General features: G+C 33.9%; 1 long non-coding RNA gene across 5 annotated transcripts; it reads right to left on the minus strand.

The window, feature by feature from the left end:
• Positions 1–9,922: 9,922 nt before the first annotated feature.
• LOC147829995 (uncharacterized) lies at positions 9,923–119,256 on the minus strand. Of its 5 annotated transcripts, none has more exons than XR_015447468.1 (9): positions 91,304–95,447; positions 62,850–62,959; positions 61,059–61,120; positions 41,641–41,770; positions 40,546–40,607; positions 39,807–40,456; positions 39,033–39,137; positions 26,805–26,994; positions 9,923–21,248 (listed from the first exon to the last, which is right to left on the minus strand). It is a non-coding gene; the product is annotated as an uncharacterized LOC147829995 (long non-coding RNA). The 5 variants fall into 5 exon arrangements; XR_015447471.1 differs by lacking the exons at positions 9,923–21,248; positions 91,304–95,447 and adding exons at positions 105,199–105,275; positions 118,747–119,256 and having other exon boundaries at positions 21,257–26,994; XR_015447465.1 differs by lacking the exon at positions 9,923–21,248 and having other exon boundaries at positions 21,257–26,994.
• Between the last annotated feature and the right edge of the window lie 24,923 nt (positions 119,257–144,179).

Below are 144,179 nucleotides of genomic sequence, written 5' to 3' on the forward strand. Positions count from 1 at the left end.
ACCTCCTGAAAACAAAGGACCTACAAATAATGGTATAGTATTATAGACATGCAGAGTTTAAGCAGTTCTAAAGAGAAAGGTCTATGGTAAGGCCATTGTAGCCTGGGGACAGAGGTTTGTGATTAAAAAGGATCATGATTAATTCCATTTCTATGATTTCCCATTAATGTACAATAAATTGCATTCTCTTTGTAAGAAGTATCTGTCTTAGGCACTTTCATGGTCCCTGAAACACAATACCTAACATCCACATATTAAAGAAGGAAAGATTAATTTTAGCTCACAGTTTCAAAAGTTACAGTCTATGGCCAGTTTGCTGAAATGAAGAATTGATGGTGGAAGAGCCTGCTATGGAGAAAAGCTGCTCACATCGTGGGAAGTAGAGAGTAAAGGGAGGAGATGAGAACAGATATGATGTACACCCTTCCGGGCCAAGGCCCCAGTGACCCACCTCTTCTAACCAGGACCCAGTTGTCAACAGCACACTCAGCCCCTGCATTCACTGGTGGATGAGTCCAGGGCTCCCATGATCCGACTACCTTCCAAAAGCTCCCTCTGAGTACATGAGAGTTTTGGGGGACAGAGGAGCATTCCAGATCTAAACCATAACTGTATTTAAGTTGCTTCACACAGTAGAAACATAAAGATGGATTAGCTAAGGCAATATCTCCATTTAAAGGAATCATTTTATAATCATATGCAAAGACATTTTCATTTCTAAGTAATATTGTATATTAATAAATGATAACATTTAATTTTAAGGGTATATTGAACAAAATGACATTAAAAAACTGACTACCATAGTGATAATTTACAAACAACACTGCAAATTAATTCCTTGTTAAATTGTAGGAATATACTCAGAATTCTAATAATTCAGGAATGACACAATTACAAAATTAGATTCACTTGTGCAATCTGTGTAGGTATTTACAAGTTTTATTTTTTAATTTTCATATAATTCGACACGATGCTTTTTTTCATTTCAAGATGGTTTGGGTTTTTATTCAAAAACCAGAAACACTGGAATAAGTAGAATAATCAAGGCAGGTTGCTAAGATTATAACAGAACATGTAGGCAGTTAAAAACTCATTAAAGTACACCATTAGTTTGATGTTTTGTCAATCAAAAGGTGAATTAGGCAAAAAGGAAATAAAATATGTATGTATCGCTTTTTAAAATAAATCATCACCTTCACTTTCATTAACAATGAGAGAAAGATTATTCTGTAGCTCTATATCCTGTACTGTTTACAAAACTGGAGCTAGTGGGTCTTTGTATAATACAGAGATGCTGTTTTTTGTTAGATTGCCTTTAGTTCCGAGGACCTGACATTTCTCAATATCCTTCCATTAATATTTCTTCTCCCTGGAGACCGCTCTGCCTATGTTCCAGAGCTCAGTCACTCTCTGATGCACTCTAACTCCTAAGGATGCAGTGACCTAAGACAAAGAAACTGTTTTTCTTCTTTTTCTGATAAAACTGAGAGTCCTGGTGTATGAATTTAAAGATTCTAAAAAAATAAATCTACCATATGATTTGTAATTTATACTTTAAGAACAAATTATTAAAGCCTGTATCGTCAAGATTTAGATTATGTGAAATAAATTTTATATTATATTTAGAAATTATATGATTATATTACTGTTTTATTTTCAACATTTATGGCTTAGAGTATTTCTGTGTCATTAAAAAACAGGAAGTTAAATCAATCTATAATGAGCTTAGATACTTTGCCACAAATAACAGCCAATTATTTCATCATTAATTTATTTGAGAGAATGCCCTAATATTAGAATATAAAATTTTTTGAGAAGGGTGCTGCAGTCTTAAGTATTTCTAAAGCATTGGTGTGGTTACCTACAGCGTGTAACCCCTTCAGGATAATGGGAGAAATAGAAACAAATGACATTAGTTGATAGTCATATTAATCTGGTCTCAGATGATGTGCACCTCTGTGGACATGCTGCTGCAAAGATTATGAAAATAAGTCTACAGGATTCTAGATGACCGAGCCTCCAAGCGGCCCAAGTGTTCTCTCTCACTGAGACAGCTCTCTCCACATTTCCGCCATGCATTCCAACAAAAATAGAGTCGTGACTAGCACAGAATGGGATTTCCAGAACCAGGCTCCAGGCAAGGGTAGCATCATTCTGAGTGTTTGATCTTTGCCATATCGCTTGACAGATATTGTCAGTCTGTGATCAAGCAATTTAAAATCTGTCACAATGGACTTTAAGAGAAATCATCCTTTCATTCCCAACAAAGCCCATTTTATTACATGGCCATGTGTCTAAGCCAGAGTCTCACTCACATTGCTACAGAGCAATGTGGAAGAGTACAGTGTACAGCAGTCTGCATGTTGGCCAACTTTCTGGAAATGATGATGGAAACAGTTCATTTGTATGAAATTGCGCATCATGTACCCTCAGCCAACTTCCTTAAGATTTACATCTTAAGTTAATGTAGTGTAGTACAAAACTAGGGATATGACATAGGAAATAGTATTGTTCTTTAATTTTACTTTCTATTTATTCATGGTTATATAAAATATAATTTTGTTGGTTTTAATCTTGTGTCCTGTGACCTTAAAATTAACTTATTGGATTCTTTGGGTTTTCCCTATCTCTCATGAAAACTGAACCAGTTTTATTTCTTTCATTTTGATTTGTGTGTATTTTATTTCTTTTTATTGCTTTAACTATGGAGGCTAAATATTCTACTATATGTTGAGTTGTTGAATGAGAGTGGTGAGAATGACATCCCCTACGTTTTCCCTCTGTTAGGGGTAATGATGCAGTTTTTCACCTCTCAGTTTGATGGGTCTGTAGGTGACCTGTAAGGTGAAAAACATAAGCGAGCTCTAAGTTTCCATGCAATTCAGATAAGTGGTAGATTCATGCTGATGAAAATTGTACTAGGTAACTTTCCTTTCTTCAAGCACTAACCTTCAGCTTTAACTCTATTATCGTTCCTTGTATTTTTTCCTTTTAACCTCTTGCAGTTCAGACTCCAAATTCCTTAACATACAAAAAGATTGCAAAACAGCTAATATACATTTTATGTTCCACAAAAGTTCCCAGGTATTTAAATGTGTGTCTCCAATTTATTTAAGAAAACGTTGTTCACATGGAAATGTATGGTTAGTCCTTGGTGTTAAAAGCCTCAAACATCCCCTTCCAGAGACAGACAAATTATTTTTAGAACAGAAGTTAGCTATTTTCTCTAGCCTTGTATTCAGTGGCATTTCTCTTGATTTAGTGACAGTTTATTTGCTAGACAGCCATATATTTTTATTCAAGTTACCTAAATGTGAAATCTTCCTACATAATAGATATCATTGAACAAGCAAGGGATGAAAGATAAAGCGGGGAGAATAATTTACTAGATAAGGTAGGAAACATGGACTTGTAATATGACGTGAAGTTAAGAGAATTTATCTGAGCGTAAAAAATTAAAGGAAAAATGGTACAAATAGCTTATTGATGAAAACAACTTCTGCAAAGTTTAATATTTACTGTATATTTACAAAAATGATATCATAAAACACATTGTATTAAAAAAATAAATTAGCATTAGTAATTCCCATGAAGCAATACTAATTTTTACACGCTAGACTGTAAGATTTACACAAATATTAGTACTATGAGACCAAACCTTGCTCATTATTATGTTCATTATAATCAGAGTGCAATTTAAGAATAGAATGCAATTCATTAAGTGGCTGCCTCAGTGTAATTGGTTAGTTGGTAATAGTTTTCTATCATACTGAAATTTATAGAGTTATCAGTCATATGCAATTTTATAAAAATAACTGACAGCCAGCCAGCCAATCCAGTCCTAAATCGATATTGCTGTGGAGTTCATCTCACTCCTTTGTAATGTCTTATCTTCTGGTTTCATCTTATTTCTAATTTTTTTTATTAAATTCTTTTATTGGTACATTGTAGGTATACAACACAATTACATTTCTCATTGGGAATTGTACCTTTACATAATGCATCTTGGTTCTTATTTTTTTCCCATTCCTAGCCCTCCCTTCACACCCTCCACCCTTCCCTATTTACAAAGACTTTATTTCCATTTTTTCCATTTCTCATCATTTTTCCTTTCCCTTCTTTCCTTTCCCCTGCCCCTCCCACTACCCCTACCCCTTTGGACCTTTTCTTCCTATTTTACATTTTTGATTATTCATTCTAATCATTGGTACATTTTAGGTATACACTATAATAACGTTCATCATTGGAAATTGGCACCTTTACATAGTCTCTCTTGGTTCTTATTTTTCACCGTTGCCCAGCTCTCCCTTCAACCCCTCCATTCCTCCCTATTTACAAAGATTTTGTTCCTATTTTGTTCCACATGTTGATTGTTTGTGCTAGTTGACAGGCAACTGAGGTTGTGTTCATAAAATCTTTTCCTACACTGAGGTCATCAAGAGTTCTACCTAACCTCTTTTCCAACTGGTTCAGAGTTTCTATTTTAATATTTAGATCTTTAATCCATTTTGATTTTAGTTTAGTGCATGGGGAGAGATACAGATCTAGTTTTAATCTTTGGCAAGTTGAAGCCCAGCTTTTCCACCACCATTTATTAAAGAGGCTATCTTTCCTCCAGTGAGGGTGTTTGGCTCCTTTATCGAAAATGAGATGGCTGAGTGTGTCTGGCATTGTTTCTGCATCTTCTAATCTGTTCCACTGGTCCTCAGGTCTGTTTCTTTGCCAGCGCCATGCTGTTTTTATCACAGTAGCTTTGTAGTAGAGTTGCAGGTTGGGGATTGTGATACCCCCTGCCATGTCTCTGTTACCTAGAATTGCTTTGGCTATTCTGGGTCTCTTCTTGTTCCAAATGAATTTTTGGATTGTTTTCTCAAGGTCTATGAAGTATGCTGCTGGGATCTCAATTGGAATTGCATTAAATCTATAGAGCAGTTTTGAAAGTATGGCCATTTTCACTATATTAATCCTTCCTACCCAGGAGCAGGGGATGTCTGTCCATTTTCTGATATCATCTTCAATCTCTCTTTTCAGAGTGCCATAGTTTTCAGGGAAGAAGTCTTTGATTTCTTTCATTAGGATGACTCCTAGGTATTTCAGTTTTTTGGATGCTATTCTGAAAGGAATTATTTGCCCTATTTCTCTCTCAGTGAGTCTGTCATTTGTGTAGAGGAAAGCTATTGATTTTTGTGTGTTAACCTTGGAACCAGCTACTTGACTGAATTTGGTTATTAAGTATAGAAGACTTTTGGTGGAGTTCTTGGGGTCTTCTATATAGAGTATCATGTCATCTGCAAATAATGACAATTTGACTTCTTCATTTCCTATCTTTATTCCTTTTATTTCTTTCTCTTGTCTAATTGCCATGGCTAATGCTTCCAGAACTACATTGAACAAGAGTGGTGATAGTGGACATCCTTGTCTTGTTCTTGATTTTAGTGTGAAGGATTTCAGTTTTTGACCATTTAGTATGATATTGGCTGTTGGTTTTTCATACACGGTTTCTATCAGTTTGAGGTAGAGACCATCTATTCCAATTTTTTGTAGGATTTTTATTATAAATGCATGTTGGATTTTGTCAAGTGCTTTTTCTGAGTCTATGGAGATAATTATATGGTTTTTGTACTTGGCTTTATTGATAGAGTGTATTACATTGATCGATTTGCATATATTGAACCATCCCTGCATCCCTGGGATGAATCCCACTTGATCAGGGTATATGATCTTCTTGATGATCTTCTGGATTCTGTTTGTCATTATCTTATTAAGGATTTTTGCATCTACGTTCATTAGTGAGATTGGCCTATAGTTCTCTTTTTCAGTTGGGTCTTTCTCTGCTTTGGGGATCAAGGTGATGCTTGCTTCCAGGAATGAATTTGGGAGTATTGCTTCCCTTTCAATTTCATTGAAGAGTTTAAACAGTAGTGGCAGCAGTTCCTCTCTAAATGTCTTGTAGAATTCAGCAGTGAAGCCATCAGGGCCTGGGCTTTTCTAGTTGATAAGTTTTTAATTACATTTTCAATTTCATTGGTTGATATTGGGTTGTTCAGGGTTTTTAGGTCTTCTTCGTTCAACTTTGGTAATTGATATGTATCTAGGAATCTGTCCATTTCTTCTGTGTTGTCCATCTTACTGGCGTATAGGTTCTAGAAGTAAGTATTGATGATCCTCTGGATTTCTGCTGGGTCTGTTGTCATTTCACCCTTTTCACTCCTAATTGCATGGATTTGGACTTTTCTTTCCTTTTTCTGACAAGATTGGCTAAAGGTTTGTCAATTTTGTTGATTCTTTTGAAGAACCAACTCTTGGCTTCATTGATTTTTTGTATTGTTCTCTTAGTCTCCATTGCATTGATTTCTCCTCTGATCTTTATAATTTCCTCCCTTGTATGAGCTTTGGGGTTGTCCTGCTCTTCTTTTTCTAGAAGCTTGAGGTTCAGCATCAGGTTGTTTAATTGGGCTTGCTCTGTTTTCCTAATATGCATATTCACTGCTATGAATTTCCCTCGTAAGACTTTCATTGTGTCCCATAGATTGCGATATGTTGTATTGTCATTGTCATTTAATTGAAGAAACTGTCTGATTTCTTCTTTAATTTCCTCTGTGACTCATTGGTTTTTCAGAAGTGTGTTGTTCAATTTCCATGTTTATGACATTTTTTGAGTTTCTTTTGCTATGGATCTCCAATTTCATCACACTATGTTCTGATAATATACAGGGGATAACTTCAATTCCTTTGCACTTACTTAAACATGTTCTATGTGTGAGTATGTGGTCTATTTTTGAGAATGACCCATGTGCAGCTGAGAAGAATGTGTATTCTGATTTTGTGGGGTGGAAGACTCTGTAAACATCTGTCAAGTTCATTTGTTCAAGAGTTCCATTGAGTTCTAGTATTTCATTACTTATTTTTTGTCTAGTTGATCTATCTATTTGTGACAGTGGGGAGTGGGGGTCCCCCACTACAATTGTATTAGTGCATATATGACTTTTCATGTCCATTAATATTTGTTTTATATAGTCGGGTGCACTAGTGTTTGGTGCATAGATATTTATGATCGTCATCTCTTCCTCTTGGACTCTTCCCTTTACAAGGATGTAGTGTCCTTCTTTGTCTCTCTTAATCAGTGTTGGTTTGAAATCTACTTGATCTGCAAAGAGGATAGCTACTCATGCTTTTTTTTCAGGTTCCTATCACATGGAGTATTGTTTTCCACCCTTTAACTTTCAGTCTATGAGTTTCCTTTTGAATTAAGTGTGTTTCTTGTATGCAGCATATTGTTGGATTTTGCTTCTTGACCCATTCTGCCTATTTCTTTTGATTGGTGAATTGAGACCATTAAAATTGATGGTTATAACTGAAACATATTGACTTGTCATTGCCATGACTTTTTCTTTTTGTTGGGTTCTCCCCCTTTACATTTAATTACTTGTCATGCCAGATGGGTTCATTCTGCTTTGCTTCCTGGGGTTGTGATCCTCAATGTCTGTTCCTAGGATATTGTGTAAAATTCTTTGGATTGCTGGTTTGGTATTCACGAAGTTCCTAAAGTGCTCTTTGTCATGAAAGTATCTTATTTCTCCATCCATTTTGAAAGATAGTTTTGCAGGGTACATCAATCTGGGTTGAAGGCTGTTTTCTTTTTTATTTCTAATTTTTCATTAACCTCTACATTTCTCCACTGTATCTTAGAAAAATCATGTTTCCTAGGCTACATTACATAATTTGGTTAGAAATAAGCCCATAACTGTCATCCAAGGAAACAAGTGATAATCTCAAACCGAAGCAACTAATGCAACTTTAAAATTCTATTCACATAAATATACTTTCTCCCAATATCAGTGGAACAGCACCCCAGTAAATCTCTTTTTTGAGGAAGCTCATTTTTTCTATAGTTACCACATATATGCTTCCATACTAGCATCCTTACTCTAGTAAACACTCTATAAAATTAAAATTTGATACTTTTACAACTGGTAGTATGAATTAGTATCCTTTATGTATTATTTTTCTAGGAACTAATACACCATTTGATAATATTGGGAACACTTATTATGTTATTTCATTCACTTATAAAATACAGGTAGAGGTGTTATACCAGTCTCTTTATAGTAAAATTGTCTGAATAAAATCCCTTAAATTCAATTTAGGTTACCTTTTATTTGCTGACTATGTCATATTTTCCTATTTTACCTTTTTAAAAATTTTAGTACATAAGAATTGCACTCATCATGTGGAGTTGGCACCTGTACATACACATCTTAATTTTTCACATCCCCTTCCCTCTTTCTCCCTCCCTGCATCTCTTTATTTCATAAACTATATAATACTATTATATTTTAATGTTCATTGCCTATTTTTATTATAAGGACAAATAAGAAGTAAACAAATAAGAGAGAAAACTCAAACTTAATGCAGTTTGTTATGATTTTCAAAGAATAATTGAGCTCTGAGTATACAGCTCAATAATAGACTTATTGTCTAGTACATATGAGGCTTTAGCTTTGATCACCAGCAACACACACACACACACACACTCACATTCACACATACAGAGTAAAATTAATTGTTTAAATAAAAATTGGCATTTTCTACCTTAATTCAATTAAAATGTTCAATAATAGAAAAATTACCATAAATATCATTTTCATAGAATGAAATGCTACTACACAACTGAAATAATCCATATTTACTTAAATGTAAAATATTAACAAATCCCTAAACATTAAATAAGACTATAATTATATTATAGAAATATATACCTACATACTCTTGTATATATGTGGGGTGTTTGAAGTATTGGCCTAAGGGATATTCTTCCTTTTATCTTTATTTTCTAAATTTGTAGTTTGAGTATTGTTCATTTGCACAAAAGTAAGATACACAATTAAGGTTAAATTGGCTGCATTATTTTTTGCCTATAACAGTGTGCATTTGATTTTTTATCTTTGGGTTTCATTACTTAGCAAGTAATATGACCAGTCACAATTGATGTGACATTTTATGGTAAGATGTATGTACTACACCAAAATTAAAAATAAGCTTCTGAGCAATAATAATTGAATTAATTAGTTTAAGCTAATTATGCTAATTAATTGCTAAAGCTATTCCACAGGGCAGCAATGGTTACACTGTTTCACTGCAGTGGGAACAGAGACACTGTGAGGCCCAGGCTTTCCCAGAAACTGAGCTTCAGGCTTTGGAGGGAGCCGTGGTCTGGCAGGGGCAGTGTGTTAGCCCCAGGATGTCTTCACAGAAATATTTATATTACTCCATAGAGACAGAGTGCTTTGCAGAATGGGGAAAAGATAGAAAGTGATATCAAGGGGAAGTGCTGGAGATAGAGGACACACACACACGCATACACACACATATATACATATATGTGAAAATTCGTCCACCTAAGAGATGTCAATCTATGGAAAAATATTTGGCATTTTGGAACCTACATGGAAAAGAAAAGACTCTTGCAAACAAAGTGGGCCAAAGAAAACAGACTGTCCTGTTAGAAGGAGAGTTTGTAAGAACAAAATAACTGCCTGGCAAGTTAACTACTGGGACATTCAGATAGAAAAGACATGGATGTTAGAAGAATGCCCTGAAATTACCTTAGAGAAGCAAGACAAAGCTAAATTTGAACAGAAGTGATGATAATAAAAAGAATTTAATGACTAAGAGAGAAATGAAAAAGTATGACATAATTTTCATCACATCAGTGTTTATGGAATTGTGGATGAAATGTATATCTACATATTATTATGTGGCAGTATTAAAAATTAAAATACAGCATCTACTTGGAGACTTAATAGTTGCAACTTAGAAATTTAAATTTTGTTTAAGTTGTAAAGAGAAAGATGAAAATGGAGTAACAGTGCTATCAATGGTAAATTCAAGTTTAGTGTTGAATTATAGAAATAGGCAATGTCATACGAGCTAGAGAAATAATCTCATCACAAATGAGGTCAGATTGTTCCAAGCAATGTGAACTCACTGTTTAAATAAATAGGTAGAGCTGAGTTCATATGTACTTACTAAAAACTGTAAATTCTTCAAATGAACTTCTATATGAAGTACAATGTTACTAAAGTAATAAAATGTCGCTAATGCACTGGTGGGTTCTATAGTAAAGGGTGGCCTCACTTTGTACTGTATTCCAGACAACAGAAATTACTTGGTAAGCTGAAATCATGCAAAGCGATGTGAATAGTCAGTTGGAAAGTTTATATGTGTTTCTTGAACAATAACATATTCTTTCAACATTGTTTGGTTTTCTTTTTATGCTTTGTTTTAATTTTGTTGAAACACCAAATGTGGTCTTACTGTTAGTCCAAAAATACACAGGAAAATTAAAAATCATAAAGTGGTATTATACTGTAAGTAAAATATTGAAAATTAATAGCTTTTATTTCATAGTTTTAAGAAACAACAAACTGGCTTTCTCCTTGTGTGATTTGAGATCCAGGATGAGCTTACCTGGATGGATTGGGAATCATGTTCCATTACTAGTTTGCATCATCTTCTGAGGTGTTTATCCATGTTCTCTCACTATCGTGAAATGTTGATGAGGACTCCCCTGTACTGGGCTCCTTCCCTGGGGAGCAAACAGCTTCCTCCTATGTCCCTAATTTTCTTCTCTGATTTCATCTGGATGCATTTCTAGAATCTCTACAATAGCTGCAGCCAAAGTATCTCCATGATCAGTTTTCCTCAATATAAATGTTTGCAATCCATGCAAAGTGCACCTTTTCCAACATTATCAGAGAGAACACTGCGGTAGTTTCTGATCTCCTGCTCAGTGTTATGGCACAAGGCTGAGAAAAAAAAATTTAAAAACTAAAAGACAAAACTAAACAGAGAAGCCAGGGAGCCAGGATGACCAATGCTGCTCATTCAGCAAAGGCACTGGTCAGTCCAAGTCACTGATTTTTATTGGTAATCAACCGGGACAGGGTGGGGGGGTGGTAAGGTATGTACTAAAGGGGAACTACGTGCAAGGATGTGCAGTTGTTCAGTTACTATGGATATTAATATAAGCAAGGCTTGTAAAGGACAAGTCAAAGCATTCTCGAATTAGGAACAGAATAGACAAAACATATGGTTATAATTAAATCCTGTCTTTCTAGTCAAGAAGGTTTTAATTGTGGGAATTTGGTGAGAGTTCTCTGACTTTGGAATGTAGGCTCCAGCCAGACTCACTTCTCAAAACAAGCCAATTGAGGGGTTAACCCCATACAGCCTGCCCTACTTACTGCCTGCTTTGGACATAATCAATATTGTGGTCCTCTACACAGCATTACACTTTTCTTTGTTGCATTTTTATTTTTGTTGGTCACTACCTCATTCTAGAACCTATTTTTGTAACTGTCATGTGGTTTGCTCACTGTGAGTCAAGGAGTCAGTCCAACTTCCGGCTTTGCTGTCTGTGTGGGAGCTGAATTAAGAGATGAAGGAGCTAGTCACTGTCTGATGTGGACAGAAGGACATGGCTGGTCACGGATCCTGACACACATCTGTGTGTGTGATAGACTGAGGAGCTACTACTTAAGCGTGTCCTTCATGTAACACTTCACACCATATCATCATAACTAAAATATAAAAAGTGTTGTTGGGACAAGGGTATTGGTTTATTAAAACATGGTAACTACAATCTGTGCATAAACAACATGAAAACTAATGGCTACCTATAGTCAAAGTCAGTAATCGCAACTGTTTGAAACTTCAGCCACCGATATGTTTTAGGGAAGAGTATGTTATCACTGACATTACTTTGATGTGCTAACACACGCACTCCAATATTTTTTGTGTTTGAATTCTTTACTAAAAAAGAAACTTTTGTTGACTGCAGGCAATGCAGACTGCTTCACCACCTCATTTTTGGTTAACTCATTTAGACAGAGAAGACCAACATGAATTGGAGTCCTTTCGGAACCAAAGCAGTCACTCCCCAAACCACCTGAAGATGTTTTGAGTGCAGAAATAAGTTGTGGAAGGTGAGATCAGTCTGTTATAAAAATCGTTAAAAATTATTCTGTACCAACTACAGAAAGAAGCACAAAAGAACTACAATTATCAGAATAACTGGACAAAAGTGAAGCATGTCTCAGTGTTAAGCTTGTCTTTTTTGTATGACTAAAGATCTCATAGAAAATTTTAGGGAAAATTCTCTGTTTTCGTTTCCTTTACACTGATTGAAATCACTTCCAACAGAATTAAATTTTTAATGATGTATGTTGCTGTTATTACTAAGGTCTATTCAAAATTTTAAACTATGCTTTCTCCAACTAGAGTGAACTCTGCTGTTAATGCCTTATTTCATGAGATTAATTTAATTTATTTTTCAATTATTATGTATGCAATTGGTACACCAAATTAGATTGATTTTGCCCCAATGCTATGACCATATATTTTCTTTAATATATATGCAAAAAATGTTTATCCTTCTCTACAAATCAGCAACGAGACAAAAAGGCAGCTCAATTTAAGATTTCCACAGTACTTCTTTCTCACTCCCTGGACAGCTCTCTCACCTTGCTTTCCCTCCGCCCTCAGCTTCCTGCTGTCGCCTATGAACAAGCTTTCTGCTATTTCCTCAGTATTCAGTCTCTAGAACGCAGTCCATTCTTCACCATACTTGTGCCTGGATTTTTTTTTTTTTTTTTTTTTTTTTTTTTGGTACCGGGGATCGAACTTGGGACCTTGAGCTTGCGAGGCAGGCAGCAGAACCACTGAGCTAAATCCCCAGCCCCATCGTGCCTGGATTTTAAGGCTTTCTTCCTTAAATACCAAACACTGAGCATAACTAAACTTTCCCTTTCTCAGTCCTATATAGAACTGCTGAATATTTTGGATGGAATTGTCCAGATGGCTGTAGTGACACCATACAAAATCGACTGCCACTAATCTCACCTGGTGACTAAACAATGCCCAGAATCTTTTACTATTAGTCTACTCAATGAAGTGACAATTTTCATAATCATTACTTAAAAATATTTTTCCTTTCTGAAAATTTCTGAAAACCCTCAATTCTACCAAAGTTTTTAACAAATGACCTTGACTTTTAGTTTACAGAGGAAATATGTTACCAGATATTTACTAACTCATCTTCCTCATACAAAATATGAAAGGAAGCATATCTGTGCCTGTACGAGAAACATATATACACATACAAATACATGGGCACATACACATGTATATGGTTTAAATGAACTATGTTTATTGCTTTATAAATAAAATTCTATCATATTCTAAATACTAATCTTGCTTCTATTTCAGAAAAAATTTTCATTATCAGTTATCTTATTATATCTTCAATTCTTTAATATTAGTCTTTAAGTGTGGCTAAGTTTATTTCACATTTCAAAACACTAATCATTTACAGCCTTAAATTTTTCCTCTTCTTTACACCTAAATGTCACATGTGAGTTGTATACAGGAAATGTCTATGTTTTTCAACTTTCCGATTACTTCTCAAACTAATGTAATTTGGGATTTTTCAGAATAAGTTAAGCAACATGATGCTATAAAACTAACATAGGATCCAGTTCTACATGCTTCTCTCCCATTCAAAACTGCGATTGAAACTTTTGACAGCTGTCTTTTGAAAGCACATGGTTGTCTTAAAATCATTTATCAGGAAGGATGTTGTATTTATCTCCTGAAAAATAATCATGTATAGAATTAAACATACATATTTATATAATATGCATATTCAAGATGCTGAGTAAAATAGAATAAATTCAAAGAAAGCCATATTTAATTACATCACACTATAGTCCAGTTCCATAAAAAAATGGTGAAAAGGTGGAAAAGGAAGAACATGATTAATTCCAATGTTTATTAAAATATATTAAGAAGAATTAAGGTTAAGAATAGCAATTGCTCGCTTCAGCAGCACATATACTAAAAAAGAATAGCAAAAGTCATAAAATCAATATGAATAACCAGTACCACATAAGATTAGTAAACATGTTACTCTCTCCCCTATGAGAAAAAGAGAAACATGATACAGATGGGTCATGTAAAGATCAAATAATTACATCATAGATTTGAAGTAAAATATGTTACAAATTATATTGTACATTAATGAATAAAATGGTTCAAGTGATGGTGTAAGATTTTCATTCTGCTTTAAAAAATTATCAAATGGGTGAATGAATTTCCTACAAATTACTTATCCATAGGCTTTTCCAAGAATTATATTCAGCAACATAAACCTTAGATGTTAGAATTTAGAGGCTGGGCAAGGTGATACACAGCTGTAATCCTAACACTTGGGAGGGTGAAGTAGGAGGACCACCAGAAGTTTGAGGCCAGCTCCTGGCCTACACAGTGAGTTCAAGATGACCCAGAGCTACTAGAACATGTCAGAAAGAAAAGAAGTAGAGAACTTGGGACCGAGCAAATTAGTGAGAGCTTGTCACAAAGTGCAGAGCTACCTTCTTCATCTAGGGCTTGTAAGGACTTCCTATAAGTGACAACTTTAAAATGCTTAATACATTTCCATGACTTTCTCTTCCTGACAAATTCAGCCATGGTAAATGTCTGAACCTCCTACCATTAAATACTTCGATTTATTATTTAAATTTATGGAAAAGCTGTACTTCCTGGGTGGATTAAGTGATGGAAAGAGTAGATAGACTTTTTAAGTTATTGAAAATATGTGTTGTTCTGAATAGTAACAAAAACTTATTTGAGGGAATTTACATGGGGGTCAGACAGGGTCTCACTATTAGGTAGGCCGACATTGAACTAGCTTTGTAGTCCAGGCTGGCCTGGAACTTGAAGCAATCCTCCTGTCTCAGCCTCCCTAGTGCTGGTATTACAGGCATGTGCCACCATGGCCACCTACATGGTTTGGTTATTTACCTTAAATTCAAACAGTGGAAAGTTGAAGTACATTGTTTCTAATTTTTTTAATGGTTTAAAACTTTTGGCTTCTATGAAATTAAAAAAATTGTGGACATATTCTAATCTTCTAAGAAATTTATATTTTATTAGTGTTGAATTTTGGCTAATGCTGCAATACAAGGAAGTAACTTTTAATATAAAGCAAACTGTTTTATTCTCCATGGGGAAAAGAAGCTTAATATAAGCACTGTTGGAGTAAAAAAGAATATTTCACACTGTAATTTATATAGTCCAACAGTAGTGTACCACTCTTCTATTTCTTAAATTTAAAGGATGACACTATAAATAATGAGATTATAAAGCCAGAAGAAAGAAGAAAGGAGAAATATGCTAATGCACAGTAACAAATAATGACTTTGCCAATACAAAAATTTTAAAAAATTAACCAAAATATCACAATAGATACAATAAAAAGACCCATGAACCACACATTCAACTAGTCTATGGAATCCTACATTTCAAAGGAGCACAATTCAAAATCTTTTCAAATGAGTTTAGGACATTTCCCAAAGTATGTTGACACACAGAAAAATCCTCATGAATTCATCAAACAACAAACAAAATTGAAATCTGAATAGAGTTCCCACTCACAAGAGAATTAGGCTATAGATCAGTAACAAGGAGAAAATCACAAATACGATATCTGAAATATGTAGATATATTTATATGGGAAAGAATAGACCTTTTCCATGAAAACCTTTCATGTTGAGGATGAGATCTGCTGTGAATACATTATTCTGTTTTTATTTGGAGTCTAATTCTCCTTCATTGTTGAGGATTATTTATGTTGTTATTGATATCTGGGTTTTATTTTTGCTATTACTGTTAGCTGGGTTTCCTAATTTTTTTCAGTCTTACAAAACTGTCACCCTTATTGTTCATTTTTTTTTATTGTAACTATTTCTGATGAAAAATCCACTCTAATGCTTACCTGTATTTGTCTGTGTGCATTATTTCCCTCCTGTTTCCTTTGAGATTTTCTTTTGGTTTTCAGTTTCAGAAGTTTGAATATCATATGCCTTTGGATATATGTGCCTTAGATTGGGGGTGAGATGGCATGCTTGTATGTCCCTTCGTTGTTCTGGTATACACATGAAAGTTTACAAAAAGGCATTTGAATTGATGGAAAAGTCATCTGATTTATACCTTTTCTTTTCTAATGTAACTTCTAAATACAGTGATTTTTTTTCTGAAAACATCATCTGTACTCCATCTCAAATATTTTCATATGTGTTTTCATAAGCAGTTGAGAATACTCAAGAAATCTTATTACTATTGAGCACATAAGTTTTAGGTGATAGTTTTTAAATTCAAAGCGAATGATCACGTGAATTATTTTTATTAGTAGTATAGAAATTAATTTTTTGTACTCCTTATGTGATACCAATTATTTAAACTTTATAACAAAGTTCCCATAAGTTCAATGGTAAAAAATATATTTCTGACCTATGTGGATATAATAATTTATCAAATTAGACTCGACTTTTTTCTAATTTTGTTTTTCTTAAATTGGCTCCATTAAAATAAAGATTTCTGTTCACCAAAACACAATAAATACAAAATAAGAACTGACTATATTTACAACATGTGAACTACACAAAGGTAATAATACCAAGTCTAGCATCTAGAAACGCACACACACATGTGCATGGCCACAAATATACCCACATTGTCCCATAAATTAACTAAAAAAGGGGACCAACTCAAGAGAAATGTGGGAAACCTTAAACTACAATAAAACCAAATTTTATAAGTATTTTATTACAGTGAATTATTATCCTAGTAATATGAAATCTTGGAGTAGATGGAGATCAATAGTATTCCTTATAAATGAATACAGTCAATTTTGGAAAATACTTTGAAATTATTTTTAATTCTGCTATGTGGCTTTCTTGTGTCTATCTTTTTTCTCTCCTTTATCTTTCCAGAGGAAGGATGTCAAGATGATGAATGGTGATATAGGTAGAGGACCCCATGAAATCACACAGGTAAATTATTTTTAATATTCTGTTTTGGCTTTTATGTTCTGTGATAGATCAACAGATGATAGGATGAGATACATTCATTGCTAAAATTATTGTCATGAACCACAAATCCTCCTTCCTGTTATTTTTTCCATACTTTAAGATATACCAAGGGAAATTTCTAATGTTTTTAAAACTCTGATTCAACAAGGAGAAAACAGGTTTTAATCTCAATAGCTTAGGCAGCCAACAATACCTATGAATATTTTATACTCTGAGTTTCTAGAGTTAGTTTTATGTTTTGTGAGTTATATTGGGTTTCCTTAAAGCCTAGTTATTATCATTTATCCTCAAATATTACATAGACTAGTGATTAAACATGAAAATTCATTAAAATAAATTAAAGCAATGGTGATATGATGTGTGTACACTGGTAAAAACCCTAGCCATATGGCTGATATTTTGCAACAAAGAAATTTAAAGTAGGTATTAAGTAGATGCTCATACCAAAACGTAGACTCTACTAAATATGTCAGAGTCTAAGAAAATAATAAAATTTTTTACTAACCACAGTGGTACGGTAACAAAGCATTTTTATATATATTTGTATACACATTTATTTTGTCTACATATTTAAAATAGGAAATAAAGCTTTGTAATATTCCAGTCTGTAAGCTGTATTTCTTCTTTTAAAGACATACATTCATGGCATATTAGTATATTCTTAACTATGTATATTAATACAGTACTAATCTTGATTAAATATATGGAAGTTTGCTTTACAATAATTTTATGAGCATAAAGACGAGAAATATAGTGACACTAACTTTAATTTACCAGTAGTCACAATATAACTGACATTTCAAACCTAAGAGTTGCAATTTTTCTTGTCATAACTTCCATATGACAGAGGGATCTGTATGTAGTCCAGTGATATGGACCACCTAGGTCTCCGCTTGCCCATTAGTGAATTTCAGAGTTTTACTCCTCCAAGGTAAACTCCTTTTATATGCTCGATGCAGCATGAATTAAAGCACTGTCTGTAACAACTAAGATTTATATGAACGTGAGTTGTATCTTAATATTAAATTCAGTCACTAGAAAACTCTAGGAAAATTCAGATGTCCCACGAGAGAAGGTTTCAGCATCTCTGTAGGTGTTGCAGAATTAGAAATATTTGGTAGTCTTATGTGCAGTCATCCATTTGAATTAAAAGCCAATACTATTGTTGGAGAATTCCTTAACAGAAGGAATTCATATATTATAAAGACTCATCCCTAATAAGATCTCAGTGAATTTATATCTTTTTCTCTTTCTCCCCGCTTTTATTTTTATAGGGAGCCTGAAGTACTGATGAGGAAATGATGTGAGCACAAGTTTATTATTCTATTTACATGTGGTACAGTATTTTGACAAATGACTCAAGTCCTTTTTATCCTCTTTTAGTTTATAGTAATGTCTCATATGTTTACATTCCATGAAATAATTTATTGCAGAAGAAAAAAATTCATTTGCCAAATTCTGCTTATGAATTCGAATATAAGATAAAATATATACTTTATTTTATTAAACAATACTAATGGGAAAATTATTTCCAAATTGTACATATATATCTCTAGAAGTGATCAAAATAAATGTGTTACGCAGTTATGCACTGCATAACCATGCTTTGGTCAAAGGTGGACTTCTTATGTGATGGTGATCCCAAAAGATTATAATGGAACTGAAAAATTCCTATCCTTTAGTGACATCAATAATATTTTATGTAATAACACTGCATTACTCAAAGGTCTATTGTAGTTTTGGTATAGACAAACCCAAAGCATTTCCAGGCTTATGAAAATTAGCACATGCCATTAAACACAATGCAAAAATAATGATACTTGACAATGGAAGACTATGTTACTAGTTCACATATTTACTTTTGACCATTGCCTTATAGTATACCCCAACTTATGAAAACAGTTTCTGTTAAATAATATGCTAAGGTATGCCATCAACAGTGTCACACATGCAGGAAGGTCATGAGATGTGACTGTGACCTATACTGTCCAGGATTGTGTAGGTACTGTACAGTACACTCTGAGACTTTTGTGCAATGCTAAATTAGCTGGTGACATAGTTCTCAGAACATATAACCTAAGTGAGGCAGGTGAGTGTGCTTGTTGTTCTGGCAGCCCTGTCAGTCCATTTCTGTGCACTATCTTGAGATCTCTTCCTACTGCAGTTTCTCTCCAAACTCTCACTAAGCTGAGTCTCTCCTGAACACTTCATAACATTTCTCATCTCGAAATGATCATGTTTATTTTTCTATGATTAGAAGGAGGATTTTTAAATCTTTGATTGCTCACATCGTTCAATGAACATCATTTCTGCCGTAGTCCTTCTGTTTTATTATCTGAGATAAGCATCAAGGCATCAAGTTTATTTTTGTTATACTAAATAACAACCTCTAATTACTTTTGCATTTTTGTTACTTTGTTAACTCTTAACTTTAATACATGGTTCACCAGTGCAGGAAATTTATTTTGTCCTCCATTTTGTAATCAGGTCAAAAGAATAAAAATTAGCACAAATTTAAACTCATTTGTTAAATGAGTAGCTATATTACTAAAACTTTAATAGGACTTATATTTCCATTCACATTAAATCTCACAAGCTCTCTTCACTTTCAGACAAATTAATCTAATTATCTCTGATTTAAAGTTGTATTAGTCTATAGACCTTGGAAAATTTCCAAGTTTACTATTCTACTCTTATTTATTGTCCTGTGTTCCATTTCGAACACTGTGTCTGAGACCAGGAATTATTATTATTTCCCAAATCCTGAGTACTCCTAGAAATTGATTTTATTTATATTTTTCAATGTTCATAAATGAAGCACTGATTTCTCCTAAATTATCTGACAAATTGTTTTAAACAGATGAAGCTAAATAATATTCTATTCAAAGACTTAAAACCTTTAAATAGCCATCTTATTTTGTATCTAAAATCCAGTAATAATTCAAAGAATGAAATAATCTTCCACCAAGCCCAATTATTATTTACCTTGCTTTCTGGGTGCCACTACTGTAAATTGTATTTTCACTATTAGTTTTCCACTATTGTAAACTATTTCAGAAGATACTCTTCTCTCCTCTCTGATCCAGGTTGAAATTAGAAACACATGGATTCTTATTATGATGTGTATTAGACAGTTGTTAAAACCAATTTAGCCAAAATTTTAGTCATACAAATCATGAGGTGTTTATCATATATTACCTCATAAACTAAACTAAATGCTTTAAATACAATAAAATTCAGTGCACTGAAGAATATCCAAGATATGTGCCATGATTACACATCAAAGTCTTACAAGCCTAAATGCTTAAGCAACTTGAATATGATTCATTAGAGCATTGAGCAACTTGTGTGGAATATTTTTTAAACCGATTAAGATGCTCTATAAGCATTATAATGTTAATAAAATATTGCCTTTAATGAAGAATGTATTTATGAAAAAGTACTCACCTTAATTAAATAATAAGATGTGTGCACTTTGTATCAGTGAGAGAAGCTCGAGAACTGTACTCATCATTTGTTACTCTTGGTTATCCTTCAGTAAGAAAAAAGCCTAGGTAATAGATAACTTTAGCTTATTTTAATTCCAACCGTAGTACAGTACTGGACATTCTTTTCTGATTCAACACATTAACAAAGGATTTAACATATATCTATATAATTATAAAATACATATACACATGATACACAAAATATATATATGATCCATTAATGTTTTAATCATACAAATTTTACTTAACAATTTTCAACTTAAACTTTAGATAGTACATATGAAGCATTAAAAGTGGGTTGAAGTTCTTTCCCAAGACCAAGAAACACCTTTAGCATTACCTGGTATTTATTTGAAACACTACTCAAACAAAATTATTTTGGTGCTGCTCTTTACTCTCTGCATTAACATATCTTTTAAATTATTCAATTCTATTTCATTCATACATTTTTGTATTAATAGTGTTTGCCTTACAATAAATTACATGTATATAACAATGAGTAAAGTAGCACAGATATTTTGGAGGGAAATGTGCCTCTGTGCTCTTCCACCTGCACAGTGAGAGGTGGGTGCTCCTGTGCCACCTCCCGTAGGGTGCTGGTGGGGGACCAGCACTGGAGGTGTTCATCGCAGCACCTCCAGCCTGGTTAGTGAGACAGGGTGAAACCCATGGGACTGAGACCTCTCTGCGAAGAAACACAGGTGCTGGCAGCTGGATGTCAGCTCAATGGCCGTGCAAGGCACTCGGAGGAAAGGGTAGGAGCAGTCACCCAGATTTTTCATCCTTTTTAATTTTGTTCTTTAGAAATTCTTTCAATCTTTCAATAAAGCTGTAAAAATAGTATAAAGAGCAGACATATGTTACCTCTTCTCAGATTTACATACTGTTAATAGCCGTCATTTTAATGAACCATTAAAGTGCCATGAAAATAACAAGAAATTAAAGATAGTAAAAGATTATATAGCAGAGCCTAGAGCAATTTTATTATACACATTACTAATAGGATTTGTTTTTAAAAGTGATTCTACCTTAGAACTATTTTCTCATTTAAAAAGAACACACATACATGGATAAGACTTATGCAAAGTGGTTTTGCAATGCTTCGGTTGCATTCTCATGCTAATGTATCTTGCTTTAAGATGTAAGGATGAATTACTTCATGACCTATGGAGAAACTGTTGTTGAGAATCTGTTTTATATTACTACCAAAGTTACAGTGAAGTAAGTGAAAAACCCCCATAGCGAGTTAGTTAGAAACTTCCACAGCTAGTGCCTGAACTTTAACATTTTTCCTCCCCAAGTTAATTGTTTAGAGTGATTAGTTAACCAGAACCTAGCTTCCCCTGTGATTAAGATCAAAGGACAGAAAATATCTTGTCTTGTGGTTAAAGAACAAAGGACAGGACATGTTATCCTGTGGCCCTAACCATAAAGATAGGAATTTCCCTCCAGATCCCAAATATTGGCTTTTAATCTAATTTACAATCTGCTTCTGTAGCCCTGTGCTTGCTCAAAGATGAGATCATGACATTCTATTGTTTGGTTTTTTTCCTTTAAAACTGGAGCTCCCCAGCTACTCAGCACCAAAAGGAGGTTATGGGTGGGAGTTCGTCTTTTGGTCCCTGGCTATAAAGGACTCTTCATCTGGACATTTTCATGGTGTGATTCTTTTCACTGAATCGGCTATAACAACAGCCCATCTAGACTCTACAGTTAGGATATCAGCTGACAACTTTACTACCATCCAGAGAATACTTAACACTCCCCAAGAAAATAAGAGTCAGATTTGGGGCTAGAGAGCAAAAAGTGGAGTGTGGAATACCAGAGAGCGTCCGCATTAAAGCTCATCTAAGTTGTATATAAATGACCCAAATAAGATAAAAGAAAAATCAACCTGGGCATCAGTGAGTGATGACAGAGATAAATTTCTAAGTACAGTAATATGCCTGTTTAAAGAAGTTAGATGACTGTATTTAAATATAAAAAAAACCCCAGAATTTCACTAGAAAAATATCTACTTCACAGTAGAATTCAAACCGAAAGATTCAAAATCAAGTAATCTATTTGCAAAAAAAAAAATCTATAAAGATATAACCTTAGGCAAAAATAACCTGAGAGAAAAACAAAACAAACAAAAAATGAGTCTGGAGAAATTATGCCATGAAAGGTAGAGAGTATACTAAGCAGCATATTACACAGGTTTTGGCTCAGCCGCGAAGAAAAGTAGTCCTAAACTAAATGCTGCTATGATTCAACCAAACAAAGTTTAAAAGCAAGAATCAAAAGAGTAAAATTCATCCCAAGTAGCTTAATAGCATCCAAGTAGCTCAATAATATTTGGAGAAATACTAAATATCCAGTGCACAACAATGAAAATTTAACACGTCTCAAATCTAATGAAAACTACCAGACATACAACATATCAAGAAAGCACTCCCTAAAATTAAGAGAAAAGGGAAACAACAGAAACTAACTTATAAGTGAGACTTAGGATAAAATTTATAGTTAAGAACTTGAAAATAATTACTGTAACCATGTATATTTCATTTACGAAGTAAGTAGCACTTCAGATAGGGACACAGTGTGGGGAGAATCTATATACATGTTATAAAAGAGAGGAGTTTTGAAAATGCTATGCCCACAAATCTGAAAATTCACATGAAGTAAACCAATTTTTTGAAGTAAGCCATCCATCAAAATGGACACAAAGAATAGTAGACATTTTACATAGCCAGTATCTATTGAAAAACTTGAATAAATATTTAATAAATTTCCAAAACACAAAGAATAATCTCTAGGTGAGTTCACTGGTGAATTATATCAGCCATTTTAAGAGGAAACAATAACAATGATCTACAAACTCTTCCAGAAAATCTAGAGTAAATACTACCTAACGTGTTCTATGAAGCCTAATAGCAAGCCAAGTAAAAATATTACAAGACAATAAAAGTAAAGACCAATGTCTCTCATAAATACAAATGCAAAAGCCATCAACAATTCATTGATGGATAAATGAGGGAAATCACATAATGATTATATAGCTAGTTGATTATATATCTATATATCTAAGATTATATATCTACATATCTATGTTACCTAGATAATATATATCTAGTTGGGATTTATTTCAGGTTCAAAAGGCTGGGTCAACATTTAAAAATTAATAAGTATATTTCAGCATATCAACAAATCATATAGTTATAAATATCAGCAGCTACATAGAATTTGCAAAGCTGAGACCCATTTATATTTTTTAAATGAATAAATTAAAGATGAAAAATTCCTAAACTTGAAATTAGTATCTACAAAAATCTACAGGTAACATCCCCTAACTTTGAGATCCCTCATGATTTCTCCTTAAGACTGGGAACAAAACAAGAATGTCCCCCTAATGTGGTATTGGTAATATTTGAACTTCATATTGGAAGTCTATTGAATGAAAAGAGAAAATAGAAACATAAATTGATTGAGGATAAAATAAAACTGATCTTTGCTCTCAGATGTCATATTTCTTTTTGTAGGAAACCCCAAATAATCAATTACAATAACAAAATTTCTGGAACCTAAAGTCCATTTTAGAAATGTTGCAAGATGCAAGGTTAACACACAATATTGATTATTTTTCTCTGTACTAGCAATGCACAATTGGAATTTTCAATTGAAAACAACTTATATATGTACATCAGCAGGATAAAAAAATATTTAGACATAAATCTAACAAAATATGCACAAGCATGTTAGGAAAACTAATGATTAACTTCTAATGAAAGAAAGTTAAAAATTCTATATAAATGAATAGCTATTCCCTCTTCAAGTATAGACACCCTCAACATTATTTATATGTTATTTTTTCCAACTGGTTGTGTAGATTCAGAACAATACTAATTAAAATTTCAGCAAATTATGTTGTGGTTACTGAAAATCTGTATTTAAGGCACCATAGCTTATTTTTCCATTCACCTATTGAAGCATATCTTCTTGCTTCCAAATTTTGACAATTATGAGTAACAGTCTTACAAATATTTCTGTTTAGCTTTTTGTGGGGACACAAACGTTCATGTCACTTTAGTAAAGACCTAGGAGTATATACACATAGAAATATATTCACATGAGTGCTGTCTCACAAATACACACACATAATGACAATTTGGAAATTGAAATGAAAAAGTTTCATAATAAATTTTTAATAAATAAATATGGGTAAAGCTGAAAAAACTTATGCAAGACCCATGCATTGAATGCTACAAAGCATTACAGAAAAAATAAATAGAGTGGAATGATATAATATGCTTATTATGGCGAGTTTCAATATAATTTAAGTCGGTTATCCATTAACTAATCTATATATTTAATATAGCATCTATCAATTTCCAGCAAGCATTTATGTACTAACTTGGAGGCTTGTTGTACCTGCAACAGTGAGCATCTAGGTGGGGCGTCTGCCTCTGTCCTAGGGAGGATGGTACAGGAACCCATTGCCCTTGTGAGAGCAACTTCAGGACACTCAGTTCAAGTCAAATTATAAAAAAAGTTTAAAAACTAAATATTCCAAGGTAAAGAATCTTGAATAGATAAAACAACTTTAAGTTAAAGAATGTATTTTGAGTATGTTATATATTTCACATGACTTTCAAAATTATAATATTCTTTTTCTTAAGACCACGTAGTTTGTACATAAATATGATGGGTCAGTGGAAAGTAAGAGAGGAGTTAGATGCAAGGGACACCTATTGAAATCAACACAAATGCAATGATGAAACAATGGAGCAAGGACAGTCTGCAACAAATAGTACTGGATTTATAGATGTATTGTAGTAATTTTTGTTTTCTGTCCTCTAGAGTATCAGTTCTACAAGAGTAAGAATTTCTATGTAGCACTGTCTAATTTTCATATGATTTGTTCTTTTCTTCATCTTTGATTCTACAACAGTTTGGGGCACGTAGAATGCAGACTTTCATTAGATATTTGTTGATCTGATCAATTAGCCTCAACCATAGTGTCACAAGATTAGCAAAATTTATAGTTACTTCATCAAAACATGCCAGTACTGGTTTTCAATCTTTAGCAAATGTACTGTGATGTAAGATGTTAAGAGATTAGGAAACCAGCTGTATCAATCAGGGTTCTCCAGGGAGAGCACCATGCACTTTCTACGTATGAGTGTGTGTGTGTGTGTGTGTGTGTGTGTGTGTAAAAGCTTTCAACTGATTGGACGAGGTCAATTTAAATAATGAAAAGTAATTTGCTTAACTTAAAGCAAATTGATTGTAACTGTTAGTCACTTCTGTAAAATACCTTACAGCAATGTTTAAATTGGCCTGTGATTAAACAATTGTGTGCTGCAGCATAGTCACGTGCACACAGAAAAGTAACAATCACTGGAGGAGGAATGCCCTGTTGTTTCAAATTTTTTTGTATAAATCTAATTCCAAGATGAAAAATGTTCTTTAAAGAGTAAATATAAAACTGAGTATATTGAATCTTAGAAAGCTTTATTTTGATTTTTTACCATCTAAAAATAAAGTAGAATAATTATTTATGGTTTATTTTATGCAATTCTTTTAGTTTCTTTTTTCTCCAAACACTATTTTGTATTTCATTTAATATGAATGATAAAAATGTACTTTTGAAAATACAGTCACAATTTTTCTTCCTTCACAAAATTATAGTTCTTCACAGTTACATTTTATAATTAATCAGTTTGATATTTTGATCATCTTCAAGAGACTCTTCACTCAATTATGCTATCACATTTTAGGTCTATGCTACATTGCAGCTTGTAAATTATTTTATTTCTTTGTCTTCCATTTCTTTTCTGGTGGTTTTAATTCTACTTTCCAAAGTTGTTCTAGTCCATCCTTCATTTCCAGTTGTGCTTTTATTTTAGTTACCTGACATTTCTTTTTCATCGAACAAATAAACAAGGAATAGAAGATTAAATTCAACAAACTTTGATTCTTCTTCTAGCTCTCCAAATCCACCTGAAAGCAGTTTTGTGCCATGTCCATCCATACCTCCTCTCCTCACTTCCTGCAAACTACAGCAGATCAAACACAGAAAGGGATGGAAGTGAATAACCTCTGATAACAGAATATTAATTTGCTGTCTCCAGTATTAGGAACGACATATGAAGAGTTGTGTTTTTCTTTCACAAATAAGATTCTCAAAAAAATTTGAAAATAAAATCAAATCTTGCAACTCCAAATAGGAACATGCAGTGAATTTTAGGAGTAGAATTTTTGCAAGTAAATATTTTCCTTTTCTACTTGAAAATGAAGCAATTGAGGAACAATGTCTGTTACTGTTTCATCTAAAATTACCCCAAAAGGCTTATCCTTTTAGGAAGACTGGATCCTAAGACAGCAGCCTCCATAATGGACTAACCCATGGGTGACTCCATAGCGCTGTCAGGAGGGGTCCCAGGAGGAGAAAGCAGGTTCCAGGGAGTGGGCCTTTGAGCAGTGTCTCCACCTTAGTCCCCCTTCTCCAGGCTCTTCTGGGTTGCTCTGCTTCTGGTGGTCAGATTTCCTCTTTCACAAATGACTCGGAGCAGGCTGACCATGGAAAACACCCTCTGAAACCATGAGCAAAACCAAATTTATTTTTCTTTGTGTTATGTATGCCAGGTATTTTATCCCAGCAACGAGAGGTGACTAATACAAATTCCATATTATATATGTTGATATATTTCAGGTTTTGGTCTATAAATTTGGATTGGACAACTCAACTTTTAAACACATTTTATTCTTTTAAATATAGGAATATTTTAAATAAGATTTAAATCACTGCAAAGTAAATCTTTATTATTATAGGATTAAAATGTAAATATTCTTAAAATTCTAATAAATCAATTCATTAGAGAGAGAGTTTTTTTCAAGGATTCAAACAAATATTTCCCAGCATTTTGCCTCCACAAATGAAATAAACTTAATGAGTGTTTTTTACTAATTACCAGATACTACAGAATATGCAAAACACTCACTCTTCCATTTCTTAAAATTGAACATAATGTGAAGATAATTGAGATGAGAAGATTGGAAAAATCCAGACAAATAATATGAAGTTTATAGTGTATTTCTTTATAATAACATTTACTGTTTTGGTATGTGCTACTTATTCCTGGTATTTTTAAGTACTGTATATCAAATGTGCAGGACACTACTATATGCTGAAATTAATTCATCCTGGATTAAAATAAGCTTTTAACAAATAGTTATGATTCATTTTAATAAGGAAAACACATTTATAGACACTCCCTTAGGGTAGATGACAAGAAGGCAAATACAGAGGGGTGTAATATGCAAATCTATTGAATATCTGAAGAGCACTCAATTAATTTGAAGCGGTGAAAAGACAGGTAAAAGTTACAATTCACAGTGATTTGTGTACTGGGAATTGTACACCTTCCTGATTGCATTAATTGAGGAGTAGATGAGGTAGCCATTATGCCTATGAATGCTGCACAGATATGCATGTTGTCAGTGGCAGGTGTGCTGCTATTGTGGTTGATTTCTATATTATATGCATGTGACAGCTTCAGTAATGACATGCTAGTGCAAGGCAGACAGCAATAAAATGTATTCGTACTGGAAAACTTAAATGGGACTCAAAATTCTATAAGAAATCATTTAGAAACAATTCTATCTCTGTAATATGGGACTCAGCAAAGGAAGAAGAAAACCTCAGATTAGAAAAGGAATAGATTAATTATTATAATTTATCTTTTAGCATTTGAAAAAATGCTAAAGTAGGTGTCTAGTATTTAAAAGTAATATATAGTTGAAATAACCGACAATATTGATAAGATTATGGGTCAGTGATGGCTGGGAATATTTATAACAGCAGAGAATGTTGTGAGAAAGTAATTTAAAAGGAGACACATGGATCATCTTTTAAGAGCTCGAAATCATCACATTTTCCTTGCATACATTTCGATTATTCCCAGCTACATCACAGACATTCGAAAAGAAAAAAGATATTTTTAAGCTTGTAGTTTGGATACTTTCTGACTTTAGACATTATAATTCATCACTGACTATTTAAATACTGATTTTCCATGATTATAATAAAAGTGCATATTGACATATTGAAATGTTCATGTCTTGTTAGCAAGAAGTACCATTAAATTACCAAAAGATAACTGGTAGTGAAACACTTCTGACTTCATTAAAAGTTTTACTATTTGAATTTTGATGTTAATCAAGTTTTAAAGATAACACAAATTCTATATCCATATTCCATAAAAAGACTCACAAGAAACTTACTTTCTTGATGAAAAAAAAAACCTGTATTCACTCAACAACACATATACTTTCAAGTGTCCTTTTAAAAGAAACTTCTCCCACCATGTTTTATCATCTCTTACAGTTTAACTTTTCTGGTTATTTCATATGTGTGAAGTGTCCAGGAACAAAGTTTAGTGACGTCATCACGTTCATGGAGGAAAAAGAAATTCTCTTAAGTCATAATACCTTCAAACCTCAACTTTACTGTTAATTGTTTAGATCATGTAATTTAAACAACTGGTAATTCTCAGCAAGATCATGTATGGAACATCAAACAAATAGTTCTGCACAAATCTAATGCACTGCTTGTAACAAGCATCATAGTAGAATTGGATATTTTAATTTATTTAGAAAAAGTGTTCATAATATGACAAAAATATTTATTTCTACTCTTTTAAATCTTAACAGACATAGTGAAACAAAACTACTACATTATTTTCTTCTGACTCAGTACTTTATGCTCTTAAGTGTCATAGGCAGGTTATCAGATTGATAGATCAAGATAGACTTTCAATAAACAAAAACTTGTTGAAAAGATGAATTTATATATTAATTTACTTCAGAATAATAATAAATGGTCAATTACAGATATATTGTAATATTTTTTGAGACAGAGTCTCATTTTGTTGCTGAGTCTGGCTTTGAATCCTTAGAGTACAGGGATATTTCTTTCTCAGCATCCTGAGAAGCTAGGACTTCAGATGTGTTCCCTTGCACAAGGGTTATTTAAGAAACATGAATGGGCTGGGAATTTAGCTCAGTGGTTCTGCTGCCTGCCTCACAAGTCCAAGGTCACGAGTTCGATCCCAGGTACAAAAACAAAGAAAGAAAGAAAAGAAATATTGATAACAAAATTTCTCCATCAGACTTAAATTTTTATGCTGAATAATTCTTGGTTAGTACTTACAAAGTAGAATATTGATATGGATCCCAATATCATTATTTTGGAGGCAGAAAAATTGCACTTTATAATATCTTACAGGTCTGAAGTTCATCATTACTTTTCTTTTGCTCTGTGATTTCCACTGTATATTCATAAGTAATATATATAGTTCAATATGTTCTCTGCAAAGAATCTAATGAATTCAAACTAACACAATCCAGAAATGAACAAACATATTTAAAGAATTCTAATAGCTTCCTGGGTTGATAGTCAAATTAATGTTTATCCCCAATAATGCTTCTTAAAATACGTCCTCTTCTGCTCTTCTCTACAAGTTATTTTCTGCATGTGGATTTTTTAAAAACACTATAGAATTACACATACACTCACACATATACATACCATATATCTATACACATGCAAGAGTGGGTTATTCTTTCTCATTCACAGTTCACTTTTTTATCACCATAATATTAGAGCCATCCAACAAGAAAGCATACTACGTATGATGCCATCCCTTTCTCCACTGAATTCATTCTTGAGAGATGGATAGAGTTAATAAGAGAAAGTGGGCTCCAAGAGTCAGCAGAAACTATAAAAAATTTAAAATTATTTTGCAAAATTGCTAAGTAATCAGATCAAACCTTATTTCTGTTTTTGTTTTATTTGTTGTTCTTCCAGAATTGAAACCCCAAATTCCACCAAATAAATTATGCTTATATATTTTTTATGTATTTATATGTAATTTTAAGGGTTCCATAAAATAAAATGTTTTCAAACCAAATATTTCACTTAGGACACATATCTCAAGGTGAACATATTCATAGAAAAAATATTTGATTTTGGCTAACCCCCCCCCAAATTATACAAAGGTTAATTTAAAAATTGAATAATATCTAGGACACTAATAATATATCTAAGATATCAAAGAGTCCTATACTCTTCTGAGACCAGAATTTATCAAAATAAAGGTACTATTTTAACATTTTACATAATAAATACTAATAGTGGTATTAAACAGTAAGTAATAAACATAAACAGTAAGTATTAAACCTTATACAATAGATACTGAAGTACATTTAGTCTTCATTCTTTATGGAAAAAGAGTAGTGTTTTGGAATAAAATTGAAATATACATAAAACTCATATTTAATATAGAAAAAATCAGTAAGATAAAATAAAGTCACACAAAATTGACCAATGAGTAAGTTTTTACTCAACATTAGTTTTATGTCAATTTGTAAAGTACTTTGTATAATGTGTTAGCTTTGCATCACTATAGTGCAATACATGAAATAACTAATTTATATCAAGAAAAGATTTATTTTGCTTTACACTTTTGTGCTTCCCGTACTACTAATTGTCTTCCTCTAGGACTATTGCAGGGCAGAACATCATGAGTGGGGGTGGTAAGGCAAAACCACTCACCCCATCATTTGGAGAAAAAGAAAGCACCATGCAAAGGTCAGGGTCCCAGAATCCCTTTGGGGTCTGCCCACCATGACCTAAGGAGCTTGCACTACACCCACTTCCTTCAGGTTCCATGGCCTTCCAACAACCCCACTCTGGAACCCAACCTCTAATACATGGACCTTTAGGAGGCTCTTATCAAAATCATAGTGCATGATTAAAAGAACAACAAGGATGGACATTTTAAAAGGTTTTATACTAGAGGACGTTATGGTCAGTAAAAGCACAAACAAGAGAAATGGAAATACTATTTATTCTCACTGCGGAATATAAAAAAGTTTATCTCCTATAAACTGAGAGTGGAAAGGTAATTATAGGATTCTTGGTGTGAGAGGAATAGGGGGTTGGGAAGGAAAAAGAAACTGATCAAAAAGTATAAAATTGCAGTTAGCGGGAAGCAATAGAGTTTAGTGATCTGCTGAACTTCATAGTAGCCACAGATTCTAGTAATTCAAAACTGCTAAGAGAATAGTGTTTTTAATGTTTTCAATACAAAAATTTACATTGACAAGGTCATGGATATGTTAATTAGTTTGAATCTAGCCACAATGAGTATAGACATCATAACATCGCATTGTGCCCTATATATATATCAATTATTACCTGCAATTACAAATAAATTTAAAATAAAATGAAAATATATTTTATAGTCTAGCTGTGATGAATCTTACCATTCTTAAAAATTAGAAACAAAATATATAAGAGATAAATGATGATATACAGCTGAGTTTACAAGTACATAGTATTTTTTCTACAGGTTTTTCTTGTTTGGATTGGAAAAGAAAAATATCACTTTTTAACTATATTATGTACTTTTTACATGATTTTAAAGTTATAGTTTGCAATTTTATGAACTACAGATTCAAAATAGTAAAAATGTAAGAATTATATAGCACCAAATTCTATTTGCTATATAATTTTATGTACTGATATATATCCTTTCTAATAGAAACATTTTGAAATATCAAATATTTTCCATAAAAAATCAATAAATGTTTAATAATAATTTACTCCTCTAGTGTGCACAATTTATATCTTTTGTATATTAGTCATGCAGATGGTCAAAATTATGTTTGGATGCCACAGAGGACCAACATTCTATCTGATCTACCATGAGAGGTCATGCAGTCTTTAGTTGGTTGTCCTGCAAAATGAATTTCATTTGGTGGGTTACTGATGCCTGTGTACTCCACAAAAAGGTCAGTGTCAATTCTGTATATATGGCTTTGACATGGTGAGTATAGATAATCTATGGTGTCAATACAAATAGTTATATTTTAATAGGTAGTGATAGAAAAATACCAAATGACTTCAGTTTCTCTTACCTTGGGAGTTATACTGAACAAGAGTCATAATTTACATAAATTGTAAGGCTATACTCATATATGATAACGATAATGTATGAAAAGTTTTGGAAAGAAGTATGGTAATATCAACAGTGTTGTTTTTTTAAATATTGATTTTACAAAACCTATAGAGTTCCAAACATTGTGTAGAACTGACTTGTTGGATATTCAGATCTGCTGATACCATTTTGGGGTAAGAAGAGCACAGATGTTACTTAAAATAAGTTTTTCAATCATGTTGAATAGCAAGTCTATTATTTATAAAGAAGACAAGGCCAGGAGGATGGGGTGAAAGTCAACATTGTAGATTAAGTAAAACAGTTATGAGAAGCAATCAGCTATAAGTGAGAAAAGTAGGAAAGAGGAATGAAAGCTTAGTAAAAGAATGATGAATAATAAAAAATAATAGAGACAGGAAATTTGAATAGAAAAATATGTCTTTTATTTATTATTTTGTCAGGGTTGACTCTTCTCACAGTTTGGTGAAACAAGGAAGGGAGAAACATGAGTACATGAGATGAGGAGTCAGAGGGAAGGAAGTTAGTGAACTGCTAACCACAGAACTTACTTCCCCAGAGACCCAGATTTTAAGGATGGTGGGGGTGCTAGAATAATGGCTGGCCAAGAACCCGGATTTAAGAATCTTAATAAAATTCAGAAGTGAAATGTTCAACTACATGAAGGTTGTAAAGAAACATCTGCAAGTATTTTTAAAGCATAGCTGACAACTTATCAGTGTTCTGCAAAAAATCAAAACAAAACAAAAAAAACCCCCCTATTTTAACAAGTAGAAGATAGAGTTAAGGTACAGTCTTTTTCACTTTGCACTTTCAGTTTTTCGGAAAGTAGAAAACAAAGATGCCAGAGGTTAAATTGTATCCCCTCAAATTCTCGTATACTGGAGCCCTTCATCCTCTGTGTGGAGATAGTCTTTACAGTGAAAATCAAGTTAAAATGAAGTCATCTGAACCGATAAAACATAACTAGTGTCCTTTTGCTAAAAGTAAAAATTTGCACACAGAAACAACATCAAAAATGGTGTGAAAAATCTTAGAAAACAAACTCAGTAGAGGGGCTTGGAACAGCGCCTTTCTTTACAGCCTTCAGGAAAGAACAACCCTGCCGAGAATGCATGCATTTTATATTTCTGTCTTTCAAAATTGTGAGGCATAATTTTCTGCTGTTTAAGCAAACCTCATCAGAGCTAATTCATTTATGGCTCCTCTAGGAAACTAATATTGATGGTTAACGATATAGAGGTAAAGAGCAAAGTAAATTAAAATACTGGGTTTAAATAATTTATGAACAAGTTGAAAGCATTTTCTTTTTTCCAAAAAAAGGCTAAAATTTATACTTATACGTGTGGATCACTGTTCTAAATTTTATATTTCACTTAGTTTATGAATATATAACTAGTGAATAATTGTTCACTAAAACTTATGTAATGGCAGCAGAGCTTAATATGATCTCTGCTGACCTAAAAAAGCAAAAGTCTAGCCAGAGTCCTTGATTTAAATAATAATAACTTAATAAATAAGAATATTTTCTTCAAAAATTAACCGCATATAATTCTGCCCTCCTATACACTTCAGCTGTCATAACGATAAAGAAATTGACATAATTGTCATAACCGTGCAAAAAAACCCCTAAAGTTGTAACCAATATCAACTATTAACATTTTTCTTAGAAAATATGAATGTAAACTAAGAAAACAGAACTTGACATATTAACACAAATATAAATTACCAGTAATGTCTGGAGTCATTTAAAATTACTTAAAAGGTATAACTTTTAAATGGCAAAACTTTGGTTTTATTTTCATATTAACTCAATTTAAATGGCTATACACAGAAAATAAAAGTCATTAAAATTCCGCACAGTCTTAAAGCAAGGAGCATCTGTCAGCATAATAGATCCTTTAGCCTCCCGCTGGGCAGACTCAGCTAGCAGACATTTTTAAATTGACTGAGTTTGAGAAGAAGCAATTTTTCATACAAAAGCTCTCAGTTAAGGAGGAAAAATGTTGTTATCCTAATTAGATTGGATTTGGCCACTGGGATATTTTCTGTTCACCACAATAAATTTAGAAACCTTTTGTAAATTTATACCATTCCGAATTTTCATCGTTACCTGATACATTTCTAACCGGACTGCTAGTGCTGACTCTGCTGGTTTTTTCTGGATTTTTTTAAATTTTTTTTATTTTCCACTTTCCCCTTGGCAGAAGCAGATAGGAAGGGACGGAGTGTATTTAGCAGCTGGCTGTCTCCTGCTAATGGCTGACAAATGGGCACCCCTGGAAGATACTATTTGCTTTGTTTCCCTCTTAGCTCCTTCTGCTTATTTGTGGGTTTGCTTTGTTGTTTGAGCCTTCCAGGGAAGTAAAACATGCTCAAAGAGTTACAATTAGCATCTATTATAAAATTATGCCCATTGATTATTCTTGGCTCACACGTTTTAAAGCAACTGGAATAGTATGTTGCATTGTCTTTTAGCAATCAAACATCATATTATGATTAAATTAGTACAAGTTCCTAAATTAATTTTCATTTTCAGCTACCAAAGAAAATGGTGATAATCAGATCGTGCTTAATTTAATAGTTATTATAAATTGATTTACCTTCAAGTAAAAACATTCACACACACACATACACACATACAAACTAACACATATACAGACATGAGTGTTTCAGTTGATTTACTTTCTTTGCTTCCTTTTTTTTCCTGTTGGTGTTTTTCTTGTTTTTTGTTTTATTTTTTGTTTTTGTGTTGGACTTTTGCATGCTAAACACTTATTCTACTACTAAGCTAAACCCTCAATCCCAGATATACTTTTTTATCTTATTTATGTTTAAATTGAAAAATAACTTATGATGTCTTTATCATGTAGGATATGAAGTTTTTAAATATATAAGTATGCATATTTATCAATGATTAAATCTAGCTGATCAATAAGTGCATTATTCACATAATTACAGTTTTGTTTTGAAAGGACATAAGATCCAATCTATTTTCAGTTTTAAAAAATACTATACATTGTTATTAACTATAGACTTCTTGCTGTACCCCAGTTCTTTTGAAAATAATTTCTGCTTTCTAATGGAGGGGAAAGAAGGGCACGAAATCAACAGTCCAAGCAGGGTTATTGCTAACCCTGAGAAGGACCTCTTTACAAGCAAAACAGAGAAGGTGTCTCTTGCAAGCTAAGCGGTTTTTTATGGTATTTTTTGGCAACCTTTTGATGGAATGGGTCAGAGAAATAGCGGGCTTGTACACTGCTGAGGTGTCCTTTGTGATTACTGACATGTCCTCTGGGGACTGCTTGTTACCTAAGTAGAATGAAACTGCATTTCTCTAAGATGGGGGGTGGGCTCATTCAAAAGGTGGTATCCCTGTTCTGGCTGTATCACTAACATCTTCCCATCCACTCCCCCTCTCTGACATCCTAACTTCTGATAACCACCATTCTACACTCCAGTTTTAAGAGGTCCACTTTTTAGATTCCACTTAAGAGTAAGAACAGGGTATTTAGCCTACTCTGCTTGGTTTATTTCAGTATCCATTGTGTATATGTATCATAGTGCCTTCACTTTTGTTACCAGTTGTTAGATACTTAGGGTGATTCCACATCTAGACTATTGTGAATAATGTTGCCATAAACAGGACTTCAGATGTCCTTGGACATGTTGATTTTATTTTCTTTTGGTACACATACTTATCCAGCAGTAGGATCATACGGTTTTTCTCTTTTTAACTCTTTGGTGGCCCTCCATCCTCTTTCCCATCATGGTTGCGTGAATTTGCATTCCCACCAACAGTATATAAAGGTTCTCTTTTCATCAATGCTTGTTCTCTTTTTTTTTTTTTTTTTTTTTTTTGGTACCGGGGATCAAACTCCGGATCTTGCACTTGCCAGGCAGGCGGCGGAATCACTGAGGTAAATCCCTGGCCCACTCTTTTGTCTTTTTGATAATAGGTGTTCCATCTGGGCAAGGTGATATCTCATTGCGATTTGGATTTGTATTTCTTTTATGATTAGTGGTATTGAGGAATTTTTCTGTACCTCTTGGCCATTTGTATATGTCCTATTGAGAAATGTCTATTTAGGTCTTCTAACCATTATTAAAATTAGGAATTAACCTGGCTGAGGAAGTAAAAAACCTCTGTACAGTACTCTGAAAAAGAAGACTGAACAAAATATCAGAAAATGGAAAGATATTCCCTGTCCCTAGATAGGCAGAACCACTCTGGCCAAATTGGCCATGCTTCCAAAACTGTTATACAGATTTAATGCAGCCCCAATTAAAACAACATTCCTTACAAGCAGGAGAAAACAATCATAAAATTCACGTTGAACCAGAAGGGACCTAGAATAGCAAAAGCAATTTTGGCCAAACAAGGCAGGGCAGGGGGCATCACAATCCCAGACTTCAAGTTATAGTACAAAGCTACAGTGATAAAAAGCAGTATGATTTTGGCAATAAGACAGACTTATGATCAATGGAGTAGAATAGAAGCTATAGAAATAAGTCCTGGCACACTCAGCTACATTACATTTGACAAAGGGCCAAATCCCTTTGCTGGAGGAAAGATACCCACTGTGACAAACGGTGCTGGGAAAACTGTCTTTCCACATGTTGAGGGTTGAATTTAGATCTGTATCTCTCACCATGAACTAACCTAAAATCAAAATGTACCAAAGATCTAAACATTAAAACAGAAACACTTAAAGTGCTAGAAGATAAAATAAGTAAAACTCTTGGCGATATAAGCAAAGACTTTATGAACAAAATTCTGGTTGCACAAGAAATAATGCAAAGAATCAACGAATGGGATCCTATCAAATTAAACAGCTTCTGCATAGCAAAAGAAACCACTAACAGAGTGAAGAGATAACCTACAGAATAGGAAAATTGTATTCCAGCTATACTTGAAAGAAAGGACTAATATCTAGAATATTAGGTAAAAGGAAATGAAAAAATTAAAAAATTAGACCCCTGAAATTTAAAGACCCCATTGAAAAATGGTCATCTAAAATGAATAGACATTTCTCTGATAAAGAAATATAAATGGCCAATAAATACATGAAAAAAATGTTCAACATTCCTGGCCATTCAAGAAATGTGAATTAAAACCACCCTGAGATTTCATCTCACTCCAGAGAAAATGGCTACCATCAATAAATCAATTAATAATATGTTGGCAAGGCTGTGTGGAGAAAGGAAACTTTTCCCATTCTTCATGGTTCTGTAAACTGATGCAACCACTAAGGAAATCAGTTTGGAGATTCCTCAAAAAACTAAAAGTAGGAATTCCATGTGGCCCAGCTAGTTCTCTTCTAGGAATATTCCCCAAAGTGTTAAAGACGTCATACCACAGTGACATATGAATACCCATGTTGACAGCAGCATAATTCATGACAGCTAAATCTTGGAAGCAGCCTCTATGTCAATCAACAGATAAATGGATTAAAAATTGTGGTAGTTTTGCAAAATGGAGTATTTCTCTGCCATTAAGAGGAATAAATGAGTTCTTTGTAAGAAAATAGACGTGCCTTGAGACTATAATGTTGTGTGAAGTAACTGAAACACACAACCTTAAATATTACATGATTTCTCTTATATGAAAACCTAATACATAATAAAAGGTAGATAATAGGAAAAAAGAGAAAGAAATAAAAAGTATAATAATTTAGTGCTGAAAATGTATCTAAAAGTGTACCTTGATTTAGTACAATTGTTTTACGTGTTTTATACTTTTGGGGACTGTTAGTCTGGTTTTCAATCTGTATATATGATATTTAACTTTATAAGGTCTTATAAATAAATCAATCTAATGCTGGAAAAATAAAAAAGGTGTGGAAGGAGGCAGGAAGTAGAAAGGAATTAAAATGTCTTATGTACATGTATCAGGTCCCTACAGTGAATGTAATCATATGAGTTATTTGTGGGAGCTTTTGTTATATGGTTTTTAGAGTTTCTTATATATTTTAGATATTAATCTCTTCTCAGACGGATAGCTAAGAATATTTTTTCCCTATTCTGTAGATTGTCTCCTTACTCTGATTCTTGTATCTTTTGCTATGAAGTAGCTTTTTTAAACTTTGATTTAAATCTTTTTGTCTATCTTTACTGTTATTATTTTTATCCATAATATCCTTGCCCAGCCTAATGTTGTAAAGCATTTCCCCCATATTTTCTTCTATGATTTTCATGGTTGCAGTTCTTGCAGTCAAGTCTTTAGTCTTTTGAGGTTTTTTTTTTATGTATATGATGTGTTAGGGTCTAATTTCATTTGTTGGTATGTGTCTATACAATTTTCCCAAAAGGGTTCATTAATGAGATTTTGTTTAATGAATTTGTTTGGTATCTCTCTCAAAACTTAACTGACTGGTTAAATTTTTAATTAAAATAATTTATTCAGAACCTAATTGAATAAACAATGTTGATTTTTCACTTGTTAACAATCATGTTTAAATTTATTATATATCTTCAAAAGTAATGCTAAAATAACTTACTGGAATGATTCCATCTTCAATTCATTTAAATATCTTCATATAATTGGATTTTTTTATTAATTTGGATTGAAGACTAGCACTAAATTGGGGATGAAAAAATAGTATACATACCAAAAGCCACTCAGAAACTTAGGAGCTGGGCCTCCTTAATGGGTCTGAGAAAGAGTTCCTCTCTCTGATATCAGAACTGTTACCAGGTCTACACAGAGGATGAATCTAGAGAATGAGAAAATGCTGTTGGAATTCTCCCAATGAATGAGGTGCCCAAAAGACAAATGAACAAATTTCAACACTCCCAAACAAAACAAAGGAAACGAAGTAAAGCAAATATACACATCCCATTCTTGAGTTAGATGTCTGACTACTTAGTAATCAAAATTACTTCACCGGACATTTTTACATTTGATCAAGAAAAGGAGATTTAAGAAGATGTGTAGGTTGGAGAGAAAGGACTTCAGTGGACCCAAATCTATTCCCAGAATATAAAAGGCTATGTCTCCTATGAATCAAATGGACAGAGCAGCTTGTAGCCAGGCATTAGCAATTTTGCTGTCATGGGTAAATATATAATTTATTGCCTGAAATATGATAGTTTTGAGAGCAAGATATATTCCTAATAATGATGACTTTAGACAACAGTCATAAACTTAGAGAACTAATTTAACTACTATGTACAGTTATCCTACAACTATCCCACCTGACCAAATGCTCACAATAACACATTTCCTATCCTCTGCTATCTCTTGATAAAGCTTTAGAGCGAGGCTTCTCTCCTCCTACCGGCTCTTCAGTTTCTCTTGCTTCTCACGGCTTGAATTTGTACTAAAAAGCTAAATACACCATTTTTTATTAACTATTTTGAGAATTGGCCAATAAACTGGGTACCTCTCTCAACAGATCTCAGCAACCATTTCCCCTTGTTTTCCTTGATCTTCCAGCCCCAACTCCAGATATAGCTGAAGGAGAAAAGGAGTACAAGAAAGTCCACACCAATTTGAATTCTTCTCAAATTCTGGACTGTGGCTAGAGGGTGAGTGAGGGAGATATGGATAGAATGGGTAATGATGTTCTAAGATACACAGGCAACTAAAGTTTAAAATTAAACTGAGCTGAACTAGAATTTACATCTTTTCTAAACAAAAGTAGAGATTTTAGTCTACACAAGGTATTCCTAAGGCATTTGAAATAATTTAATTTTGGTTGAATGTTATATTTAGAAATCATTATTTCTCGGATACACTACACTGAATTAAGATTGCTTTGTATTGTATTAACTTGCTATGTCAACTAAAATGCCTTAAGTAATAAGTGAAAGAAAAACCTGGCTTACAGTGGCTTAAGAAGTGGTATTATTCTATGTAGCAAGAGGTCTGCAGTAAAACAGCTGCAATATTAGATCAGAGGCTCAATGATATAATTCAGGAGAGAGGTCTTCCTTTCTTTTTGCTTTGTCATCTACAGTGTAGGATCCATATCTTCAATCATGGTCTTTAAATGGCATTGCTTTCACTATTTTTGTATCTAATTAGATGTTCCTGCAAGATTACACTTATATTATTATTGCTATTTTGACTACAGATTTAATGTTCTATTGCCCAAATTATTGCAAATAGCATGTGCTTACCACTTGCTTTTGCCTTCAGACACTCTCCATTTATCTTTTGTGAAATCAGAACTCTGGCTTGTCTGAAATATAAGCAATTAATTCTTACTTCACATTTTAATTTCTCTTAATTTACAATCAGATAAAGTCTAAGCTGCTTGCCATGTCAACCCCTCTTTGGAAACCTTACAAGTTCCAGTTTTTAATTCACTTCATATTATATACTGTTGTGTACAAACTTCGCTGTGCATTAATTTAATCACCCTGCTTAATATTTTTTTCGCTTTGAATACATGAATGCTACTATCCATGTCACTCATGCAATTTCTTCTGTATGTTTACATTCAGTTTAGATAGGATTAAGTGTTCTTTATGTGTTTTTTCATCATTGCATTTACTAGTAATTATTTGTTAATGATTAGTTGTGTAAATAAACATATATATAAATGGCTGTGGAGTTATTAAAGTGAATCACCATATTATATCTACTCAACAATCAACACATGGTTTAATACTGTCTCAATAAATGAATGTGTGAATGACAAAAATTTGGAATAATTGCATTTGTATTTGCAACCTAGTAGCTTTGTAGAGATAATTTATTTTACAAAAATAATTTGCAGATAATAGCTACAAAAATCATAAAAATACAAACGAATAAATTTAATCACATGTTTTCTTCTACTACCTTCTTTCCTTCTGCCAAAATAAGGAAGCTTCTGGAATATGACACGCTGCTGCCGTCACAGGTTGCTCCTTCGTAGCTGCCATTTTTGAACCAGTTCCTTTAGTCTGTCCTCCAAATACTGCAGGACTCCAAGGCTTACACTCTATGGACTCTCACTTCCCTAGATATTATTCCCTAGGTAGTCAGCCACATCCTGTCCAATCCCACTATGTCATCGTAATAATGGGGTGTGTCTATAAGTGACTTACCAAAATTTAAACTTTGTTCAGAACTCTGTGTTCTAGACTTCTACCTATTTGATATCTCAGTTTATATAACATTAGCCTTAAGACACTCAAAATAATGTCAGTTCCAAACTGAACTCAAAACTTTTCTTAGCAATTCGTCCTATCATAGAAAAAAAATAATAAGCACAAGCATCCACTGACCTGAAAGAGTCAAAAAATGTATACTTTGCCTGACTTCCATTTCCTCCTATAGAATATCAGTTAGGGGCCGGGGATTTAGCTCAGTGGTTCCAGCACCTGCCTCGCAAGCTCAAGGACCTGAGTTCGATCCCTGGTACCAAAAAAAAAAAAAAAAACTATCAGCTATATCTCCATGCCAGGTTAATCTCTCCATTTCAATTTGTGTTTAACCCCAGCCAAAGTTGCCATATCATGTTTCTGAACTAATACAAGAAGTCAACACTTTGTTTCCAATTTTATCCATGCTGAAACCCATCCTCTGTACAACAATACATTTTCTTTGAAAAGTAAATCAGGTAATCACCTTGCCTAGAGTATTTTCTAGCTTCTTAGTGAACACTGACTAAAAATCACAGCTTTTAGGGCCAATATTATTGTTTTGATGATCTATACATTTGAGCCCATGCCCTACCACGTTACTTCTCCACTTTCTTTTCAGAGGTCTTGAGAAAGTCAGCACTTTGCTCCAAATCTCTGAGATTTCCTGTTCAGCTAAAAAGTTAACCCTTTACAAAGGGATCTCCCTGGCTTCCCATGATTTAGCTCCCTCCAGCTACTTTGACACTTTAAATATCCTTTTCCTTCAACCCTCATATAGGTCTGCAATTGCCTTTTCAGTGTCACTGCATAATTCTGACTTGTCTCACTAGGACATCATTTCCTTGCCCTTAGGTCAGTCCATACCACATTCACCACTGAATGCCCAGAGCCTAGGAATGCCTGCTCCATCAAGAGGTCACATGCTCCCAACCTGTCTTTATCCACCCTCCCTTCATCTTTCCAACTTCTTGTAATTGGTATTCTGCATTTACATTGACTTCTATTTTGAAACTTTATGAGAGAACAACCATGGAGGTCTTTAGTCTTTCTGTGCCTAGTTTATTTCACTTACCACAGTGTTCCCTAATTTCTCCCATTTTGCTGGAAATCACAGGATTTCATTCTTTTCTGCCGAATAACCTTATATTACATGGACATAGTGTCAGGTAAAAGGCCGAAAACCAAGACCAGACCAGGCCACAACAAGCCTTTATTAGGGGAATAGATCTGCCGGGCTGTCTCTGAACAAAGGACAGACAAAAGCAATATGGCCAGGGCAGGTGGAGTCTTTTATAGAGACTGGGGTGGGGTTTGTAGGGGCTGAGGCGGGGTTGAATGAGGTAGTGACTAGGGAATGGAGGAGCCGGTGATGTCACTAGATGGTAGGAGGTGAGCAAGTATTAGGTTACTCTCTAGGTGGGAACAGGGGCATGCTGGGAAGAAGGGTTTGTTCTTTGGTGGGGAGCAACCATCTTGGTGTGACGTCACACAGGGGAGGGGGCAAGGCATGATAGGAAGAGGGCAGCTACTATACATAATAGCTGCTGAGGTAGTGGGAGACCTATCACATAGTATATTTTCCTTATTACACTTAGCATAAGTATAATTCCAAATAACCTATTACATATTTTGGGAAGACCTAGAAGACAGCAGTGCGAAAGCTCCAAAAATAAAGAAATTATGGGGGAAATGCTAATTACCCTGATTTGATCAATGAGTGTTGCATGTCAGTGTTGAAATATCACAATGAACCCCATTAAAATGTATAGTTAATCTACATTAATCAAAATAAAATAAATGCTGTAGCAAAATAACCTTTGAAATGGAATTATAATATTTAAAATACAAATGATGTTGAAAAATTTGCTTTTCATTTCTTCAGATCAATTGACATATTTGTAAACTAGTAGTTTACATTTCATTTGCTGACTTGACATGATTTGTTGTGAGAATCTGATAAACTATGTGAAAGATAGTACTCTGCAAACATTAAAGTGCTAGTCAAATGCAAGTTTTTCTGGATATGAATGTTAAAACTAAAAAAAAAACACAAAAAACAATCACTATAAGTTATATAATTTGATATATAGTTATATAATAGATATACATAATATGTATAGATATATAGTTATATAATATGTAATATATAGTTATATATAGATAGTTATATAATATATATAAAATTTGATCTTTTATAATAAAATCAATTCTGAAGCTTGGTTATCTAGAATTTTCAGGTTCAAAATTATAGAATAGAAAATAATATATACTCAATATTTTGAGTAACTGGGTTCTAAAAACACATTTTATAATGATAAAATTAATATGTTTATTGTCTGACCAGTAGAATAATTTAATGAATAAACCTTTAAAATGAGTATCTGTAAATTGCCAACTATCTGTGCAGCTATACATGGGTGTTAGGATTATTTTGCAGACTACACAAAAAGAGAAAGATTAGAAATCAACAGCCAGTTTTAAATAACTGAAACATGAAAAGAAAGTGATTTTAAAATTAGAGCATAAAACAACGTGAATATGAGTCAAATAACAAAAATTAAGTTTGTAAAATGCATCTGTTCCAGAGAGTATGCTGCAGTTGTTTATTTGGCTAATAAGCTAAAGCACTAAAAGCAATGAGACAAATTCAGAATACAAATTGCTCGTTCTACCCACAAAATATATGATGTTTCTGTGTGTGTGTATGTGTGTGTGTGTGTGTCTACATGTGCTTCCTCGCTGGCAATGATGCTTTTATAAGCCAAATAGAAAGAAAACATAGTTATAATAGTTTCTCCACTAAAGATATGTTTATGGGGAGTATTAATTGGATTCCATATGTTCATGCTTGCTCATTATGATTTTATTTAGTAATATTTTCTTTATCTCAGTTTTAGTTTCAATGTGTTCTTTGGGTCAGATTTATTTACCCTGTCAATTTTAATGATATCTTGATTTTTCTAATTATCTATTCAATGGATATCTATGGCTCCTTAAAATATAAAATTTAAGACATTTTCTTTTATCTGGCAATCACTAAACAAAATATGCATAGATGTTGATAATGTTTGAGATATTGAAAATAGAACATAATCATTTGTTAAAAATTATATTTGATATATGAATTCAACAACGTCACCTCAGAGAGAACACACTGAATCAGCCCGGTGCAGACAGGCCGGTCTGCCCATGCCCTGCCGAGGTCCTCAGTCACACAGAACACGCCGAATCAGCCCACTGCAGACAGCCAGGTCTGCCCGTGCACTACCGAGGTCCTGAGTCGCAGAAAACATGCCGAATCAGCCCGCTGCAGACAGGCAGGTCTGTGCACGCCCTACCGAGGTTCTGAGTCACTCAGAAGACGCCAAATCACCCTGCAGCAGACAAGCAGGTCTGTCCACGCCCTACCGAGGTCCTGAGTTGCAGAGAACATGCCAAATCAGCCCGCTGCAGACAGGCAGGTCTATGCATGCCCTACCGAGGTCCTGAATCGCACGGAAGACACCGAATCACCCCGCTGCAGACAGGCAGCCACCTGGTTCCACACTACAAAGACGCAGAGGACACCAGACCACCAGACCAAGGTACTGAGTTCTGCTGTTCCCGGCCCACAGGTAGGGGCTTCTGAGCCTTCGTCCCACTGCTCCTGGTCCAGAGGACGGGGCTTCCCGGTCACCATCCCTCCGCTGCTCCCAGCCCAGAGGAAAGGGCTTCTGGGCCACCTTCCGTCCCGCTCCTCCTGGCCCAGAGGAAGGGGCTTCCAGGCCACCATCCCTCCCACCACTCCCGGCCATTAAAAGCATCATACCACAGTGATATATGTGCGCCAATGTTCATAGCAGCGCAGTTTCCAATGGCTAAAACTTGGAAACAGCCCAAATGCCCATCAACTGGAGACTGGATAAAGAAAATGTGGGGTTTTTTTTATAAAATAGACTACTACTCAGCCGTAAAAAATGAGAAATTAGAGGCATTTATAGCTAAGTGGATGCACATTGAGGAGATACTCTTAAGTGAAATAAATAGGACACACATGTGTAAATACCGAATAGTTTTTCTGGTGTGAGAAACTGAAAGTGTGGAGAGCGAAAGGTTGAAATAACCTTGAGAGACCTCTGAGTCTCTTGAGAACATAATGAATCCTGGATATGCAGCTGGCACAAAAACAAGGATGGTTACTTGTAAGGAGAATGGTTAAATAGAAAGAGTTCAAATGTCCGCAGTGCAAGGGAACGTTATTCCCGGAGTTGTAAAGATACATTTGACCTTTTCCCTGGAAAATAATTAGTCGCCGAATTATGTACAGAGGAGGGGTTGGGGGTTGTGGAAAAGGTATATAAAGGGCAATAAAGTGGGAAGAGGGGTCTCTCCTCCACCTCTCTCTCCTTTTTCTTTTCCTCAGAGGTTGTGTTTTTCTTTCATCCTCTCCCCTCCTCTCAGGTACTGTTCGACTAGTGACGGCTGGCACTGTCATGAAAGTGTAAATAAGGACTAAATGTATAATAGGTAATGTGAAATAGGAAGAAAAAGGGCAAAGGGGAAGGAAGTGGGAGGGATAGGGGAAGGACAGAAGGGAATGGGATTAATATGAGAAAAATGGAAAAATAGGAAAAAAATCTTTGTAAATAGGGAGGAATGGAGAGGTTGAAGGGAGGGCTGGGCAAGGGTGAAAAATAAGAACCAAGAGAGAATATGTAAAGGTGCAAATTTCCAATGATGAATGTCATTATATTGTATACCTAAAATGTACCAATGATTAGAATGAATAATCGATAATGTAAAATAGGAAGAAAAGGTCCAAAGGGGTAGGGGTAGTGGGATGGGCAGGGGAAAGAAAAGAAAGGAAAGGCAAAATGATGAGAAATGGAAAAAATGGAAATAAAGTCTTTGTAAATAGGGAAGGGTGGAGGGCGTGAAGGGAGGGCTAGGAATGGGGAAAAAATAAGAACCAAGATGCATTATGTAAAGGTACAATTCCCAATGAGAAATGTTAATTGTGTTGTATACCTACAATGTACCAATAAAGGAATTTAATACAAAAAAAAAAAGAATGTCACCTCAAAAACTAAAAGTATTCTCAAATGTGCCTAAAATACAGAAATGTATCTAAATTGACAATAGGCTGTAATATTCAATCATTGTTGACAATGATTAAATAATTAATGTGTTTAAATGAAATACTGGAATATTCTTTTGTAATTAAATCTTAACATATATTTTAGCAAATTACAATATTTATCTACCAAATCTCAGAAGACAAAAGTTGATAAGATAAAAACTTTATTACCAATTCTAAAACCAAAGAGGATTAAAAACAAAATTAGTTCTTGATTAGACAGGAAAGTAAAATACTGATGTATAAGTAGTCACTTCCAAATAAACTAAATCATATTATTTCTCCACTATAGTGTTACCACAATCAATTACTATGATTAATTTTCAATTGGTATACAAATACTGCCTTTTTGAGACCACTCAACTTTAATCATTTTGTACTATCCTTCTATGTATTACTAGGTCCTTTATTGTAATATTTTCTTAGAAACTTTTATTTCATAAGTAATACAGTTCTGTGGTTTGATTTTCTTCTCACAATATCAGTCTATTTTTAGTTTCAGACTAATGCTGACTTCACAAAATCAGTTGGGAAGTTTTTAAAATTTATGTCTTCCATTTCATTTTGTTCTAATATATCAATGTATTCTTTCCAGGAATTTGCTTTGTTAATGAAGTTTTCATATGTTCTGTTATAAACTAATTCCCAGATAATTCTTTATCATTTGTCCATGGGATCTATAGAGAATTCTTACCTCTGTTTCTAATATTTGTAACATATTTTCCCCCTCTCTTTTTTTTTTTTTTTTGCTTAAATTCTTTTATTGGTACATTTTAGGTATACAATACATTTACATGTATCATTGTGTGCTTGTACCTATACACCATGTATCTTGGTTCTTATTTTTTCCCCATTACCTGTGCGCCCTTCACCCCTCCACTCTTCAATATTTACATACTTTGTTTCCACTTTTTTTTCTTTTCCCATAATTTTTCCTTTCCATTCTTTCTCCATCTCCTCCCACCACCCCTACCCCTTTGGACCTTTTCCTGTTTCAAAGTATCAATTGTTAGTTATTAATCCTTTAAGTCCTAATTACACTCTCAGTTTCTCACACTAGAGAAACTATTTGGTATTTACACATGTGTGTCCTACTTATTTCACTTAAGAGTATGGCCTCAATATGCATCCATTTAGCTATAAATGTCTCTAGTTTCTCATTCTTTTTTTTTTTTTTTTTTTTTTTTTTTGGTAACGGGGATCAAACTTGGGTCCTTATGGCTGAGTAGTACTCCATTTCATAAAAAAACCACATCTTCACATCTTCTTTATCCAGTTTCCAGTCGATGGGCATTTGGGCTGTTTCCAAGCTTTAGCTATTACAAACCGTGCCGCTATAAACATAGGTGCACATATATCGCTGTGGTATGATTCTTTTAATTTTGGGGGGAAGATTCCCAGTAGGGGAATAGCTGGGTCAAATGGGGCCTCTAGTCCTAGTTCTTTGAGGTATCGCCATACTGATTTCCACAGTGGTTGCACCAGTCTACATGCCCACCAACAATCGAGAAGGGTTCCTTTCTCTCCACACCCCTACCAGCATTTGTTATTGGTTGATTTATTGATAGCAGCCATTCTTTGTGGGGTGAGGTGGAATCTCAGTGTTGTTTTCATCTGCATCTCTCAAATGACCAGTGATGTTGAACATTTTTTCATATGTTTATTTGCTGTTTTCACTTCTTTGTCTGAGAAATGTCTGTTCATTTCGGATGCCCATTTTTGAATTGGGTCTTTGAATTTGGGAGGTCTGATTTCTTTCAGTTCTTTATATATTCTTGATAGTAGACCTTTTTCTGAGCTACAGCTGCTAAATATTTCTTCCCACATCGTAGGTTGTCTCTTAGCTCTGTTGGCAGTTTCTTTTGCAGTGCAGAGGCTTTTTAATAAGATGAGATCCCAGTTGGTGATTCTTTGTGCTAGCTCCCGTGCTACTGAAGATTTGTTCATAAAGTCATTTCCTATGCCAATGTCATCGAGAGTTCTACCTAACTTATCTTCCAGCAAGTTTAGTGTGTCTGACTTAATATTTAGATGTTTAATCCACTTCTATCTTAGTTTAGTGCATGGTGATAGGTGTGGGTCTATTTTTAATTTCTTACAGGTTGAAATCCAGTTTATCCACCACCATTTATTAAATAGGCTATCTTTCCTCCAATGAGGGTGGTTGGCTCCTTTGTCAAAGACAAGGTGACTGAGTATGTCTGGAGTTGTTTCTGCATCTTCTAATCTATTCCACTGATCTTCGGGGCTGTTTCTTTGTGAGTACCATGCTGTTTTTATCACAGTAGCTTTGTAGTATAGTTTTAAGTCGGGGATTTTGATGCCCCCAGCCATGTCCCTGTTGCTAAGAATTGCTTTTGCTATTCTAGATTTCTTCTGTTTCCAAATGAATTTTTGGATTGTTTTCTCTAGTTCTGTGAAGTATATTGTTGGAATTTCAATTGGCATTGCATTGAATCTATGTAGTAGTTTTGGAAGTATGGCCATTTTCACTATATTGGTTCTTCCTACCCAGGAACAAGGGATATCTTTCCATTTTCTTATATCCTTTTCAATCTCCTTCTTCTGAGTGCTGTAATTTTCAATGTAGGGGTCTTTTGCTTCCTTTGTTAGGTTGATTCCTAGATATTTCATTTTTTTAGATGCTATTGTAAAAGGAATTATTTAACGAATTTCTCTCTCAATGTGTCTACTATTTGCATATAAAAAGGCTATTGTTTTTTGAGTGTTAACCTTGTATCCAGCTACTCTACTGAATCTGTCAATTAGGCCTAGAAGACTTTTGACCGAGTTTTTTGGGTCTTCTATGTAAAGTATCATACCATCAGCAAATAATGACAGTTTCACTTCTTCCTTTCCTATTTTTATTCCTTTTATTTCTTTCTCTTGTCTAATTGCTATGGCTAATGTTTCCAGAACAATATTGAACAGGAGTGGTGATAGTGGGCATCCTTGTCTTGTTCCTGATTTTAGTGTGAAAGTTTTCAGTTTTTGACCATTTAGTATGATGTTGGCTGTTGATTTTTCATAAATAGCCTCAATCAGGTGGAGATAAAGACCTTCTATTCCAATTTTCTGTAGCGTTTTTATCATGAATGGGTGTTGGATTTTGTCAAATGCTTTTTCTGCATCTATTGAGATGATCATGTGGTTTTTGTCCTTGACTCTGTTAATATAGTGTATTACATTTATTGATTTATGGATGTTGAACCATCCTTGCATCCCTGGGATAAATCCTACTTGGTCAGGGTGTATGATCTTGTTGATGACCCTCTGTATTCTGTTTGCCAGTATCTTGTTGAGGATTTTTGCATCTATTTTCATTAGAGAGATTGGTCTGTAGTTCTCTTTTTGGGTTGGGTCTTTCCCTGGTTTTGGGATCAAAGTAACACTTGCTTCCAAGAATGAAGTGGGAAATCTTGCCTCCCTTTCAATTTCCTTGATGAGGTTAAAGAGTAATGGCCATAGTTCTTCTTCACATATCTTGTAGAATTCAGCTGTGAAGCCATCAGGACCTGGGCTTTTCTTTGTTGGTAAATTTTTTATTACATTTTCAATTTCACTCATTGTAATTGGGGTGTTTAGAATTTCTATATCTTCTTCATTTAACTTTGGTAATTCATATGTATCTAGGAATCTGTCCATTTCTTCTGTTTTCCATTTTATTAGAGTACAGGTACTCAAAGTAGGTATTGACTATTCTCTGGATTTCTGCTGGATTTGTTATGGCTTCGCCTTTTTCATTCTTATTTGCATGTAGTTGAGCCTTTTCTTTCCTTTTTTTGATAAGGTTGGCTAAAGGTCTATCAATTTTATTTATTCTTTCAAAAAACCAATTCTTTGATTCATTGATTTTTATTTTTTTGTATCATTCTCTTGTCTCCATTGCATCGATTTCTGCTCAGATCTTTATAATTTCCTTTCTTGTATGAGCTTTGGGTTTGTTATGCTCTTCTTTTTCCAGGAGCTTGAGGTTCTGCATTAAGTTATTTAATTGAGTTCTCTCTGTTGTCCTAATATGGGCATTCACTGCTATGAATTTCCCATGTAGAATGTCTTTCATTGTGTCCCACAGATTCCTGTTTGTTGTACTGGCATTTTCATTTGCTTGTAGAAACTGTCTAATTTCTTCTTTAATTTCCTCTGTGACCCATTGGTTGTTCAGGAGGGTGTTGTTCAATTTCCATGTGTTTGTGGGTGTTTTGTGGTTTCTTATGTTATTGATCTCCAATTGTATTGCACTATGGTCTGATAATATACAGGGGATAACTTCAATTCTTTTACATTTACTTAGATATGTCCTATGAGCTATCATGTGATCTATTTTGGAGAAGGACCCTTGTGCAGCTGAAAAGAATGTGTATTCTGATTTTGTGGGGTGGAACACGCTGTAAACATCTATTAAGTTCATTTGTTCAATAGCTTCATTTAGTTCTAGAATTTCATTGTTAATTTTTTTCTTAGTTGATCTGTCTATTTGTGATAGAGGGGTGTTGAGGTCCCCCACTACAATTGTATGGTGCTTATTTGGTTTTTCATGACCATTAATATTTGCTTTGTATAGTTGGGGGCATTTGTATTTGGTGCATATATCTTTAGGATTGTCATCTCTTCCTCTTGGATTGTTCCCTTCACAAGAATGTAGTGAACATCTTTGTCTCTCTTAATTAGTTTTGGTTTGAAATCTACTTTGTCTGCAAATAAGATTGCTATGCCTGCTTTTTTCTGGGTTCCTGTTGCGTGAAGAACTGTTTTCCATCCTTTTACTTTCAGTCTATGGATTTCCTTTTGAGTTAGGTGTGCTTCTTGTATACAGCATATTGCTGGGTTTTGTTTCTTAATCCATTCTGCCAGTCTATTTCTTTTGATTGGTGAATTGAGGCCATTAACATTGATAGTTATAATTGACAGATATTGACTCATCCTTCTCATGATGTTTTACTGTTGTTGGCTCTTTTCTTATTTTACCCCCTTTTACTTTAGTGTCTTACCTTGTGTGGTGCCTTCTCTCTGCTGGGTCTCATGGAGTTGTGACCTTCATTGTCATTTTCTAGGATATTGCATAAAATTGTTTGGAGTGCTGATTTGGTGTTCCTGAAATTTCTCAGGTGTTCTTTGTCATGGAAGTATCTAATTTCCCCATCGATTTTGAAAGATAATTTTGCCAGATACAACAGTCTAGGTTGGAAGTTTTTTTCTTTTAGGGCTTGAAATACTTCACTCCAGGCTCTCCTTGATTTGAGGGTTTGTGTTGAGAAATCTGCCATGATTCTGATGGGCTTTCCTTTGTAGGTGATTTGTTTCTTTTCTCTTAACTGCCTGTAGAATTTTGTTCTTCTGTTGGGTTTCTGGGATCTTGACTATTATATGTCTAGGTGTAGATTTTTTTTGGTCATGGCTGGATGGAGTTCTATATGCCTCACTTATCTATATGTCCAATTCTCTACCTCTGTCTGGGATGTTATTTACTGTTATTTCTGTGAACAGTTTTTTTTATGTCTGTTGTACTTTCTCCTGTTTTTTCATGGATTCCTATGAATCTTATGTTATCCTTCTTTGCATCATCTAGCAGCTAGTGGATTGATTTCTCATGGTCCCTTACTATCTTTAAGAAATCTCTATTTTCGTGGTCCTTAACTGCAAACCTGTCTTCTATGTCTGATATTCTGTCTTCAGATTCTCTTAGTCTGCTCTGCATGCTTTCAATGGAGTTTTTAATCTCCTGAGTATCTGTTTGAATCTGTTTCATGGATTCCATTTCTTTCTTATGTTGGGTGAACATGGTTTCCATTTCTTTCTCATGCTGGGCATTCATGGCTTCCAGCATGTTTCTGATCTCATCTATTTTCTTATCTGTTTCTGCTCTAGAGCTTCTAGTCAGGTCTTTCACTCTGCTTACCATGTCCATATTTATCTGGGAGATTATTTATGTTTTGAAATTTTCTAGAGCCTCATGCATCTGCTTTGCTACTTCCTGTGCTATCAGTTCAGGGTGTCCAAGTGGTTGCTTATCAGAGTTTTCCATCTCATTTCCCCCAGAATTTCCTTTTTGTGGCATGGAAGCCTGTATTTGTGCCTTGCTTAAGTGTCTTCTCATTTTTGTTTTTGGTACTGTCCTTGATTTAATTCCTGGGTTGATATTTCAAGATTGCTTAATGTAGGTATCTTTGTTACTTGTGTTTAAAACCCTTGTGGAATGATTGCTTTTCAGATGTGTTCTAGATATGGCTTGTGTTTGGGTTTTAAGACTCTAATGACTCTGAAGCTATTATATTTTTCTTATACCAGGAAGGAAAACTAATTAGATCAATCACAACATGTTAGCCCAAATGATATTGTCAGCAATACCATAGCATCAAATGCAGCTTAGAAAATGACAATTTGTGGTACTTATTAATCTATCACTTTTAACTATATGAGTTAAATTAAAACCAAGGACCAACCCAATGTAAGTTTATAATGAATAAACTCTTCAATATAGCATCTTTCCCCTTCGAGGTGTGGAGCTAAAAAGAGTTGGGGAGGGAGGGACAGGTAGAAAGAACAGGTAAGATTAGCAGTGAGGCCAGAAGACACAGAAAGATCACACAAACTCTAAGAATTTGTTAAAAGCAAGAGAAAATGTCAGAATGAAAGAACAAAAATGTGAATAGAACCACCTACCAGCAACAGGGAGGCTAGATACCAAATTTACTTTCCTTTAAACCTAATGATAAGAGAAGGAAAAGAGAAGAAAAGAACAGTAAGGGAGAAATCCGAATTCAGTGCAGAAAGGAACAAATGGGGAGATAAAGGGCAATGTGGGACAGTGAGAGAATGAGACAGAGAGAAAGAAAAGAGAAAAGAAAGAAAAGTAAAACTTTGAAGAGTAGAAAAAAGAGTAGAAAACCCTAAAAATTAAGAATTAAAAATAAGAAAAAAACCTTTTTTTCTTTTTTGCAAATAGCAATAGAAATTATGGACCTCCTTCAGGGTATGTCTCTGCTGTCACAGTAGGCAACATAGGAATCCCTGTGCATATACAAGTCAATGAGTCTCAGCAAGCCAGCAGCAGGCCAAGTACAGTGGTCTGATGTGCCTTTATTGTAGAGGTTCTCTTTTTTGCTGAGCTTCAGTTTTCTTCCAGGAGCCTGAGAAGCCCTCTTTCTGTTACTAACTTCTACTCTATCTTGTGGCGATCATGACAAGGGCCTTTATAATCTCCTGTGCCTCTGTAGTGTGGGACCAGGTAGCAGAAAAGTCAGAAGGTAGGTGGTGCACGGGGTGGGGGGGTGGGGGGGGTCTGAGCGTTGGAGCGGACCTCACCGTGCCATGGGCGTGGCCCGGGAGGGTGGCAGGAACCCCAAGCTGCTTGCCTGGTCTCACCTGGATGGTCGCCGCAGCTTTGAGGGCGTAGGGTGGGGGTGGGGCTGCAAGATGCCTCTTCCCCTCTCTTTTTTTGAATCAGTATGGCAACAAATCTGTCCAACTACTCAATTATTTCAAAAGATTAGCTATTAATTTTCTTAGTTTTCTTTGTGTTTTTCAATTTCATTTGTTTCTGTTATTTTATTATATATTTCTTAATTTGAATTGAACTTTGAACTTTGCCTGAGTTTTCGTTTCTTACATTTAAAAGATTTCCTTGGCTTTCTTTCCCTGCCTCCCTCTCTCCCTCCCTCCATTTCTTTCTCCCTCCCTTCCTTCCTTTCCTCCTCCTCTCCCTCCCTATCCTGACAATCTCATTGAGGCCTTTACACTGAGCTACATCCCCTCCCTAGCCCTTTTATTTTTTGCTATGTTTTTTAATTTGGAGACAATATCTCACTAAATTGCTAAACTGCCCAGGCAAGGCTCAAACATGGGATCCTCCTACCTCAGAATTTGGGAATTATAGGTGTGTATCACCATGCCTGGCTCACTGATTGTGTTTCTTTTAGTACTTATTTCTTTCTTCCTAATTTGAGTTTTACTTGGTCTTTGTTTTCTAGGTTCTTATATTGAAATCATAAGTTACTGCTCTTATATATTTACTGTTTTCTATCATAAACCTTTAAATCTATGAGGTCTCATTTATATTGACTTCAGCATAACTCATTTCAAAGTAAATTTTGTGTTCATTGTCTTCTTTGATATATGGTTTCCTTACAAGTGAGCAGTTTAATTTAGAGGTATAGACTTTTGACAACTGATTTTGTCATTGGTGTCTAATTTAAATGTATTATAATAAGAGACCACACTTTATACATTTTTCAATTTCTTTAAATATTATATTTCTTTCATGCCTTAGTGTTTCTTCTTTCTCTCTGTACTTTTTCTCTTTTTGGTGAATGAATTCATTTACTATTATGAATGATATAAATATTGGCTGTATTTAAATATCAATAAATGAGTTAATAATATCAGTTGTATATTTTATACATGTACTGATTTTTTGGCTTTTCAATTTTTCAAAGAGGGATAATGAGCTTCCTAACCTGTAATAATCATTTGTTCTTTTAGTTCCGTCAGTTTTTCTTTGCTTAATCTGAACCACTATTTTTAAGCGATGTATCTTTAGAATGATTATGTCTGTTTGAATAATTGTCATCTATTATTATAATTATTCTCCCTAATTTTTAATGTTTTCTTTTCTTATGTCTATTTTAATAATATGTTTACTCCAGCTTTTTTATGATTAGGATTAGTATGATGTTGTATTTTTGTCAATTTACTTATAAGCTATCATAGTTACTTATTTTTTTTGTCTTTGGTTTTTTTGGGGGGTTTTTTTTGGTACTGGGGATCAAACTCAGGTCCTGCACTTACGTCTTATTTTTTCAACCTGTCTCACAGTCACTACTTTTGCATGGAATCATTTAGAGTATTTTAAATGAATCTTTCGTTATGATTTGTTTTCGTTTTATGAGTATATTTTCAATTTTTCTTTTTCTGACTTATGTTAAAGAAAGTATGATATGAAAAGCATACTGTATGTTTTTTATAAATATATAAAAAGAAGATATATATAAATATATGTCACATGTAAATATTCACTTTTGTACAAGAAGCAAAATAGAAAGCCAGAAAAAAAAATTAACAAATATGAGAAGCCGTTTTCCTATGTATCTTAGATATGCATCATTTAAACACATACCCTTTCCATATAAGAGGAATCTTTAGTCTATAGCCAGTATAGTAATACACTTTCTTATAAACTATCAATCATCTTACTAGCTAACCAAAACACACAATTATCACCGGGGTATGTAATTTTAAGCATAAAATGATTTTAATGGGAAAGCAAAACAAAACATTAAAAATCTATATAATGAAACTTTAGGGGTTTTTGCCTTAAATCTCTGGAAGCTTGCATGTGTTAGAAGTATAATGCTTTTAAATTTCAAAACAAACATTTAAATCTTAATTTAACTATACATTATTTTTGGTACCAGGGAATGAACTCAGGATCCTGTGTTTGCCAGGCAGGAGTGGAGCCACTGAACTACATCCCTAGCTCTAACTATAAATTTTCTAAGTTACATATATGTATGCATGTATATTTTTTACAGGGAAGCAATGAATAAATCTTTTGAGAATATTTTTATCATAGTTCTATTCTTCTAGAATGCATTATTTGTCTCTGAAATTTTTGTATTATTAAAAAGAGAAAAAAGAAAGAGGTGAATAAAATATATTATTTTTAAATGTTTTCTTTTTTACAAATTATAAATCCTGTCATAGAGAATCTTCCAGTACAAACAGCCTAATGGACAGATAAACTGACTGTAGTCAGAGTCACTCTGTAAATTCTTACTAGTAATAGCTTCTCCTTTGAAGTCCTCTAAGCCTTAGTATCTTTTCAGTTGGTGAAAATTTTGCCAGCTCATCTCTTTACAGTCTAGATGCCAAAACTGATTGCTACATAAATTAACTAGTGCAATTTATTGTACAAACTTTCTGAAAACTCTACAATTTGCACATCCTGAGAAAATACTAACAAAATATGTTTTAGATTGGTTGCTTTTCCGACACAACCTGAAATTTTGTTGACTGCATCTCTGAAAATAACTAGATCTTATATTAAACGTTTTTTATTGTATGACTTTATCAGTGGAACAATATAACTATGGCTTAGAAACATTGGAAGAATTATGATTCAAGCCTTGGTATATCCTTGTTATGAATAAATAGGCAAGTAGACAAAGTATAATAATTTGCCTCTGTGTTTTATGAATATTAGAAATAAGCCTATAGTATATGCATTATCACAATTATGTATAAACACATTAGATGCAGTTCTAATTTCTGAAGTCGGCTAAAGATTACTAGAGTACAAACTGAATCAGTCTTTAAAATTTACAAAATGAACGCAAATTCATTAGCTTAACATATTCTGAGAAAAACTCAAGTTCTACCAATATGTTCAGAATCAACTGTCATTGTATTGACTTCTTTACTTAAGATCATACATGACTATTCATTCAGCTAGAGTTTACACTGTTTGAGATCTTTCATTTACCATAGCAATTATATTTATTCTAACAAAACCTCTACCTCTTTCCCCTCGTTCGTCTTGCAGGATATTTTATGTTTAAAACAAAAAAAAATCATTTTCATGATTCATCACCCCCTAACTCATGATTGTTCGCACATAATTGTCTTATCTCTTTAGCATTCTTTCATGAAAATTGATTAGCCAGGGAATAGAACTTTCCAGTATGGTATCTTATTACACCTCTTCCATAAAGTCTCTTTATTTCATTGTGCTGCATTTTAAGTTTCTTAATATATACTCTCAGCTTACCAATTTTCAATTCATTAAATTCTGAACTTTACTGCCTATTATTATGTCTTCCTGTTTATGCATATAAATAATATATATATATATACACATATATAAAGAGAGGCTATATATAATGTCACCTAGACAGAAATTTTATATTTATATTTATTCCTAATTTATATTTATTCCTAATTTTTCAAATATTGAAATTCCTTTTATTTTCTGGATCTGAAATTATATTATGTAATATATTTTTAAAGCTGTCAATATTTCTGATGGCTCTTGATCATATGTCTTATTTTCTTTTTAAAATTTTTTTTCTGACTTCATTAGCACATTTTCTTGTGTTGCTTTTTAATTTTGTATTGTGAGTTGCTCATTTTCCTTGGAAAATTATTAGAAAAAAATTTTTTAATTCTATCATGATGTTTATTGCATTTGTCCCTCAGAATAAATTTTGTTTGGTTCTTCCACAGCATTAAAGAATCTATCAGTCCCAGCCAAATTTAAGCGAAATCCACAGTGTGAAATATTTTGGGGGGAAGATACAGGATGCAGGAGTTTCACCTTTAGCTGCAAACTCTGTGTTAGGGCTGCCTTCTGACCAAAAATTGTCAGAAATGAGTTGATTATCTTTCTCTTCCTCAACTCAGTGCTAGGGTAGATATTGTGGTCTTCTGGGTGAAAAGGAGTCTAGTCACATTTCAACGTTTCCTGGAGAGTAAATTTCAGTGTATTCAACATTGTGAATTGTGGGGTTCCCTTGTCTTTTCCAGTTTGGGCTTAGTCTTGCTTCCACTTTCTTCTCTCTCCTCCACTAGCATCCATGAAATACAAGCCCAGAGGAGCACAGACATCAAACATCCTTATATTGCTAGTTTATTTCTAGTTTATTGTTTTTTGTTCTTTTCATGTAGACTTTGTCCCAGTAATTCCTTAAAATAATACCTTATCTTTGGTGCTTTTTAAATGGTTGCCTTTTATATTTATAACTTATTAATCAATAAGCCAATTAATTAGAGACTATAAAGATACATGAAATATTTTTAAACTAACACTAAATATTAACAAAAATGTATTTAAATGACATAAAACACTTTGATGATCTGTGTAAAGGAAAAGGTAAGATTTATACTTCCAGGTTCCAATTCAGATGGACATGAGATTAAATTATCCTTATTGTCAGTACATGTAATTATTTATCCACATTTATTTTACATTGCACTTCATTCTATATGCGACAAAAATAAGTAGAAAAGATAAAGCAATAGTGCGGCATACAGTAAAAATAAGATAGTATTGATTAATTGATATAGTCCTGGAATATTCATTTTCCCATGCTGTAAACAATATCGTATTGTTTGCATATTGTTTTCAGCATTATATACAATTTTAGTTGCTAAATCTTTTTTGCTATAAAGACACAAGTTCAATTATAAAACATTATATAAGTACATTTTACAATGTTTTATAGAATTTATATAAACTGTCAGTATTTTTACCTACAGTAAAGGGTGGACATGTGAAATATATAAATTTATACACACATATATAGCTTTACATTTTAATTTCACTTGACATAAAGTTAGAAAACAGCCATCAGAATCATTTTTTGGTGTCACTTCGTTGTGTTTGGGCTTCTGAGAGACATCCTATGCGGACGCTGCAGATAACTTGAACTCAAATATAATGGTTGGTGATTGATTTCTGTCCCCCAAAGCAGGAAGGCAAAGGTGAGACAGAAGCACAAAAACCAGGTCCACCCTTCATGTAATGATGGAGCTGTGGGACTGTCACCGTGTCCTTGGTTTACCCAGAATCTGTCTTTCTACATTGGGTTGATGAAAGGCAATCTACCCATGGTGGTCACCATGGCTTAGATCCAGGTGGCTCCCTAGAGCCTCAAGCGCTCACCGACCTGGCTTCTCCCAGGTGGATTCACCCACTGGGGAGTTCAGCAGCTGAGTGCACCTTTGTGAGGTCCTGGTCTGAAGATTTGGGTAACTGAGGGAGGCACGAGTCACTCTATCTCCTGGCTGCTTGGGCTGAGCAGCTTCCCTCTGACACAGGCCCTTCCACCATGCCCTTTCTGTACTAAACCTTTAGAAACCATTAACCAAATTAATCACAGCAATTAAGTAAAGTGGAGAAATAATATGATTTAAAAACCCATGAGCCAAATGTCAGGAATTGGGTCTCAGCCATGAAGCAGTTGACTGAGAGAGTCACATGTTGTCTTCAGCTGTCATCGAAATCCCGCAAGAGTCTCAGAGCCCCACGGTCCAGGTCCACACCATTTGTTGCTAATCCAAGTGCCTCCCAAGTGTTGCTGACATTCAAAGAAAATCAGAACAGCTGTGTAACACCTCAGCCACTTTGTGGACATTTTGGTAATCTATTCTGACACCTCTTCCATATGTTCAGGAAATGCAATGAACAATTTCAATATCAATTCACAGATATTTATTAAAAAAACTATTTGCAGTTGGGCACAGTGGCACATGTCTATAGTCCCTGTACTCTGGGAGGCTGAGGCAGTGGGATGGAAAGTTTGATGTCAGCCTGGGAAATTCAGCAATTTAGGGAGACACTGTCTCAAAATAAAATAAAAAATAAGATAAAACAAAATAGAAACATGGCTGTGAATGAAGTTCAGTGTGAAGGTGATAGATTCAATTCCTAGGACCAAAAAAAAAAAAAAAAGGAAAAAGGAAAATAGAGATAAAAAAGAAATCCTTTCCTTAGTAAAACATGTCTACTTAAAAAGTTTGACAAACAGCCCACATAATGATAAAAATGTGAATGTTTCCACTAAGAAAAAAAAAGAAGAAAGCAAGGATATCCACAATCACAACTTCTTTTCAACATTATTTTGAGGATTATCGACAGAAAAGTAAGAATATAAAATAAATGGCATGCCTATTACAGAGCAGAAAATAAACTATACTTCATTAGTAGAAGACATGATTTTTGTAGAGAATCCTAAGGAATTAACAATAAAATAATTAGAACCAAAAGTGAGTTTAATAAATTAGTATCCAAAAATGAATTGAAAGTATAGATGTGTGCATATATTTATGTATATGACAAATAATTGAAAATAAGGTAAGACTAATTCTAAAAGCAATAATGTTCAAAAGTAAAATATGTAGAAATAAACTTAAGGAAAGACAGGTTAAAAAACTCTATATTGAAAAGCTAAAATTTATTTCTCAGAAAATGAAGAGATTGATAAATGGAAAGCTATGAGTAAAAGAAGAAGAGATAATATTAAGGTATTCTTTTACCTAGTTAATCAGAGATTAAATTCAATATCACTCATAAACTCAATAGACAATTATAAATAGAAATTCACAGTCAGATTAGAAATGTACAGAAATCTAAAGATCTAGCATTTTGGCACTCTGCAAGATATGAAGAACATTTGAACTTCTGCCAAGAAACAATTCTAACCTTTATACTACACTGCAACTTTCATTATTGGATCATCATCCTTAGATTTTCATTATTTTTTTTCCAAAGCGCTGCTTGCTTCTACCAACTGCCATTCAAATTTATAGTGCATATTTTTTCATCTAACCCTATAAAATTCAGAAGAATGTCACCTACGAATGCATTCTCTCCCAGTATTAGCCCATCCCTTTACTCCAGCACTGAAAATTATAACAATTGAACTGTTGTTCCCCCTGCCTTCCATACCTGAAAGTGCAGGATCTTGAACTGCTGGCCTTGGCAATTCTTTCACTATCAGTACTCAGGCTCTGCAAGAAGGAGTACGAATCATTTCTAAAATCATCTTTAAGATCGTCTTCTTTGAACTTGTTTTGGCACCAAATATTATGGATTAGATTCCCAGACAACAGACTCAGAAATGAAGATTTCTATATTTTGAAGTTACAGGAGTATATTTGATAAACACCTGTGAGAGACTAAAGGCAGTCATTTGGTATAAAGAGCGCCTGAATTGTGATACAGTTTCCATGGAGCTTTCTGATGGTCAGTTAAAGTTTTCTGCCTTCCTGACAAGGAACCTGATCATTTGCCCACAGATCAGCTACTCATCTCATGTGCACTGCTAGTCAAAGGAAATATGAGATCGTGCTAGGCTTTAAATGGCTCTGAGTATGTGATGAATCATTTTCACCAATTTTTTGGAAGAGATCAACAGAGCACTATTATACAGAATGTTGATCTCCTATGCCCATTTCCAGTAGTGTTTATGAGTAAATCAAACAAGATGTTTCTAAAAATAAGCATGAAAATTTAAATAATCTACAATGATGGAATACTAAGAAAGCCAATGTTGAAGCATTTATACCATCCAAAGCTAAGATTTACTATATAGCAATGTAAATAAAACAAGTTGCTATTAGGGCAGATGTATAAAATCTACAAATGGAACAACAACAAAAAAAGTGGATTCTAGAAAAAAATCCAAAAGTACTACTAAAATTCAGAGGAAAAATACTCATTTCAATAAAGAATGTTATATTGATTGGATATCTTATACAAAATAAATAAATTAAGTAACTCTATACCATGTACAAAGTAAACTCCAATATGGACTACAGATCCAAACATAAATGTAAAGCATCAGATTTTCCAGAATTTGCTAGCAAAAATACAAATTTATGACATTTTATTAAACTGACAATTTCTGTTCATTAAAAATCTAAAATCATGAAAAGACAAGTTATGAAATTAGAAAAGAATAAATGCAATGCATACATGTCAAAGAGCACTTACTAAAAATTTCTAAATGACTTATATGGATCCAAATAAAAAGATGACAATCTAAGAATGTGTGGACAAAGTACTTGAACAGGTGTTTTACCAAAGAAGATACTCAGATAACAATAGCATATCAGAAACTGCTCATTATTATTCAACAAAATAATGCAATTTTAAACCACAATATGTTCTTTAGTCTCTATTTGTAAGTCTAAAGTTTGGTGCTAGAACTATACCAAATTCTGGCAAAGAATAGGAGACCAATATTTTGTGCATTGTTTATGAAATTGTTAATGTTTACATTCATTTTGGAAGAATGTCTGGCTGTAAAGTGTAAGCAAAAATGTGCCTCCTCTACCCTAGCAATTGAACTCTGTACATTCCAGTTCTGTTGGAATATACCACATGGTTCTGTTGTACATACCACATGATCAGGGTTAAGAGCAGGGGGCTGGCATGCCTGATTGGTTACATATTTTAGTGAAAATTCTATCATTATGACAGATTTTAATTTACCCCCATGATGCAGCTAAACATGAAATTTGAAAGAGATGTTTATAATTAATTTCCACAAATCAGTATGAGCTTCTGTCATCCACATAAGAAGTTTTATCATTCAAGAATGAGATGAAGTGAAAATACTAATCTAGAAATACACACAAGAGAGTTTGCTACTAATAGACCCTTTTCAAATGTAATATCAAAGGATAGATTTTAGAATAAAATCCTGTGCCCATGACTGACCTCTCAGAAACACACCTGTCAGTTGTAACTGTAGAGTCTCCATCTCCACAATTATGAAAGTCCACGCTCTTGAGGTACTGCTTGAATGAGAGCATCATTCTGATCGGTATCATTTGTGCCACAAACTAGCCAATCCACAGGGTAAAAACAAAGTCAATCAAGTTGTCTGTTTTATTAAGTAAATTTTTAGAAGAAAAATATAAATTTCATATTAAACACAACTAATAGCTACAGGAAATATCCATATGTCACGTAGAAACATATCATGTGTCTATATTGAAAAAAATCACTACTTAGACAAAACCACCTTTTTCTGTCATTCTACGAAGTCCATTCCTATCTGTGTTTTCAAAAGCAAAAGCTATGAACTAATTTAGCACAAAAATTTAAATAACTTTAAAATAACTTTGCAAATTGTTGAACTCACTGAGATTTTGCTAATTTTTAAACTTTTACATTGGAGTTTTGTTTTGTTTTTTGGTACCGGGAATCAAACTCGGGACCTTATACTTGTGAGGCAGGTGGCAGTACCACTGAGCTAAATCCCTGGCCCTACATTAGAGTTTTGACAGAGATATGTTAAGAAATAATTGTCATATAGATATGAATTTTAAAGAAGTAAACTAAAGGAAAATAAAAAGGTATGACTTACAACTTATTTACTTTTTTCAAATATTTTTGATTCATCATTTATAACAAAAGACCAAGTAGCATGTGGAGTTCCAAAGATGTCACTCTGAGATTATGAATTTTAGATTGACATACTGGTGTTAAAATTCCTCATTTAGTATGAGATATACTAAGGCTTATGACGCTAATACCCTAATAAGGAAAGTGAGAAGAGTTTAAAGCACTTTCTCCAGAATTGTGTTTAAGTATTCCTGCATCATCCTCATAATATTTAATTGCAATAGCAACACTGGCATTTTCCAATATTTCAGAAATGAGAAATGTGTGAAGGAATTCCAACTTTGAAAAACTCAGCTATTCATCATGCAAAAATAAAGCAATAATGACTTTAATGGTTTTAAGTGTTTTTTCCTTGAAAAAAAAATATATATTGACTTTTAAGTTCTGTGGTATATAGAATGCTTTTTTGATAAATTAATATATTTAACTATGCAAATTTTGTTTTAATGTAGTCTGTAGTGGGACAGTAAGTCCCACTTTTAAGTACTCTTCACTTTTGTATTATTTATAAATTATTTTCTTAATACATCCAAAAAGGGGAGAGGACAGACACATACAGAAGTTTTGTACTGGTTCCTTGTTCTTAGGTAAGTTTACCTGATAAGAAATATATATATATCTTTTATTCTTTCAAAATTCTAAGATTAATTTAATGCCTAATATTTTCATTGTTATAATTCTGAATTGGAAAAAAATTAAATGGCCATGATTTTATTAATAATGAATAAATGATAATTTAACAATGTGCAGTAATGAGACTGATGCTGTAAGAGAGATAGTAATGCTGATACACATGCAAAACATAAATAAGTATTGGTTTAATTTTATGTTGTGATTTAAAATAAACAAAATGTAGTATTTTCATATTTTAATTTCCACAGTATACAAACCAAAATGTAAACTACAGTGTTATAAGCTGGGAAATGTGTGGGGTAGTGCAAGGAAATTTTTCTTTAATCAGAAGTGTGGAATTACAGTGTACTGATGAGGCCATTGCTTAAAATGTGGACATGAAGGTAACCCCAGGTTACACGCTTAGCTCACTATTAGTATGTATCTGATTTGTGACCAGTAGCCTCCGATTATATATTTCTTCTCTGTTTTTGTATCACATCATAGGTACCTATCCTGCTTAAATCATACCATAATTTATTAAAGTACACAAGATGAAGGGAAGAACCAATAAAGTACTAATAAATATTTATATCAGAGAAAGGTTATTTTTCCCCATAAATCTTGTTTCTCACGTCTTCAATAATATCTACATAGAGCTGGCAACTACTTTGTAAGTCAAATATTCTCTGTTAGGCAGCACTTTTTTTGCTATAAAGATACAAATGATTCTGGATTTTTGCACCCTACAGATAGGAAAATTGTTTTGTCATTTATAAACACAACTGCAGCTATCAAAACTGTGTCAGTCATATAGTAAATCTGGATGATAGATAAGTGGGATTGAAAAGGGGAAAAGAGAATTAAATGTCCCCAAAACCCAAGACATTCTTCATATCTCACTTGTCTTTTTGCCCAGAAACAAGTAGGTAGAATCGCTCCTGCTTTCCAAGCTGCTCACTGTAAGCTGAAGTTTCATTCTGGTGTGACAACAGCAATGAACCTATTCCATTGCTTTCAGAAATTACTATTTACCAAGAAGGAAAGCATTAAAGATAAAAATGGAAAACTAGTGGACATCTACTTAAAGAAATAATATAGGTATAAATGCCATAGAAAACTTTTTCACATGACAGTCTATGATACATTATCCAACATTTTTTTTTTTAACAGTTGACATAATGTTCAGGTGAATTGCTAGTTAAGACTCTGAAGGTGCATATTAATTGTTGGGCTCACATGGTGCATAGCTATTTAAGGTGTACATTATCCCTCTGACTCCTCTGGGCTATTATTGCTGTATGAGCTGAAGGCGACCCAAAGCAGCCAAGTTGGTGACAGGGACAGCAGGAGCCCACTTGGAAGCTGCTGAGCCCATCTGTCATACCAAGAATTTCAGCATTTACTTTAAAGTCATATTTCCATTCCAAAATGTAATTTATCCAACAACTAACTCCTGAAACATTATATCTCTTACCTGTTTCTATTTCTGGAGCAACTAGTCATGACTAGCTTCCCATTACAATGTGATTGAAGATAAATTGCATCTGTGGTTACATTGAACTTTACATTGCTCAAGGAGTTTGGGGAATACTGTGTTTTAGGGAAATAATTTTATATATACATATATATATATATGCGCCACTTACATTCCAAATAATATGAATAATATATACACTCTAAGAAATTGATGCTGGTATTTTTCAATTTTCAGATAGAATATCCATTAGTTAATAGCAATTTTCAATTGATCAAAAAATAAAACCTAGCTAGTACTATTTTTTGAATGTGTGTATTTTCATGTACTCATATACACAAAATCACACACACTATGTGTGTATATATATATATATATATACACACACACAGTATACACATATAGAATGAATATATGCAGGTTATATACCTTGTGTGACTGTGTGATTACGTGTAAGTTCACTGATATAGACTACAGACATAGTTTATACCGTCTTATATATGTATCTGTGCATACCTACAGACCTAGAGTTCATCTACGCATAAATTCATTTGTACATGTGTTTTTGTGTTATATCAGAAAGATTTTATTGCCTGCTTTGCCTCAGTCATTGTGCTCTTACGTATACAAATGATTTCAGCTGATATTTCTTCATATATTTTTGACCCACCCACTCATTCCTAAAATGGGATAAGGGATAAAGGATTGACAGTGTCTGTTTGCCTGAAATTGTACTTGAAATATGATTGAGAAGATCAAAAAGACAAAGGAGTTACACATGCAATCAATGCATCTTAGTTGATATTTGTTTTTAGTATTTTTCCCACTTTATCACTCAGCAATGTATTATTTCTACTAAGAATGAAATGAAAAGTGATGCAATCATTTGATGGAATATTTGTTCACTCTGACAGGTAAATAGTCTAGGAAGAGAAAATTAATGTTGATTTCGTCAAAGAAAAACAGTTTGCTGAAAATCAATCAGTGAACAGCTAAGAAAAATGCTGCTTTTCAAGTCATCAAAGGCTTTCAGTAAACGTCTAAAACGACAAAGTAATTAAAATGTCAACTGGTGCTTTTACTGAGCATTTTTCTGACTTTAAAAAATACCATAGCATATTTTGTCTTCTAGATTTATGTACTCTTTCTTTTTTCTTTTCTCTTTCTCTTTCTTTCTTTCTTTCTTTCCCTCTCTCTCTCTCTCTCTCTCTCTCTCTCTCTCTCTCTCTCTCTCTCTCTCTCTCTCTCTCTCTTTCTTCTTTCTTTCTTTTCAGACAGGGTCTCACTATGTAGCCCTGGCTGGCCTCAAACTCTCCCAGATCCTCCTGCCTCAGCCTGCTAAGTACTGGAATTACGGGTGTGCATCACTATGCCTGGCTCAATATTTATATACTCTTAATCAAAAACAAGAATGAACAAATTTCTAAGAGCTGTATCTCCAACTGCAAGTTTATCCACATATTCACATTTGAGCAGGATTGGGCCCTGTCTTCTCTGAAAGTCCCTGGAGAAATGTTTTATGCTAACAAGCCTTTTTGTTTAACCAGCAACAAAATTAGTCATAATTAGAATTCACTATATTTTATTACAGCAGAGACAAAACTACAAACTCAAACTGCAAGGGACTTAATTCCAAACTTTATTTGTGTACATCGTGTATCAAAAAGTGCTAATGTGCTGTGTATAGTTACCCTTCTATTCATTAACATGATGTTCTTTATGAAATCTAGATTTGAGAGATCAAATTAAAGTAGAAATTGGAATAAGGAAGAGAATTTTGATCCAGAGCTGTTTACTCTCCCACTCTTTCTCTCATGGAATAGTCTGGAGAGATTTTGACTGTCCCACAGATCTAGAGAACACACAAAACAATGGATTGGGGCACTGCATTGATGAAGTGTGGATTGCAGATAGAAGAAAGTGGTTAACATGCTGAGACCATGTGAAGATGTAACTGGTCTGAGCATGGACCGCAAGCTCCACAAAAATTCAAAAACATGCCTTAGTCCCTGGTGATGCTGTAACACAATATCATAGCTAGTACTTTGCAAAGAACAGAAATGTATTCTCCCGACTCTGAAGTCTGCATTCCAACATCAACAGCCTGCAAATTTATTTCCTGCATCCAAGAGAGCACCTCTGTGTTGTGACATCCAGAGAGGAAGAACATTGTATACTTGTGCAGTAGTAAACAAAGAGAACAAACCTACTACCACAGCTCTCTCCATAGTCACAGGAATCCAAATAAAAGAATGCAGCCACTCCCATTGGGCCCACCATCCCAACACAGTTGCAGTAGGGATTAAGCTTTAATATTATGTTCATATAGGATGAGCAAATTGAAACCATAGCACTGCCACTCCAGTGAAGTTGCCAGGAATGTTTCTGAGCAAACTTTCCAAATACACAGACTTTTATCCCTTTGTCAAAAAGCACAAAATGCCGTTCTTGGTAGGTCTTTTCAGACCCTGGAGACAATACATCCCCTATGAGAAATACTGATTTGCTATACTTCCAGCCTGTCTCAGAAAGGCTTACAGCTTTGTGAAGCTCAGAGGAGGAAAGGACTCTATGCCAGGTGTGTCCAAAATTACCATTTGGTCAGACACACTGAAAGACCCTAGAGATTTGAAGATCTCCATGGTGGAAAAGATAGAGTTGAATGTTGATGCCAAGCTCTACTGGGGAAAAGTCACAACACAATGCCCTGTCATTCGCAGGCAAGACCAGGTCATTTTTGGAAAGAATTCCATCTCCTTTAAGAAGCACTGTAGAACAGCTACAGAGCCTGGTGCCAATGGAACACGTGGCCTCTGCTTGTGCAGGGTCAGGGAGTGAATGGACCATAAGTGAACTGTTGAAGATAATTTTAACGAAATAGGCAGGAACAAGGAGCAATCTTGTCACTCATACCCATCTTACTGCCTGCTATTTCATAGCATTCCTGCTATCAGCCCTCAAACAAACAACAAATCATAGAAATGAACCCACACTAAAGCCTCATAAAAGGGTAAGGCTACATACCCACAAAGTATTAAAATAGTTGAAATTCCTGAAAGATTTTCAGCAAGAAGAATAAAGAATTAACCTTATCTGAAGATTACATATTTTAACAACCAATTAAATAAGTATGGCTGATATAAAAATATGAAATTACAGGAGAACCACTTAGCTTGCCACAGGACCTTCTACATCTAATTTGAATGCTTTGGGAAACTTTAGCACGTGTTCTAAGGAATGACGAAGGTGTGCTTTATTAATTGCCATGGAGGAATGTTGTCATCTATAACAAATAAGTTGCTCATCATTATTAATTGAGAGGGTTCTTGTCCTTTAAAATCAATATTGCATTCATTTCCTACCCAGTACATATTTTCTGGAGTGGTGGAATGAACTGAAACTGAATAGCTCTCATAACGCTTGAATTGTAGAAGAGTATTTTTAGAGTTCAACTAACTTCAACACAGGAATGGGTAGCCAATTTAATCAGATTTCTTCTTAAAATATTAGATAACAATGTGATTAATTGCACTGACTTATTTTCCAATGTAGGCCAACCTTGTCAACTTGGGAGAAGGAATAAGAACACTTGAGGATTGTGAAAATAATAGTGTTTAATTTTCAGTTTTACAAAAATCTCTCTAATGTCAGAGTAAATGTTGTAAGGGTCTAATAAAGACTTGAGTTTTTTCTTCTCCATTTTTATATATTTTTTTATAAAATTGGCACTACTTTCCCTTTAAAGGTTGGAAATATTTCAGCAGTAGAGCTGTCTACATCAGGGATTTTTGTAAAGATGTTCTAAAACATACTCAATGTTTTTAGTAGCTAAGGTAATATTTATCTTTTTAACATAATTTTATGGCATTTTTTGGTAAATTATGTCTTTGGATAGAATTATCAACTTCGTATATAACAGATATTTGAATAAGATGTTTTTTGGTCATGATTTGATGCATTGATAAATGACATTCATTGATCATTTTTTATTCTTTTCTTTTTTTAAATTATATTAATAGATTTTTGCAGAACATAATGTTTACATTGTATGAAGTTGGCACATGCACAAAACAAAAAAATCTCAATTCCTTTTTCATCCCTTTACTCATCACTCCTTTTATATTATTTTATTTCAATTTTATTTTATTTTATTTTTGGGACAAGGTCTCACTATGTTGTTCAGGGTGACTTTGAAATCACTATGGAGCCCAGGCTGGCCTTGAACTCATGCCAATCACCCTGCCTCAGCCTCCCAGTTTGAGAAAGATCTACATCCCTACTTCCTAGTATCTATCTTTTATCTTGTTGTTTACCTATAATTTGTTTTTTTCATCTTTTTTATTGACAATTTGTATTTTCCATTTAATTTCACCCTCACGCCCTTGAATGTGTTACACAGCAGGATATAGTTTTGGGTTTCATTTTCAACTGGATGTTGTTTTTCTATTTGACTGATTGTTACACTTACTATAAATATTTCCTCCATTTTAGTTCTCTAAGCTTAATTCTTTGTTTCACCTTCCTGATTTCTTTTTTTTTTTTTTTTTTTGGTACTGGGGATCGAACTCGGGTCCCTGCACTTGCGCAGGTCCTTCTTGATTTCTTATTAAGAAGCCATAGGGGCCTGGAAATTTAGCTAAGTGGCACCATGCCTGCCTCACAAGCACAAGGTCCTGAGTTTGATCTCCAATGCCAAAAAAAAAAAAGCCATAAGAATGATTTTTAGTTTTTCTTCATCTCTAATGAGTGTCCTTAAAATGATTTAAGTTCTCTCTAAAGACTACTTAAGTTAAATCCTGTAAATTATTTATACTATGTCATTTTATTGACATTATTTTACTAAATTGTTTGGTTTCTTTTTTGTTGCATAAAATAATTAAAATTATATTTGTTGACTTCCAGTCAGAGAAGAATTACTAATTATCTTCCTAACTTGTTTTCTGGTTCTGTGATAGTTAGAAACTATATTCTGGATTATTGATGCTTTTTTATTAATTGAGGCTGTATTGCTGTGAAGCTTTGTGGATGTCCCATGTTCACAGGAAAAGAATGTGAATTTTTCCTTGTTTAGTGATACATTTCTACAAAAGACATTTTTCTTAATCTCTTCTGTCCTTATTGATGCATTTCTAGCTGACAACTATTTAATTATGTATGTAGAAACCTCCAGTCCTGATTTTTGTCTGTTCCTTCACTTATCTCTGTCAATTTCTGCTTTTCTTATCTTGAGTCCATATTACTAAGTGCATATATGCTCTAAATTGGTCTATCGTATACTGAATAAAACCATTTAACTTTAAATCAAGACTGGATGTTCTAGGTATGTTTGGCAACTTAGTGGTCTTGAAGTAATTCTTCCAAAGTAAGGTAGAAACCACATATAGCTTAACATTATAATATTTCTTGTTTATTTGCTAATGATAATTAATTTTTTTCAATTATATTTTCTATTTTCTTACTACTGGCATATAGAATTTATATTGACTTATTTTGTATTTCAAATTCCATATATTTTATAGGAATGCTTTACATAATAATATTAAGTTGTTTCCTATTATCAATTTGAAATGAATTTTCTTGACTTTTTTTAATGTAACTGGGTACTGAGTTAAGGTTTTCACATTGAACTATATCCCCACCTCTTTTTATATATATATATACACATAAAAATACATAAATATAGAAATATATATATATATTTACTTTAAACAAGGTCTCTTTAAGTTGCTCAGTTGCCAAGGCTGGGCTCAAAATTGGAGTCTTCTTGTTGCAGACTCCCCGAGTCCTGGGATTGTAGATTTCACCACCATACCTGCTTTCTTTCCAATTTTAAAAGGAAGACATTATTGTGTAGATTCTGTATCCTGCCCAAATAAACTTCACACCTTATAAAAGTGTGTGTATGAAGATTGGAATGAAAAGTCTTTTAAATCTATAATATTCTATAAACTTTTATCCCCTTATGCATTATTTTCTCCTCTCTCTATATATATTCCCAACCAATATCTTCCTCCCATATCTAAGTCTAGGTTTAGGTCTAGATCTGGGTTTATATCTATGTCTGCATCTTCACTGTACTTTTCCCCACCTTGTAGACTTCTGGTATTCCTTACACTAAGTACTTGCTGCATCTTATTAATACATACATTATTGTATTAATGATAGCAGAGTACAGATGTATCTTGGGGTATAATAACGTCATGGCTTAAGATATGGCTCCTGTCACTTTATAACTTTACTTGTAATTTACAACTTCCTTGTATAGACCGAGGGTGTTCACGCTCCTTACCAAATTCTACTTAGCAATCTCTGAAGCCAGGCCTTATTCATGTCCATATTTAGAAGGTAAATTTTGCAGAATGTTGGACTAAAATATCTCACTTCAGAATATGTTTTTTCTGGAAACATTCTGTTGTTAATTGGCTGCAGTGCTCTTCGCTAGCACCCCTGCCGACTGCTGACAGAAAAGCAACAACCGGTGCTTCCAGGTCAACCCAGCCGTGTTTTTACTCAGAAATACGGCAATTTGCGTGTATTTTTTCTTGACATGGAAAATGGTGTCTATTAATGCCCAGAATAAAATAGTTACATTTGCTTAGGGAAGAAATTTTCATTTTGATATTTCCTTTTATAGAATAAATTTGGCAGGAAACTATTGTTAAAGACTTTACTGCAATATACAGCCCATTTCAACACTTTCACAGACATATACAGACTGTAACACTCGTCACCGTGTTTAACCCATGGTGCTAGGCAGCTTATCATCTCTAGATGAGGTACAATTGCTATTGTTGTTAATTTCAATTTGCTATCTAATATGTCAGGCAAAAATATTAAATATTTCCTCAAAGATCTTACCTTAATGAACAACATGTCATTTTTAATGAATGTGCAAAGAATGTACTGAAGTAATTATAATAATTTTCAATAATTTTGGTCTTCTAAATATTTTTTATTCTTTGTGTTGTTGAAATAAATATGACAAGCTCAGCACTGAAAAAAGCTAGAATAATTAGCAGACATAGATTTATTACTATAAAATGAGATACATAATTTATTAAAAAACGCAACACTGGAAGCAGCCTAAGTCCAATTGTTCCTAGGAGTCTATGTATTGAAGGATTGTCCTAGTTTTAACTCAGTCTTTGAAGACTTCCTAAATACATTCATTTTGCTCTATTTTATATTGTGACTCTTCAGTTTTAAATTCTCTTTCTTTTTTGTATCTACTTTCATTCTCTCTCTTTTTCTTTCTCAAATATATTCCCTGGAAAATTATGTTATAATTATCTTTTTATATAGTTATTAATGTGGAGAATTTCTATCTGCATAAATTTTTCTGATGTTTAAATTTATTTCAAGGCTACAAACTAATGTGTTCTACTTAAGATGTGTTCACTGATATTTGCCTGAATTGGATCACTTACTCGTAATTGAGAATATTATTATGGCTAGAAAGTTGAATTTTTCTTCTAACAATGTAATTCACCAGTGGAGCTATGAATGAGATCCGACTCTACACTCATACCCCCCCACACACACATTCTGATCTCTACACTTGGTTAAGGCTTGGTTTCTGAAAAGGGTAACCAATGATATTGGAAATGAATGCTGGAGGAAAACTCATTAACCACCCATATTGATGGCTTTTCCCTTAGTTCCTATATTTGTTCTACTGTACTATTTATGTCTATTTCCAAATTTCTCACTTAGTCCTTAAATTTCTAGAAGTCTAGTTTTCTTTGCTTAAATAACTGTTTGAAGAAATAGATAATGCTGGGTCTAACTTGAACAGTATACAATGTATGCATGTACCAATTTACCACATGGTTCTCCATTAAGATGAGTTAAAGATAGTTAAATATTTTGTACTTCACTTTTTTAATGATTCTGAAATCTACAATGTGACTCATATTTTTCATGAAATAATGAGGCAAATGAAGGCAAAATGTTGTATGTAATATTAATTTGTTCTTATCCAGTTATATAAGCAAATATTTTAGTGATATGGAAATTAGCCATATCATTAAAGAAGTTCTTTGAAGACCACTACTTTCAAAAACTATGTGAGAAATATGGGAATCATCTCTCCTATCTTACAGTTAGTATAAAAGAGAAATTCAAATCACACAAATAATGTTATAAATTTCAGACGTGAAAAAAATTAAAATCAACAAAACAAATATTTGAAGTGATTTTTTAAATTTATATATTAGTTGGTACATTTTAGGTATACAATACATTTACATTTATCATTGGGTGTTTGAACCTGAACATGATGTATCTTAGTTCTTATTTTTTCCCCCATTACCTATGTGCCCTTCACCCCACCACTCATCCTTATTTACATAGATTTTGTTTCTTCCCTTTCCCTTTCCCTTCCCACCACCCCTCCACCTTTGGACCTTTTCCTATTTAAAATAATCAATTATTCATTTTAATCATTATCCTTACACTCTCAGTTTCTCACACTAGAGATACTATTTGGTATTTACACATGTGTATTCTATTTATTTCAATTAAGAGCATGGCCTCAATATGCATCCATTTAGCTATAAATGACTCTAATTTCTCATTCTTTATGGCTGAGTAGTACTCCATTTTATAAAAAAATCACATCTTCTTTATCCAGTTTCCAGTTGATGGGCACTTGGGCTGTTTCCAAGCTTTAGCTATTACAAACTGTGCCACTATAAACATAGGTGCACATAGATCGCTGTGGTATGATTCTTTTAATTCTTTGGGGAAGATACCCAGCAGAGGAACAGCTGGGTCAAATGGGATCTCTAGTCCTAGTTCTTTGAGGTATCTCCATACTGATTTCCACAGTACTTGCACCAGTCTGCACACTCACCAAAAATGGAGAAGTGTTCCTTTCTCTCCACACCCCCACCAGCATTTGTTATCGGTTGATTTCTTGAGAGCAGCCATTCTTCGTGGGGTGAGGTGGAATCTCAGTGTTGTTTTCATCTGCATCTCTCAAATGACCAGTGATGTTGAACATTTTTTCATATTTTTATTTGCTGTTTTCACTTCTTTGTCTGAGAAATGTCTGTTCATTTCGGATGCCCATTTTTGAATTGGGTCTTTGAATTTGGGGGGTCTGATTATTTTCAATTCTTTATATATTCTCGATAGTAGACCTTTGTCTGAGGTACAGCTGCTAAAAATTTCTTCCCATATTGTAGGTTGTCTCTTAGCTCTGTTGGTAGTTTCGCTTGAAGTGCAGAAGCTTTTTAATAAGATGAGATCCTAGTTGTTGATTCTCTGTGTTAGCTCCCGTGCTACTGAAGATTTGTTCATAAAGTCTTTTCCTATGCCAATGTCATTGAGAGTTCTACTTAACTTATCTTCCAGCAAGTTTACTGTTTCTGTCTTGATACTTAGCTCTTTAATCCACTTCAATCTTAGTTTAGTGCACAGTGATAGGTATGGGTCTAGTTTTAATCTTTGGCAGGTTGAAATCTAGTTTTTCCAACACCATTTATTAAATAGGCTATCTTTCCTCCAATGAGAGTGATTTGCTCCTTTGTCAAAGATGAGGTGGCTGAGTATGTCTGGAGTTGTTTCTGCATCTTCTAATCTATTCCACTGATCTTTGGGTCTATTTGTTTGCCAGTACCATGCTGTTTTTATCACAGTAGCTTTGTAGTATAGTTTCAAGTTGGGGATTGTGATACCCCCATCCATGTCTCTGTTGCCTAAAATTGCTTTAGGTTTCTTCAGCTTCCGAATGAATTTTTGGATTGTTTTCTCAAGTTCCGTGAAGTATTTGGAATTTCAATTGGGATTGCATTAAATCTACATAGTAGTTTGGAAGTATGGCTATTTTCACTATGTTGGTTCTTCCTACCCAGGAACAAGGGATATCTTTCCATTTTCTTATATCCTCTTCGATCTCCTTTTTCAGGGTACTGTACTTTTCAGTGTAGAGGTCTTTGCTTCCTTTGTTAGGTTGGTTCCAGATATTTCATTTTTTTAGATGTTGTTGTAAAAGGAATTATTTCCCGAATTTCTCTCTCAGTGGATCTGCTATTTGCATATAAGAAGGCTATTGTTTTTTGAGTGTTGACCTTATATCCAGCTACTCTACTAAATCTGTCAATTAGGTCTAGAAGACTTTTGACTGAGTTTTTTGGGTCTTCTATGTAAAGTATTATATTGTCAGCAAATAAAGATAGTTTAACTTCTTCAGTTCCTATCTTTATTCCTTTTAATTCTTTCTCTTGTCTAATTGCTATGGCTAATGTTTCCAGAACAATATTGAACAGGAGTGGTGATAGTGGGCATCCTTGTCTTGTTCCTGATTTTAGTGTGAAAGTTTTCAGTTTTTGACCATTTAGTATGATGTTGGCTGTTGGTTTTTCATAGATAGCCTTAAGCAGGTTGAGATAAAGACCTTCTATTCCAATTTTCTGTAGTGTTTTTACTGTGAATGGGTGCTGGATTTTGTCAAATGCCTTTTCTGCATCCATTGAGATGATCATATGGTTTTTGTCCTTGGCTCTGTTAATATAGTGTACTACATTTATTGATTTATGGATGTTGAATCATCCTTGCATCCCTGGGATAAATCCAACTTTGTCAGGATGTATGATCTTCTTGATGACCCTCTGTATTCTGTTTGCCAGTATCTTGTTGAGGATTTTTGCATCTATGTTCATTAGGGAGATTGGTCTGTAGTTCTCTTTTTGGGTTGGGTCTTTCCCTGGTTTTGGAATCAAAGCAACACTTGCTTCCAGGAAAGAATTTGGAAGTCTTGCTTCCCTTTCAATTTCCTTGATGAATTTAAAGAGTAATTGTGATAGTTCTTCTTTAAATGTCATGTAGAATTCAGCAGTGAAGCCATCAGGACCTGGGCTTTTCTTTGTTGGTAAATTTTTTATTATATTTTCAATATCACTCATTGTTATTGGGGTGTTTAGAATTTCTATATCTTCTTCATTTAACTTTGGTAATTCATATGCATCAAGGAATCTGTCCATTTCTTCTGTGTTTTTCCATTTTATTAGAGTACACGTTCTCAAGGTAGGTATTGATGGTCCCCTGAATTTCTGCTGGATCTGTTGTGGTTTCACTTTTTTCATTCTTAATTGCATGGATTTGAGTGTTTTCTTTCCTTTTTTTGATAAGGTTGCCTAAAGGTTTATTGATTTTATTTATTCTTTCAAAAAACCAGATCTTCGATTCATTGATTTTTTTGTATTGTTCTCTTAGTCTCCATTGCATTGATTTCTCCTCGGATCTTTATAATTTCCTTTCTTGTATGAGCTTTGGGTTTGTTATGCTCTTCTTTTTCTAGGAGCTTGAGGTTCTGCATTAGGTTATTTAACTGAATTCTCTCTGTTGGCCTAATATAAGCATTTACTGCCATGAATTTCCCGTGTAGAACTGCATTCATTGTGTCCCACAGATTCCTGAATGTTGTACTGGCATTATCATTTACTTGTAGAAACTGTCTAATTTCTTTTTAATTTCCTCTGTGACCCATTGGTTGTTCAGGAGGGTGTTATTCAATTTCCATGTGTTTGTGGGAGTTTTGCGGTTTCTTACATTATTGATCTCCAATTGTATTGCACTATGGTCTGATAATATACAGGGGATAACTTCAATTCTTTTACCTTTACTTAGATTTGCCCTATGAGCTAGCATGTGATCTATTTTGGAGAATGACCCTTATGCAGCTGAAAAGATTGCGTATTCTGATTTTGTGGGGTGAACACTCTATAAACATCTATTAAATCCATTTGTTCAATAGCTTGGTTCAGTTCTAGAATTTCATTGTTAATTTTTTTCCTAGATGATCTGTCTATTTGTGATAGGGGGTGTTGAGGTCCCCCACTACAATTATGTTATTGTTTATTTGGTTTTTCATGTCCATTAATATTTGTTTTGTATAGTTGGGGGCATTTGTATTTGGTGCATAAATATTTAGGATTGTCATCTCTTCCTCTTGGATTGTTCCCTTCACAAGAATGTAGTGACCATCTTTGTCTCTCTTAATTTGTTTTTGGTTTGAAATCTACTTTGTCTGCCAATAAGATTTCTACCCCTGATTTTTTTCTGGGTTCCTGTGGCATGGAGAACTGTTTTCCATCCTTTTACTTTCAGTCTATGAATTTCCTTTTGAGCTAGGTGTGTTTCTTGTACACAGCATATTGCTGAGTTTTGCTTCTTAATCCATTCTGTCAGTCTATTTCTTTTGATTGGTGAACTGAGGCCATTAACATTGATAGTTATAATTGAGAGATATTGATTCATTCTTGCCACGATGTTTTATTGTTGCTGGCTCTTTTATTTCTTATTTTTGCCCCTTTCCCTTTAGAGCCTTACCTTGCATGGTGTCTTCTCTCTGTTGACCCTCATGGAGTTGTGACCTTCATTGTCTTTTTCTAGGATATTGCATAAAATTGTTTGGAGTGCTGATTTGGTGTTCCTGAAATTTCTCAGGTGTTCTTTGTCATGGAAGTATCTAATTTCCCCATCGATTTTGAAAGATAATTTTGCCAGATACAACAGTCTAGGTTGGAAGTTATTTTCTTTTAGGGCTTGAAATACTTCACTCCAGGCTCTCCTTCATTTAAGCGTTTGTGTTGAGAAGTCTGCCATGATTCTGATGGGCTTTCCTTTGTAGGTGATTTGTTTCTTTCTCTAACTGCCTGTAGAATTTTGTTCTTCTGTTGGGTTTCTGGGATCTTGACTATTATATGTCTAGGTGTAGATTTTTTTTTATCATAGCTAGTTGGAGTTCTATATGCCTCACTTATCTTTGTGTCCAATTCTCTACCTCTGTCTGGGAAGTTTTCTACTATTACTTCTGTGAACAGATTTTTTTATGACTATTGTACTTTCTCCTGTTTTTTCGTGGACTCCTATCAGTCTTATGTTATTCTTCTTTGCATCATCTAGCAGCTGTTGGATTGATTTCTCATAGTCCCTTACTATCTTTCAGAAATCTCTGTTTTCATGGTCCTTAACCACAATCCTGTCTTCTATGTCTGATGTTCTGTCTTCAGATTCTCTTAGTCTGCTCTGCATGCTTTCAGTGGAGTTTTTAATCTCCTGAATATCTGTTTGAATCTGTTTCATGGATTCCATTTCTTTCTTATGTTGGGCGATCATGGTTTCCATTTCTTTCTTATGCTGGGCATTCATGGCTTCCAGCATGTTTCTGAGCTCATCTATTTTCTTATCTCTTTCTGCTCTAGAGCCTTTAATCATGTCTTTCACTCCACTCACCATCTCTGTATTTATATGGGAAATTATTTCTGCTTTGAATTTTTCTAGAGCCTCATGTATATGCTTTGTTACTTCCTGTGCTATCAGTTCAGGGTGTCCAGGTGGTTGCTCATCAGACTTTTCCACCTCATTTCCCCCAGAATTTCGTTTTTGTGGCATGGAAGCCTGCATTTGTGCCTTGCTTAAATGTCTTCTCATTTTTGTTTTCAGTACTGTCCTTGGTTTAATTCCTGGGTTGACACTTCAAAATTGCTTAATGCAGGTATCTTTGTTGCTTGTGTTTAAAACCCTTGTGGAATGATTGCTTTTCAGAGGTGTCTTACAGATATGGCTTGTGTTTAGGTTTTGAGGCTCTAATGACTCTGAGGCTATTTTATTTTCCTTATACCAGGAAGGAAAACTGATTAGATCAATCACAACCTATTAGGCCAAATGATACAATCAGCAATACCATAGCATCAAGTGCAGCTTAGAAAATGACAATTTGTGGTAGTTATTAATCTATCACATTTAACTATGTGAAGTATAATCCCGTGTGCCTCTGTAGTGTGGGATCAGGTAGCCGAAGAGCTGGAAGGTGGGCTTGCGCAGGGAGTGGAACTGGGCCTTGCAGGTGCCCATGTGGCTAAGCACAGCACCAGATGGAGTTGGGGCTCCAAGCTGCTCCTAGGACCTCCTTGAAGTGATTTTTGAGGGAAGTTTAAAACAAAAAAGAAGAAATTGAACTTATACCACTTCAACATGTCTCCACTTACAAGGAATGTATTCTTTACAAGCTCTTCTAGGAAAATATACTTTTAAACTTTATAGTATAGCTCTTTCTGGCAATACATGTGTAATTAAAGATTCAATAAATGCTGTACAATTTTACATGATACAATTTTTTCCAAGTTCTTCACTTATTCAAGGTATAATATCTTACTGATCTGTTTAATGTATTAATAAAATGGTTAGTTTTCTATATGTATATTACCTTAAACACTTAAAATAAGACATAAAATAAATGATGTTAATTAAGATAAATTTCTCATTGCCTTCCATTTAGATATAATTTATTTTTCTTTTTAATTGATACATAAACTTTATATATATATTTATGGAGTACTATGTGATGTTTTGGTTACATGTATATGTTGTCTAATGTTTTTTTTGTTTTTGTTTTTGTTGTTTTGTTTTGTTTTGTTTTGGTGCCAGGGATCGAACTCGGGTCCTTGCGCTTGCGCAGCAGGCTGCAAAACTACTGAGCTAAATCCCCGGCCCTGTTGTCTAATGTTTGAATCAAAGCAAACATACCTCCTCAAATATTTTTAACTTTAATACCTAAATGTTATGTTGATGTATTTTTTAAAGAATCAATAACTGTATATTTGCTAGAGCATTCTAGTATTCAGTTCACAAACTCCTGCTTTTGATTTCTAATCCATAAATTTTGGGATAAACACTTTTTTTGTGTAAGTCTTCTAGTTTATGGGCTTTAAGTAGTTCTAATCAAGACTGTTTTGAAGTTATTGTTACCAATCATACCTTCATAAAATTCATAATCTGTTAGAAAAATGTAAAAATCTTGGGAGTTTCTAGCCAAAAGAACAAATAATCTGTAAATGCCATAGTTTTCAGGTCCAATATCTTAAATACTGGAATTCAGAAGGCAATGGTAGAATTGCTCAAGCCCACTAAGACTAAAGAACTGTAAACTCGGGCTGGGGATTTAGGTCAGTGGTTTTGCTGCCTGCTTCGCAAGCGCAAGGACCTGAGTTTGATCCCTGGTACCAAAAAAAAAAAAAAGAAAGAAATGTAAACTCATCGTGTATCTTTCTTATTTAATATCATCATTCACATAGGTCTGTGACTCCCACACTTAGAAGTTGTGTTGCATTCTCTTTTTCCTCATTATGTATATCTGCATACTTATTCAACACATATTTATAAACTGCTACACATGTTGGCGACTATATGACCAAAATGAGATTTTCACCTCTTTTACAGCTCCCATTTCACCTATAGCACAATTCTTTTTTATTTGGGCAACTGTAATAGAGTGCTAAATGCTTTTATTTTCCATCATCATACTGCTATAAACATTTTTTAATGCCACTTCTGGATCATTATACTCAGTTGCTACTGTGACAATTTTTTGTTTTACTTAAAACAAACATTCCTCTTCAATGCCTTTTGTGATATCACTCCTTTCCTTTCCAAAACATCTCGTACATTAAGTCCTCAATCTGAGACCTCGCAGGTCTTTGTGTTTTTAGAAGATTGCAACTTTTCATGTCATTTAATAAAAATTTCTTGACTTATTATCAAGCTTTCCAGACTCTTATATTCACTACTTATTTTTAAGAATTTAAAATTAACTTTTTAAAAATGTGTTTATTTACTTAATATTTTTCTATCTCTTTCTTCTACTACATACACTACAGTATGAGTTCTATAAATCAGAAATTTCTTTTGTTTCTCATTTTCTAATGTGCTGCCAAGGCCTATAAAAATGTTTGGTGGTTCTGTGTTAAAAGAATAAACATGATTTTCATTTTTGGCATGAATATTAAACTGGCCTCATTTAAAAGCTGAGAGTTACAAAGACAATTAGCAGAATACCTTGAACTATACTATTTTCTTTTCAATGTCAATGGAAAAAGAAAAGGACTCTAAAAAGAACCTAACCTCATAAATTTCATAGCAGTTGGTATTTTTTAAACACATGAGACTCGTTAGCTGATATCCTTTTTCACCTAATGGCTTTTTGTCTCTGAACTTTGTTGTAATTTCATCTCTCTTTAGGCCCCTAGACAGCTTCAAGCTAGGATATCAAGCTAATCCAAACCTAAACCCCATGATTTCATGAGGAAGTATCCAACCACATAATAAAACATTAACAAAGAAAGGAAAAAGCTTAAACTTACTGGTATTGACCTTGTTTAATTTTGGTCCAGGGAAGCAGCTGCTATTATATGAGTTAAAGATAAAAAAGAATGTCAAATTTCCCATTTACACAAATTTCTTTTTTATTAACTTTTTAAGTAACTTTTATTCTCAACTCCTATTACCTGTCACTCCTTACTAAGTCACACATGAGTTTGAGATGGAAAATTTGTGATAGGCGTCCTGCTAGGTAAAATATTCTTAATGTATTCTTTATACACAAATATTATAAAGAGGGGGGAAAAGTTTATATAAATAAGTGAAATGAGAAAAGATATACAATGTGAGAGAGGAACAAAAAAGAACCACACAAGAATTAAATATTTGGAAAAACCATATTGCTAAAAAAAAATAGATAAGTTTTTGCTTCTCACTGATTCTGATGTTCAAATTAATTAAACTTTTCAAATTATAAACAGTTCTGAGTAACTGTGGAAAAAAGTTTCTCTTAAATATAAACAATTATGTATAGATAATTAAAAGTGGAAACCCACCATTGTCTTTCTTTTAATTCCACTGATGACATTTATTTGCTAATAGACTGCAACCAAGATATTATCTGGTTTAAATTAAACTAAATAAACCCCTATTATAAAGTGAAATTCAGAAATCATTCAAAATACGTAAAGCATTTGCCTATGTCTTTATGTGGGTGTATGAGTATGTGATTTCTCAACTGTAAACCAGAATAAAGTAAATGTAATTTCAAATGAAATACTACTGCATTAGAGAAGAAAACATATTTCATTCCTAATTTTAAAATGTATAATGAATATTCCAGTCATAAATCCAAGTTGATACAAGTGCTTTATATTTTTTTCTCAGTACCTGGGATTGAACTCAGGACCTTGTAGTTGCCACACAGGCACGGTGCCACTAAGCTACATACCCAGTACCCTAGTGCTTTGCATTTTTTAAAGAAATTTCTGTATATAGTTGCTAATGAACAATTCTTTTAATGACTCCCAGCAACAGCAATATAAAGTATAATTTTCCTTTTTAACACATAAATTAATTCTCAAAAATTTTAATAAATGTTGAAATCTGAAAAAGTAATGTGCATTTATTTGCAAGATAAATTTATGTTTTAGACTTAGGTCACTACTGTCAAATAGTTCATCCAGTGGACTGACATTAAGAAAATTCAAAGTATTACTAGATACACAAATCTTCCCCTCAGTGTTTGAACATGACTTGCTATTTATGGGTGTCTTCAACATGTTTAATCTTTGCCAACAAGTAACTCTAACTGTATGTTAACAAGCAAAGTCAAAGATTGCCCACTATTGAAATATGGCAGGTGTTGGCAAATGTTGGCCTCCAACTTGCTTTTTTATTATTCATACACATTTGCAGTACATCATAATCACATTAATCATGGGGAATTTGTACATATACATAACACATCTGAATTTTTTCTCCTGTCTCATTTACCTTTTATTCCTCCAGCTCTTCTTTCCCTCCCCATTTGCAAAAGCTCTATTTCTATTTTTTCCTTCAATTCTTTTTTTTCTTTAAATCACTTTTCCCTTCCTTCCCTCCCTTATCTCTTGTTCCCTTTCCTATTTAAAAAAGCTCTACCTACTTCCTAACAATTATCCTCTATTTTGCTTATTTATCCTTTGTGTTTCTCACATGAGAGAAACAAGGGAATATTTAAACTTGTGTGCCTGACTTATTCCACTTAAGATTATGATTTTGTGGGCCAGGGATTTAGCTCAGTGGTTTCGCCTCCTGCCGTGCAAGCGCAAGGATCCCTCGGACCAAAAAAACAAACAAACAAACAAACAAAAACCATTATGATCTTGAAGTGCATCCATTTACCTAAGTTTATCCTTCTTTATGACCAAGTTTATCCTTCTTTATGATGGAGTATTACTCTATTGTATATAAACAGCACATTTTCTTTATCAATTTATCTGTTGATGGGCATATGGGCTGTTTCCAAGACTGAGATATAAAATGTCCTGCTGTAAAAATGAGTATGCAAGTATCATTTTGATTGAAGACTTTTACTCTTTTGGGAAGATGCCTAGAAGGGAAACAGCTGAGTCAAATGGAACTTCTAGTTTCCAACTTGTTTTTTATGGCTCAGAAACTAAGAATGCTAGAATGGTTTTATATTTATGGCAGGCTGAGAGAAGGGAAAGGAAAGGAAAAGAAGAATAGAGTAGAAAGGAGGGAAAGAATGAGAACAGAAGAGAAAAGAAAGAAAACTAAGCACCAGAGATGTATATTATTTGTCTCAAAGAAAATGATGCTTAGAACTCTGCACATGTGAATGCATCCCTGGCTCAACTTGGTCACTAAAATAGGTATAGAAATGCTCCCAAAACATAGAAAGTACATAATGTTTATGTGAAAAAAGAAACTATAGAATCATAAAATTATAAATTAACACCAAAACTATATCAAAAATGGCCAAGAGAATCAACAGCTAAATTCATCAATAAGTTCAGGGCTAAAATACCATTACCAATGTTATATATGACTATACTTTCTAGCCTGTTGTATACATCTTCATGTGCACTAACAAAATTTCATAGATATTTTAGTGAAAAAAAATTCCTTTTTTCTCTAAAAAATTTTGGTCAAGATCATATCGTTAAATACAGTTTTGAAATACATGTGTGTGAATAGATAAGATAGATGACAGATAGGTAGGTAGATAGAGCTTATCTCATTCCATAGGAGTCCTGTTCCATATCTGGAAAGAAGGAATATTTCCTAAGAAGGCCTAGAAATATCTGAACAGAAAGACTTTTGCGGAATTCATCCCCTCCGTCTATAACCATCAGCTCATACTCTTTGTCAAATTATAATTCTACATAGCCATGAATTCTTCATGAACGCAAAACACAAATGCAATTATTCCTAGGTCTTGGGATCTTAATTTCGGAAGGTTTCCAGGACAGGTAAAACTGTGATGAAATCAATTTGGTATATTTTTCTCTTGTCAACCTACCTTTTGTTTTATTATTGTTGGCCCATTATCCTCAGGATGTTAAAAAGAGTTAGTACGCTTTGCATCCCTACAAAACCACTGTCAGAGAAAGATATCTATAAATATGCTAATTTTATGGCAAGAAGGATTAAATATATCTTACCCATAAATATATATTAAAACTTTGAAAAATTATTTGTTCATAAAGTCCAAGTTCTATTTCCTCTTACTTCACATGCTTTGATCCATTTCTTTATTTTGTGTGCAGACTTTTTAAAAAATAGCCATTAGTTTTTTGTATTACAATCATACTGTCTCCCACTAAAAATGAATTATACCAGAGTACCACAAAAATGATTATCTTGCTTATTATTTAAATTCTCCCCTTAGGTTTTTAAAAATAGATTTTAACTTAATATCTTTACCTGTACTTCATTTTCCCTTGTAAACAAGCTTACAAATCTAGAGAAGCAGGGCAATAGCTTGGGTAATTTTTAAGCAGTCCCCCAAAAGGTAAGAATAAATATATTTTGATAACATAGTAACTGGACAGAGAATATTACTTTACCACCATTTTCCATCTATACCTACACATCTGCATATACTTAACACACTATTAAAGACAACATATTGAAGTAGTCAGGAAAATATTGTCAGGTAAAATAAAACCTAGACTTAAAACTCATGGAATTGAGTAACATTAAATGAAGAACATGATCTAAAGAAACTATTGCCACATAAAAATTAATTACTTTCTTTTCTCGTGGTGAAAGTCTGAAAGAATTGTACTGTATAAATGGGTGATTACAGCTATTTCAATATGGGTCATTGTTTTATATGCAAATCTTATATATTTCATTGTTGGTCTTGATAGTTACAACATTGTTGGTATTACCTCAACAGTTTTAAGACAGACATCTCATGGCACGTGGACAGTCATTGGTGGCACTTGGGATAATAAAAACTTGAAATAAAATAAGATAGAGTGAGATTTATCCAGGTTTTAATTAATTTTTCTATTTATTGTAATAAGCAGAGAGTTGAGTAACTTTGCCATATCTTAATTGTTATTAGGGCTGTGAGTTATACAGAAATTGAATAAAAGATGTCATTATTTCTAAATTATTTTGGAATCCCCATCTCAGAAAGATAAATTTTGCAGATTGTGTATAACATTATTATTTAATCAATAGTTCCCTCTTTTAGTTTGTTTTATTGCAAACATAAGACTGCATATGTAATTGAGCACAGCTTCATTTCATTTTCATTTCCTAGTTATATGACATGTTGAAATGCAAAGTAAGTAAAAATTATGTGAGCAGATAGGGTGTGCATTCATATCAAGAGTCCTTTGTCTAAGATTGGCATACTCCAAGCATAGCAATACAACAAAATTTTGCCTACCAATCTTGCCTTTATTGAATTCATGATGTCTTATAACTGACATTTTCCATTACAAGATTTATAGAAGTCAATAAATATTTGACATATATTTAACAGTAATATAGAAGGAAAGTGAATTGTGCATATGCATGACTATACTGTAAGCCAAATATCCTCCTCCCCTTTAACTTCGGGTGTTGGGTATTTTGGCTCAACAAAGGGAGAAAAGTAATTAACACAGAAATTGAGTACCAGGAGTGGAGCAGTTGCTGTGACATTACCTGGCCATGTGGCTCAAAAGCCTTTGAAACTGGCTTGTGGGAAGGGGAAGAGTTAGGAAAGATTCTGAGACATTGGCTACAGAAGCAGCACTGGAATGCCTTAGGCTTTTCTGTATCTGGTCAGAGCTCAGAAGACCAGAAGGCCGGAAGAGAGCAGGCTCAGGAGGTTTCTGCTGAGAAGAAGGACTGAATTGGCTGTTGGACTCTAGAAGATGTGTATTATGGCTTGGCAGAAAGTTTGTCTATATTGTGCTTGTGCCCAGAGACTTTGCCAGAGACTAAGAGTGGCAGAGTAATTAATCTTGCAGAAGAAATTTCAAGGCAGTCAAATATTGAGGCAGTGGCATGGCTACTGTTGGGGGTTTTTAGCCAGATCTATGTTGAGAATCAAGAGCAAAGAGCCTAGGAGAATGATTTAAAATGTTTTGAGTTTCGCCAGAAAGGAAGCTCCAATAGAGCTGTGGACTGCAAACAGAGAGCAGAGAAGATCTTGATTCCTGAGAAGAAGGAGGAGAATAGGAAAGATGGCCTGGGGGCATCACACGAAGCAGCAGGACCCCACTCTTTGCAGCCTCAAAATCGCAAAAGTGAAAGACTTTGCTTTGAGAAGAAAGTTCCAGAGCACCATGTTCCAGAATGGCGGCAGCCTAAAGATATTGTTTCTCCAAATTGGATTCAGAGTGCTCAGCAATTGCCTTCCACCCCTACAGCCAAGAGAGAAGGAAGCCTGGCTACTACTCCAGCTGGCAACAGACCCGGGCATCAACCACGTGGTGCTGGTTTTAGGAGCGTGCAAAATGCAAGAGTTATAGTGTTAGGAAGGCTTCCACCCAGATTTCAAAAGAAGGCCTGGGAGGCAGGCAGTGTGCCCCTGAGAGGGCAGTGTGTGAAGCCGTGAATGTGAAGCCAAAGATGCAGTGGAGACCCCAGAAGATTGGAGAAGCCAGGAACATGGATTGTCTGAGCAAAACTTGGAGGACAAAGCAGAGCCAGCCAAAGAGAAAAGCCAGGGGAGTTACAACCACCAACAGTGCTGCAGAGGTGGGGATACCCAAGACCTTTGGAGTTCACAACTTGCCACAGACTGCCTTGGATGCTGCACATGGAACTACAGGGCTTAATGTTTGCCCTGCTGGATTTTGGACTTGCTTTGGTCCCATTCCTTTATATCCCCCTATTTGTACCTTTTGGAATGGTACTGTTTATCGTGTGCCGTTTTATGTCAGAAGTGTTTAACTTTCTTCTCATTTGTACAGGGACTTGTAGCTAAGAATTTGCTCTATATCTCTGAGGAGACTTGGGACTTGGACTTTTCAGCTCTTAGAGATAGACTAAATACCTTTTGCATGCAGGAATGTGCATGAGTCTTTGGGGGTCCAAGGGCAGAATATTATGGCTTTTGTCTAGATGTCCCCCCAAAGCAGTCTTTTTCAAAGGTAGCTAAATTTGGAATGTGTGATTAATTCATGAGTGGGTTAGGCCTGAGGGCACTAGGATTAAGAGCATGAGTGCTATCTCCCCTAAGTAGTCTGTGTCAGGTAAAAGAGCTGAAAACTAAGACCAGACCAGAACCACAACAAGCCTTTATTGTAGGGACGATCCGCCAGACTCTCTCCAAACAAAGGGGACAGAGCAGTATGGCTGGGACAGGGAGCACTTCTTATAGGAGCAGGGGTGGGGTTGAGTGATGTAGTGGCTAGGGATTGGAGGAGCCTGTGACATCACTAGTTGCTAGGAGATAGCAAGTATCAGGTTGTTCTTTTGGAAGGAAGAGGGGCATTTGGGAAGAGTAAGGTTGTCTTTTGGCGGGTTAAGCCATATTTTTAAGTGGGAAGCAGGGTATTATGAAAAGGAGAAGGTTGCCATTTTATGTAGCAGGCATCTTAAGTCGAGGGAAATCTAACAGTCTGAATAAGATAAAAGGGGCAGAAAGACGCTGTTGAGTTCTTTTGTTGCTTTTGCTGCTTCCACTCCTATGAAGTGTTGCCCCTTGTTGCCTTTGCTACGGTGTGGGTGCCATATTCTTTCCCCTCTGTGATGCCTGTTTGTCATCCCTGCCTCAGAGCCAGCCAATGATGGACTGAAACCTCTACAAACTCTAAGCCAGATAAACCCCTTCCCCTCTGACTTTGGGTGTCAGGTGTTTTGTCTCAGCAATGAGAGAAAAGGAACTAACACAATATGTGCATCTGTGTTTGTGTATCTGGTCACCAATATAAATTCATTTTATGTATCTGTGGGTGTGATGTGTCTTCTGATTAAGATAAATATATTTTTTAACACATCTTCAATCAAAACTTGCTTGCTTTGATGTTATTCAGCTCCATCATATTTATTTACAAATCCAACTCAGTGAAGTAATTTTTAATGTAGCTTTCAGAAATATGTACAAACTCCGAATTTATTGGGTGGATTTATAATATTTCTATTATCTACAACAGGATGACCCTTGGCTCTGCACAACTGTGGATTTATTTGGACATAAAAATTGAATGTAATAAGTGTATAGAATACTTTTAAAAAAGCATTTTTGAAAATATTTGTTTTCTAGTGAATGCCAAAGCATCAATTTAATCCTTTCAAAAATATAGTAAAAAGCCTTTGGTGCCTAGGAAACAAGTACAGTATTGATTATGTCATTTGTGAAAATGGTTCATCTTTAATTGTGTTGTTTCATCCAGGAATAACCTGAATCAAAGATTGCCTGCCTACAGCAGTTTCCTAAATTCTTGTTCTTTCCAAGTATTTCAGACACCATTCTTCACTTACACTTAGCTTAGAAATTTTACATATCAAAATCCATTTGCAATATTTTGAGTTCCCACAAAATAAAAGTGAACCATTATCCTTGCAAATAGGTTAATTGACTTTGTCATTTATATGAAGAATAAATTATTACACTGAAATATTTGCCTTCATTTAGCATTTTAACACCAAAGTCCTCTTATTTTAGCCTAAATGGTAACATCTGATGAAAACCAAGCTCACTTTCGTATTTTTATTTATAGTTTTAGTATCATTAACATTTTTATTACCATTATGACTACTACCAAGAATATTAATATTAAAATAATCTCAATAATGTTAACATAAATTTTATCTGATAAAAAAGAAGAAAACGTATTCATATGTAAAATTTTATTGACATTTAATAATAGTTCAGAAGTAACTTCATTTTTTATGAATTTATTGACCAGAATATTAGGAGAGCCTTGCATAATATTGAAAATAAAAATACTCAAGTATCACTGGGGTCATTTTTCATATCTGAGATAAATAGCAACATGTAGATATAATAAAAATAAAATTATTAAATATTATACAAAGAAAAGATAGCAAATATTTCAGTGTATTTCAGAAATATTATAAATAGCTTTTTTCTCCCCATTTTATCATTAAATTTTATGTATTCCTGTCTCATTTCCTGAATTCTGTTAAAAGAAAAAAAGAACTCATTTCAAGCAATTCTGGACAATTACATAAAAATATCTTTCTCTAACCGAATTACATGAATGAGTTACTAGTACAATTGATGTTCATCATATTTCAATACAAATTTAGCTAAAAATCACATTATTTATGGCACTATTTTGAAGAAGTAACTTTTTAAAATAAACATTGCATCTTAATATGACTAAAAGAGTGAATGGGTTGCACATTTCGTGCACTTTTTTCCATACTTGTATTCCAGAAATGGAAACATATAAAGTAGCTTAAAACAGCCCATGTAACTAACATCTTTTGTTTGTTTTCTGGATTTTGTTTTATATATAATCTTCCAGCTAGCAATTTGTGTGTCATGGGACTGACTTAAACCTCATTTCTTTTCTAATAGTGCTAGGAAGTTCTGACTGCTCTGTTTTGAAATTGGGAGTAAAGAGTGGGGTGCAGTAGATTAATTAAACAAAATTTTACTTTTATTTGCCTGCTCAGAATTCAGATACATATCTTTATTGACTTAGTTTCTACATTCCACCCTTTTGTTTTCCAATGATGTATCCAGTTCTCATTTAAGTCCTCTCTTAGCCTCTTTCCCTCCCTGTGAAAGAGGTTGTTTTCACTATCACTGTGGACATCAAAAGAGTTACAATTTTTTTTCTCTAAAATAAAGCAAGTGTTATATTTTTCATAAAAATATATGACATTGCAACATAAAAATATATATGATCAATATTTCAATTGTGTTCATATAATATCAATTGTTCTTTTTTCTCATGTAGCAAAAAACACAGTACTATTGTGACTATCAGGTTTCAGAAATATATTTACAACTTATGCGTAAAATGTAAATTATCATAAGACAGAAATTTGTTAAAACTTGACACTAAAGGAAATGCAACAAATAAATCAGCAAGTATTAAAGTTTAAATCAATAGGAGATATTTGCAGCAAACAACCAACCCACTGAATGAAAAGAAAGTGATAGAACTCGTATACCTGAGAGGAAAAATTCCTAGTAAAAATACACATCACTAACAACATTGGAAAAATGAAACCTTTCAATGCATACAAATGTACACACACCTTGTGCCATGATTGGTTGACAAGCAAGCAGGTTTTGGACAGGATTATTCATGTTACAAAGCTATGAGAGTGAATCATTTAAAATAACATTCAAAACATGAAAATGTTTCTTTGCAAAGAATGTATAGTATAAATCCCATCATCAAAAAATTGTCATTTGACAAAAATTGCAAGGACCAATTGTCACTTATTCCTAAAAGAAGACACATTATTTAAACAGATATATCTTGTAGGTAAAAGGACAACTATAATAAGATATAGACTGTGGGATGGGATGATTCTTTCTCCTATGAGGGATGATCAAAGAATAGGTTGTACGTTTATATTTTTAAAATAATTATTACAGTAAAAGACATATTGTCATTAAAAACTCCCTTGCTTCAAATATACTTACACCGTTGTTTCTTCCACTTTCTGAAGCAGTTCTGGAAGTCCTGTTTCACGAATACCTTTTGAGATGTGATCAAAAATATGATGAACGCTGCTGTCAGTGGAAAGACAGGCTTCTAAAAACATAACCATGTGTTCTCCTCCACCTATTCATCTGATCTGGCATTATGTGAGTTCCAGATCTTGCCTAAAGTCAAAAGATCATGAAAGGTAAACATTTTTAGTTGATTTAGGGCAAAAAGTTTACCACAACAGTGCAACTAAAGCCACACAGGGAAAAGGACATCCAGAACTCTCTCAGGAAGTGCCAAGAACTTAGGATAAGTGCATTCAAAGTAAAGGGAAGTACTTTTAGGGAGATTAATGGCAATATGTCTTTTACTGTAATTTTTTTAATAAATTTCACACCCACTGTATTTGTAAATCATAACTCATAGATGATCAAGTGTAGCAGAAGACATAACTATAAAAGTGGAAGTAGTTATTTGATCAAATTGATTATGCTTACAGCTACCAACAGATAGGGATAAAGTTCCTATGAAATCAGAGTTTTTAATATACTTCTAGCCAATAATTCTCCTCACATAGGTCTAAGTAACTGGTAAATATTGCAGTAGTTATTAACTGCTTTTACCTCTGCCCCTAGCTGGATCAAAGGTCCGTATCCTAAGTCAATTTCTCATTTACAAAGCAAACATTGGCAAAATGACCTGGCCATGCTTTTCCTAATATTGTAAATAGCTGGGTTTTTATGTAAGCTTATTTTTAACATACTCTCACCAATCCCAGACCTTTGAAAAATATCCAGATAAAAACAAACATGAAAACAAAAACAGAAGAGAATGAAAAAGAGGAGAGTGAAGATGAAGAAAAGGTGGAAGAGAAGAAAGAGGAGAAGCAATAGGAACTTATATTTAAAATACAATTGCATAATGGCACAATAGTAAACTTTCCAAGATTATAGAAATTGAAGACAGTGGTCTACCAGCAAGGTTATGCAAATGACAGAATAAAGTTAAATGTGAGTAAATGCAAGGTAATTCACTGAGAAATAAATATCCCCAATGTCACAGAAAAACACAAGCTTACAAAATTTATTTATATACTATGGAAAGGACATAGGAAACGATATAAATCATTACCAAAAATGCTGACTTAAAAGCTAAGAAAACTTTGAAACTCATGTACAAAATGCTATCATATTTTAAAGATACCTAATGTTGAGTGGTGGCATTTTTGCAATTTAAATTGACTCCTTATAGACTGTGTATTAATCAGGTTTCCATTACTAAGACAAATACCTGACAGCTGCAAATGACAGGCAAGGTTTATTTGGTTTCCATTGCAGAGATTCCATCCAAGTTTGGCCCACTCTAAGGCAGAGGTGGCAAGGCCAAAGGGCCAGGCGAAGGAAAGCTGCTCACATCATGGAGACCAGGAAGTAGAGAGAGAATGGAGGACCTGGGCTGAGAATGCACTCTTCTAAGTCAGTACCTCCATGATGCACCCTTCTGAGCAGGCCCCACATCTGAACAGGAAACTTTCAGTGGGTATTTTATATCCAAACCACTACAGACTGCAATATATTTGATTTTTAAAAATTAGCATATTATTCCTATTTCAGAGCTTATCTCTATATAAATATAGAATTAGATAACATTTTAGAGAAATGTTGCTAAGCAGCTGTCAAGACCTGCAAATTATAAGTTCTTACCAATTCCACAGATACCTTCTACCTCATTTCATGTTATTTCCCAAATAGCAGTATTTTTTTAATTGCAACGCATTATAGTTTTACTTACAGTTCTGCATCTATGCATAAAAAATAGTTTTGAATCCTCCCCAACTTACTCAATTTTCTCACTCACGTACACAATGGGCAAAACTTCACGGTACAAAGTCTAAGATTGAGAAAAAAGTATAATCAAATGTTTCCAATTGTAACTTGCAAATATGTGATCTGCATGATTATCTCTTAACTGTAATATCTTTTTTTATTCATTAAGTTTATTGGTACATTGTAGATATACAATATGATGACATTCATCACTAAGAATTTGTACCTTTACATGATATATCTTGGTTCTTATTTTTTTCTCCATTCCCCTGCCCTCCCTGCAACCCTTCCCACCTCCCTATTTACAAAGACTTTGTTTCCATTTTATCCTTTTCTCATATTTATTCCTTTCCATCCTTTCCACTGCGCCTCCCACTTCCCCTTCCCCTTTGCCCCTTTTCTTTCTATTTCACATTATCTATTATACCTTTTAGTCCTTATTTACACTTTCAGTTTCTCACAGAAGAGAAGCTATTCAGTATTTACACATGTGTGTTCTATTTATTTCACTTAAGAGTATGGACTCAGTGTGGGTGAGTGGGTATAAATGAGACTTAGAACCAACTGGCAACAAAATAACCAGGTCTCATCATATAGGAAAATGTATGGGAGGAAAACAAGTACTGTGACACTAGGTCTCTGGAGAAAAGAATTGTTACTTTGTTTTCAAATATGATTTAAATCACATTCATTTGTAGCATAGCCTTTGTTAGCTACATATGGTGATCAGTGAAATCAGTGAACCATTTAGTATTCCAAGCTTGCAATACTTGGCTCCACAGAGAGACTGCAGTTACATTTCATTTCCAGTCTCATTTGTGAGAAAAAATTCACGTTAGGTGTGTTTATCCACTTCCTCACACATACCTGCTGCAGCAGATTCCATGATGTTCTGGAAAGTACAGAGAGAAAGATGCAAGATCCGGCCTCGTTAAACATGACCACTCCTCTGCTACAGGTAACCCTCACATAAATTGAAATCCGGAGCTCACCTGTCCCTTCTTTCTTTGTTCCCCCCTCCCTCACTTCACTCTTTCCCTGCTTCCTGCCTTCCTTCCCTCTGTTACTCCTGTACATGTATTCTTTTCTGTCTGGCCCTCAGTGCCCCTCTGTGCACCAGGCTTTGTCTCACTAGTTCCTTTGTCATTCATGTGGCCTTGCACTTGGGTCCGAATCTATGTAAGTTAATTCTGTGCAGAACATTCTGTGAGGTTTGCAGGTCTTATGAAGGATGAAGGGTGAAGAATGTATGTGGGTGGTGGGAAGCCTAGGAACACTAGAGTATATTGCTTAACATCTTATCAATCCCTAGGGCAAATACTGAAATATATTATGTGTGTATGTATATACATGTATATCTTCAGTAAATAGCTTAATATTTTAAAAAATTTTATGTACACCTATAAGACTACCCAAATAAGATACAGAACATTTCTAACATCCCAGAAGCCTCCCTTTTGTTCCTGTCCAGTATAAATATGCTATCTATTTTGACCTCTGTGTTCATGCATTTTTCTTGTTTTAAAATTTGATTTTCAATCTATTCATGGATTCACATGGTACAAGCTTATATGCATTTGGGTTATCTGCTGCAATATATCACCTGTAAAGACTATGCATGTTCTGAAAAAGATCAGTGGAACTTTTTTTTATTGCTGTCATCTATGACATTGTATTTTAGTGTATGATATTGTATTTTCCAGGTTGTGGCAACTGCGAATAAAGTTGAAATGAATATATGTTATGGTAGTTCTCCAATACATAGATGTCCAGATCCTAAAGCATAAAGGGAGAAAGATGTTATTTTATTAGATTCTAACAAAGAGATATTCAGACTGGTGATAAACTTTGTCTCCTATCAGCAATGTAAGTATTTTAAAAATCACTTGAAATTGTAAATTGTATTAATTTTAATTTAAATAATGTGAGTATAGTGTTATTTCATTATTTTAATTTACGTTTCCCTTAAAGTAATTATAGGAAACATAATTTTTTTTTATTTATTTTGGTACCAAGGATTGAACTCTGGACTTTGGGACTGCGAGGCAGGTGGCAGCACCACTGAGCTAAATCCTGGCCCTAGGAAACAATTGTAATAAGCATATTGTCTAGATATTTTGTGTGAAGTGACCCTTCAGGTATTTTTCCATTTGTTAGTTTTTTTCTTCTTTTTGACTGGTAGAGTGAATAGATACCAAAATACTATTATCTGTCAAATGAATCACATTATCACCAGTATCCATGGACTCAAGTTGCAATAAGAAATATCTTGACTGTTGCTTGAGGTGGTTCTCGATATTGTGAACCAGTATACTGGATCCCATTTCAAGATATCATTTTGCTAGAAGCTTATTTGAATTGATTTATTTGCCATTGAAAATCAAATTTTCCAAATAAAAAACAGAGATTCAAGCTTTCACTATTACTTTAAAATTTTATCCAACTTTTTAGTTTTATCAAACAAAAATAATGTTTGTAAGAAGCCAAAAACAGTCTATTAATGTTTAAAAATGAGTTATTCAAATCTGTTTTTCTAAGTTTTTTAATGATTAGACATTAAATGCTAATGATAGCATTTTTAATGATTTTAATATTACCCATGGAAGGAAAAAATGTAACCAGCTTTAAAATATCACATAAGATTAAAGGGAGAAAATTAAAATTATAAGTTTGGAAAAATAGATTGTCTACAGATTATTTTCATATTTTCTATAATGTAGTAGTAATTATCAGTGAAACAGGTAAGAATCTCTAGTCTTGGTGTAAATTCTCTAAAAACACTATTAATATGATTGATAATATGGATTGAAAGTTGTCTTCTATCAAAATATCAAAGCCACAATCCATTTCTTATCAAAAGTTAATTTACATTTAAATATTCAATCATAGATAAACTATTAATCTGGTTACTGACAAAGAACTGAACGTTTTGAAAATCAAGGTGTATGTCATTTTGAAAAATAGATAAACATAACTATTCTGTGCTGGTTAAAATTGCTATATCTTTTGTTATTCTTATAAAAATACTTTATGAGAGTAGTTTCTCTACTTTAAGTTATGATTATTTAAAGAGAATAAAGTAAGGATAATTGCTCATATTAGTCACCAGTATGTAGTCACACTTCTTTCTTAAAGTATCTGTTGTTAGATTAAAAGAAAAGCCTCATACAACATTGAGCTTTGACTTCAGCAAAGGCAAGGAGATACCATTAGCTATGATAGAGCCTGGACAAAAATATCAGGGTGTGTGTGTGTGTGTGTGTGACTGGACATAAAAACTTCAGCCTTGGCTGGTTCAGAATTGTGATCACAAATATACAGTATTCAAAAATTATGATGTTGATTAGGCAGTTACATGGGGTTCAGAGGAGAATAGGCTGGGGATATAAATTTGGTTACTGTCATCTATGTAAGTAATTTAAAAGCATGGAAATAGAAGTACCTAGGCTAGTTTGTATAGCTAGGAAAGAAATAAGAAAACAAACAAACAAAAAAGAAGTGGGGATAAAGACCTTAGGAGAGCTTGGGAATAGGAAAAATCCTCAAAAGAAACTGAGGAAAGAACAATTTTATGAGAAACTAAGGAAAACAAGGTGTCTTTGTTAATTCTCTCTTGTTGAGACAAAATACCTGCCACCCAAAGTTAAAGAGGGAAAGGTTTATTTAGCTTCCAGTTTGTAGAGGTTTCAGCTCATAATCGGCTAGCTCCAAGGCAGGGTGCAGAGGAGCAACAATTCATGGCAGACAGACATTAGCAAATCAATAAGAGTGGTTAATAGCGTCTTTCTGCCCCTTTTATTTTATCCAGAATACCAGGAGTAGGGTGGTGTTAAACCAATCACACACCTTTAATTCCAGCTTCATGGAGGCAAAACACAACATGTTTTTACTGAGTTTTGGAGAATGGGATGCAAAAATTGGAGGTTGCCTGATTGCTCTTTCAAAATTTAAATTGTAAGTGGAAGATTAGAACTAGGCTTGGTAGGGAGTGAACTAGATCCAAGGCAAAGAAATAACACACATATCAAATTGTTATTTTGCTTATAAGTCATTCCAAAGTCTGCAAAACAAACTTGGAAGTGCAATGTCTTAATAAGTAATTAAATCTTTAACACTTATATTTTCTAACCTAACACCAATTTTTCTTAGTTGGCACTGATAAAATAGTCACAGAAAAAATTAGAATAATTAGAAATGACTACAGTAAGAGAACAGTTCTGCACTTAGTTAATGAGATGACAAATTTTTAAGAGTGACTACAAGCATAGCATATGTTTAATTAGTTGGAAAAAAACTGCTGAGTCCTTTAGGAACAAGAATTTCTGCCTCTTAATGAAAATTTATTTGTTATATATAATAATCACTACTTCTATTTTGCTGCTGCAGATTTTATCCCCTAGCCAAACATGTTTTCACCAAAGACATTTAAGTTAAAAATGTCTGTTTGTATATGCAAATACATATAGTATATGTATGCATATTATTATATAATATACAACCAAATAATCATATAGTGCACATAATGTTATGCAAATAAACAAAATATTATGACTCTCAGGCTTTTACTAATATGTATAAACTACAACGTTTTTCTGAAAAATATATATTTTCTTCAAGGAAGGACTATGCGGCTTATGTTTATTAGGCTTTAATCACAAATATCACCACTGAATACTGCAGGGTTCTGTCTGTACTATGGGGAAATGGTGGGACCCTGAGCATCTTCCTGTCTCTTTTCCTTTGAAGTGTTTCAGTTTAGGGGCTTAAAATTGTCTTAGACCTATGAGTTCCTATTTGGCTAGCAGCCAAATATGATAAATGAAAACTGTTTACAAGGCTTTCTTTCAAAAAGATGTTTTCATTGGAAAATATTTAATAATTATATATTAAATAATTATTTTGGAATGTCGGGAATATTGCTACAGAGTGAAAATTTTATTGAGAGCTTCAAAACACCTTTATTGAAAGTACTTCTGGGGCCAGGGATTTAGCTCAGTGGTTTCGCTGCCTGCTGTGCAAGCGCGAGGACCTGAGTTCGATCCCTGGTACCAAAAAAAAAAAAAAGGTACTTATGAAGTCTATAAGAGGGTTGCATGATTACTCCTTACAATGATTAGGAATGAAAGTGTGCATAGTTCTGCCTGACTCTGACCTAAACTAATATACAAATTGAGAGAGAGAGAGAGAGACAGAGACAGGGAGAGAGAGAGACAGAGAGAGAGACAGAGAGAGACAGAAAGATAGAGAGACAAAGAGACAGAGACAGAGAGAATGCCTTTAGAAAACACATCTGCAATTTGATTTCAGAATTACAGTTCTAAAGATGATTTAAATTTGCACCCTAGTCTAAAACATATCATCGTGGGGGAGATATGAGATTGAAAAGAATATATATGACCACTTTTCTCTCTATTTCCAAATTAGTATCACTACATGTTATTAAGTTGTTTAGGTCAAAAGTCTAGAAAACATTCTTGATTTGTGCAGCTGCCAAATTCCTTGGCAAGTCATAATCTTACCTGAAATGTGGAAAATAAAATAAAATCTTTCTTTTTCCATGATAAGTGCTTCCATTCTTGATGTTAATTTTCTCTAGTCTATTATCCACACATCAACCACGGTGCTGTCTTAAAACTGAAAGCTCCACTGCTTAAGACTTTACCTATGAAACTGCAGCCTGCAGTGGTCACAGTCTGTCTCTTCTGCCTTTTCCTGCATTTGCGTCCACACATCCAGTCACTTCTGATCTTTTCACACCACCCTTCCTTCCTTCTATCATCTGAGAGCAAAACTAGCTCCAGCCCCAAGGGCTCCTATTTTTAATATTCTTGGTCTGAAACTCATTTTCCTCAGATTTTCTTTTATGATTCAGATCTTAGCATAATTTCAGGGCTCCAAAGGTTTGTTCCTGATCAAAAGCGATCTATGACCCTGTTCAAGCTCAATGTTTTTATTTGTTTGTTTGTTGTTTTTTATAAGAGAAAAGATAAATTGTCCAGAATAGGCTCCTATAATAGCAGAGTGCTGGGGTTCCAGGCCTGTGCCACCACACCTGGCTTGCAGATTTTTTCTTTTTTTATTAGAACATGTTTACCACTTATAATGATCATATTCATCACGGAGAATTTGTACTTGTACATAATATATCTTAACTCTTTTTCTTTCCCATTCTCCTCCATTCCCTTCAACCCCTCTTCTCCTCCCCGTTTACAAAAGCTCAAAGTTGAATTTCACAGGTCTTTGGTTTGTTTCCTATCCTCTACAACAGAACTTAGCACATCCTGAACAAAAATATTATATATAAATGAGCAAATATGATACCACATATGTTAACTAATGGATTTCCTAATCAGCATACAGTTGTGAAAAGTAGGAGGAATTCTGTAGAGCAAAAGGCATAGTTTATCCTACCAGGACTAGTTCAAAACCCATCCCATTTATTTTAAGAGCAAAATATATAACACAGCTAGACTTTTCCTACAAAAATTAAAAAGAACATACAAATGACCAAGAGTTATATTTAAAACTAATCAGCATCATTAACTATTAGGTCAATGCAAATCAAAACCACAATGAAATACTATCTTAATTTAATTATTACGGTTATTTGGAAATAGACAAAAAAATAAATTCTGATGAAGTGAGGAAAAGGGAATGGTTACCTTCTGTGGATAGGGATCTAAATTAGTACAGCCAGTATGAAAGACAATACAGAAATCCCTCAAAAAACTAGAAATAGGCATTTCATGATCTAGCACTCTCACTACTAGGTTTAGATCCAAAGTGAAACCAGTGTGTACAAAAACATCTGCCCGTGCATGTTTACAGCAGCAGTACGCACAAGAGCAAAATATGAATTCAGTGTGAATGTTCATCAGTGACTCAGTGGGTAAATCAACTGTGAATGAAATATTATTCAACCCTTGTCATTTGGGGCAACATAAGTGAACCTGGAAAACGTTATCTCAAGTGATATAAGCCAGGAAGTGAAGAACCAGTACCATGTGATCTCACTCACTGGTGGAATCTAAAGAAGTTGATTTCATAGCAGTCAAGAGAATAGTGATTACTAGAGGCTGGGAATAACAGAGGATAGGAAAGATGTCAAAATAGTAGTTACATTGGAGGCATAAGTTCGAATGTTTATTGCCAACTACTACAAAATGGCTAACTGTAATGCATGTCATATTTCAAATATCTAGAAGAGAGGATTCTTAATGTTTTCATGACAAATGAATGATAAATGTTCAAAATGACAGATTTACTAAATACACCCATAATTATAAAATGTATATATGTATAGAAATATCACATTGTACCCCATAAAAACAGACAGCTACTGTGCCAGTAATTTTTTTAAAAAAATAAAAACAAGTGTACAAAGAGTATTATTTCATATTTAATAATACTGCACATTACATACAATGCAATAAGGTTTAATGAATATTAATTTATTCCTGACCAAAAATGTATGCTTGAAATAATTTCTTATGATAACTATATCTCAAGAGATACATCATGCAAGGGAAATGATTGGGTAGCAATTACATTGAAGAGAAATCCATACATACTTTCCTGGATAGAAGAATATAAAATTGAAAAGTTTTGCCTAAAAATCTTGATAGCATTAGGCAGTTAAGAATATTGATTTTAGAGTAAAAGTAGGCATAATTCAGAAGCCTTCAAAGCACTTCAGTCACTTTTTTTTTCCTACATAGAAGTCACAAAAAGCCATTTGTACTACTTGTTTGCTTTCTGGTAAAAAAAACAGTTTCATGTACAACATGTTTTATGAGCTAGAGAAGTGATTAACTCTTCCCGGTATCTAAAGGTAGACCGTCCAACTGTTAATTTCCTTTTGAATATACTCAATTGTTTTCAAAGAAACAATTGTCACAATAGTTCAAGATTTTTTAAGTAACAGAAAAAATCTATTACAGTAATAGCAGGCTTTGAAACCTCATTCGCAGGGGGCTTACCCTTGGTGCTCTCTAATGAACAATTAATGTCAGTCGAGGATAGAGAATTAATAGCTCTCATTAAAAACGTGGAGAATTTCAATCCCACCATAACGACAGCCAACTTGTTCTGCCCAAGTAGAAACCAAGGTTATATTCTTTATTCTTTCTTTTAAATTCCTTCCAATAGTTTATGATTATCTAAATGAAAACAATTATACCACACAGATTCGAATCAGTTACCATTCAGAAGGAGGATAAAACACTAACTATTAATTTAGTTTAAGGGATAGTAAAATTATCATGACAATATCAATTAGTCTAGGAAAATCATTACCTCTCTCCTGTACCATAGTTAGAGTGAGAGAATGTTAAATCTTTACTATTGCCATTCTTACTAAGGATATTAAAAGAAGATGGTTGATTTTTCACTAACTTTAGTTTTTGCAGAAATATGTAGCCTTAGAATTATGACCTCTATACAAAATCATGTCACGGTGATCTCACTCAGCAAAGTACAAGAGATAACAATTAAATTTTAAATTGTTTAAAATGATTTTAAGTTCTCAAAACCCTATTAAAGAAAACAAAGATTATGAAAGGTCATTTGAACAATATATTTAACCCAATACCAACTGACTGGTTACCTTTGTTGTGTATCTTGACTTGATTCTATACAGACAGAAAAATAACCATGGTATTTTTTTCATCAGAGATAGGTTAAACACTTCAAAAGTGCAAGAGATAAATAGAAAAAAATATGATGATAAAGGAGAAGAAGTATAGTTTTGCCAAACCTGGTGATCTGTCACAATACAATTAGAAAATTGGGCTGGGGATTGAGCTCAGTGGTTCCACTGCCTGCCGTGCAAGCACAAGGTCCCAAATTATTCAATCCCCATTACAAAATAAAAAAAAAAAACAATTAGCAAATGTAGTAGGATTTTTCTTACATTGAAACAAATTCATTTTTAATCTATCTGTTGATTACATTTTTAAAAATCTAAGTTTTTGACTCATCAGCTATCTTCAGAATTCAACCAGCTTCTTTGCACTTTATTTCTCTCCAACTCAAAATTTCTAGCACTTTGGCTATTTTTCCAGAAAATTCAACTAATTTCATTATATGTACCTGAAAAGATTCTTGCATTACGCCAAGGGTAAATATAATTTTAGAAATTACTATATGTTAAAAATTACTTTCGAACTGTAATACTCGTGAAGTTACTTCTATGTACCACAGGTCAAGTTTGTTATTTGTTTGTTTGTTTTTGTTCTGTTTTGGCTTTTTTGTTCTCAGTATCTATTTTTATTTGTCATGATTATATCCATGAATGGCTTGAAGAAGTGTTTATAAAATGCCTATATCTACATAGGGAAGGGAAAGGAAATATGTATACTTGGTGTCTTATTAGACCTCTTCATTGTCTAACAACAAAATATGTAAAAGAAAAATTAAACATTCTCCAAAATATATTACCATTTGCTTAGCATGTTTGAATTCACATACATGCTGTCATTTACAGTTATGATCCAGAAGCTTTAGTTGTTCTGCCTATCAATTTACCTTGGAAAAGTTCCATGAGAGGTGACATTTTGAGGAAACTCTTTAAAAAGTTTTATTGGACATAATTCACCCAATTAAAATGTGTAATCTCATGGTTTTTAGTTTATTTGAATTGTGTGAAACCATCACCACAACTAATTTCACCACTTGAACCATTCAAAAAGAATATTCTCTACTATCGGTAGCCATTCCCTATTTCTCTCTAATATCTAATTAACCTCTATCCCACCAATGCCTGAGCTCAATCCATCATTAATTTATTTTCTATCTGTATGTATTTGCCCATTTTGGACATTTAATACTCTTCTTATCTAAATATAATTACATTTCCCTCACCCAACATTTCCTTATCTTTCTTTCTTTTAAGGAAATTCTTTACAAATAATAATATGCATTCTAGTAACGGTTTGGAAAAGGATATTTACCTTCATAAGTAGTATTCAAGCAACAAACCTACCACCTTATTTCTGTTGGGTTAGGAAACTCACTTCTTTCTTGAATTTATAATTGAGATATTCTGTGTATTAAGTTTCTTTCTGTGAGTAGTACAGTCACAAATTTTGAAAATGTGTACAAATATTCTGGTTATCGATGTTTGCCTGATATTGTAGCTCTGCACTATCTAGTAAAATATACCAAAAGATGAACAGCAAGCAATAGAAAATAGTGGCAACATATTGATTGCCAACTCTGTAATATAACAACTCTATGATTTTAATCAAGATACCTTAATTGTTCTTCAATTGTTTCTTCTGTAACTGGGAGCAATAACATTACGTTTCTAATCATATTGCTGTGCACAGGCAGTAAGTTAATACAGTACAAGCAAAATATAATTATGTTAGGTATTAATATCGCAGAATTATTAGCATTAAACCCAAACAGTAGTAACATTTTCCTAGATCATACATATCTACATAAATTTTTCAAGGGAAATAAATGTTGCTTTCTTTGATGATTCAGGATTCAGAAATGGGGTGTGTGTGTGTGTGTGTGTGTGTGTGTGATGTGGGGAATTTTGTTAGGGGTCCAGATGTCTTTTTATATGAGATCAAGAGGATAACTATTGATACTTATGAATAACTCCAAATATGCTGTAAGTTTCATAAGTGCTCAAAAGTTTGACAACTTACTAAAAGTCTCCAAATATCTTAGGTCTGCAAAATATTCCTAGAAAACTAACGTCTCAAATGTGAGTTTTATTATTAGATTGCTCACGATTGCTGCTTCCCTCCAGGCTAGAAACCTGCCTAGAACAACCTTTCTAATGATTTTGCTTCTTTTTTCAGAACTTAAGAAATCGACATACATAGTTTAAGAAACTTTCAAATTGTAAAAATTAACAAGTTTTGTAAAATTTCAAATTGCAGCAACAGTTCAAAGAATATAATGATTCATGTGAAACAATTTTCTTACTTTCAAACGATTCTTTCTAGTGAGTATTAAAAGGAGAATCAGCCAGTGGCACATTGCTGCAGTCAATATACTCAGAAACTATGGCTGTTTAATTGCAGTGTGCTCTAATTCTGTTAAGATAAAAGGATGTAACCTATTCATATTTAATCTTTTTAATTTACACTTCATTCATATGTGTAAAGTACATTAACTTTATAAATACGAGTGTGATAGGAATAATAATTTGAGGAACAGATTATTTTTTACATAAAGCTACCCTTATTAAAATCCACATTACAGTTTGTTTCACATTAGCAAATATTCTACAAGGTATAAAGCCCAAAATAGTTTGAATAAGAAAATTAAAAAATACAGAATCAGAATACAGGTCAGAAGATTATAACCTATTTCACCAAGATAACATGATAATGAAAAATAAAGAAAAATAACATGCTTACTAATTAACTTTAAATTTAACATATTTACTGGTAGACAAAATTGCTTCTCTTCTCTCTATTTTGTTTCTCTATTGTTTTACTCTTTCTAAATTTGAAGACCATTCTGTTATATTGAACAGCTGGAAGAATTCTGTTACTGTAAGGTAACAGAAATGTTTCATCTCAAAATTAACTTTCATTTTATTAAAAGGAGTTGTACAAAACCCTATCTAAAACATAATACCACTAAAACTTAAGCAGTCCTCTGATGTTTTAGTTTACTCTGAGAAATAAAACTGATTTTAACTGGAGAGCAGTTAAAAAGAAATTTTTATCCTCCTTAGAGAGCTTTATGATTTCTAAGCTTATCAGATATTTCAAACCAGCATTCTTAGTAGGAAATAACTGTAAATGCATGGTTGCACAGAAATGAGATTTTCTATACTTTTCTCTCTAGTCCTTTCATAATATGGTCTCAATATCTAGCTCTGATGTTTAAAATTGACTCTCTCATGAGAGGCAACCTTCTTATGGAGAACTTTCTATGTGTTTCAGCTACATTTATTTTGATCTTAACAACTATCTATCATACTGGCTGCTTATTTTTTCATAATTTCCCAATATTGCAATGTTCACACTCGGCTATCGGCCCTCTGTGGTCCTCTTCTCTGTCCCTATGATTTTCATGGACAGAGAAGCTCCTACCTTGGCCTTTTCTCCCATGAATGACTTATGTCTTCACATTCAGCAATACTGAAGACCACAGAATTGAAGAACTCATGCTGAAAAGAAAGGAACCCGAGAAAAATGAGTGCCACCAAACTCTTCTTTTCTTTTGATGGAAATATTTGTCTAAAGCTTGACAAAACAGCAGAAGCCCCAAGAACATCACAGACTTTCACTTGAGATCGTGAACCATTATGTTCTAGGAGAGGAGGCAAATTAGAAATATGTTAAGTCCCATAAAGATTCCAGTCATCTAGTTTTAGAACAGGATTAGATGTCGTCTTATTCAATCAATCAACCTGAGAGAATAAAACATCCTCTGAATGAGAGGACTTTTAGAGAACTAAAAATTACAAAAAGAAGAAACGGAAATTGAAGAAATAAAAAAATTGAGTAACTCTAAATAAGAATGCAATATGTGGGATTACTAGATTGTGAACCACATGATAAGAGACAATTAGTTACCAAAATAGATGTCAACATAAATGTAAAATTGAAATACAGAGGAAAATCAAGAAAGAGGAAATAGTGATACAGAGGCAAACACAACACAAATACAACAATGGATAGCAATACAAGGCAGACACAAACATGGCCTCCTGAATTATGGCAAAATTCTACAAAATAGAGTGAGGAAGGGCTATTTGGTTCAATTAACGCTATTCATTTAATTGTACATCCATATAAAGTATTCATTCCCAGGCATAAAAAATAATTTCTGATGAATTACATAATTAAACAATGAAAAATTTGGAAGATAAGTATTAAAATGAGAAAGTCAATAATTTCTTATTCAAGATACAAAATGTTAATAACAAAGAAAATCTGATAACTTAGTTTTAACTGAAATTGAAAAAATGTGTTTTTATCCAAGGGAAACTTAAGTAACTAAAAAGTGAAAAAAAAGTGAAGCCAGAAATTAGAATACATTTAAAATATATATGATAAACAGAACACTTTTACACTGAATATATAAATATGTCTAGGAAATCAATTAAAAAATAGAGAAACCAGAGGAAGAAATAGGCTAAAGTCTTAAATAGGCATTTCAAAATGAAAAGAGAATTGAAAGAATCAAAAACAAATGAATAGAGGCTCAGCATTCTCAGTTATCAGATAAATGAAAATCAGATCCCTCCCGCTGCTCCTGGCCCAGAGGTAGGGGGTTCTGAGCCACTGTCCCACTGCTCCTGATCCAGAGGAAGGGGATTCCTGGCCACCATACCTCCTGCTGCTCCCAGCCCACAGGAAAGGGCTTTGGGGCCGACGTGCATCCTCCTCTCCCAGCCTAGAGGAAGGGGCTTCTGGGCCACCATCCCTACCGCCACTCCCGGAACCTGTCCCACCTCTCCCAGCTCAGAAGAAGTGAGCCACGCAGGCGCCAACAGCACCCCACCCCCACCCCACCAGTCAAAATGAGAAAACACGTAAATAAGTCTCAAAACCAGACTTCCAGATCACCTACAGCAACCCCAAAGGGAAATGAGATGGAACACTCTGATACTCAACCACCTGGACCCACTGAACTGGCAACAAAAGGGGATCTGGAAAAAATGAAATCAGAAATAATTTCTCAGATAACAGGAAAAATTGTGCTCCTAGTGCAAGACATGTTTAATAAATCTAGAGAGGAGCTGAGGAACATGATGGAATCCCAACACAGGAAACAAATGGAATCCATAAAACACATGCAAATAGATTTCTAGGACATGAAAAACTCCATTGAAAGTCTACACAGCAGAATGAGCCAATATGAGGACAGAATTTCAGATATAGAAGATAAGATTGCAATTAGTGACCAGGAAAAGAAAAATTGCTTCAAAATTATAAGGGAACATGAGAAATCAATCCAGCAGCTGCTAGATGATGCAAAGAAGAATAACATAAGACTATTGGGCTCAATGAAGAAACAGGAGAACGTGCAGATGACATAAAAAATCTCTTCACAGAAATAATGGCAGAAAACTTCCCAAGCAGGGGAAAAGAGCTTGACATACACATAAGTGAGGCATATAGGACTCCAAATAGCCTTGATCAAAAAAAATCTACACATAGGCATATAATTGTTAAGATTCCAGAAACACAACAGAAGAACAAAGTTCTCCAAGCAGTCAGAGAAAAGAAACAAATCACATACAAAGGAAAGCCCATCAGAATCACAGCAGACTTCTCAACACAAACCATCAAGGCAAGAAGAGCTTGGAGTGACATATTCCAAGCCCTAAAAGAAAAGAGCCTCCAACCCAGATTGATGTACCCTGCAAAACTATTTTTCAAAATGGATGGAGAAATAAGATACTTTCATGACAAAGAGCACATTAGGAACTTCGTGAATATCAAACCAGCACTCCAAAGAATTTTACACAATAGCCTAGGAACAGACATTGAGGATCACAACCCCAGGAAGAAAAGCAGAATGAAGCCATCTGGCATGACAAGAAATTAAATGTAAAGGGGGAGAACCCAACAAAAAGAAAAAGTCATGGCAATGACAAGTCAATATGTTTCAGTTATAACCATCAATGTTAATGGTCTCAATTCACCAATCAAAAGAAATAGACTGGCAGAATGGGTCAAGAAGCAAAATCCAACAATATGCTGCATACAAGAAACACACTTAATTCAAAAGGAAACTCATAGACTGAAAGTTAAAGGGTGGAAAACAATACTCCATGCAATGGGAACCTGAAAAAAAGCAGGAGAGGCTATCCTATTTGCAGATCAAGTAGATTTCAAACCAACACTCATTAAGAGAGACAAAGAAGGACACTACATCCTTGTAAAGGGAAGAATCCAAGAGGAAGAGATGACAATCATAAATATCTATGCACCAAACACTAGTGCACCCAACTATATAAAACAAATACTAACAGACATGAAAAGTCATATATGCACTAATACAATTGTAGTGGGGGATCTCAACATGCCACTGTCACAAATAGATAGATCAACTACACAAAAAATAAGTACTGAAATACTAGAACTCAATCGAACTCTTGAACAAATGAATTTAACCGATGTTTACAGAGTGTTCCACCCCACAAAATCAGAATACACATTCTTCTCAGCTGCACATGGGTCATTCTCCAAAACAGACAACATACTCACACACAGAACATGTTTAAGTAAGTGAAAAGGGATTGAAGTTATCCCCTATATATTATCAGACCATAGTGTGATGAAATTGGAGAGCCATAGCAAAAGAAACTGGAAAAATTTCATAAACACGTGGAAATTGAACACACTTCTGAATAACCAATGGGTCACAGAAGAAATTAAAGAAGAAATCAGACAGTTCCTTCAATTAAATGACAATGACAATACAACATATCAGAATCTATGGGACACAAAATGAAAGCAGTCTTACGAGGGAAATCCATAGCATTGAATACGCATATTAGGAAAACAGAACGAGCCCAATTAACCTGATGCTGAACCTCAAGCTTCTAGAAAAAGAAGAGCAGGACAACCCCAAAGCTCATACAAGGGAGGAAATTATAAAGATCAGAGGAGAAATCAATGCAATGGAGACTAAGAGAACAATACAAAAAATCAATGAAGCCAAGAGTTGGTTCTTCGAAAGAATCAACAAAATTGACAAACCCTTAGCCAACCTTATCAGAAAAAGGAAAGAAAAGGCCTAAATCCATGCAATTAGGAATGAAAAGGGTGAAATGACAACAGACCCAGCAGAAATCCAGAGGATCATCAATACCTACTTCCAGAACCTATATGCCAATAAGATGGAAAACACAGAAGAAATGGACAGATTCCTAGATACATATGAATTACCAAAGTTGAATGAAGAAGACCTAAAAATTCTGAGCAACCCAATATCAAGCAATGAAATTGAAAATGTAATTAAAAACTTATCAACTAAGAAAAGCCTGGGCCCTGATGGCTTCACTGCTGAATTCTACAAGACATTTAGAAAGGAACTACTGCCACTACTGCTTAAACTCTTCAATGAAATTGAAAGGGAAGCAATACTCCCAAATTCATTCCTGGAAGCAAGCATCACCTTGATCCCCAAAGCAGAGAAAGACCCAACTGAAAAGGAGAACTATAGGCCAATCTCACTAATGAACATAGATGCAAATAAGATCCTTAATAAGATACTGGCAAATAGAATGCAGAAGATCATCAAGAAGATTGTACACCCTGATCAAGTGGGATTCATCCCAGGGATGCAGGGATGGTTCAACATATGCAAATCAATCAATGTAATACACTATCAATAGAGCCAAGGACAAAAAACATATGATTATCTCCATAGATGCAGAAAAAGCATTTGACAAAATCCAACATGCATTTATGATAAAAACCCTACAAAAAGTTGGAATAGATGGTCTCTACCTCAAACTGATAGAAGCCATCTATGAAAAACCAACAGCCAATATCATACTAAATGGTCAAAAAATGAAATCCTTCACACTAAAATCAGGAACAAGACAAGGATGTCCACTATCACCACTCTTGTTCAATATAGTTCTGGAAACATTAGCCACAGCAATTAGACAAGAGAAAGAAATAAAAGGAATAAAGATAGGTAATGAAGAAGTCAAATTGTCATTATTTGCAGATGACATGATACTGTATGAAGAAGACCCCAGAACTCCACCAAAAGTCTTCTAGACTTAATAACCAAATTCAGTCAAGTAGCTGGATACAAGGTCAACACACAAAAATCAATAGCTTTCCTCTACACAAATGACAGACTCACTGAGAGAGAAATAGGGCAAATAATTCCTTTCACAATAGCTCCAAAAAACTGAAATACCTAGGAATCAACCTAACAAAAGAAATCAAAGACCTCTGAAAACTATTGCACTCTGAAAAGAGAGATTGAAAATGATATCAGAAAATGGACAGACATCCCCTGCTCCTGGGTAAGAAGGATTAATATAGTGAAAATGGCCATACTTTCAAAACTTCTATATAGATTCAATCCAATTCCAATGGAGATCCCAGCAGCATACTTCATGGACCTTGAGAAAACAATCCAAAAATTCATTTGGAACAAGAAGAGACCCAGAATAGCAAAAGCAATTCTAGGTAACAGAGACATGGCAGGGGGTATCACAATCCCCAACCTGCAACTGTACTACAAAGCTACTGTGATAAAAACAGCATGGTACTGGCAAAGAAACAGACCTGAGGACCAGTGGAACAGATTAGAAGATGCAGAAACAATGCCAGACACACTCAGCCATCTCATCTTTGATAAAGGAGCCAAACACCTTCACTGGAGGAAAGATAGCCTCTTTAATAAATGGTGCTGGAAAAATTGGGCTTCAACTTGCCAAAGATTAAAACTAGACCTATATCTCTCACCATGCATTAAACTAAAATCAAAATGGATTAAAGATCTAAATATTAAAAAAAAAACTCTGAACCAGTTGGAAAAGAGGTTAGGTAGAACTCTTGATGACCTCAGTGTAGGAAAAGATTTTATGAACACAACCTCAGTTGCCTGTCAACTAGCACAAACAATCAACAAGTGGGATCTCTATTTATTAAAAGGCTTCTGCACAGCAAGAGAAACCACCAGCAGTGTGAAGAGACAACCCACAATGTGGGAAAAAAATCTTCACCTACTTTTCCTCAGACCAAGGTCTACTATTTTGAATCTATAAAGAACTTAAAGAGATCAGACCTCCCAAATTTAAAGACCCAATCCAAAAATGGGCATCTGAAATGAACAGACATTTCTCACACAAAGAAGTAGAAATAGCAAATAAATACATGGAAAAATGTTCAACATCACTTGTCATTCGAGAGATGCAAATGAAAACAACATTGAGATTCCGCCTCCAGAGAGAATGGCTGCTCTCATGAAATCAACCAATAACAAATGCTGGCAGGGCTGTGGGAAAGAGGAACCCTGCTCCACTGCTGGTGGGAGTGTAGAGTGGTGCAACCACTATGGAAATCAGTATGGAGATACCTCAAAGAACTAGGACTGGAAGTCCCATTTGACCCCGCTATTCCACTGCTAGGGATCTTCCTCAAAGAATTAAAAGAATCATACCCCATTGATATATGTGTGCCCATGTTCATAGCAGCACAGTTTGTGATAGCTAAAACTTGGAAACACCCCAAATGCCCATCAACTGGAGACTGGAAGAGAAAATGTGGGGCTTTTTTTATAAAATGGAGTACTACTCAGCCATAAAAAATGAGAAATTAGAGACATTTATAGCTAATTGGATGCACATTGAGGCAGTACTCTTAAGTGAAATAAATAGGACACACGTGTAAATACTGAATAGTTTCTCTGGTGTGAGAAACTGAAAGTGTAAATAAGGACTAAAATGTATAGTAGGTAATGTGAAATAAGAAGAAAAGGGGCAAAGGGGAAGGAAGTGGGAGGGGTAGGCAAAAGGATAGAAGGGAATGGGATTAATATGAGAAAATGGAAAAATAGGAACAAAATCTTTGTAAATAGGGAGGACTGGAGGGGTTGAAGGGAGGGCTGGGCAAGGGTGAAAAATAAGAACCAGGAGAGACTATGTAAAGGTGCAAATTTCCAATGATGAATGTCATTATATTGTATACCTAACATGTACCAATGATTAGAATAAATAATCGATAATGCAAAAATAGGAAGAAAAGGTCCAAAGTGGTAGGGATATTGGGAGGGGCAGAGGAAAGGAAAGAAGGGAAAGGAAAAATGATGAGAAATGGAAAAAATGGAAATAAAGACTCTGTAAATAGGGAAGGGTGGAGGGCGTGAAGGGAGGGCTAGGAATGGGGAAAAAATAAGAACCAAGATGCATCATGTAAAGGTACAAGTTCCCAATGAGAAATGTAATTGTGTTGTATACCTAAAATGTACCATTAAAAGAATTTAACAACAACAACAAAAAAATCAAAATCATGAGAGCAGTATTTACTCATTGTAATGGTAGAAAATTTCAAAAAAATTTAATAAATCAAATATATATGAGGTTATGGAGTAACTAGCATTGTTGTATACCACTAGTGGAGTTGTAAAGTAGTACAAATTGTTTTTCTTAATGATAGTTGAGCACATTAGGATAATAAACATGTAGAAGAAAAAGGAAATGGGCTACATTAGAAGCATGTTCCTGCCATAGAATAATTCATTTATACATGTTCAATGAATGAGTGTTATCCAATGTGATTCTTAAAATGCTACAGACATCATACAATGTCATAAATAATTTATTTCTTTTATTAAAGCCCAAATGCAGAAAAATATGAAGATTCTTTTTGTTTTGTTTTGTTTTTGGTACCAGGGATCGAACTTAGGACCTTCTGTTTGTGAGGTAGGTGGCAGAATCACTGAGCTAAATTCCTGGTCAAGACTCTTAATAGTCATATTAATATTGAATTGCTGAAACTTGTTAAATAAAACTTTTTATTCATGGATTTTAAAATTTACCTTACATTTATTTTAACTGATACATAAAAAATGTAAAAAAAGCCCTACATATTAATCCAGCATCATATGAAGTTTCAATACATGTAAGCATTGTGTGGAGTTTAAAGTAGATTTAACATACTCCTCAAATATTTGTAATAATTCCTCAAATATTTGTAATTTTTTTATTCATGAAGAAAACATTCAAAACCCTTTATAACACTTTTGACTTGGATTTCTTGTTGTCACATTTACATTAAATTGTTACATACAAACAAAAAAGGTAAACTTTGTAAAAACCTGATTATGTCTTCTATTTCCTGATTTCCCATTAAAAAAAGGTAATTTCAACCCGTTAGGGAAATATCTAGCATTCACAAATATCAATAAAAAGAAAAAAAATAAAAGTAAATTCACATTTCTCATTAAATTAAAACATAAGCAGTTATGTGGTTTGATACTGCATATTTTCTATTTTCATAGACACACACATACATACATACATATTGGTATTTTCAAGCACATTGGAACATTAGGCCAAATTTTTTTCCAACATTACCAATAGCTTCATTCTGGAAATTCCAATGCCTTTCTTCCTTAAAAACAGTTGAATGTTATTTTTATTTCTGATTTATATCTAATGACAACAAATAGATATGGGGTACCATGTTAACATTTCAATACATGTATATAGGTAAATATCAGCAGACCAGGGTAATTGATGTGTGCATCAACCCAAATCTTTATCATTTTTTATGTGCCAGCTATAAAATGTTGTTAACCATAAATAGAGTGTTGTTAACCATAGTTATCCTACTGTGTTATAGAACATTAGAAGTTATTCCTTCTATCCAAGTACAGCTTTATATATAGTCACTAAACCATGCTACAGATCCTCTTTGAAACATCAGTAGAGAATTTCCATGTATAATATTCCACATCAACAGCTGGGTAGGGTGTTTACCAAAATCAGAAGATTGGGGAAATTCTGATAACTCCTGATACATTATGTGTCATTCCCCTGAGCATATGAAGGGTTAAAATTTCTAGTAGTAGATAAATTCTTGCAAAGATCTTTTGCACCTCAATGATTTGCTAGCAGGTTGGTCCATATTACAAGATGATTTGTTACTTATCCCTTCTCTCTTCCTTTTAGTGTTCAGAGCTAAAGGTGCTATGCATATTGAAAACTGACTACAACAAAGGCGACAGTGACTGAATATACAGGCACAATTACTTTTAAAAGTGATTTGCAATATGGTCATATATTTATACCCAATTAGTTTAACAAAACAGATTTAGAAATATTGCAGCGATCCAAATGCTACTCAACAGGAAATTCCATCAAGAAGAGTACATTTATACATGGTGACTAAGCAATGAGAAAGCACACTATTGGTATGTCTTAACACAAGCAGATCTCACAAGCACCAAGTTGGGTGGAAGGAGCCAAACACAAAAGAGGACATCATGCGTCATTCCATTTAAGGAAGGGTTGGAATGAGTGAGATTAATTGGCCTAATGCGTACATCCATGTCAGGTCATACAAGATGCTGAGCTGCCTACTTAATTAACTCCACTGTGTTAACAAATATCCTTTCAGGGTCTACTTAGTGCCATGTTTTTTTACAAGTTTGTACTTTTTGTTGATGAGTTTCCTATTTAAAATGGTCCCAATCATAAAGTACTGTCTACTGTTCCAGTCATATGAAGCACCCCATATAGTATAGAAAATTTGTATTCTTTCAAGCATAAATTATAGTGCTGTGGGTCACAAGTTCAATGTTGATGAATCAACAATATGGTACATCCAGAAAGAGGAACAAATGTATCTATTCTCATGAAGCCATTTAAGAAAGTACTAAAGTATCCACTGGACTGAGTGAAGAAACTACAGCAGGACAGAAATAGAGCTAAATCTGTGGATTCATGATATAATGACTGACTAAAATGCATAGCTCTGAGCCTCAAAGCCAAAGAAATTTACAATCACTTTAACTTAGGTCAGGAAAATGTCAAACCTTTCTCAACTAGTGCTGCCTGACTCGCCCATTTCAGAAGGCAATCTTGTGTGAAAACGTTAGACTTGCAGGCATGGCGGATTCTGCAGGTCAAGAGGCTGTGGAAAGATCTTAAAACATCCACTAAGTTTATACAGGTTACATGGAGTAATAGGCTTTCAAGGCTGTAAGGCTGCTTGTTTTATAAGGATGCTGTGTGAATGAACCTATAAGCCAATGGGTTTTTGTTGACAAGAGTTGGACCTAAGATTCATAGAAACCTAACCTTGTATTTCTCCCTGGAGCAATAGTTCAGTATTTGCTAATTCAGTTTCCACCATGAGTTTACAGAAACTAATACCTTGATTAACAAGAATTGGCAGATTTTTAAAAGGAGACTAAAATCCAGTTAAATAATTATACTACTTCTCACAGTTGTTGTTAAAATGTATATTACTAAAAATCATCTCAGGAGCTTATTTATATCATAGTTTCTCTTGCCCATTCTCATATATACTGAATTAATAGAAGCAAGATGTATATAAGCATCTTTATCTTAGCAAGATGAACAGGTAATTGATATGCAGGCCATCCACCTTTGAAAAGCAATATATAACAGTGGAAATGTTATTATTTTCAACTTACTAAGGAAATTTTTGTTCATTGTAAATCAAACCTTCTGCAATTATTAGTCAAATTAACATCCTGAAGCACCTGAAATATTTGAAAAATATCACTGTAGATGCAATCTTGTTGGATACAAAAAGACACTGAGTTCCTCTCCCTCAATTTAAGAAAAAAATACTTGTGGTGGATGGATTGACTGATGCCGTGTTTGAAAGTCATAGAAAGGGGATGTGTTGATCAAATGGAACAGTTTGTTGAATGAGTAGTGTTCAGTGATTACTTCCACTGTGCGGTGACCAGTTCTTAGTACTATATATTTCAGAAGTGCTGAAAGGATACATTCTTCTCCTTCTTACCACAAAAAATATCACTTTGATGAGGTGATATTTTTACCAGATTTGTTTTAATATTTATGATACATACATGAATCAGAGTGTCACAGTTTATCCCTTAAGTAAATCAGTTACTATATATCAATATAAAAATCAAATTTACTTTTTAAAATGAAGTTTGATAATTATTCCTCTATATGTCCTTCATTTTTTTAATGTAAGCAGCAATCTAACAGTTGATTCTAAGGTTTTAACAGTTGATACTAAGATTCTAGTATTTTCCTCACACCAAAATTAGGAAAACTTGAAATTTAAATAGATATGAATAGTATTTTGTTATATATGAATCACTTTGCTTCTTCCTTGCATGACGTTTGTATGCAGCTAGAATTGTAACTACAGTGGAAATATTTTTACAGGATTAAAACATTTTATAAATTCACACAGTTTTATAGATGTAAAGATAATGTTTAAAATACTGCAGTAATTCAAAATGTTTTTATAACTAGGTATATTTTTGTTTATGATGTGAATTCAGTAATTAACATTGGCTTCAATTAGTGTATAGAGATTATTGTAGCTGGGGATTTAGCTCAGTGGTTCCACCACCTGCTTTGCAAGCACAAGGTCCTGAGTTCGAACTCTGGTACCAAAAAAAGAAAAGTACAAAGAGATTATTGTATATGTCTTCATCTAATCTAAGCACTTCACTGGGTATTGTTACCCAATTTGGCAATACACACATACACTGTGATTCCAGTGATGAAACAAAGTTGTGACTCCTTTGCTATATGTATATATTTATATCATAACATTTTGATTGATTATGTAGGCTAGGGAGTAAATCAGTGTTTTCCTTTGTCTAGTGTTTTGAATACAGCATGTTTTTATTTTCTGATTACATTTCTGCAAGGGCTTTCCACCATCTGTGCTGTATAGTTGATGAAAATGTTAAATGCAAAGGGGAATAAATGACAATAAACATTAACATGAAACAACAATAAAGGAACTAAATTTGCAAGCTCAGAATTTGCCTACGGTTTATGATTAATGAAGGCAAGTGGACACCGAAAACTGATTATGTTCTTCATTTTATGTGACGCCTAAGGAGCTACAGCTTAAGAGAAACAGTATTGGAATCCCTCAAATCTCAGTACAAGTTCAATTTATTTTCCCTCTTGCATTGATTTTTGGATAGTACCTAGTAAACTGAATCAGCAACAATAATTCTTGCACTACAGTGCATTTTAAGCAATTTTGAATATATTTATCTCTCACTCCCCAAACTTAGAATCTTTTTATCTACCAAAACCACAAATCCTTGTTTGATTAATAAATACTCGAGAAAAAGTAAAAAATGTATCATCATGTAATTTTGAATCTTTTACAAGCTGTAATGTGATTCTTTTTACAAGTACTAATGCCACTTGAATATGTCTTCTAGTTTTTATTCACTATAATAATCACGAAATTTGTCTCACATAAGCACCTCAAGATTTCTCTGTGATCTCTATACTGCTGCCATGAAAGTTGACCCCACAAGAGAAATATCCCTTTCTGTTACATTGTATAAATCTAACAACAGAATAATAACTGGATTGGGATTTTTACTTGTTCACGTTATTTTAATTTATCCAAGGGAAACCTAAACTTTTATTTTACAGTACTTTTATATTAGCTTTTGTTATTAAATTGCCTGCTTGTCTTACAGATTTTAAAATTTATATTTTTGATTGATTCTATTAGTTTATACTTATAAATTTTTAAAAGAAAATATTTAAATTCACTGTTCAGCTGAATATTATAAAGGAATAAAACTTTCAATTTACATTTAATTTAAATTTCCAATTTTGACATTATTGTTCTATTTGTATAAGATAATGTACCTCGTCCTAGAAAAAAAATAAGAAAATATAATCACACAGATTCCTCAAACCTGCAAACAACTCATATTATTTGAAAAATATATACATATATATGTTTATCACATTTGTATCATATGTTTATTATTGTGATTCATATTTATGAGACAGAGAGAAAAAAAGATAGAACAAGAGGAGGAGTAACTAATCAATATAATATAAATATTACTTAAAATGTTAAAATTGAGTTGAAGATATATGAGAATTTCTTGCAATATTCTTGATGTCTTTTTAAGTTTAATGTTAGTTCAAAATATCTAAATATGAGTTCATATGTTGAGCATTTAAAGCAATAGAAATGGAGAAGACATCATTGGAATTAGTGTAGTCAGAGAACTGTGAAGTAAGGAACTAGATTCAGAAGCATATAAGACAATAAAATGTGTGCAATAAAGATAAAGAATGGAAGCTAAGGTGAATATGCTTAATCAATATGTATAAGTCAGGGCCGGGGATTTAGCTCAATGGTTCTGGCGCCTGCCTCCGTAAGTGCAATGTCCCGAGTTTGATTCCCAGTACCAAAAAAACACACAAAAAAAACACCAAATATGTATAAGTGAGCAGGAAGAGGTGAAAAACAGTATGTTTAAGATTAATGAGAACAGTAATTCAGTGCTAAAAAATAATAAAGATTCATGATTTGAAAGTGACAAATATATTATTTTTCTCTATCAACTGACAATTTTCAATTAAGATAAGTAATGAATTAAACATTCAATAAAATAAAATTTTAGTAGATTTTTTTAAATAGTATCTTTATAAATACATAAAAATAGTATCTTTATAAATACTTTTTACACAATCCATGAAAGAGTCGTCAAATCAATTTACATTTGAGTAGGCCATACACATTCAGACAGTAGAATTGTTGTGCTTATGTTTTTGTTAGCTAATATTTCTCCAATTATATTAGTATTTATGATGGTCATGATTCACAATTCTTACTGTGGTTTAGGTTTAAAAACATGTTTGAAAATCAAGAGTTCAAAAAAAAACCTTTTTAAAAAATTGTTCCAGAGGATAAAATGAAAAGAAATTGAAGGGGTTAGATATTATTTAGGGGTCACATTTGTGGAAGGGAAAGGGAGAGAAGTCGGTGGTTTACAGTTCACAAGAAGTTAGATGCAGCACCAGTTTTGAAATGCACTGGCCAGAAATCAGAAACAAAACATGCCAAACAAGGAAACAAAAACCAAACATGCAGACGGTACATAATATTAATGTTCCAGTTTAAAATTTTTTCTATAAAGTTACTTACTGCATTTTATGAGGATTATGCTGGGAACAGACACCTTGTGTAGAAGTGTCCACTCTTCCGAGTACTGAGAAGCCAAATGAGTCCAGTGTGAAGGAGGGCCTGTGAAAGTGCGTCCGAGTGCTCAGCTTTCTTAATCACAATGTGAGTTCATCGTGCTACTCAATCCCCGGACTTGAGTGTTTCCGTGTCGTTACGCCTGGCCCACTGGCCCGGTAGATGATTAATCGAATGATTCAAAGAGAACACTTCAGTGGTTGGACGACCTTGCACGTGCTTTATGTAAATTTGGTTAGAATCATCAGGGACACTTAAATTATACACATAAAATCCCAACACAGCAGATCCACATTTTTACTTAGAGACACTAATAGACTGTATTTCTATTAGGAAAGAATGAATACACATGAAATGGCTAAGTGTGAAGAGCATAACTACAAAAAATTAAGGAGTATTCTGGCAACAGTATCTTTTATAACCTTAAGAGACACAACCAAAGTATTGAGTGATTACTTTGTCAGTGACATCAAAATATTCTTTAGGAATTTTTGAACAACATGTTTTAAGGTCACACATAAAATTGACTTCATTTAAATTTAGGATTAGAAACAAAGTACATTAAACTACCAAATTGAATCACACAATTTGTTTAAATTAGGATTAATACTAAAGGGATATATAGAATTTGAAAAGCATGAAAATAATTTTGAAGTCTGATATTTCCAACTTTTAGCTAAAGGAATGTAGGAAAATTATATCATCGATTTTTGCACAAGACAAATATTTATAATTTAATTAAAATATCCTTCACAAGTTCAACTTTTATATATTTTTGTTAATATATGTATACAATAAATACATAAATCTTAATAAAGTTGACTCTGATTAAATCTTACACATGCTACTTCTAAATATCTATCACTTATCAAGAAGTAAAATATTTCCCATGTTACAGAGGGTTTTATCCTTCTCCTGTCCAGTGGCACTCTTAACTGTCCAAAGTGATTTTCATATTATGATCACATAATAGTCTTTCCTATTTCTGAGTTTCATAAAAATGCAATTATACATTATACAATATGCTATAATCTACATGGATCTTTCATTCAATTATTAATGCCATTTGTTTTTATTAATAAGTTATATGCACATTTCAATCAATATTATTAAAAATTATAAATTAGGTATGATAAATAATCTTCAATTAAAATTAAAATGTTTATTGAATGCCCATAATATATCAAAATTATTCTATGCATTAGTGATATAGAACCAATCAAGACTATCAAAAGATCTGTTTTCCTGGAGTCTTTCTGTATTTTTGTAGATTGAGGGTGGTATCCACATAGCCTATCAACCAAGAAGCCATTTCATTTGTAATAATATTACTGTAGCAATAGAGGGCAAGTTAGGTGAAGGTGAAGTCAAGAAGCAGGTAGGATTTTTGGCCAGTAAAGAAATCTCTGCAAAAGTAGCATCTCTGTGAAAAAAATATCTGAATTGGAAAACTGTCAGGTAACCATGCACATCACTAGTGGAGAAGCACAGTGATTCCAAAAAGTTAAAAATAAATATAGAGTAAATATTTCTTAATGACAATAATCAAAACTATGAATAATAAAAGAAAATTTTGAGTAATAAAGTTGAAAAAGTCTTAAAATAGTAATAATTTCTCCATTTATACTACCCAGAACATGGGCATTTTTGGTTCAAGTTTAGTAAAAGATTAATAATTAAAGCAATAATACAGTTAAATGAGTGCTATGCTTATCATTTCTCTATGTAGTATGACACAGAAAAAAATAAAATTGATTTCACTGCATCTCCTTTCAAACAAGTTATAATCCACTTGAGAAAAGAAAAATACCGATTGAAAGTTCAATTTGTGTACTTTATCATGTATAGGATACAAAAGACTCCAATGATACAACTTCAGACAGGAGAGTGGATTTGTCCCTCAAATGGTGTGCTAAGCAATCACTTACAGAATGTGCAGAAAAGCCCCTGAAGTGGCTGCAGAGCCCTTAATTCACTCAGGTCTGAGACAAAGAAGACTCCCTGAGTAAATGTAGACAGAATATGATGCTTTTTAAATCCTCAAGTAAAAAATGTATACTACTCAGTTACATTTTTTATACTCACACTGCTCTTTTCCCACATTCTATTTTCCCCCTATTTATATGGGGAGGTCATAAAAGACAAGTCTATGGGACTAGTTATTAGACAATTCTTATTGGTTACCAAAAAGAAAAAAATCCCTTAGATCAAGATACCGTAATTTCAGAATAAGAGAAGGAAAAAAAAAGGAATTCTGGCAGAAAAGAAGAGAATAAAACTCAAAAGTCTCACATACAATGAAAGACATGAATTGATAGATTCAAGAACACTGCACACCTTAAATACAATATCGCACCTAGAAATATAAAGACAAAACTTTCATATGTAGATTAATATATTTTTCAAGTGTACCATTCTTGCGTATTCTTTCAGTGAAGAATCTGATCCTTCCTAAGGAAATAATTATGACACTTAATACATACTTATGATGTAGCACATGTTCATGTGAGTGCACATGTGTCACACATGTACAGAAGAAAGCACAGCCAGTGAACTACAGTGCTGCAAAATTTTAATGTTATATGTGATAGAGAAAAATATTAACTTCAAATAGGTTCTGCAAAGTTAAGAAAATGTGATTTAATCTGTGCAGCAATCCCAAAAATTGTAGAAGCATAGCTAAAATACATGGAGAAATGTTAAAACAATTCAAAAATAAAACCTATTGTATTAACATAATAGACAAAAAGGGAAAATTTGAGAACAAAAAGAGGAGAAAAAAACAGCTCCTACAAAACTATTTCTTATAGTTCATCAGTCCCTTCACTTCTGCCTTAGGATAACTCTACTCCAATAACTTTCTGAGCACCTGTGTTCCATGATCTGAAATGCAGCTTTGAGAGTATATAGAAGTCAGTGAAGTTGTGGTCACATGATGCTTTGTTAGCTTCGTATATGAAACACTATTTTAATTCTTCGAAGTCAGCTCAGAATGTACCACAATGTCCTCTCAAGCTAAAGTGCTCCATGCCCTGCCTAAATATTTTGTAGTTTCCTGACTCCACTTAAATTTGCATAGTGCAGCCCTTTTCTTACCTGACGTCCCCTGTGCATTCCCTAGAGTCCCATCTGCCTCACTGTGATGCAACATCCTAGAATAGTGCCTCTCAAATGTCTTAGATAAGGGATGCATTTTCTTTATTTATCTAAAAATTTCCAGAAATCTACAGATTTTCTCTTTTTGTAAAATGTCTGAATAGTATGTCTTTTTAAGAAATTATTTTGTCTTGAATTTGTTTCATTTGATGTTTCATATGTAAATTCTGGTCACAATTTTATGCTTATATTATTATCAGTACATCTCTTCATAGGACTATTATGTCAACACTTCACTATAATTCTGGCTTCAACTAAGTTCAATATATTAGAGTTATACTTTCTATTAAAAGTACACTACCCTTTCTCAAGTGTTTATGAAGAATTTTACAAAAATGATATGAATATTTAAAGAGAATAGTGAAAGTCTTTATAAGAACTGAGTTACTTATTTCTTCAGTATCACTTCCATTTGGCTAATGGTTTTACACTAAAAATACATATCTTTTTAAATAGTCCTAGTGAAGCTTCTTTAATTTTCAGTAAATTGGAGTTAAAATAAATAATATGAATTTTGCATGTGTAATAATGAAGAATGCAAATTATACATAAAAAGCTGACTTGGGAAAATTTTTAAGACAACAATATAATTTATTTTTTAAAATGTGATTATCAAGTTTTTAAATAATTTTGAATTGAATTTTGAATTGACATTGAAAACCAGACATTAAAATATTACTCATTGTTACATAGTTGCTTTATTCATGACTAGGAAGCAGCTTGCCCATTTAGCTCACACACACCTGAAATGTTCTATGTTCTGCTCAGTAAGATGGTTTCAATAATTATGCACTGTAATATTATGTTATCAAACAGTTCACATTCATCCAAAAATACTGCATAAAAGCAAAGTCCCAACATTCTGGGAGGCTGAGGCAGGAGGATCACAAATTTGAGCCCAGGCTAGGCAACTTCTTAGTGACTTAGTGAGACCCTCTCAAAATTAAAAATAAAAAGATTGAAAGGGCACTGGGATGAGGCTCAGTGCAAAAGCCTTGGGTTCAATCCCTAGTACCAAAAAATAAAAAATAAAATTAGTAGGACAATCTTACTTATGGTATCACTTAAAATTAGTAGTTTAAAAAAGATATTAGAAAAATATTTGTGAACAGAAAGAGGGCACTTAGTACTCTTTGAAACATTTTTGTCTAAAATTATTTCAAAATAAAAAGTTTAAGGGAAAAATTAAGTCCCAAGAATAAATAATGAAAATTTATCGGACTATATGACACTCAAGGAGGCGGTTTCCTTTTGTTCCTAATTTGCAACAATATTAGATGAGCAGAGGTAACTGTTATGAATTAAATTTTTTACTTCATCATAGTACCCTTTTAAGTTATATTAGAAATGATTTGAACTCTAGTCGTTTCTCAAGATAATTCTAGTTGAATTTTCTCTATTGTGATAGTTGCAAGTGTCTGCGAGAAAAACATGTCATTGTCAGGTTAGCTAGAGGTGAACTGTACCCAAAAATTTTCCCTGCAGAAATTCCTTGTCAGCTAATGAACCAGCCAATGTGACATCAATGTGACTGAGGCACATTTTCAAACACTAGTCAGGGTAGTTCATCAAAGCCATTGGAATAGCACCTATGGCTGAGAACAACAGAAGCATTGCTTACTTGGCTCTAAATCACAGCAAATCAATGGACTTGTTTTACCACTGTAGATTGTCTCTGTCAATGTCTTACCATATATAAACAGATAGAAAATACATCAGGAAATCCAGTGATGTACAGTTACCATTGCTAATATATTACATTTGCCACTGTGCTGCAGCAGTATTCTTATTTATTTTTACTGTGTCTCACAACTATTAATTTTTAGGCATTTGTACATTGATAGCTATAGATTTTAAGAGAAAACTTTGTATTTCCTACAAGAAAATCATCAAGTGGGTTCATTTTCAATTAATAGCTTGTAAACACAATGCATTCATCTATTTGGACAGGATAGATTTTTGTTTTAACTTTTTATGATCCCAATAGATTGAACTCAAAATATTGGATGATTTTAAATGCCTAATAATACTAAGCCTAGAAAAAAATGAAGGAATTAGGTAAGAGAGCTGTCTGGTATGTTTTATAGTACACACATTTCTTTCTCATTTGTGTTTTCTTTCTTTCTCCCCATAAAAACCCTTAGCCTACGACATGCCAGGTCTTTATGGTAGAGCACATTGATGTCAGCTTAGGTTCAGATAATAAAATTGTTTTAAGTAGCAATAAAACATTCATTGTGTCTTCTAAGAGTATGCAAGTTTCTCTTACAATGTCACCTTAGTTATTTGGCCCCAGATGACACAGGCTCAATGTGACACTCGCTCTTTTGGGGGCTCCTGTATTTGAATACTCATCATAAATCCTAGGGATCAAATACTGGAAATAACTTCACAACCTATCTACCCTAAGAAATCCATTCTGTGCAAAAAACCTTCCACATTATTAATAAATACTCTAAATTTATGAAGTATTTGAAAAAGCATTTAAAGTAGAATATATTTTCTTAAACTTAGACTTATTATTTTAGCATTTAGTATTATGCAAGTAGTTAAGCTTGATATTAGGATATATATGCAGATATGAATTTAGAAATAAAAGCTTCACTGATTAGTTTCTAAAGATATTTCTTAAAATTTTGTAGTGAAATAATTGTGGATTCATGCCCAATCATAAGAAATGATAGAGAGAGCCTAACTATTCTTTACACAGTTTCTTCAGTGGTAGTATAATGCAATCTCCAAATCACAACATCAACATTAACATAGTCCAGATACAGAATATTTCCATCGCTGCAGGGTGCCTCCTACTTGCTTGTTACAGCCACAATCACACTCCCCTTCAATTATCCTGAACCTCCTGGTGACTACTAGTCTGCCCAAGGTTTTTATAATATTTTTTATCCAAAAATAGTATATAATGGGAATGGTGAGGTCACAGGGCAGTAAAGTGGCTCAAGACAGAAATATATAGAAAGATACAAAAGGAAGACAAATACATATAAATTTTCAGATGGCTCGATTGGTGGCGTCATGGAGGACTGGCTGGAGGGGCACAAGAGAAAGTGGAAGAAACCATAAGGAGTGAAAATAGAGAATTCTGTATCATTTAGCAGGGTTTTTCCCCCACAAAACTACCAAGTGCTCACAGGAAAGACTGAACATCCTGAGATCATCGCATTGAACCAAGGAAAGAAAAACCAGCTACTGTAGAAGCACCACAAAATGTCATAAGCTGTCCTTTTAATTTCCCCTAGTTTAGTTTACAGGGGGAAGTCAGCTAACCGTAGCACCCTTGAAGCAATTAAAACAACATGTTGGAACCAAGCGCTGCCCTATTAAACAAATAAAATATAAGATACACAGTGAAATTAATTTCTAATGAAAAATTATCTTAATATAAGTGTGATTTATGTAATATTTGGGGGTATACCAATTTTGAGCATTATCTTCTATTTTTCACATGAAATTCAAATTTGATAGATGCTTTGTGTTTTCTAGCAAACTTCGGAATAAGGATACCGATGAAAAACTAACAAAAAAACCCCCCGTTGCTTCAAAATGTGCGGTTTGGAGTGCTTAGCTCAGAACTATGGTAGAGAGGGCAGGGACATCAAGAAGATGTGCCAGCAAGGCCTGGCACACTGAGACTAGCTAAGGATAACCCTGCATCTCTGGGGAACTGTCCCACTGGGGCAACTGGGAGATTAAGGAGCCATGAAAACTAATTCATGTGGGACACTGCTTTGGATTCATAAAGAGAAAGAAGACCCTAGTGGAAAAATTGATGAAATTCAAGGAAAGATCATAGCTTATCTCCTTGACTTACATCAGTATTAATTTCTGCATTTGGCCAGTGTGGAGACACACACTTGAAATGCCAACACTCAGGAGGCTGAGGCAGGAGGATCACTGTGAGTTTGAGGCCAGTTTGGGCTATATAGTGAGTTTAAGGTCAGCCTGCACCACATAGTAAGACCTTGTCTCAAAAAACCGAAAAAAAATATGCATTTTGATAATATACTACTAATATGTAGTATGTTGGCAGTAGGAGATTTTATGAATTCATAGTGCACATAAAGAATGTACAGAAAGTCACCATAGTACAATAACAATCATTGTGCCAGTCTGAATTTATTTGAAATAAAAGTTTAAAAATTACTTCTGTGTTATTGAAAATGTGAAATTCCATGAAGCTAGTACATGATATGAATAACATAAACTATTAACACATAATCATGAAATTGTCTTGTATTTTACACTTGTGAAAATAAAACATACAAATATAGATATTTTAATTTAGAATCAACTAACTTATGTACTATATTTTTCTCATATTTGATTCATCATATGTACCTCTTGTGTTTAAAATAGTTTCCCTGTTTATATTAACCAATACTTTTAGTAGGTTAAGATAAGTAACTCAGTTCTTATAAAGGCTTTCACTATTCTCTTTAAATATTCACATCATTTTTGTAAAATTCTTCATAAACACTTGAATTACTAATAAATGAGATCAACTTAAAACACGCAGTAATAACCTCGACAGTCTTAAATATCTCAAGCTAAGTATTTCATAAAATCTCTCCCAATTAAATTTTTCAGATGTTTTCTCACAGGTTAAATTCAATTTATGCATATTAAATTATTGGAAAAATACTTTAAAATACTTTTAAATATGTGGTAGAAAGTTTGGTGTGCTCTTTACATTGATCTCTATCAACTGGGAGATAATTTTGATTTGTCTCCATAGTGATACATTTCATTTCTATCACTTCGTAACTTTCTCCTTTTATTTTTTAAGAAGTTTGGAAACAGGATTTGGGAAAAGCATGGAAATATCATCCATCATCAAACTTTCAACTTAATTATTTGTGTGATTGTTGTATCTCAGTTTGGGTTCATGATTTTTTATTTTCTTCAACAAGTTTTAATTCCTCACCCTTCAGGAGAGAACATTCAAGTAGTGTAGCTATGCTTCTCAGCGGTTTTCTGTAGGTTGCTCATATGCTGTTCAACATGGTCTAGAGTTTATCAAATGCATTAAGGTTAAAAAAAAAAAAAAGGTAGTGGTTAGGATGATTTTTCCATTTCTCCATCATCTTCTTTACAAGTTACTCTCGCTTTTTCTGCCCTCACAAGTACCTACCTCTCCTTCGTTTTTCCAATTCCACGGGATTGCCATCATTTCCTCCGGATCTTCTGCCTCATAGGCAACACCTAAGTGAGCTGTGACTCACTTCCTGAATTAATGAGAAGACTTCCAGGGAGGAGCCGCTGCAGAGGAACTGTTCACTTCTCTGCAGCTTTCTTCTCCCTGATCTTGACCTCAGATTGTTTGCCTCAGCAATTCTACATTGCATTCAAACTTAGGTGTGGTACTTTATTCAAATTCTGAGCACAAATTGCTCTGCTGCACTACAGAAGAGACCAAGAACATTTTTAGGAAATATTGAATAAATTGTGTACTGTGAAAAGAAAATTGGGTCCTCAAGATCAAAGTTTTGAGTGCAAGATATATGTATTTTTGCATGTAAATTTATATGTATAGTTATAATTATACATATGCTTAATTCCTAATAAATATAAATAATAGTTCATATAAATGATAGCTCCACACTTGATTAGGACTAAGAGTAATTAACTATTGTAGGGATAAATTTTCCTTAGTAAATGTATAATTTACTGGACATAGAAGTGGATATTTGAGATTGTGGAATTTTACCTATACCCTATTTAGCTTTAGCCTTTAAAAGTAGATATGCTTTAAAATTGGACTTTGGAAAATAAAACAAAATTAGAAATCACATCTCAATTTTATTTAACTCTTTTCACTGTTAATTCTGCAAAAACAAAAAGAGAAGTAGTTATTTGCAAAAATATATGAGTCAAACCATATTATATGGGTGGTAGTAACCAGACACTATGTATAAAGCAATTTCATAATATTAACATTAAAATGACAATTGTAAGTAAAATAATCAAATTCATCAGAATTAGCTTCAGGGTATTGTTTTTACCTGATATATGATTCTCTGTATATCTCTATATAATTTTCAGTTGAGAAAGAATCAAGTTAAGACTCTTAAAATCCTATTGCTAGTACAACTGTTTAGAATGCAGGAAAGCCTACCAAGTGCTTTGGTACATCAGACATGGAGGTTATAATAGGACTTGCACTGCTTGGAGATAATTAGAGAAACTGATACTTCTTGAGAAATTTATCTAGCTTCATCTATAACATGCATATGCAAGTATTTGGATGCTTAATAAAATCTTACCAGTGGTACCTTGATTCCCGAACTCAGTTCTCTCTATGATTCTGGTTGCAAACCAAACTGTACAAGAACCGAATCAAATTTTCTGTAAGGTCAACATTGAACCTAACCATTGAATTTGTTTGGTTCTCGTCTATCTTTCTTTGGGACCAGAATCGTGGAATCAAGTTCATGAGCCAAAGTACCACTTTTCATTCAATATTTCATTTGAATAAAGGAAGAAATCTTGAAATATATATATATATATATATATATATATATTTGTGGTCCTGGGGATCCATACCATCTTGCTCCCTTGCCCACACATGCTAGACAAGCATTCCCTATGGAGCTACAGCCCAGCCCTTAAAAATTCCTAAGAACTATGGGACATAAAACCCTGTAAATATGCAATTCTTATTTTATATCAAAGCAATGTTATTCTAAATTGAACTTTTTCATTAAGTGTATGAGAAAATTGGGATAATAAAAGTTTTTAAAACTTTCACGGAACTTTTTCATGCATTTATATAAAGATGGTATAAATTGTGAGTTCACATTCATTTTAAAATATCATTATAATTTCTAATTAATTAAGAAATTATGCATTAATGAGATAACTAATTTAATAGTAAATATTTAACAAATAAATTACCTGTTGTTTTTTAGTGATAAGCAAGTGTAGTTAAAATAGGGAAGGAATAGTCTTTCAGTAATACAACTTATATTGGAAACAAAATATTTTGTCTTTTTAATTCAAAAATCAGCCACTCATCTATATCTGTACTCTACTAGGCTTTATTTATCAAGCCTTCACTTTAAATTTTATCTTTAACTTTTTAAAAAATCTCAGACAGCAAAGCTAAATTATTTTTATAAATTGCTCTGGCTTAGTTTTGCCACTAGCATGAAAACAGGAATTCCTTGACCTCTAAGAAATTAGATTTATTCCACATATTGACACCAAGATAATTCCCAATGTAAAAGCAAAAATAAATAATATATCATTAGCCCAGGATTGAACAAAGAATTTATAAAATAATCTATGATTCTCTCAAAAGTATGTCTTCCTCTGTCATCTACTCTCATTGTGGTCAGGACAATATATATTAAATAATCCTTCTAATTTGAAACTCAAATTTACACCAAACAAATGTGACCTAAATCTTCATTTTAATATTGTCTATCCAGTTAAAGCATGTGATAAAAATCATAAAGAGGAACCCATTTTTTTTAAGACACAGAATTAAAAGCTAACAAATCTAATATGTTAACATATGCTTTTATGTCTTCTGTTTCTCTGAAATATAACACGCATATATGCATCAGCTTAGGAATCCATTATAATAAGATTACCTGTGTAAACCATAACAAGTGAATGAGTAGAACCATACTATCAAACAGGAATGTTATGAGTTACCAAATACCTTGGAGGTAATTATGACACTGAGTTAGGACTACACACACCTACACACACACAAGCACACCATCCTGAAGGGGTGAGAGAGGGTAGGGAGTACAGAAAGAGTGAAGAGAGAGAGGACAGGGAGAGAGAGAAAGATTCTTAATTTATCTTTCAGCTACTAGGATATATAGGATTGTGAGGATAAATATTAACATTTTCTAGATTCTCTTGCTTTCGTGGTTATGAAACAAAATTATATTCTACTAAAAAATATATGCTCCCATGAAATTTGGATTCAAGAAGTTGAGTGAACTCTAGCTAAACACCAGAAACCAGTGCCAAAGACTTTATCACAAGTTTATGAAAGAAAGACAAAGTAAAATTTTCAGAGCATCCAGGGAAAATTACACCGTGTGTGTGTGTGTGTGTGTGTGTGTGTGTGTGTGTGTGTGTGTGAAAAATAATTTTAGGACAGAGTAGATGATCCACTTACAACTGACTGAGACACAAAAGGAAATGCTTGGTTCTTCAAACTTAACTTCTCATGGAAAAGGCAGGATCAGAAGAGGAAGCCAAACTAAAATACAGTACAAAATATAATAGAGCTGTGAGCAGTGTATGAGAACAGAGAGTGCAGTATTTTGGCACTTGGGTAGGCACAGGAGAGTTGGAGCGCTATGTGAGCTGTGGGAGGTTTACAGAGCTGCCATGCCTTTCCCTGCGGCCATTCTTTTTTTTGTTGTTGTTAAATTCTTTTATTGGTACATTGTAGGTATACAACACAATTACATTTCTCATTGGGAATTGTACCTTTACATAATGCATCTTGGTTCTTATTTTTCCCCATTCCTAGCCCTGCCTTCACGCCCTCCACCCTTCCCTATTTACAAAGACTTTGTTTCCATTTTTTCCATTTCTCATCATTTTTCCTTTCCCTTCTTTCCTTTCCCCTGCCCCTCCCACTACCCCTACCCCTTTGGACCTTTTCTTCCTACTTTGCATTATCGATTATTCATTCTAATCATTGGTACATTTTAGGTATACAACACAATTACATTTCTCATTGGGAATTGTACCTTTACATAATGCATCTTGGTTCTTATTTTTTCCCCATTCCTAGCCCTCCCTTCACCTCCTCCACCCTTCCCTTTTTACAAAGACTTTGTTTCCATTTCTCATCATTTTTCCTTTCCCTTCTTTCCTTTCCCCTGCCCCTCCCACTACCCCTACCCCTTTGGAACTTTTCTTCCTATTTTGCATTATCAATTATTCATTCTAATGGTGCTGGAAAAATTGGCTTTCAACTTGCCAAAGATTAAAACTAGACCTATATCTCTCACCACACACTAAACTAAAATCGAAATGGATTAAAGATCTAAATGTTAAAATAGAAACTCTGAACCAGTAGGGACAGAGGTTAGGTAGAACCCTTGAAGACATCGGTGTAGGAAAAGATTTTATGAACAAAACCTCAGTTGCCCGTGAACTAGCACAAACAATCAACAAGTGGGATCTCTTCTTATTAAAAAGCTTCTGCACAGCAAGAGAAACCACCAGCAGTGTGAAGAGACAACCCACAATGTGGGAAAAAATCTTCACCTGCTTTTCCTCAGACAAAGATCTACTATCTCGAATCTATAAAGAACTTAAAGAGATCAGACCTCCCAAATTTAAAGACCCAATCCAAAAATGGGCCATTCTTTATCTGCATGCCTAGAATAGGTGCTGATGTTAACTGGCCAACACCCTATCTGCTTGGCTAGATAGTGCCTCTTTCGTGATGGGCTGCTCTCTGGTAGCTAATAAGTAACAGAAATTTTTAGACATTACTCATTTCAATAGACCTAAGTATATGCCTCTTAGCGATACCTCCTTATTTCTAATATTCTGATCTTCCTTCTCCCTGACTCCTGGCCATCCAAGGTGAATTGTTTGCATGCCCATGCCCTCATCCATGAACTGTAGTCTGAAGAAACCTCAGAGTTTTGAATTCATTTTTCCAATTAAATTGGAAATTATGCAAAGTTGCAATTCTGATCTATTGAGCTGCTCTGAATTTGTGTTTCTTGAGAGGATCCTCCTTTTCTAATTTTAGTCCTGTTTACTCCCTCCCCAGAGTGACATGTTCACATTAAATCTTAGTCCATATAATGAGATGATTAAGTCATGAACCAAGGTAGAGAATGTCGCTCCTGCACACATTCATTATGATGGACTTTTCTTTGACTCACAGGTATGGGCTGGGTGAAAGAAAACTTGGAAACCTGATGGCAGCACTTACTTATTCCCACACTGGTATCTCCCTATTGCCCTATTCTGCTTCAATCATGACAACTGTGTATGTCTGCGTAAGCCCATCTTATAACATGGAACTTGGTCACTAGATGTTCTGCAGCCTAGTAGAATGCCAGGAAGTGTTTTTTATTCTCTACTCTCTACTATAGATCTAATTACCTTGTTCCAGCAACCTCAGAATCTACATTAGAACTCTCCTATTGGCATTCACTGTAAACTTCAAGTAGCATTTTTCTCTGTACAGATACTTCTAATATTATACAATTTTCCATATTGTATTATACAGCTAGCACTGCAGTTCAAATCACAGCCTGGGTACATGGTACTTTTTGGTTCAGGGATAGCAGCCTTCCCTGATTTTGTATAAATGGACCAGGGAAGTATGAACAAGTATGAGATAGAATGGCTGTAGAACCCAAAGAGGTCTGCTTTCAAGGTATTTGGTTTCCTTTTTAAGGGAATAAAACATGCAATGCAATTAAGTTATGCTTTTCATAGGAGGGGATGTCCTGGAATGCTCAAGATGTTTCGGTGTCTGACTTATTACTACTAGGATAACATCTTGAACTTTCCTTGGTTTTATCTTCTACTTTCTCAAACTAACACAACTTAAGACAGCCTTTTATGTACTAACACTTCTTTTTAGTTAGACCAAAGTAGCTATATGTTATGGATTTAGTGGTCAAGTTTGACATTTCTCTGAATGTCCAGCCAATCTATGTCTATAATGAGACAGAAGGCAAGGTAGATAATATAACCCTCATGCAAAGTAGCGGTTGTGTATACTGTTCTCCATGCTCTGTGAAGGGGAAAAATTTCTGTTTCTCTTGATTATCACTAATGCACAATTTTGTACCTACCCATTCAATAGCTGTACTTCTAAAGTCATATCAGTCTGCTCAGCAAAGATATCACATTTGGCACAACGGTTAAATTTATTGTTACTTCTTGTTTGAGTAGAGTTAGTGCATTCTTCTCTTTAAAGAATGGTATCATTTTTTGGTAGGGGAAGTACTAGGACTGTTTCTTTTGGATTCTTATGGGTGTCATTAATTTCTGCATTTACTTTGAGGTGTAAAATTGTTTTTATTTAATTTTATGGCTGGTGGGAGAACCATTTTGAAGACTATTGCTCATAATTGTTACTATCATAGTTCTCATTCTACCTAATGTGGAGTTCTGACAACTTTTAAGCGTGTTCATTCAAATTACACATCTCGTCTACATATTTGCACTCTTATATGGATGATGATTACAATTCCGCCCATCCATCCAACAGGCCTCAAAACTTCTTGATATGCATGTTTACATTCTGTATGATTATGTGTAAAAAAATACCAGTGTCTCTTGTGCCCCACCAAGGATTATAGTCAGTTGAGAAATGTTATAGCCTTCACGACATGTCTACTCCAGGATGGTTGATTCTCTTTGACTCAAGATCTCTCCCTCTATTTCTGACTACAGAAGTTCTGGCAGATCTTTTTCACTTAGGGTGGGCTGCCACTTTCTTCGAGTTCCAAGATCCTTTTAAGCAGCAAATCAGCACATTCTGGGATCTTTGCCAACGTATTAAATTCTATTTTGTACTGAAGAGCTTTCATGTCAAAAACTATTCATTAAACAAATTTATGTTTTACATACACACACATTTTGTTTCAGGATCCTCATGTAGAAAGATTAACATATGTATTTTTTTCTTGGAAATGAACGATGTCCATGTCAGCTATTTCCAAATCTGATAGCTTTTTGACTTGTAGTCATTTCCTTCTCTTACAATTCCAGAACTTTTCTGGCTGTGTTGTGTTATAATTTAATAATAATCACTCATCTTTTGTCCAACAAAACACTATGGCATAGATCCTAAATAGACAGGTGCATTCTTGTGGGACAGAAACCTCTGAATCAACTTCAAGCAAACACTGGCCTTCGAAGAGAAATGATCACTTCATAGGATGTATTAGACAGAGAAAAATATGGGAATTCAAGATTTTAGTGCATCCTTCCCAAACATTCACATCCCAAGCCTCCAAATCTTACACTTTCTTAATAAGAGAAGGCATAATTGACATAGAAAATTTGCCATGGATGATAATGCGACCATCAACTGAATGGCATTATAATTATAATATGCCCCAGACTTTGAGCTTGCTGGGCTCTTTCTGCCCTCCAGCTAAAAAGACGAGAGTGTCTATTGGCTAGGAAAGTACCTTGTTGTTACATGTTGGTTTAACTTAATATTTGCCCACAGATACATTTCTTTCTTTAACGTATCAGTATCAACTAACAGCAGTTCTTCTATTCATGTTTCCATAATAATGACTATTTGTTCTAAACCTTTCAAAAGCCTAAGGGGCTGTACTTGCAATTTGTTTCCTGCAACCAGTATCTGTACCTACCTGGTTCATCAAAAGTAAGGTTTTAATAATTTTGCTGTTACTTTGTGCTGTAATGTATCTGTGCTTTTCCTTTAGTGAGTGTCTGGGTCCTCCTTGTAGTCAGATGGTGACCCTGAATTGTGGTGAGTCTGAGGCACAAAACCTGCTCAGAAACACAAGGCGCACACTGTAAAGCATGATACCCCTGAGGTCCAGGGTCCATATCTGGGAGCATTGCATACCCCGTCCCAAGGGTGATGCTTATTCACTTTAGCAAATACAAAGGTTTCCACTATGTTTGTACTAACTTACATTTCTACTAGCAATGTGTAACAATTGAAATTGCTCAAAATACATCCCAATGTCTTTTTTATTTTGGCCAGCTCTGATTTTAGACATAACAATATCAATTTCTGTTTTTCCTTTTTTATTTTTCTAATAACAATTAAATAATTTTTATATTTTCAAAATATTTTATCCCTTTACATTTCCATTTTTGTGAAACACCAAATTTTCTGTTGGACTGTATGCCTTTATATTGTCAATTTCTAAGAATTTTATATTCTAGATGTGAATCAATTTTCTTTTGTGTAGAATATCTTAATTTTAATGTATCTCATTGTCTATTTTACCTATCTTTTAAAAAGTTTATTTCTTATATCTAATTAGGATATCATTGTTCCTCCCAAAGTTTGAAGCTATTACCCTTCACTTTCCTAAAAGATTTATTGTTTTACTTTTCATATTTGAGTCAACATTTCATCATTTTCCCGGCTTGGTGATGCACACCTGTAATCCTAGCACTCAGGAGGCTGAGGCAGGAGCCTCGCCACAAGTTTGAAGTCAGCCTGGACTATGTAGTGAGGTCAAGGCCAGCCTCAACTGCACAGGGAAAGCCCGTCTCAAAACATAACCAAAAAAAAGACAAAACAGAACAAACAACTGTGTCCTTTTAATGTCTTCCTGCTGTCATTGCTTCTTTTAAGAAGGGAAAAATATTTCATTTCTCTGAAGTTAAAGTATAAAGCCATAGGCCTCTGTCTGCTGTTGTTTCTAGCAGTGTTATAATACACTTAGCATACTTTTTCCTACATTTATTTCAATGGGAATTTGTAGGGAGTCTAGGATCTTTGTAATGGGTATGGTATCTTTTCTCAGTTTGAATGTGTTTTCAGCCCTATTCTCTCTAACAGTGTCTCTTAAAACTAACATTTTTAGTAATGTTGTACACAGCTCTCCTACATTATTTTCACTAAGTAAATTTTGTTTAAAAACAAAATATTCATTTTAATAATTTTAATCCTTATTTACACTTTCAGTTTCTCACACTAGAGAAACTATTCAGTATAGGGGTGGTGGGAGGGGAAGGGGAAAGGAAAAATTATGAGAAAAGAAAAAAAATGGAAACAAAGTCTATGTAAATAGGGAAGGGTGGAGGAGGTGAAGGGCACACAGGCAATGGAGAAAAAATAAGAACCAATATACATCATGTACAGGTACAAGCACCCAATGATAAATGTAAATGTATTGTATACCTAAAATGTACCAATGAAAGAATTTAAGGGAAAAAAAACAAAATAAATTTCTTTTCTCTCAAAAACTATTTGAATTGATCTTTCTCTACAACTGCTCTTTTTTCTGAATATCATGTTACAATAATACAGTAATCCACAGGTCCAAAGATTATTTATAGGGGAACTGTCCCATAGATACAGAGAAATTATTGAACATTTTCAGGAGTAAAGTGATATTTTTAGAATCGCATCTTTAAAAAGATTTTTCTAACAGTATTACAAAATGAAAATGCGTTAGTCACTGAAATCAGAAATTTTTTCTCACCAGAAAACTGGTGGTAAAAGTGTAAATTTAAGGGAAAAAAATGAGAAAACATGTAGAGAAAAATATTATCAACCTAAATGTTGATCCAAAAGGAAAGTAACACTTGTTACTTGTGATGAAGCTATAATTTATTTATTTATTGTTTAATTTTGTTTTGTTTTCAGATGGGATCTAGCTAGGTAGTTCAGGTTGGCCCACTCACTCTGTAGCCCAGACAAGACCATGGCAATTCCCCCGCTCAGCCTTCTGAGCACTGGGATTAAAATGCGGGTGTCCACTACCATGCCTGGTTCTTTATTCCATTTTAAGCTTAAATTTTTCTTATGGAAATTCTTAAAAATCAAAGCTCTTCTGTGTGAAAGTCTTACTAGACAAGTGCAGAGTAGTCAGTTATTAATGATTCTCATCAATATAAATATTCCTTACAGAAACACAAGTATACTTATCTGTACATTATGGATTTCCACTTTTTAGTAGAATTGCTAAGACAAAATTACTGATATATTACCCTTTATTGTAATCACTGAGTTGTGCCACAAGTGATGACATTTCTGTCAAAATATTGTAAAGAATAGTCAAAAACAAATAAAGAAAAGAAAAGAAATAACACATTCCCCAGGCACTAAAGACTAAGCTGCAAGAGGAAGGTCTGCTTTCAATACATCCTGCCAGACCACAGCAGGGTTCTTCACAGGAAATGTTACAAAGCGTATTTCAGTGGAAGCAATGAACTTTAATATGAATACCACTCTGCACATAAATGTGTACTGTGTGATAATCACAAGTCTATTTACTCAACAGCTGGATCTCAGGATTAGAATGAAGGTGACAGAGCATAGAGAATTATGGTCCTACTGAGTAAGAAAAATCCTATTAACCTTTAATGACCAATTTTTCTTGGGCTTTTAGTTTAAAACTCAAACATAACCTACAGCTTATTTTATTTTATGGGTTAGTTTCACAGTGAAAATGGAAATACATACATATTATTGATACGTGGGCATTTAAATTAGGAGAGAGTCCAACCAATAGTGGGTATTTAAAAACTAGTTTAAAGTAACAAAAAGAAACCGAGGGGACATCATAATGTATGCGAAAAAGAAGTCTTGGATGCTATCAAAATGCACAGCAGTGTGCATGGAGAAATCCAGTCTCAGTACTGCAGGCTTCTTGTCCAACCAGCCCTCCCTTAGTTCTCCTACTGCATGACTCTCCTTTACAGCAGCAACACAGCCTTCCACAGCTAAGCGATGGGTTGTGTTTTTAGTCTGATTATTGTCTGGCCACTTAGAGACTCCACTTGTTGGAATGGAAATGGTGATTATCACAACTGCCTACTCCCTGGCTCACCATTTATTCAGGAAACGACCCCGTAAACTTACTAGTTTGATATTTTATGTATAAGAAGGACTTAAGATTTCATTAGTGAATTTTCTGTTATAGACACTCATGCTTAAATGTTTTTAAGATAAATGTTAAAATGGCATTATGTATGTTTCTTCACTTGATTATTTATCTGCACTTGATCATGTTGAAATTAAAAGATAATAGCACTCACTGTGCTCCAGGTATTGTGGTAAAAGTTTGATATATGTAAGTTCATATAAGGCATGGTTTTGTTTCTTAATAGGAAAAGTACAGCATGAAGTAAAGTAGTTAGAATTTAAAGTAGTAGTGTGCAATTTCCATTATAGCGAAACAAGCTCTGGTACAAAAGATATTAAGTAGTAAATGTATGCTGAACTATAGTAGCCAGTTGTAGGCTTACAAAGGTGATGGTATCTGAATTTGACACCTATGAATGGACTTGATTTTAGAGATAGCGGGGCAATGTAGGGGCTAGCTTGGGCTTAGTGTCTCTGAAAGTTCAGGAACTTGAATTAGGAAGCTATTTAATTCTGGATTTTAGAGACTACAGTTATTAGTCAAGGATGTTGGTAGTGAAGTGAGAGACAGGAGTACAGGAGAGTAAGGAAATGTAGAGAAACAATGTAATTGCAGGGAAAGCCTTTCAATGAACAGAGGGAGAAAGTGGGCTGCTGGGAGGAAACCCAATGAATTGGAGGGAGAAGATGACACTCTGAGGACTAGAGCTGCTGGATGCACACAGTTAAGTTGGATCACATAGGAAAACCCTGTCCCCAGGTTAAGTCACAATTAGAAGAGTGCAGGAAATTTAGGAAACAGTGAAATCAGAGATTAAGGGATTAAGCGGTGATTGCATAGTGGTCAGCTTGCGTTTAACTTGCTTAACGTCTCTTGTTTCACGTCCTCATAAGCCCAAAACAGCCATGATTCTAGAAACTAATTCAAATCCCAGAACCAAGAGATTCATCAGACAAAGTTGATCATGGTGAAATAATATTAATTTGCACATGATATATATATATATATATATATTTAATGATACACAGCGCTTTACTTATATTTTGTGTTCTCACTTAACAATTAAGACTTAATCTGATTATTAATATATTTAACCAGTAATTTTTAAAATAAAAAGAACAATCAATTTAATGACTAAATTTGTCTGAAAATTACTAACAAACCTACTTACAGTTGCGAAAAAAATTGCTTTTCATTAACTAAAAGTAAAAATTATATATAGAATAAAATTTTGTTTCAAAATCAAAAATTTGTCATTGCCTTCAACTGATACTAAGAGCATGTGAAGTCTATTAATTGAATATAACTGATCTTGCTTATGAAACATTATTCTCTTAAGAATCTACCATGTCTTACAATGAAACAACAGGCAAGCTCCATGACATTTGTTAAATTTGGCTTTTTCTAATAGAAAACATGCCAAAGCATTACCTTAATGAACACTGATGGCTGAAGCCAATCATGTGTTCCCTGACAGCACAGATATACATATCCATTGGAATGATTTTATGCTATATGTTATCCAAAATAAAACAAGCAATGTCACTGGAGTCAAAACTGCATTGAACTACCAAAATATTATATGCACATTATTTGCAGGTAAAGAATGTGTTGCTATTTGGAACTATCTTGCTGATATATCCTCATTCAATACAGAGTGGAAAATAACAGAATAAGAAAATAAAAACCCAGTAATTGATAAAAATTTCCCTATAAAATACAGACTAGAATTCTGGCCCCACGCTGCTGGGATCCTTCAAATGTATTGTATACCTAAAATGTACCAATAAAAGAATTTAAGCAAAAAAAAAAAAATGGCTGGAGGATGTAACTGAGAGTGAAGCCCCAGAGTTCAATCCTCACTACTGGAAAATGAATAGTTAATCATCTTTTAATTAGCAAAGTCCCTGTGCCCAGATACATTTGTAAAATTAAAGGAAATTCAATTATACAAATTATTTGAATTTCTGTTTTATTTAGCTTCGGATGTGTCTCATGTAAACAAAGTAATAGCTATTTTGCTTATCATGTTATGCTTTCTCTGTATTTCACCTTTTGCTTGCTTTTAAAACTTCTGTTCTTCCTTTTTGAGGAAAGATCTGTTTCTAAGCAGATCTGTTTCTAGAGAAAGAATGATATGCATTAGGAGGTCTAGAGGTCATTTTTATTGATGTAGTAATCCCCCCATAATTTTTACTCGAGATTTATATTACTATAATTTTGATATATAAATTAATAGCATGGCCATCTTTCTTGGCAGGTTGTACAACTGAAGTTTTTAATTCCATTTCCTTCCCTGTCTTCTTGTCCCTCTACAACTTTCTGTTATTGTGATCTGCAGTTTGAGTTAAACAGTCCTTCATTAGCTCTAATTATTACTAACATTGTTTAGACTGCATACTTGTTTAGATTTAATGAGTTTTGCTAATATTGTTAATCAACTCTTTCCTGCTGGTCTCCACATTATTTTCCAGAATCCATTTATTTGTCATTCTATCTGTTAAAGGTTTCTATTTATATGCCTGAAATATCTTCATTTAGACTAGGTCTTCAAATTGAATCTACCTGGGTTCAGAGGTTAAAGTATATCTTCTGTCACATACTGTGACTGAGGGAAAGCTCACTATAATGTCAAGTGTCATATTTCTCTGACCAATATGTGTTCTTCCTTGACATTTTTTCTTATTTTCTCTCTTTTTAAATATTAGCGCATGTTGGCAACATAGAAAAATGAGTTTCATGGCAGCATTTCCATATGTTCCTATAACATACTTGGATCAGATCTGCTTTCCTGAAGGGAATAGTAAGAGAGGGCAACTGCTAATATCTTCTATTTGTTCTGTAGTTGTACTGCAATGTAACTATTAAATGATGTCTGTCTGAAGTTTGAGAGAATATAGGTTCTTTCTTCTGTCCAAGAATTTAAATCTCTATTCTGTTGCTGTTAAAAATACACATTTTTTAATATTGGTCTTTGCACTTACTGCTTATTACTAAATATTCCACTATCTCCTCTTATTATTTTTTTCCGATAGATTCTGGGTCTTTTTATTTATCCTTCGTGGATTTTAAACCATACTTAATTCATTTCCCTTCATTTCCTTCTTTCTTTCCTCCCTTCCTCTCTCCCTTTCTACCTGACTGCCTTCTTTATTCCTTCTATGGGCTGTCTTTATAGTTAAATTCCAATATATTAATTTTTTTGTCACTGTTGTTCAACCATGTTCAAACAATAAGCTTTATATTTCATTTTAGAATTCATTATATATAAATATGGTGTTGCTTTCATATTGTTCTTTCTACTTTTTAGTAGTTTGCGTTTTACTTCACTTGTACATTTAATTCTATTTAATTATTCTTTCTGAGTATAATCATATATTTCTCTTGGAGAATTGATTTTCTGATCTTCATTACCGTGAGCTCATCTTTAGTTGAGGTGGGCTTCATTTACCACGGGGGATCCATGTACCCTGTACAGTGAGTACATCTCCACAAACAGTTCATTCTCCTCACATGTGTATCTTGTGGATTTTCTGCTACTCACCAGTGTTTATGATGCCTTTTCAACATTCCATCTTGGTACCAAAGAGTGAATGTGAACTTTTTGTTTCTATGCACAGTAATGGTATTACAATTTTTGTGAGTGAACGCTTTCTACTATACTATCAAGCCAGAAGTCCCAGTTTTAAGGAGATTTTTATCACTAATTGTCTTAGTGGACATGCTTCCAGTATAGTACATACCCAGAATCTCTAGATCCAATCATCCCTTAATCGGACCCTCACAGGTCCCAGGTCCTCGGTGACGCTTGTATCTGCTTGCAGTGATCCCGAAAACTAGCTCATCTGTCACTTTTACCCACTGCTGTGAATTTTTGTCCTCTTTCTTTTATGCCACTCAATATTTTGGTTTCCTGGGAATTCACTTTGAAATTGTTCATGTTTTGGTTATGCAGAACTGCTTAGTCGGCCATACCACATCACTGGTGAGGAGAGAAACAGTGATGAGCAGTTGTCACATTGACTAAGTCTGCAATTTCTTTTCCACGGCACACTATTAATACATTCAGCAAATGTACAAAAAACTATTTGCTTGATTAGAGATATTGTTCTTTTCATTGTTTTTATTTAATTTTATTAGTACATGTTGGTAATACACAATGAATACATGCATAGTGGCGAATTGCTAAATGTACTCGCCAGATGTTAGTCCCTTTCACCTGTCTTTTCTCCTCCCTCTCTCTCTGAGCCCTTAAGGCCTAGATCCCTTTCCCATCTGCAGAAAGTCCACCTCCCTGTTTCCTACAATGTGTCTTTATTTCACTCTTAAATTATCTTATGCTTTGGATCTCTCACATAAGAGAAGATATACAATAGTTAACTGTCGGGAGCAATGCTACATAATTTTAGGGTAAAATCATTTGGTTAGCCTAGTTCTCCTGCCTACAGACCAGCTATGGAATTCCGAGACATAATTCCATTTTGGCCTCCGGTCACAACTGAGACCTCAATGATCCGGTGATGTTGTGATTCTCCAGGACAAGAAACATCCTGGGAGCTGAAAACATCCTGAGAGGAACAAACACCTACTCAGTTCCTCATTGTTCTTGGATTGCTACACCTTGTTTATCCCGATGTACTGAACTCTCTGCAAGTCATTTGTTACATTTGTTTCTCCCGCTGGACTGAAAAAAAGGTGCGGTAAACTAGGGGCTTCCGTCTCTGCCGCCCAGAGCAGCACTGATCAGACCCAAAGCTCAGCTTCTTTTCAGTCTCATTTTTCTACCTTTCCTGTAATTCGCCTTGTGCTGCCGGGGCTCGCAGGAGACTAGGATTTACTGCAGAGGTTCTAGTAACGTCCCCTTTCCCTGTTCCCTACAGTTAACTTTTGGTGTCTGATTGCTATAACATTATATTCTTAAGATATACTCATTTTTTCTATAAATGACTCAAGTTTTTCTTTATAGCAGAATATATATGGATAAAGAAAAGTGATCTATATATCTTCTGTTGATGAGTACATATAGGCCCCTTTCAAGACTTGGATATTATGAGCTGTGCTGCTATATACACAGGTATGCAATAGGTATGCATGTCTTACTGTGAGATGATGTCTTTTACTCTTTCTGGAGGACACCAAGAAGGGGACTAGCTGAGTCAAATGGGAATTTCTACTTTAGTTTTCTGAGGACTCTCCATACTAATTTCCCTAGTATCATACTAGTTTACATTCCTACCAACAATTTAGAAGGTTTTCTTTTCCCCGTATCTTCACTAGAATTTGTTGTTCTTTGATTTCTTGATAATAGCCATTCTTTCTGGAGTAAGATAGAATCTTAATTTTGTTTTAATTTGCATTTCTCTAATGGCCAAAGATGCTGAACCTTTTTTCATGTACTTCTTGGCCATCTGTAGTTCTTCTGAGTAGTGTCTCTTCATTTCAAGTGCCCCATTTTTTGCTATTTCTTTTATTTGGGGGGTCCAATTTCTTTGTTTTAAATTCTAGAATTATAGTAGTGAGTGCATAAGAAGCTCTGCATGACCTCAGAAAGTTCATATTTAGTGTGGAATCTGAAAATAATGAATAAACATAAATGGATTTGTGAGAGGAGAAATTATTTCCACATCAATAAACAAGGATTTGCATTTACTTTTGATTTCTGGTAGCACAACTTCTTCATCCAATGATTCCCAAGGTGTCAGTGCACACAGACAATGACTCAGCGGCTACCCATGATTCCTCTCCCATGGGACCTGGGAGTGTGCTGATCCACTGTCATGGTAACAGGCTTCCTACATCCTAAATGGAGGAGACTGCAAAATGACTAAAGAAATGCCTACTGCTGGGTTTCATTAAAAGGTACCAAAGTGAGGGAATATTGCCCTCACCTGCACCAAGAATATTGCCCTCACTTGCACCAAGTGAGCAAGAGCATTAACCACTGACTCATGGGGTTTCTTCTTGTATCCCCTAATCTGCCCTATGGGCTTAGTTGTCTTTCCTCTTTCAGAAAGTCATTTACTAGCTATCATCCCAGGCTCATTGCCACAAAAGACAGTAGGAAAGATTTATAAAACTAACATTATCCTAAAATAGTTTTGTAGATGTTTGCAGAAGACACACAACTTAGGTCAGAGATGAATGTATTACTCTTGGCAGGTCATGGAGCAGGAGCAGTGGCATTTGCCTTGGGCCCCAAGCCTATTGGGTTTGAAGGACCCTTAATGTTTGCAGCAGTCTCTATCATAACTAACGAACATTGAACTTGGAGAATACAAGGGAATTTCATCCTAGATTACACAGAGAAAGTGCTAAATAATAAGAAAATTGATTATCCCTAAACACTCTGTTTTCTCAGGGCAATGCACTCAAAGAGGGGAGACAGTTTGCTTAATTTCTGACTTGTGAAATATTCCCCCCCTTATATCTTTGCTTTGCATTCTTATCACAGAAAGCCCAACAACAAGACACTAAACATTGAAAATTGATATGTCACTTTTATGTAATTGATACCAAATACATTTTACAGTTAATTTGCTACAATTAATCACAAAAAGCTTAAAATTAGGTATTTTTTCTTTAGACCAATAAATGGCAGAAGAAGAAGCTAGATATTAATTAAGTTTTGAAGGCCATACAGTCTGGGCTGAAACTACTTGCTTTGCTATG

This window comes from Heterocephalus glaber, unplaced genomic scaffold, assembly GCF_053883595.1.
Source record: "Heterocephalus glaber isolate CG9 unplaced genomic scaffold, H.glaber_assembly_v1.0 deba00000347, whole genome shotgun sequence".
Classification (NCBI taxonomy): domain Eukaryota; kingdom Metazoa; phylum Chordata; class Mammalia; order Rodentia; family Bathyergidae; genus Heterocephalus; species Heterocephalus glaber.